This window comes from Coturnix japonica, chromosome 7 (assembly GCF_001577835.2).
Source record: "Coturnix japonica isolate 7356 chromosome 7, Coturnix japonica 2.1, whole genome shotgun sequence".
NCBI lineage: Eukaryota > Metazoa > Chordata > Aves > Galliformes > Phasianidae > Coturnix > Coturnix japonica.
Window position 1 is genome coordinate 25915732 of NC_029522.1, and position 122804 is coordinate 26038535.

The 122804-nt window shown below is 37.6% G+C and overlaps 3 long non-coding RNA genes across 3 annotated transcripts; 1 reads left to right on the top strand and 2 right to left on the bottom strand.

The window, feature by feature from the left end:
• Positions 1-25314: 25314 nt before the first annotated feature.
• Positions 25315-99388, bottom strand: LOC107317017. Its single transcript, XR_004307992.1, has 22 exons — positions 93751-99388; positions 93242-93393; positions 88800-89221; positions 86802-86860; positions 84877-85717; positions 83105-83231; positions 79442-79527; positions 69167-72903; positions 67513-67597; positions 67248-67323; positions 60670-60779; positions 59417-59464; positions 54955-55112; positions 53279-53325; positions 53084-53133; positions 40045-40125; positions 33460-33504; positions 30719-30784; positions 29687-29832; positions 28800-28953; positions 27397-27509; positions 25315-25860 (listed from the first exon to the last, which is right to left on the bottom strand). It is a non-coding gene; the product is annotated as an uncharacterized LOC107317017 (long non-coding RNA).
• Positions 49067-64393, top strand: LOC107317019. Its single transcript, XR_001556680.2, has 3 exons — positions 49067-49171; positions 63368-63454; positions 64305-64393. It is a non-coding gene; the product is annotated as an uncharacterized LOC107317019 (long non-coding RNA).
• Positions 99389-115238: 15850 nt separating the features above from the next.
• Positions 115239-120752, bottom strand: LOC107316888. Its single transcript, XR_004308081.1, has 4 exons — positions 120270-120752; positions 117629-117912; positions 117429-117549; positions 115239-116901 (listed from the first exon to the last, which is right to left on the bottom strand). It is a non-coding gene; the product is annotated as an uncharacterized LOC107316888 (long non-coding RNA).
• Between the last annotated feature and the right edge of the window lie 2052 nt (positions 120753-122804).

The window sequence follows — 122804 nt, forward strand, 5'->3', positions numbered from 1 at the left end:
AGGTTAATGAAAATGCAGATGCAGTGGTTCCCTTCTATGGGTTTACCTTCCATGAGTGCCAGTTTTCAGGCTAATTGATTATGTCAGAAGCTCTATAAATATCAATAGCATATGGAAAGGTTAAGCCGAGGTCCCTACATAACTGGATTCATACTCTTTATTGATGGTACAACCATTATCTAACCATAATGGAAGTGCTTTGAGTGTGAAATAGAGTAGAACGTTAGCTAATTTTCACCAACAACAGACTGGAGGACTTGGATTCAATGACTGACTTATGCAAACTAATGAACAAATGGATGATGTATAATGTGTAAACTAAAATTAGAATTTAAAAAGTCAAGGGTAATGTAGAATATAACGTAGGTCATCATCATTTTGCCAGTCTTAGTTTAGTATTATTTATGGTGCCCTTTGGTTTCCTCTGAAATAAAAAGTGGCAGGCTGTGTTAGAATAACTTCTTAAAAATAAGAGGAAGTATTCAAGATCCTGCTACTCAGCTTTCTCTAACAGATATGAAGATAATTTTTCCTTTTTCTTTCCTTAGAAGAATTTTAGTTCTTTGAAAATGTAACTCTGCTTTGCTATCTTTTTAGAGCATGTTAGCAGCAGTTCTCAGAATGATGTTACTACTCCCTTTCTGTTTTTTGGGTTCCCCCCTCACATAAATTACTTCCTTTTTGGTAGGACACAGAGAAATAAATCAACCCCTAAATTTTGTTACTCTGGTAGCTCTCTATAACAGTGGTGTAGTCGTTCTGTTACCACTCCCCAGACTGTTTGGTGGCTGGGCCAGAGGAAGACAGCAGATTTGTCAATTGCTATAACTGTCTCTGACAATGAAACCTGTGGCAATTTATGACAAGTTTGAACAGTTTTCAACTTGTGTTCCACATGCTGTGGGACAGCAGCAGGGGCACACTCAGGAGGCCATGTGGAACCATGACCCTGCTTTCACACTCTTGGCTGGGCTGTATGTGCTATAGTTCACTTGCCACTCTGCTCAGTCCAAAATGTTTTGCATGCTGGACAGCTTTGGCAGGAAGAGCAAGCCCTGGGCTTCACTGCAGTTGCATGTTTAAATCTAGGGAACAATGCTTTGAAAGTAAAACCACTGTATTTACTGAAGATTTCTAACCAGCTAGCAATTCCAGCTAAAATTCAGCTAAAAGTTCCACACATTTTCAAATCAGCAGTCAGTATAGTGATTGATTCAGTAAGTAGTGTGGGACAGTGGTTCGGCTTTTCACATTAGGGATGGAAATGGGCCCATCACAACAGTCAGTATATATATTTTTCTGCATGGTGGAAACAGAAAGTAATTGCAAGTATTATACTCTGATAATGAGCATGCATAGGCCTTGATGCTTCTGTGGTTTGCCATATAAGTTTCCCTTAAATGCAGTGTATAACAGTAACTATGAATGCTGCCTTCTTTTGGTTTAAAAAAATTACTTGAGAGAATTTAAGGGAAAAACAGATATAATCAATTCCATCTTTAACATCTGTTTCTAACTGTGTTCTTGCATGAAGCTACATGTGGGAGTAAAATTCCCGTACCAGTGAAATCAAGAGCAAAATTCCTATTGACTTTATCCCAATTGATTAGGCCATTCCTTCAGGGCCAGACTTTTCCACCCTAATTCACATACTCCACATAATCTCCTCTAAATCAGTGTGCAGGAAGATGTACTTCACCGTGACCCCTGATTCTCAAAAACATACTGTGTCATCCAATTGATAGAGTATATATCTAAGATTGGTTTCTCCTGCAGAAGAGAAGTCATAAGTGACTTTATGCCAGATTTACTTTTCTGTTTGCTAGGCATTGTCCACAGCAGCCTTTGAACTCCAGCATCTAGCTGCCAGTGGAGCAATCCTTGCTGGACTGTTTGCATAGGAAGGGTAAACTGCTGCAAGGTGTGATGTGTGCAGCATAGACTGGAGGTGACCCACAGCTGTTCTAATTGTGAACAGCTTTGGTAACTCTGTTGAGTGCAGATGGCAACTGATAGGCTAGGTCTAGTAGTGGAAATATTGATTGAATATATGACTACAGATGCTCTCACATTTCTCCCTTCCAGTCTTCATTGATCCTTTAGAACTGAAAAATGGAGAATTTGCAATGGACACAGGGCGAAAAAGAAAAGTTGGCTTTCCTTCTGCTAACAGTGGAGAAAAATATCTTTTAGCTTTTGATATGAATGTAATATGATATGCTCAATGATTGTAATCCAAACCAATTGAAAATGAAAGGTCATTTAAGTCATGTAAAGAACCCTACAAAGCCAGTTTGACTGATGTTCTTCAGGGAGAGAAATGTAACTTTCAGCCTTATCAGGAGAGAAGAAAAGTTTAAAGCCATTCCTCAGAATTGCTGTTAAAGACATTTAAAGAAGATAAAGAAAGGAAAAAAAAAGCATTAGATTGACTGAAGTAGCTGAAGAGTTCATTAAGGCCTGGATTTTCCTTGGATCTTGGTGGAAACACCACATACTCTCAAGGAAAATGGTGAAGGTGCTGTGTAGACTGAAGCTTTGCATGTCCCCTAAATGGAAGAAAGTTACTGAGAAGTACATTTAAGAAATCAGATTACACAAATTATCTCTAAAAATAGCAGCATTAATAAAACACTGGTTTATTAACTGCTGCTCTTTTCCACTGAGAAATGTGAAGGTCATGAGAAAAGTCATTGCTTTTTCAAATTTTTAAAAATAACATGAAGATTGCTATGACATGAATCCCATGATTTCTAAAAAGATCCCCAAATCCTTGTAAACAGACAATACAATACGTATGCTATTGTGAGAATGCCCCTGCTTCTGAACTGTGCTTAAATAACCTTGTACTACCGTAATTAGATTCACAGCATACCTATATTGTGAAGGGCCATCTTCTCTCTCAATTAGTTGGGAAGGATTAGGCACACTGATAGATAGTACCAAATGCTAATGGAGCAGATCCTAAAGCCGTTCTGCTGTTTTCATCCTGTCATCGTGCAGGCATTGATTTCACTAGAGTGCTGAGGAAAACTCAAATATAAACATCAGTATGCAGCTCAATATTTTATAGGGTGTTTTTTTGTTTTTGTTTTTATTTTGTCTTTTATATCTTTTAAAAATATTCTCTTACTACTCTTTAGCCAGAAGAGCAAAAAGAGCTACTTCAGCACTGGGGGGAAAAAAAAAATTAAAAAAAACTAAAAAAAAAGGCTGAGTGACAGAACTGAGGTTTGAGGAAGTACAAGTTTGTACATGGGCTTTTTTATCATCTCTAATGGCAAAATTAAAATTAGCTCCCAATTAAAAGAGAAAAGCATGAGTACAATCTGAGAACAGCAGATAAAGGGTGGCATGAAGGGAAGATTATTAAGCAGCATAGTATAACAGGACCCCAGGTGCAGAAGGGCCTCATTATACTCACATTTTTGTGCTGCAACATACGGATGTACAGTAAACCAAAAAAAAAATAAAAAAAATAAAAAATATTCCAAAGGACAATTTTTCACAATGGCTACACTTGAGATGAGTACATGTTTTTTGAAGACAGACCGTAACAACTTGGTTTTTACTTCCAAAATACAGTGGCACATTAATTGCTTGATCAGCCAAATGAAACTAAATGTAATTAAGACTAGTGTGGGGTTAATTTGGTCCATAATTATGTTATATAAAGTAAATGAAAATTGTTTCTTTCCCAAATTGCAATTCATTAAAATTACAGATATTAAAATAAGATACTATAAAATTACATGAAGCATGTACACATTAATAGCCATTAGTAATAGCTTGATATTTCTATCTAAGCAACAGTTTATTAGAATGCCAAAAGGTTATATTTGACAACTCACATGACTGATTTTTTTTTCTCATCTTTTCTGCTCCTCTAAGAAATTTAGTATTACTACACACATAGCATGTGCTATGTCATATTTAAGCGTGTTAGACATACTAGCTTTACATTTAGATTTGTTTTAATAATAATTACTATTTCTTAAAATACTCAAAGTTGATAGTTGTATCTCTGGAATGGACCACACAAACCTCAGCTTCAAGAGGAAGTCAGTGCTACATCTTCCAGCACAATACAGAGCTCTGTTTTAGGTCCAGAATCTTCTTGGTATATAGGCAAATGCATGCTGAAATACACTTGCTTTAAGTATAAATTTGAAGCTAGATCCATGCTTAGTGATTTTGCAGTGCTTTAGCAGCATTTCAGAAGGAACTGGGTAATTTGTAGAACTAGGGACATTGGTTTTCACATTGGAATCAATGGAGACGGTTGTGGAGTGCAGGTCCTGAGCTATACCAGTTATGAGATATGGTATCCCTAGGTATTTCTACAAAGACTTGTAGAAAGACTCTCAGATATTGTTATGTTTTTTGCAAAGCTGTGAGCAAGTGAGTTTTATTCAATTGTTTTCTTATTTACATGAAATACTAAGACATCCTTTGTTGAAGGATCTGCTACTATTGCTGGGGCTTGGTGCGTGCTTTTATAGTATTGTCTGTGCTGCTACTAGATTTGCAAACAAAGTCATATTTATTTTTAAAATCAAGTATCTCTCATGTTTGTAGTAACTCTGAGTCAGGATGTTTAGTTTCTAGAATCATGTTATGGTCTGCAACAGTAAATATATTTGTATATCAGTCTTAATAATTAATTCCAGTAATTGAATGTTTCATAAAAGTGGATTATAAACTGATGATAAAAGATCAGCACCCTACAACGTTGGTTGTACCTGTACAAAACATTCATACAGTCTTGTTTAATAAGCAGACCAATGATAACATTAGGTGGAATATCTTAATGATGATATCTTACTTTCAACAAACCAAGAGATATGTTTTGCAGTATTTAATTGAGCAAATCTCCCAGTGGCTTCAGTGAAAGCTGTGCTTGATTAAGGACTACAAAATTTGGCCTTAATAATATTTTATCATTTATGCATGGATATGTAGGGTGATAACAGTTATTAGCATTCTAGGTATTCCGTTTTGCTCATGCAAATTATTCTGCTATTACACAGTGAGTCAGGTTGTATTTAATACCCCCAAATAGTTATGTATATTTAACAGGGAAATGACAATAGAAAAAAATGGATTTAGTTCAGTTGTTGAGCTGCTATGTAAACCAATTATCTATCCTGAGGGAAACAGCTCTGTCTACAACTACTTAGGCTCTAGGGCCTATTACAAATCCTGGAGTGGGCTGTTGTTTCAGTTCTCAAGGGAATCTGCCACGTCACACTGGAAATAGTTGACAATAATTAGAAAGCCTGCTTCTGCCAGTATTGCAGACATTTTTAATACCTTTCTAAGTGTTATGGGAGATAATATACAAGGTTTTTAGAATTCCAGTCAGGCTAAGGTGAACCATGGAAAGGACAACTACACAATAGCCCCAAACTGGACTGTGACAGGCTAATTATTGTGGCTTCATTATAAACCCTCTTTTTGCATAGGTCACCTGGGAAGTGTAATTAAAAATGCATTATTGGTGTGTATTTTTATTGAAGCAATTAAATTGAAAAGCAAAAAAAAAATAATTATTTGACGACCAAATAATAATGTTGGTCAACAGTGTTTATTTAAGAAAGAGAGAACATGTTAGTCGTTCATTAGCAGTAAATGTGTTAACTGGAATGTCGTTTGAAAAATGATCCATAGAACAGCTTTTAAATACTCAGATTAAAGGATTTATAATGTCAAGTTTAACACAGAAATTATAGATAGTATTACACTACTGTGAGTAATAGCACCTTTAATCTGACTTAGTAAAATGATTTACTACACATGGTATGCTTTTCACGATTAGGCAGCTATATATCTATCTAATATCTAACCTCTGTCAGCCAGGTATGGGATATCAGCACGCATGTATCTACATGTAGGTGGACATGCACAGGTATGTGCAGATTCCTTAAAACTGTACAGCATCTGCTTCAGAAAAGCTTTTTTCTGAAACCTACCTCAGCAACACAGCTGTCATGGAGCCCTCATTAGCTGCTTTTTAGACCTTCCTGCCATGAAGCCTTATGGATGCCATGGAAGCATAGCGAGACACAAGGAGATGCTCCAGGATTGTTGTAGACTCCATAGCATGGGTTTCCTGGATAGTAGTAGGCAGAACACTGCCATGCTAACACCAACTACCTGTACCACATATGCCTTGTAGGGATGACTCCTTCCAGAAAAACTGGATTGGATGAGTGCACACTTGGCAGTTACTTCCCGTGTGATGAGTTCTGGTTTCTTCTGAGGGTGTCACACTGGCTGTGCTGCTCAGGCTGTCTATGAGACATCTGTGGTAGGATGGAAGCCTTTATTTTAGGCTGTTTTGCTCACCACAGCTGTACAGAGTGCTCAGAATATAGATGTACCTCAGGCTTAAACAACTATCTTCTTTACTTATGATAACTCCAAACTTTCACTTTGCCTTTTGGCTGACAGTGTGCTGGACCTTCTAAAAGACTCACAACCATCTAAGAACTCTCTCTGAAGATGAGTAACTTAAAACCTCTCCTTTTGCAGATGCTCTTAAGGCTGCTTTATTCCAGGTATTTACCTTTCATTTCATCTGCTGCTTTATTAAGACATTTGTAAGACCTTTCTGCCACACTTTAAATATCAATTTACTCCTGAATCATTCTCCTCACTTATAAACTTTGCCATTTCACTGCTAAGCATTTTTCTAGATAATTTATGAATATGTTGAACAGCACAATGCCAGCACAAATCTCCAGAGGATTCTGCTAGTAATCATCCTTCTCTGTGAAACTGACCACTTACTGTTGCCCTTTGTTTCCTTCCTTTTCACCAGTTGCTAATCCCAAGGAATATCTTCTCTTTAGCCCATGACTAATCTTGAAGTTTTTGTTTCTCTAAGAGCCTTTGGTGAGGGATTTTGTTGAAAGTCTGTTGAAAATCCAGTCACACTGTATCAACTGACTGCATTATCCACACATACATTGATGTGATCTAACAACTATTAAAGATTTTGGAGCATGACTGCTGTACAAAAGTTAATCTTGACCCTCTTCTTATACTATTTTTTTGTTTTTTTTTTCCTTCTCCTATGGTCTCAATGTATTTAACCTGATGCAAAAATGAACTTGCGGGACTAGAGTTAGGAGGATCATTTGCAAGGACTTTTTGAAGATTAATGTCACAGTAATCACATTTTATTTCTTTGCCTCTGTGTGTCTGCTTTGAACCAGAGCACCATTATGGTTTGATTTTGTGCACAGCCTCTTAAGATGGCTTGGGTGAATAACATCTCACCTTAGCAATTTCTTCCTGTCCCGGTGTGCTAATGTTCTACACTTTTCCTGTTCTATTGACAACACAGTTTTCCACAATTCCCCATTCTCTGCCCCTGCGTAGTGGTGCTGGTGTAAAAACCTTCTAATTGTTAGAGAGTTAAAAACCCAAATATGTTGGATAGCATGGAGAGAGGTTTACTTTTTGATTTTCTTTGTTTTTTAATTTTATTTTTGATGGCTTTCAGTTCTTTTATGACCATACTAATCTTTTTTTCAACCCACCTTAAATATTATTGTCACATTTCACAGCCAAAAAAAAATAGATAAATAAATAAATAAAAATTAAAAGAAAAAATAAAGGCAGATAAATGTCTACAATTTGCCATTTTGTGTTCAGCTCTGCAAACGTGCTGTGCAGTGACATCCAAAACAGCAGGCTCTGCTCCCACTTTCACTAAAACTTAGAGTTTGCTGTTGGTCCCCACAATGGAACACTGTTGTGGCTGAGCACTGTAGTATTCTCATCAGTAAACAAGAAGTTACTGCATTTGATTTGAAGACTTTTTCAACAACAATTTATGTGTAGTTATCTTTTCTAAAAATAAGCTCTTCCAGACTTTTTTCCTTCTTTATCTGCTCATGTTACATAGCAAGTATGCATAGAAGTATGGTTGTACTGAAACATAATTTTCTACTCTTTTATAAGTTTCATTCTTAAGAGCAGAACTTATGTCCCAATTTGAACAAAATGCCTAAATCTAAAAACAAATTAAACACACAAAGTTCTGTTACCAGTTAGAACAAAACCCTAAGGGTTGCATTCTGTATTCAATTATACAAGTGTTACTCCCATTGGAGTCAGGACTGGAGGGCAGAATTCAGCCTAAAATTGTAAACAAGAAAAAACTGAACTGAGCTTGTGCTTTCCTTAATATGCACTAGTGTGTACTAGGATACTGTTCAATACTGGGCAATATTTGGAAAAAAGTGTGAGAACCAGAAATCCAGAAGCAAAAATCAGTGAGCAACTGTGGAAAGATTTTTCCTGGGTGGAATTTGCTGTCTTGATGTTTTGATACAATAGGTTTCATTAACGCCCAAAAAACTATGTTTTAAAACTGTTAAATTGAGTTTACTTTGTGTTACTTCTTCTCTCCATGTTGTGTCTATTTTATGGTTGCTCATCCTGTTGTAGCTCACAGTTCCCTCACCTTTTTCTGACACCAAAACCACCATACCCACTCCTTTCTTGATATCTTCATGGGTATCAACGTTGCTCTGGTCACTCTTGTTTTGAAGTTTAAGGCTTATCTGTGTTTTACTCATGGAAGTTATGGCCTTTTCCTCTGGAAGTGCTTTTCTTTCCCACGCATCTTCTCCTGTGCTGTTTAAAGCTTCCAATTAAAAGGGATGCTTTTCTTTTTGATGAAGTACTTAGTATATTTTTAATACTGCAGAGTACTGAGCAGAGGGTGCCCACAAGATGCAGGTTGGACTGGAAGGTTCACATTTTTACAATATACCAGCTCTCCTGCTCTCTGCACATCTCCATGTCTTGGGAAACCTCTGTGGTTAAACAGACATGTGAGGTAGACAAGTTTATATTCTCAGCAACTGTTCTTCAGTTCTCTCTTCAGGAGAGATTCTGAGCACTTTAAGGTGTAAGTCATGGCTTGGTGTTCAGCTGAAGTTGGAGGCAGAAGAATGTTACATTTCAAAGTCATGTGTACAGCTAAGGTGACAATAAAAGCAGATATTATATGAAAGCCAGAGCATAAGACAAGGCTGATATTCATGTACTTTCCACAGAGGATGCTGTACAGACAGTTACCATTTTGGTGTATGAGTGGTCTTCCTGTCACACAGAATGGGGCCATTGTTGGCAGCAGCAATGCTCATGGCTGGCTAAAGGGCAGCGTGGGGGCTACAGCCCCCAGGAAGGCAGTGCTGAGAGTATTGGGGCTGATATGCAGAGCACCTACTTCACACACTTCAGCTGCTGCTGAAGGATTGATGCTTCAGAAGATGTTTTTCAGGAATTGTGATGTAATGTAGTTTTCCATCCTTTGTCATCTCACATGGAATGTGACTGATATGGGATTTTGAAAAGGAATATTTTTCAAGTATACTGCCTGAAACATGGTAGGGAATTTAACAATATTTGAATGTGTTTATGAAAAGTATTCTTTTAGTTTGTCTGCATACATCTTGAGGTGCACACAGAAGCATGGAATATGCTGTTTTTTAAAAGCTAGCTCAGGTTGAACTGAGATGCCCCATGGCCACAGCTATCTTTTGTGTAAGAAGCTTGGGAAACTTGGCAGCATGATGTACTGTCCAGTTTACTTGGGTTTCAGATCCCTCACAGAAAGCACCATCCTTTTTCATGGTGAAATTGTGACCTACTGGCCCAAATACCTCATCTGATCTCAGGTGCTATGATATCTTTAGACATAAGTAGGACTCATGCTAGCCATGCAGTGATCCTAATCTTTGAAATCTTTACACACTCAACTTCATTCTGGCATTAGAGAAGGTCTGGTAACCATGCAAAAAATGTTAGCTCTCTCTAATATGTGTAACTGTAATAAATGTAGAAATTGATGAAATGAGCAAATGATTATGGGCATAGTTAGGCAATGCACAGGTTCAGGGAAGATGAACTTTTCCTTTTCAAAAGTTCTAAAACTATCTATAAAAGTTTAAGTGGCAACAAGCATGCACAGACTCAAGTTCTGAACATTTCTTCTTGGAAATAAATGAAAGGAAATTGTTTTAAATGTGAGGTAATTAATAACCTCTACAACAAGGTATAAATTTTATTTTCTTATGGAAGAAGTAAAGGCTGACTTCTTCCATTCTGCATGATACGTGGCATTATATGTGGCAGCTGCAACCAAAATCTAATCCTGAATTCTGATAGTTTATTCCATTGTGGAAGAACAAAGATTTGGTTCTTGCTCTGGAATACCAGGGGTCTGAGAGATTTGAAAAATCTGGGAAAAAAGGGAAAGTGGTGTAATGAATATGACATTTCTGGAAATATCATTTTGAGTTTGGTCATGAAGGAAGAGGAATGGATGGTTAAGATCATCTGCTGAACTGGCATTTCAGTGCTTGGGCAAGCAGAGAATTGAGCAGATAGACATGTCAGAGTCATGGGTTAAAATATTGCTTTGAAGTGTAGACCATTGCATAAGTTACAGGTCTGGGTACATTTCTAGTTCTCTCTAGTCTAAGCTCGTGATTTTTTTTTATTCTTAATTATTTTCTGTCTTACTGATGACCTGAATACAACAGATGAGTTTGTCCCATTTTAAACCTTTTGCAGTTGTTTAGGGAAAAGGGGCTGAGCTGGTGTTACAATCTTCCAGCTCTTGAACAAATCAGCTGTTCACAACTATGGCAGAATTCAGCTTGCATATAGCAGATACAGTCCCAGCTAGCTGAAAGCCAGAGGGAGAAGTTTCTTATTATCCACAAATATTTCGTGTTTCTGCCCTTCACAAGTGTGTAAATCATAAGGCAAAAAATGGATGCTAGTTATTTTGCAGTTTTCCATATAAACCACAGAACTTCCCTGAATTTTTTATCTTCTGATCTTACACCCGTGGTTGAACTGACTGTGTCTTTCAGATAAATATGTGATCTTAACCACTTAGTGGACATGAAAAGTCCAGTACAGTGCTGGTATTCTAATTCACAATGCCTGATTACCCACACTGTTAAAGATACAAGCCTTATGCCTAGTCTGAATTTTTCTTAGTTCTGTTTTCAGCTGTTGGGTCTTATCATATCTTTCTACGAGACTGAAGAACTCTACATTTTTCCAAAGTACTTTTCTCCATGTAGATAACTATAGATTTGAGCAAATGTGCTCTTTCAACCTTCTCTCTGATAAGTTCAAAATCTTACCACTACTGCATTGGTAACAATGCCCAGACTAAAACTTGAGCAAATATCTCAAGGCAAGTTGGCGATTCTGTATTATGGGCCTTCCCTTGCCTCTGACTCATATCATTTAACTCCATGCGTACTTACCCTTTTTTCTACATTTGTCCTAGGAGTATCTAGAGGGTATTCTTCCATATAAGCTGTAAGTTTCACCACTACTGATTGTATAATTAAGAACGTCACATTCTCAAAAAATGCTCCCTCCAAGAGTATATTCTTTCCAAAAGTAGTAGAAGTAGATTTGTCCAGACTAGATACAGAGTGAGTTGACTGAAATTCAGCGTGGTTGATGAGGATTCTGGACTCAGTTGTGAACAAACTGAGTTAAAATAGTTTTACCACTAGCACTGTTAATCCTCACAGTAATGTTTTTAAAACTTTTCAGTCTTTCTCTCATGTCTTTTCTGAAGCATCTGATTTTTTTATTTTTATTTTTTTTAAACAAATGCAGACAGCAGTGTTGGATTGCAATAGTGTGAGCTCCAATGTCAAGGCAATATAAGCTTCAACTATATTTTATTCCATTGAATCTTATGCCTTCTTATAATAGCCACAGTGTCTACTCATAAACAATTCATGTTCAGCTGAGTATCTGCTATGATTGCTTCTTTTTTAGAAATACTGACTTAAAATCTTAGGTCATATTTAAACGTATGAAATTCCTGGCCATATATTCTATATAGATGAACAGACTTTCATCAGTGGCACTGGAGCACGTATTTGACTGTGCTAACTCTTTATATAGTGCAGATTCTTTTGCATCAATGATCTGCTTTTATCTTTATTTATTACTTATCAGTCTTTCTTTTATCTGAAAACTTTAAAAGAAATTAGGTAATTAATAAAAATAGGACAATGTGGGGGGAAAAGAATCCCAGTAACATGCTACCAAAGAGAACTGTTCAGTGATTATTTCCTTCTTACAACTAGTATCAAATGATTTTTAAGTTACATAATATGTACAACAGTTATTTTACATAGTTCCAGATCCCCAGTTCAGACCTTCAAAAAAGCACATCAAATAATTCATAGATCTTATTACAGGAACAATATTGTCATTATCAAGCAAATTTGCATTTTCATCAGATAGTTTGATAACATCTGTCTGCCATAAACTGAAGTTGATCAACATTCATTAAATTCTCCTGTTTAATACTTCAAAACAAGAGGTCACCCCATTACTGCTTGACATGAGTAGGACTGTACCTTGTAGTATTCTAGTACATGCCTGTTTTCCTCATGGTAATGGCAAGCTTTATTAGCACTTATTGAAACCTAAGCAAGGAGATACTGAAGTCTTCTGTAATCAGGCTGAGGAAAAGCTTCTGCATATTCTGATTTCTTGTTAAATAATTTTTAATAGTCAGACATGAAGAGGACTTCATGTTTGTATGGCTCCAGTGGAAGTAGCATATTCTTTAAATAAAAGTGCTCCATTCCTTATTCTTTGCTGAGGATTTCTTAGTGTCTTGAAGGTTGAACTCTTAATGTTGAAGTCCTGCAGTATTTGTTTATAATCCATGGATAATAATCAGAATTTCTTTACATTTACTTGTGAATCTCTGTGCTAAGCAAATCAGACTGTGGCCTTTGTTTCCTTTGAGCAATAGCATGGTAATAAGTTAATGAAAAGCAGGATGAAGAAGGATATGAAGGAATATTAATGATAGCTATGTATTTGCATGTACAGTTTATTTATGCAGTGCAATAATACTCCAAGTAAAGCATATTTCTGGGATGTGTGCGACAACCCATGAATCCATAATGTAAGTACATACATATAGGTTGTGTGTGTGTGTGTGTGTGTGTGAGAGAGAGAGAGAGAGAGAGAGAGAGAGAGATACCAAGCAGGAGAAGTCTGCATGTAAACTAAAGTAGAAAGCAGAGGAGAGTGAGGTCCTGTGCCAGGAAAAGGAAGCTGGGATGCTTTTCAGCAGTGAGTCTGGGGAGTGCTGGCCTCTGGTAGAGAGGAATAGGAGAATTGTTATCTTGACTTCAGACATCTGGAACTTAGAAAGCTTTATGGTCTTTCAGTAGAGGGCTACCATTAGCAGCATGTGCAACGGTAGCCCTCTTTTTTGCTAGGAAGCTGGCAAGCTTATGTCTTCTGCTTGAGGGTCTCAGTCCAAGTGAGGAAAAATGGTGGCTAATGAGAAGGCATTGCTGACTGGCCGTCCTCATCTTCCAAGTCCTTTGCTGTCTGTGGACAATGTGAGCAGTTAAGAAACACTGATATAATGGCATGGGGCTGCCACAATCGGTCTGTTTCCTCCTTCATTCTTATTGCCAGTTCTTTCTGTTTGTATTCTAATTCTAGTTTTAGACAGTAGCCTCAGTATGTTTCTGACTGGTTTTCCCAGTTCTGGATTTCGTTAGTCACCTTTGGTCATTTGGCTGGTGACATTATGGAACAGAAGCTGTACAATTCTTGATAGAACAAACTCCAACTATGCAGTTAACTGTTCAGTTAACTACCATATTTCAAGCAGTAGCTAGTCTTGCAGTTATTATTCTTGTTGCATAAATCTTTCACTTCTCATTCCTGTGGCAAGCCAGTGTCCATTCTGATGTATCTCCATGTGCAAACAACTGACTCATGGAGCTGTAGCTGGAGAGGTCTACTATATATCAGTAGCTCTGACCTCCTGCCATAGGTTGGTATAACCCAGTATACTACAGGTCTGCCAGAAGTCACTTAAGTCCTCACAGTTACTCCCATAGTAAACTCAGTGAGTTCTGCTTGACTGGAACTTAACTTCCTTGAAAGTATCAAGCTCTGATCAGAAGATACGAAGAACTGACATTGCTTGTAGAGTGGCTATGTATTTATTTTATATGTAGTTTCTTGCTCATTTGAATTTTTCTGGTTTCCACTTGCAGTCAGATCTTGTCATTCAGTTTGTCTACGCTAAAGAGCTCTTTAGAGTCTGTTTTTTCTGCATGTAATCAAATTTGTCACCTCAAACTATTGCATCCAAAAGAAAATCCAATGATAGATGTAGGAAAAAAAATCAACATCTTTGTTACCACTGTTATCAGAGAATATAAGGAAATAAAATAACATAGAGATTCAAATAATAAAAGCTGGCAGCATATTCTTGGAAAGCTTACAGCAGTGTTATTGTGCTGAAAATCACAAGCGCCAAAACAAAGCACTTCACTTTCAAGAGCAATCAGCTTCATAGCTTTATGTGTGCAAAAGCACCGTATGTATATACAGTGTGAAATAATTCTGCTTCATCTTGTATGACTGATATAATTTTAATTGCATGGGAAAACGTGACAGTATTTCTAGAAGCAAAGATATTTGGGAACATCTGTTCCTGATGTTCTGTGTATAAATTTGTTCAATTTTGAGATGAACTGTTCATTGAGGAATTGTAGCTAACCAGTCTAAGAACTGACTTGACAATGTAATGTACCTGTATTGTTAATTCATTTTTTTTCTCTCAGAATTCTGCTAATCTCTAGCAAAATTATTAATAATGTGATGTCATATTCTTGGGAAGGAAATTAGTTTCAATACCTTTCCCAGAAGTAGCAAAGCTTTCTCTGAAGTTTGCCTTATTTTCTGTGTCCAGCTTGGTTGGACTTTAGAATACATATATGGAAAATAATCCTGTATGTTCATGAGGAAGACCAGAGAATATAGCTGAGCTCTTGCTTTTATAGTTTTTCAATATCCCCTGAGGTCACAGAGGTCTATAGAATGTTTTTCATATTGTGAATCAGAAGGGAAAAAAAAAGAAAAAGTAATTTCTCAGATACTTTTTTTTTAAGCCAAGCACTGGCCGTCATCCGTAAATGTGCAGTGCTGGATGCTCCTGACAGCTCCCACAGTCCTGAGGATGGGGTTGGACCTGCTCAGCAGCGGTCGCCTGGGTAACCAGCAGGGCCTCTGTGCCAGCAAAAAGCAGCTGCTGTTTCCCCCTTTCCAGGATTTCTGCATCACTTAGAGGCGGCAGCCGCGCCCTGCCTCAAACTGACCTGAGCAGGGGCTGGAAGCGTGTCAGGGAATAAGGCTGTGTCAGAGGACTAAGATGTGCTGGATGATGAAGGGTTGATGTGATCAGGGGGTTCAAGTTCTGTGGCTTCGTTTGTTCACAGCTCAGCTTGTAAAACCCACCACCACTAATGCTCTATAACTTCATGCATGTGTGTGTGTGCATGCATATACAGTAGTATATGTGTGTTGTGTTCTTGTGATAGGTATAGTACGAAACATTAAATGCACTAATGCTATCTTGAATATATATAATGCATGTTGATCCTTTTATTTGGTCACTGTGACTGTTGGGATGATGAGCCGTTGTATTTTCCTGCCCATTTCAGTACTTTTCCCAATAAAATCATGGCTCCATCCAGCAGACCTGGGCTCTCTCAGTCTGAGTGCTGCATATGGCGGGAAAAAAATAAGTCAAAAACTCTAAAATTGCTTTTAGTCATTATTGAATGATGTGAGCTCATTAAAAATGAAAATTGTCCTCCAAAGTGCAGAGTAAGAGGCACCCTAAGAAGGTGTGTGGCTCTGAGGCTGCCTGGAAGCTGGGGTGTATTTCTTCCCATTAGATCAGAACCCAAGGAAGAAACCCAGGGATTACTGCAATACCATTGAGCACAGCATTGAGTGCGCCTCCCCATCCTCTGCAGCCGTTGCACCCTGCCATTGCACCATTGTGAGTGGCTGCCTTCTACCTATCTTTACAGTGCAAGTGTAAAACTTGCGTACATGTTGGGTAGGGTCACAACCTGAGCAGAAAGAGCATTACAGATATGTAGGGAAGCCTAGAGAGAATGGCAAGCTGCAGAAGAAAAAAAGAAACACATTGCTAGTAGAAATAAGGGATTGCTTATTTCTATTCACCAACTGGATTTGCTTTTCTTATTATTAAATAATAATAATAATCCTATTGTCAGTAGCTTTCCAGTCCAGCCACATGAATCCTGAAAAGCAATACCAGCATTTCCTTTCTACCAGTCCCTGGTTTTCTACTTTCTGTTTGCAGCTGAGTGCTCTTTCTATGTAGTACAGTTCCTTTGGCAGTAGAGGGCACTTAGAATATGGACAAAACAAAGAAATTCCTTCTAAAACTTCACTCAGAAAGCTTTTGTTCAGCTATGTGAAAACCTTAGTGCTGTTAAATATTCTCAGGTTTAAAATAAGGAGATTTTAATTATTTTTGACTTTGTAGATTATTTAATAGATTACTGTAGATTATTTAATATTTCTGTTTAAAATAAAAATGGTTAGAGTCAGCTTTTAGCATTGCAAATAGTCTGTTTAGGTTTATGTATTTTGCCCAGTGTGCTATCAGCAAAGCAACATTAATTTATTATTTTTGCTGACACTAGGAGTAAAGGAAATCATTTTTCCTTAGAAAATGGTGAAAAAAATTTTAGTAATATTTTTGGTTATTCTGGGGTCAAGTGAACCCATTCCAAAATAGGGAAACTCAATTATACAAGCAGTACAGAAGAAAGATACTGCAATGAAAACCTAAGAAGTGGAAAAATGTGCCCCATTACTACATTTTGATTCTTCTAGGACAAGCATGACACTTCCATAGTGGCTTATAGAGGAACTGGTTCTTCAGGCTGCTAAGAACACTTATTAACCCTGAAGGACATAGAAAGATCTGGATCTCTGATAGAAATTTGAGCATGGATGTTACCGCTCTATTCAGAGTCAAATGATACATTTCAATTACTGCCATTTATAAATATTACTGATGTGAGGTAGACTGTACTTCACACCTGTATAAACTTCAGTGATAACTCTTATCAACTTAACCTCACGTGAACTGTCCTTTAAAGTCAGTGGCATTTACTCATGAAGAGCATGTACCAGGTTTATGTGTAGTATTTTTTGCTACTTACGGAATCTGGTATTTTTAACGATAATTTGCTAAGTATGAGAAAACATAGCGAGCAGGTGCTGTTCAACAGGACAAAATAGACAGAGCTTTTCTCCTCCTGTATCTATTTGTAGGTTTTGGATCAGGTCCATAAGTGGAATAAACTGGTGTAGCTCCAGTGACTGAAATGAAACTCTGCTGATTTAGAGCAACCGAGGAACTGGTGAATTGTCTGTCAAAACACAGGAGTCAAGCTGTGTGGGTGGGTTCTGGTTAGATTAAATTACTGTCAGCGTTTGCAGTGCTTTTGAGAACAGGAAAAGAAGACCTTCTTTTCTAAACCTTCTTTCATATATAGTAACAATGTTTTAGTAGCTCATTCTTTTTGTTTGGCCTAATTTGTGGTATCACTTGTGGTACTTCCCAACTTCTACAAAAGCAAAAGATTAATTATTTTTGCATGCATAAACTGTGGAACGTTCTCTGAGTCACACCAAGCAGTTGCAACAACAGAAAACTTAATTTAGCAAGGCCAGTCATACAGCCATGCTACCAGCTAACCTTTCCTGTTCATTATAATAAATTCTTTCAGTGAAGCATCTTCAGCAAGTTTCAGCAGCAATGATGACCCTGCCTTCCAAAATCCCATCTTGCTCATCCTTGGGCCTCCCTACCAGTAGAATTCAGTTGGTCTAGATGACCTTTAAATGTCACTTTTAACTCCTTGCATTGAGCAGGGTCACCTACAGCTCAAGCAGGTTGCTTGAGAGTCCCTTCCAGCCAGACATTCAAAAACGTCTCCAGGAATGATGCTTCCACCACATCTCTGGGCAACCTGTGCCAGTTCCTTACCACTCTTTTCTAAAACACTTCTTCCCTCTATCTGATCCAAATAGTCTCCCCTCTTTTAGTTTAAAACCATTTCTCCTTGTCTGATCAGAACACGCCCTGCTAAAGAGTCTGGCCCCTTCTAACAGCTTTCCCATCCTCTCCTTATATGCTGAAAGGCTACTGTTGAGTCTCCCCAGAGCTTTCTCTTCTCCAGGCTGAACAGACCCAGCACTCCCAGCCAGTCCTTGTAGAAGAGGTGTTCTATTTCTTGGATCATTTTTGTGGCCCACATAGGCTGCTTCTGTGGAGATAATGGTGAACAGAACTTCATCACTCGAGCCACAACGTGGCTAATAATTAACTTATCTATCCCATAAGTGGATATTACAGATACCATGTACCTTGGATGCAGGATTTGTGCTCTCCTACTGATGTAGCTATCAAAAGGAGAAAGATTCTCATCAGCAGGAGAAGAGTATATCAGGAAGATGAAAGTCCTGGTTGCCCTCTGACCTGTTTTGGTGAGACAGGCATAATCTGGTGCAAAGTCTGCTACGTGTGCTGTTGTGAAAGCTGCTGCTGTTGCACGTTTACACAGGTGTCTGCAGTTCCTGCCCACAGAGCTTTTAGTATCTGGTGTAATGGCTGCCCCTTCCTTCTAGCATGTTGTTTCTACCAAGAGGTATCAGCAGCTTTCTTCTCTCTTTTGTACACTGTGAATGAAAGGCACTGTATGAAGCAGAAGTAATTACCACAAATGCAGCAGAAACCAAGTGCTTATTTTCAGCTCCACTTTCAAAAGCTGAGGAAAAATGTTAATTATATAAGGGTCTTTCGTTTGAGCACTAGAACAGGAGTAAACAACCAGTGGAAAGGAAGAGCTCAAGTTTTGTCCAATTTGTACAGTGGTTCACAAACATTCTCCCCAGTGCTTATTTCTTCCTGCCTTTTGCTTAGAGTCTGAATGCTGCTTATCACATGGTTAAGATTCAACTCATAAAAACATGTCTCAGCAATTGGAATTTACCCTTTGACCTTTGTCGCCCCCCCCCTCAACCCCCCCCCAGACCCCTGCTGTGATGCACAAGCTTTGTCTTCACCAACATCACGGTTCCACTGGTGGAAACTGCTTTTTGAACAAGTTCAAAAACTCACCAGATAGCAAGGATGAAGTTTTTATGGATAGAAATACATACGTGTGGCTGATGCATTTTCTCCTTGTGTCTATGGAGACATCAGAATTTTCTGGCTTTTGCCATTTTACATGCAGTTATATCTCTCTAATGTCATACACAGCCAAAACAGTGCTAAGAATGGTAAATTACTCAGCGTGTCATAATATTTCTTTTCTTTTGAGCACTTTTTGTACTGTGTTTAGCCATGTGCATGCCTATGTGGGGCTAGGAATAGGCATAGCTCCCTGCTCCTGTTCTCTAAACTTCTGTATGGGGTCAATGAGAAGGAGCAGCACATCTGCTTATGCTGGTTATTTGATGACATATGGTAATAGCTGCAGTGCTGTAGCTGAATGTTACACACCACAGCAAGTTAAGCAAAATAAACCTGCTAGCCTTTCTCCCCGCCCCTAGCTTAAAAAAAGTGTTTTTCTTTTTTACAGTGAAGAGCCATTATTAGCTGTGGGGAAAAAAAGACTCAAGCAAGCATTTCAAGTGCTTGGTTGCTGTGTATGTATGTGTGTATGTATGAAAACAAACCAAAGATGTGTTTCTGCATTGGTAAGTAATACATCTTATACACAAAAAACCATGTATGTGTACGCACATATGTTCAGAAATATTCAACCAGCTCTTAAGTAAAAATAATACCCTCAGACTGGAAGTTGAGCCTAGTGTTAATCTATCAGGCGCGCAAGTACAGTGTGTGGTGCAATCTGAGGACAGCTCTACTGCACAATTATGAGATTACATCCTCTTTAGAGGGTATAATTATGCCTCTTCTATATATCTTATTTAGAAGGCATAATGTTTCTCCCTTCAAAGAGAAAAAAACTACTGTTTAGAGTTGCAGTGATGCTTTGCTTTCAGCACACAGAAGATTGTAGACATCTGGAAAGCTGTATGCAGGATCTCTGGGCTGCAAGGAACAAGGCTGGACTCCTAATATGTACTTGGAAAAAAACAACAAAACAAACCCTATAAAATCCGTGACTTTTGGTGATAGGAAGTTAGGTCTTGTAAGAGTTTCTCCAAATTCATTTTCACAGATGTCTTAGTAATGATTATTTGACAGCTTAAATTAAACATGCCAGTCAGTAGCATCAGGACCTTTCTTTGCCAGAATAAATTGGAAGACATTTTTAAATGAACTGTACTTTGCATTTAGCACTGCCAGCTATCAATATAAACAGATCTGAATGTTACAGATTCAAGGAGGTGCAGAAGAGGTGGTAATAAGGCTGTGGCAAATTTTTGCCAGAAGGCAATCTATAATTTAGTACTTTGTTTCTCATTTTGTTGCGCTGTTTAATCTTCCTAGCTCAGATCATCGATGGCTCATTTGAGGTGATAAAGCTTATTGCTACTGTCCAGTATATGTGAGGATCACTTAATAATTAGCACCATCGTATGGCATAGCTCTTTTTAGCTCGTTTTAAAAGATGGTAAGAAGTCTCTCTGCTATACTCTTTTTCATAGAGCTGAGGTTGCTACAAACCTAAAGATAAATCTGCAAATCTATGTGGCTATTCTTTATCATTGTCACTAGCTTAGTGGTGGTCTGCCATTTTTCTTGAAAGCCGGGCACCAACTGCTGGCCAGAAGTATTTTTCACTGAATTCTTTGTACTTTAAATAAACTACTGCTTCAAGAACTGCCAAGTGTTCCTCATTCATCTTCAGGACACAGAGCTTCATGTATATCTTTGCAAGCCTTGACTCTGTGAAATGTTTGTCTCATCTCGCTGCCATCTAAAGCAGTCTTTGAACTCACTTCAGGTTTATTGATGGCCTTGACTAAATTAATGCAGATGTATTTTTTATTTTTTTTTAAGGAAAAAAAAAAGGGTTATGCTATGACTAATTGTATGCAAAATAAACCCTCATTTACAGCAACTCATCATATATTCTTCTCCTCTTGTTCTGAAAGGTCTTTATGGATCCATACAATAAATGTCACTGAAAGTGTAGGGAGGGGAAAATGTTGTTTCTTTTGGCATTTCTCATCTGAAAGTGGTAGAAGAGTATGCATTTGCTTTTCCCGCTGGAGGGGGAGATAATATGATAAACTTCTGATTATATACATAAGCGGGAACAGATCGGCTTCTCTTGTGGTTCATTTTTAAGGGCAAGTTCCAGTTGGATTGTGCTAATGCACATATTCATGAATCTCTCCAAACAGGATTCACTGCTCTCCAGGGAACTGTTGAAGTATGCATCATTGTTTCAATGAAGTATCTTCATTATAAAACATAGGGACTATAAAAGGTGAATACCATTTGCCTCAGCCTAATATAATCTCTAGTTTGACTTTCTCCCACTGTAGTGATTTTTTTTTTTTTTAACAGAATCAGAGAGAATAAAATGAGACAATTTGAAATGAAATATTACATTGAATTAGGTACATGTGCCTTGATGAAGAGAGTATTTTATTTTCCACAGTTTTATTGAAATAGAGAGAAATTAGTAGCTGTAGAACAAAAAAGGATTTTTAACATCAGGTATCTGATTCAAAGCAGCTCAGTGGGGATTTTTGGTCTCTAGTGGTATGTAGTTTCATTCTTAGGTGCTTTGAAACAAATGAGTATGATAGCCTGCAATGCTGAGTAAACACTAAGATTTAGGCAAGGAGGCAGATGACGAGATCTATGCTGAAATCAATCATAAAAATGTTTTACTCATCACAAAGAATGGTGTGATGTAAATGTCTCCCTGGACTTTTTATTGATAGTCAAGCATCGTGTTGCTTGGTCTGTAATTATTCTTTAAAGAGTTCAACAATATTATCTACTATATAATATGCACCTTATAAGCAGCAGTTAACATTGCATTTAAATATGGTGGTGAAAAAAGGATGCAGTATGATCTGAAGTGGCTTCTTAAGTCAAAGAGCATTATGGTGAAGAAACACAATTGCTTTCTGTAATCAAAAATATATGTAATAACTTATATTTTTGCACTCATAAATAATTGTAATTTTTTTTTTTTTTTTCAGGTTACTGTGAGTCAACAGAGAAATTCTTGGGTTGTTTGTAGCACTCTAGGTAATGCATAAATGAGGAGATAGGCATGATCTTTGTTAGCAGAGCTTGTGATCTGAGCAGGATATAGACAGCTCTGTTTAGATAAGTATAATATACTATGTAGTCTAAAGGTCCAATGTTAAAAGTATTAAAATAATATTGGACTGTTTTATTGTTTTGTTTTGCATTCTGGAAAAAATAACATGGTATTCAAGGTAATATACTGGCAAAGATATCTAGCCCTGGATGTCCTTGTAACTACACATAGTTCTGCATTACATTAGAAAAATGCTTTATATTTCAGTTTGTTTTTACAGCGTAAAATTCATGCTTGTGTATAGGAACCAAACGTGGCCTATGGCCCACTTAAATTCCACTCCAGCTGTATTTGGAAGCTTAAGTGGGGCTTATATAGTGAATAGGACTTTCCCTGGCACTTTGATCCATGATGGATTTCTCTTGTTGTAGCAGTGGTGACACAATTCATGTGCTTTATAATGACACCAGATTTATGAAAACCTGTCATGGTCAAAAGCAGTCACATGCACCAGGGGGAAAAAAAAAACAAAACAAAAAACCACAAAACCAAAAACCTGGTGCTACATCAGTAGCTACGTTAGAAGAATTACACATATATTACAGCTTGGTTTAACGTCACTAGATCTCTAACAACAGATAACTGACAGTCATATTATTACTGGGAGTTGCCAGCAATACCCCTCCTCTTCCTCATTCACCAAATTCTGTTTAATTGCATACATTGGCAACTAGACCTTGAAATATGGTTTGCAGTCAACTGCTTCCTTCTGTAAGGTAAAATATCAGTGAATTTCTATACCATTTTGTTCCTGTGATGGTAGCCTTGATGGCAAACTGGTGCCTACAGCACATACTCATGCTAACAAGATATATCTCCATGGCAGAAATTCTGTATTGTTACTATATACTATAAATATATAGTATATTAAATCATAGTAAATATTATAAATAAATATATAATAAATATACATAAAACTATAATAAAATTATTCATTACTATAACAAATAATTTTTTAGGAACTGCATGAATATACTATATTTATATACATTACTACATGTAACCATCTACACACAATGTATTATTTAATATATAACATATATTTATTTGTAGGTATTATTTATAATGCACAGAACATAAAATGCATAGAAATTAGTTCTTATGTGTTTTATATATATAGTATTATGTATATAAATAAAATGTATGGTAATAAATTACATTCATCTTATATATGGTTATAATGCATAAATTACAATATTTGACTTTTTTGTTTCTAAGACCAATTGCAAGTTTTTCAGTAGAATTTCAACCTGACCATTTAAAATTTGAGCTGTCCTCTTTCTACCAGCAGAAGAGGTCATTCAGTCTTTCTGTTATTTCTGGATAAGAATAAGTCAAATGTGATGAAACCCCTGTGGCTTTAAATATCACAATAAAGGGAACTGTTTTGTATAATGGATGAGCATATACCAATGTATGCCATACTTGGAGCATCATATAAGTATAAAACCAAAGACGAGATTGTTTGTCACACAAACCACTCCTTTTGGAAAGGAAAGGTATGCAAAGAACTTTGATAAGTTTAATTGTATGGGATATTAGTCTCTGGCTTTCCTTCCTTGTACCTTCAGGTACTCTGTCTTACCTCACCTTCAATTTCTGGAGTATTCAATTTCTGTAGTTGTAGTTGTTCTATTTAGGATATTTATTTCTAATCATCTTCTATATAGAAAATTTATAATGTGGCAGCTGCATATCTATGCTTCACCTCCATCAGTACAATACAGAAAGAATCAGACCTATTTGGATCAATAGATAGGTAGAAAACCATCCTTAAAGAGAAAAAAGGAGCAGATGCAAAAGCAGCTGATTCATCTCCCCCCATAAAATAACTTGTTTTTGTTATGAAATTGCCCTGTGAAGGAACTGTGAGGGATGAACCTAAGTAAAAGTTACTCAGTAGTGGTTAGGGAAATCTGAGCATAGGCTTCAGTGAATAACATCGATGCCTATATTATTTGCATCTGTGACAGTAACACAAATACCTAATGCTGTTCTTAGTGTTTTATTTTTCCAATATGTTGTATTCCTAATGTTCAGTAAAAAATAACTTACAAATAAGTAAAGGCTTTCATTATTCCCTCTCTACTTGGCTCTTGTGAAGCCACATCTGGAGTACTGTGTCCAGGTGTGGAGCCCTCAGTACAAGAAAGACATAGAGATTTTGGAAAAGGTCCAGAGGAGGGCCACAAAGATGATCAGGGGGCTGGAGCATCTCCCCTATGATGACAGGCTGAGGGAGTTGGGTTTGTTCAGCCTGGAGAAGGCTGAGGGGTGACCTCATTGCAGCCTTTCAATACCTGAAGGGAACCTACACCCAGGAGGGAAGTAAACTCTTTGAAAGAGCTGACAATAGCAGGACTAGAGAAAATGGATCCAAGTTGAAGGAGGGAAGATTTAGGTTGGATGTTAGGGGGAAGTTCTTTCCTAGTAGAGTGGTTAGGCCCTGGCACAGGCTGCCCAGGGAGGTTGTAGGTGCCCTGTCCTTGGAGGTGTTCAAGGCCAGGTTGGATGGGGCCCTGGGCAACCTGATCTAGTAAATGTGTAGGTTTGGTGGCCCTGCTAGGCAGGGGGGTTGGAACTACATGATCCTTGAGGTCCCTTTCAACCCGGGTCATTCTGTGATTCTGTGATTATCAGTGGAATGACAGAACAATATAATTATCGTGTCATGCACCACAGCATTTTGCAGTAAATAATTTATGTCATTATTGCACATTTTTTAATAAAAACTACTATTTTTAAGTGCACATTAGTGTCATGAAGACATCACACTACACCCTACCTTGCAAGGTAAGTTTTACATAGTCATACACTGGGGCCCACAAAAGTATTTATTCAGATATCTTCAGACATAGGTGGGACTCAAATGCTGTCAATGGGGTTTGCTTGGTGAAATTCTTGTTCCACTGAATGCAGTCCTCCCTTGGATTTTAGTAAGGTGTGACTTTCACTCACTGTTTTCACACTGGGCCATAACATAAGGCATCAAAAAATGACTTCTGGTCAATCAGGTTTTAGTACAGATCTTACAGTCTGAGAGATAAAGTAAATCAGTGTGGATCAAACCTCTTCTGAGGGGATCTTAAAGGTCAAGTTGATGGTCAAGTCATTGTGATTGTTTAACTCTTCAGCTCCTTGTAGAGACTTGCTGATTATCATGCTGGTTTTGGAGAGTTGAGTAGGACAGATCTGAGTCCTCTAGATTAATCCAGAGGTGATTCCACTGTGCTAAGACATTAACCCTCTCACACAGAGTCTGGAATGAATGTAGGACTTTTCATACTATAGTCTTAAACAGTCTTTCATCTGTTAGTGAGATTTGTTATAAAATCGCATAATTATATTAATATCATAAATAAAATTAAGTATGAAATCCTACTGTTACAATGGATTTTGTTTGTTGCAATTTTATGATCAGTTTATATTGTAAGACAGAAGTCATAACTTGTTGAAAAGTTGCCATTATTATATCAAAATTAAATATATAAATTATGATTAAATGAAAAAGGCCTAGTTTCTTTTTCCCCAATTTTTCATACTCTGAAGGGCAAAGGAAGCTGGCCCCAGCCTGCATCTGTAGTCTCAAGCACATTCTTCAGAAGGTCTCCAGTATTAGAGCCGTACAGATGGCAGGAAGGAAGGTATAGCATTCTTAGTTCTGTGTAAGAAAGAGAAAGAATATTTAGCATACAGAATTTTTGTCTGTCTCAATAACAAAGCATACGTCCTAGACCATAAAAACATGTTTGTTTGTTTTATTTCTTAAGAGAAATAAGAAGAAAAGGGAAGAGAAAATTACACTGGAAGCTAAATGGCCTTCACAATAAATAAATAAATAAATAAATATTTTTTTTCTTTCTGTACAGTGATCCTAATACATTTGTATGCTAAAAGTGATTATTTATCACATTCCCTTTTAATTTTTTTTTTTTCCTTTTCCCCAGAGGAAGGATGTTATATAGTGTATACAAATACGTAAAAACAAATTGTCTAAGAAAGTCAACGCTTCCCTACGTATTCTTATAAAGTAAGAGAGAAGAGAACGATGCTAGTGTGTCAAGAACGCAATAAAGCATAATTAATTAAATAAGTAATATGTTACAGATAAATAGAAAATGCTCTGAAATTTTTCACAGTACACAGGAGTGAACTAACCATTCAGTCCCTGTCCCACTTGAGCTCTGGTACAAAGCATCAAGCAGCTCTCAGCTGGAGACAAGTCTTGTACTTACTCTTTCCAAGTCATCTACTTATACTGTGTAGTCAAATAATAACACAAACTCCTTATAGGTCTCTTTTTATATTCTTTCAGAACAAATCTGTTTTCTTACCTTGTCCTATTATAAATAAGTTTCATGGATGACAAATAAGTCATCATTATTAAAAACCAATACAAATTCTTGGTTGAAAGTTCCATCTGGCTTATCTGGCATGAGCTCAATTTGATGATTATGACACAAGCTTTACTAACATCAAAGTCATTTGAATTCTTTAAACTTCTGAAAGAAGAAAGCAGTAGCCATGTACTAGATGTGCAGCTATATAATGGCTGTTATTTTTCCATGCAAAGTATTTTAATAACTAATTATACCATGATAACTAAAAATATGAAAAACAAAATGAACAAACAAAAAAAAAACCACAACAAAAACATTAAGAACACTGAGCACAGTCTGCCAGTATTGATGCATGGACAGAGCTCTGAAGCTTTGGGTTGACTTTTTAAGTTAAAAAGACATCATCTGTTCTGCAGAGATGACTGAGAATCAGTGAAGAAATTGTGAATTTTAAATCGTGGAGACTTGTCTAGACTGTGCAAGTCCAAGAAAATAATAAAGATAAATAATAAACTAAATGTTTTGAAATCACAGGCAAGGTTAAATTCAGGTTTTATTTTCATTATGCAAAATCTACATGTGAAGAAGAAAGCCTTTTTCTTTGTTTTTGTTTTGTTTATCCCAACTGCTGTCTTTATCCTGTATAAAGGAGATTTCATCAAGTAGTAGGTTAGTTTTATTTACTTGTGAGATAGTACACAGGAGTAAAAAATTCTTCAATAGACTATTTACCTGATTCCACTGCAACATATTCCTAAAGAAAAAAAAAAAGAAAAAAAAAAGGCTGTCTATGTCTATGAGAATAAATTAGCAGGCAACTATTTATCTTGATGCAGAGAACAAGTAGAGCTTCTCACCCTCACTCTTCAAGTCCCGCATAGCAGAGTCCCTGTAGCCTCAGCTGGAGGAACTGCTCTGCTCTTCATTGCCACAGTTCAAAGAGATGCAGCTGTCAGGTCTGTAAAGCACACTGAGAATGGAAACGGTCAAGAAAAATGTTTCCCATACAGATAGAGGTCATTATTTTAGTGACTCAAGAGCTGCCACTTCAAAACACACCGGTATCCTGTATATTTCTGCCTCACTGTATCATCACAAATACCTTTAACTAAGAGCTGAGCAGTGACATTATTAACACAAAAGGAGGGATAGGAACCCTACAATGCTGACTGCACTTTCGAGAAATAGTCTGTATATGGATTTTGTTACACTACCAAATCAAAACTATTACCTCAATGAGCTTGGCAAGTATTTCAAAACAGGGAGTCCAAGGTAAACTACATCTTGTCTCCACTTGCCCTTGCTCTCTGGCTTTGCTTTCTCCAAGAATCCTTGTAAGAAGGAGGAATTTTGTCTGCATTAGACAGAAACTGCACAAAATAGGAAGAACTTAGCCCTCACTGCAGGGAGCGTGACACACCACAGAACAAGCATGGCCATTGCAGAAATTCAGCTTTCCTAGAATTGCTTGTAGTCTGAATCTGAATGCAAAGCTACTTCCCACAGGATAAAGCTGAAGAGAAATGACTTGCAGATAGATTGTCTGCTATATTCAGTACAGTTCCAACTGCAAGTCATCGTTTCAGACTCCTCTCTCTTGGGTACCCTTAGACCAAAGCTTGGCATCTCAACTGAAGGCTTTGTAATTTAAAAAAAAATAAAAAAATAAAAAAATCTCAGCTGAAATTCAAGAGCTTTGCAGGCTTGGTTTCATTCTGCTACTAGGATGGTTGTCAGAGGGGATATGAAGCTCTTCGTTAAGGATGGAGGACTAGAAAGGTGTAAAACTTCTTCTCAAAAAGATTTGCCAAATTAAGTGATTTTAAACCGGATGTATATCCTTAACATTGTTCCAGATTCTAGCTTTCCATTCTTAGTACATTAGGGCTGGGAAACCAAAACTGGTTGTGCTAGATTTGTCTTAACCTTATCTTAGGCTTTGCTTGGGATTGCTCAGAGAACTGGATGAAGGTTCAGACAAGCTGATCTCTCATTCATGAGAGTTGGCCCATCTCTAATCATAATGCTACAAACTAGCTTGACAGCTCCCACAACCAAGCTATTAACATGACCTTGTCATTTCAATTTTTCACACATTTTCTTTTCTCCCCGCCCCCTCCTCCCCTCCCCCCCACCCTTCACTGCCTGTGTACCATATCGCACTAAAATCTCATCTCTCCAGCCTACTGCCATGGGCTACTAATCTGTAATACAGCTCCATTTCAGAAATGTCAAATAGGATGAAAAAGGTAAAACTCACAAAAGAGAAACTTCACTTGGCCATCACTTATCCTGTGAAACTTTCTCTTACTCTTCATACCATGATCCTGTCCTGCCCAGGATCCAGGGTCTGTGCGGTTTTGCCTTGGTCATCTGAGTGACACATGGACAATGAAAGAATGCTAATGCAAGTTCTAAAAAATAAGAGAAATAAAGGTACTGCAATCAAAAAATATTCCTCCTTTTAAGACATTAAAAAAAAAAAAAAAAGGTAGTTCATAAGATTATTCTTCTAAAATTCACTAATCCTCATTCAGTGTTCCTTGTTGCTAAACTCTTCCCAGTGCCTGAGAGTATCAAAAACGCATAGATTCCCCTACCTCTTCTTACATTCACTATGACAGCAATACTCATACAATCAGGAATAATGATCAGTAGATTATTTCTAATTTTTCCATCCTGTGGTAATAGAAAAATAATTTAAAAAAGAGTAAGCTAGAGCAATTAGTGAACTAATAGAACTAATGACTTTCTTTTTGCAGGTATTTTATAGGCAGGAAATAAAAAAACTAAATTTATTTGAAAAACAATTTTGAATTACTGGTGCAGTCTTAGCTGTGTATACTCCAAGTCAGTGGTCAGAGCAATCTGTCAGGCTTCCAGCCTTGTCTGATCCAGCTTTTCCAAACAAAATCTGCTAGGAAAGCGATGACATGTGTAATAAATATTTTTTCTAAAGCTCACACTGTGATCCATGTAGAGAACTGAGGGTCTTGGCTTATGCCTGGAGCCTCCAATTTTCTGACCATTTCATTACAGTAGAAAGTAGATACTTACGGATGATAACTCTGCATCCATAGTATGTTTTACACACAGAATAAACTTTATCAGTGACTTTCTACATGACAGAAGGGAATTCTCTTTTACCTTTGTCCATTATTCTGAAGGGCCAGAACTCTTCATCTCCTGTGGGTGTAAGAAAACACAGCTTGCCAAAGCATCAGATCAGATGTGGGTTTTCATCTCTGTCCATTTTCTCTCACATGAAAGACTTCTGGAGCAAGCAAAGCATGCTTTTGTTGACCAGAAAAGATCAAAAAGGCAGATTATTTTTGTCCTTCAGCCACTAGACTGATACTCTCAGTTCTGTTAACATTCTGCCCCCATTTGAACTGGACACTTTGGAAGTATCAATAATGCAAGTTGGAGGACTGCACTATTACTCATCTTGTGTTTGCCTCTTCTACAAAATTAAATCAAGTCAAAATCAAAGGAGACACAATCTCAGTCATATAGGCAGAAAATCTCCTGTAGCTTTGCAGCAATTCTCAGTGAAATATTTGAAAATATTTATGTTGGCAGAAGTGACTGATCCACATTGTGAGCACAGAGTTAACAAAATACTTCCACCCTGCAGAGACATAAACAAAGTGTTGGAAAGCACTCATCATGCCATCCACCCTCTCCTGCTTCCTTGACAGGCACATCTTCTGAAACAGAATGTTGTTTTACAGGAACATCAGAAAGTGCAAAAGTAACTAATAAAACAGTGACAGTCCCACTGTAACCACAAGGACTACAACCAGTAAACGATGCCTCCCTATTATTTATGAGTGAACAGAATATATGTAGCTATCAGAGCCCTTTCTTAACATCGCCGGTTGGGTCAAGAATAGATTCTGTAAGAGAGCTCAGTTCATTTCTCTGTCTCAGACTATTTCCATGATGAATGATCTTACAGGATTTAGATGATTCACTGGATCAGGAACAGAAATGTCAGCTGTGACCAGCTATGTCAAATATTGTTGTTCTCTACCTTAGCTCACTGCTCTATGCTCACAGTCAACAGCAGCACTCTTATTTTTGTAATTGGCAGAATTATGTTCAATGCGCCTGTTGTTGCACGTTTCCTTCCTTAAAAGCATGTGTTTAAGAAAATTCAAAGACAGAAACACTTACGTATAAAAGGATTGTGTTGAAAATGCTGTAGAAATATTTACCTACAGCTGAGATCTTAACACTTTTCTGTAAAACAAAGAAGAGTAATAACATCTTCCCATGGAGAAATACACTTGATCATAAGATTTCTAATCTGTTAAGCAATTATGTCGTGCAACAGGTACCACATGGGTTCCTAGCTGCTGCCCTACATCCCAAGCAGCAGTTGGTAACGAAGGAAGCTTTCATCTACTGCAAACCCAGCCCGGTCTGCATGGTCTGCAAGACTGGTTGATTAGTGGCTCAGCCTCACCCTGGGCACCTGCTCCCCTGAGCAACAGAGATAACACCACAGTCGCTGGGCTCCCCTAAGACCAACTGCAAGATTTCTGAATGCAAAACACAGGAGAAGGTCTCTTGTACTCCATTAGCCTCTCCAGCAACGGCTGGTAATAGTCTGAATTTCAAAAGCCTCCTCTGCCCAGTTACACAGGTAAAATTGCTGGTCACTGTGGAGAAAAGATGCAGGAGATTTTCAAGATACTCAAGCAAGACTTTGGCCTGATTTCAATCAAAGCTGAGAAATGAGAGCTTTTAAAGCCTGAAATTTAACTCCATTTTCTGCTTTTATACACACTTTAAATAATGAGTTTTCTTGCTGTTTTTCACTAAGGTCTGTTGCTTTCTTGCAATAAGAATGGATCTAAGAATAATGAGACACTCGGTGACATTTTCATCCCAATAAAAAAAACCCTTGCCTCTTTCTTTCACAGTTCTCAAGTGATGCTCGCATGTATTTCAGTATCTTATCATTTGCGGTTAGTTTCAGATCTCCCTCTTCACCCAGCTCATGCGCAGTCTTTCCAAACATTTTTTATAATCTTCAATGGCACTGCATGCCTCCATTTGTTTGCTTTCTTTAAAAAAAAGAAAACAGTGGATGGTTCTCCATCGTGAAGATTTTATAGACAAGCAAAGTAAAAACAAGCCTCTTTTATCCTTGCTTCCTTTCACACTACCAAGTGAATAGCTTAGATGTACGTTAAGTATTTGAAAGAATAATACAATTTAACCAATGTACGCTGCTTGGTGACCTAAATCTCCTACTTTCATAGACAGTTGACATTATTTACATTGGGTCTTTTATGTAGAGAGGCATTTTGAATGACCCTTCAGAGTGAATATGCGCAGTAGGAATGCTATCCAGTGTATGTGCACCTACCACTTACTGTATGCTTCCAGCTACCATGTATTTTTCAACCAGGTGACTACAACTCTGACAGAAAAAAAAAAAAGCTGAATTTTTTTTTCTTTTTTTGTCAGTGAAATCACTGACTTTAAGAACATGCATTGTACACAAACAGAACTTGATTTCTTTCACTGATGAAACATATCCAGCATACCCTAAACCTGAAGTCTCCTTCCAGGGAGTCAACCACTGACAAGGGTGAAGCCAACTCTGGATAATTTCAAGGCAGACTGGAATAAGCTTCCTTTTTGTTGCAGTATCTGATGAGGCCACAGACATAAAACATTTGGAGACCTGGTTGGTGTCTTTTCAGAGAAAACTATTTAAAGATGAAGCTACAGATCAGACAGCTGAGCTGACAAAGCTTATGGAAAGTGAACACAGTAAACAATAGCAGAAGTCTCCAGACGCTGCAAGACAAGAAGAACAAATATTTTCTTCCTCAGGAAGGCAACTTGTTTTACTAATTCTTTATTTGACTATATCCCAGAGGTGTCAGATAACACAGGAAAACAAACAAACAAAACTACATAAAGATGTGTGTTGGTGTCAGTATGGATTTAATGGGAAATACTACCATTATAACATTATGATTTTTAAAATCACAATATTCTAAGTTTTGTTTTGTTTTTTTAACTGAGACTTATACATCCACAATTCTTAAAGAACTGTTACATTGTTTTATCTTGTCTATAAACAGTTGTGAATATTATTGTGTTATTGGACATTCCATGATACAAACTGTAATATTTAGGGACCATTATTTCCCAGTTTATCCTTGCTATATAAAGTCATTATCTGCACGTTTTGACTCCTTAGATCTCCAAAGAGTTAAATGTGAGGAACTCACCAAATAAACATATGTGTGAGCCAAACCTCATATAAGACAATAATAATCCTATAAATAGATATAACCTGGTGGTACTAGGTAGATGAGCTTTGACCTCATTGGGGCACCTCTAGCTCTGAATGCCAATCTCAAATCTGACAATTAAAGCAATAGTCTTAAACTCCTAAGCTGGGACATGTGCTGTCTGCCCATACACAATTTTGTGCTATGGAGCTGATGAATTTAAATCACCTATAAGGATAAGTTCACAGCCAACTGTAAGGATCTAGAATACTTGTGAAGTATCATCTTCAGACTCTTCTGCCTTTCTCTTTCTGACATTATCTGACCATAACCATACAGGACCTGTTTTTGTGTTTCTTCTATAGCTTTGTGTTTACTTCTTTGACATACAGCATGGACTTCTCCAACAAATTAGAAGCTTACTGTCCCAGTCCACCCAATCAGGATTGTGTGGTACTGAAAGTATTGACTGCAAGAGTTATGTATTTTATGGCATGCCAGCTTCTTATAATATAAGAACCACTGTCATTGTGATTACCAACAGAACATATAGCAACTGGGAAAGTAAGGTGTTCCAAGCTCATAATTATCAGAGTTTGCATATAACATTATTAGACCACATGCAGGTAACATAGAAGATTTCATATCTAATTAACTTACCTGCAGAAAATTCATGCTGACTCCCGCCCAGGGGTGCAGATCTCCCTGAAAGAGAGCAAGACCAGAATTGAGGAGTGGGGAAAGAATTTTTACAGCCTTCAAATGTCCATTAAGCAAAGATCTGCAAAACTCAACCTGATGCTGTCTGTCTTCTTAAGAGATGCATCTTCCAAGAAACCTGAGCTTTTAGTTTACAGATCTCAGAAGAATGTGAGAATATGATAGTCTGCATCTCTGTGGGGACCAATTATTGCTGGATGTTTTGCTTCTTTTTTCCGCAAGTAGAAATGGCTCAATTTCAGCATGTGGAAAACCCAGGAAGCTAATCCGCGTGGTGCACTAATTCTGCTCTCAAACACAAGAACACACACCGTTTCTGAATGTATGTGGTAATGACCTCCAGTATGATGCAGAAATGTAGGGGTGGCTTTTACAAGATATCCAGCAATGCAAGGCTGCTACATATCGGATAAGATCCAAGCCCTTGCTGTGTAACCTCCACAGCCTTAATGATGTTCTTAACGGATATGTGGGCTGAAATTTATAGTTTCAACATGAGAGCTGAGAGTTGTGAATGTTTTATATTATTATTTTAATTAAATAAATAAAGAAGACAGAGTGATTATAGGGACAGCAAATGCAAGTTTTTCTCATTTTTACAATATTCAGGTAGCCTACCATGGTTTCTCTTACAGCATCCCATTAAGTTGTGAGGCAGACTCTGAGTGCCAGATTTAGTTTCAGAACTGTGATATGCGTATCTGTATGCATGTATGAGAGACTACAGAAGTAGTATATAGATTACCCTGGACTTCTGAGAAATGTCGATTAAGTTCCTTTTTCTACCTATCTTTATGTACTACATAGCAATAGCTGTATTGTATAGATGTATTGTCTTTTTTTTTTTTTTTTTAAGTCACATTTGGAAGTATATGTTAATTTCTCACACTATACTGGTGCAAGATACAAATCAAACTGCTGAACATAATCTGAGCAGGAAGCTGAAGAGAAAGATTAAAACAGCAGTTTAAATTTAGCCTAGTTTACAAATGACCCTTGACTCTTCCTGCTTGGTATATCCTCAGAAGGAAGATATATGTAAAATATGTTTCCTTCTCACTTTATCAGGTCTGTGTTATTAAGGGCAAACCAATAGCAAATAAACCAAATACAAATATTTTTGAGATGGTCTTATTATAAACTAAAATTACTGGACAAATTATTAACAAATTATAACAACTCCCTACAGCCATTTGGAAAACATCGGTTGAATTTTTGTTAAAAAACATCACACCATATATTTTTAGCTGCTAAAAGCTATAAAGCTGCTGTTGTGTTTATGGCTAAAACTCAAACCAGAGCAGAGTATACGGACGGATACACACACACACACACACACACAAAATAATTTAAACAAGAGCTATTTTCACTAATAGCTTTCAAATGATTTTGCAATATAATTTCGTTGAGTGTTAGAATATATTTTATTTCATTAGTTTCAAATATATCTTTTTTTTCTTTTTTTTTCCTTTTTCTTTTTTTCCCAGTTTTTGAATTTTCTAAGTATTTTATTCCATTTCAGTCTGATGATAAAATTTTGTTTTAACTACAGGATATATTGGTTTTTCCACAGTTTTTCTTCTTTTTATTTTAACCACTTGAGGACTTGAACCATAGTGAGAATGTCTCTTTGTTCTCTCTGTCTGATTTAAAGCAAATTGCCCTATGTACTACAGTAGTTTTGAATGTATTAAAAGTTTTTAAAATTGTGAATTATGTGAAGTATTCTAACAGTTTAAGTTTAAATGATGCAATTAGCCAGTTACAACTGGAACTACCAGGCCTTATTTAAAATAATGAGGTCTGACAGTTATGGAGCCTGAATTATTCATTGATAACTAGCTTTTCCTCTTTTGCAAACCATGGCTAACATTAATAACAGAGGTGTAAGTGTGATAACAAAAGAGTTTGACATTGGGAATACAAATAGTAAAGTGCTAAATTCTTCCTTAATTAAAATTACTGCAGTAGTAACATCTCCATAGGAAAATCATTAGGATTATTTTGTCATACATTTCAGCATTTGCTTCTACGTGGAGTCACTGTTTAAAGTAACAGTTCATGGCACCTTATCAAAGAGAATATTTTAAAAATACAGTTACCTTTTTTGTGTGCAATATTTTAAGTAGTTTATCTTACAAATAACATACAGCACTTTCTATTTTGACTCCTGAACTTATCACACTTCTTGAAGTACACACCAATGGCATAGAGCCCGCCCTGGTCTTAAAGATATACGATTTCCTAGCATTCACCATTTCACTGATTTGCTTCATTCATGACCACTCCATCAGCTTTAAAGTCAGCTGTTTTTTGTCAGACACATGAATACAAATAAAACTTTATTCTCTTAACATGCATACTAAGAATGATATCTAGTGCCTAATAGCATTTTTACAAAAGCCTGAATTCTTATGTGTAATTTCTTGCTGTAAGCCTGGATGTTATTAATTAGCACTGCTAAAGGACAAAACAAAATATCCACATAAAACAATCTAACAATAACAAACGTATTAGTCTTCTACTTATCCAAGTGTTCATATGCATCTGCATGCCCTTTATGAAAGAAAGAACTTGTACAATCACAGCAGCAACTGATATACTCTCTTGTTCTCTCTCAAAATAAAGCAAAGAAAAACAAGATGTATAATCTTTCTGAAAGTAGAACATGCTAAAATAGCAATTCATCTACAAGTAAGAATGATTGAACTTTGTCTAGAACTTTTGGTTACTATAGCAGATAGATAACATTAAATTATCCATGATATAAAAGTAGAGACCATAAACAAGCAGAAGCACAGACTCAGTTTAGGATGACCTGTTGAGTTACTGTAATTACACAACTCAACTCATCAACAGAAATGTTTAGAAGGTAATTATGCAACTGATTCTCAAAGTGACAGGTATAGGTGGAATTTTATGTGAAACCTAAATAGGCTGAACCTCCAATTGGATGCAGTGTTTCCTGTGCACCCAACTGGAGCATCTTGAAGACTGTAGCCTAAACATGTATTTTAATAAAGTGTGCTTCTGTTATATTGTATTCCTGTAGAGTTCCCTAGAGGAGGGAGATCAGAGAGGCGAAGGTCAAAATAAATGCTATATAGATATCGAAGTCTGTTCAGTGAGACTTTGCAAAGGAGGATTTGAAAGATGACTGTTTTTATTAGTGCAGATGCATACAATATAAACTGATTTTTTTGTGTGTGTGCAAATGTCAATTACAGTATACATATTGTTCACTGATGATTATGTCATTGGTCAAGAGGGAGGAGAGTCCCCAAATGAATGATTAATAATCAATGTGTCTGGGTTCTTATTTTATTCCTGAGAAAGGAAGAATGAATTACTGGTGTCTCTTCCAAAAATGATAAAATCTCCCAGAAATAGGTCACACCACCCACAACTGTACACAGAGGGGCCCCCTATGTAAGTGGATTTCCTTGTTTTGAGCATGGAGCCTCAGCCTCCCCCTACTGTATCATTGCTTCACCTTCTTATACTCTGATGCAATTAGGGAGGAAAGGCAATGTGGCTCAGAATCCTATTAATTTTTCATGTAATCATGAAAAGCTCAGAGAGAGGGTGGAGAAATACCTGGGGAAAAGAAGTCTGAAGGAGGTCCACAGTAGTGCCTAGGCATGTGGTCTCTCTGTAGGTGAACTCAAGTCTTCTACTGAGTTTGGGCCAACAGAAGGCAAATCAGACTGGGGCCCCAGGGGAATGAGAGAGATGAAGAATAGTTCCTGGAGAAATATTTATTCTCTGATATTCAGTGAAAAACTATGCCAGAGTAGATGCAAGATCGATTAAATATTTGCACATATCTGTAAATTTAATGTTATCATGGACCATCGTTCCTCTTGAAAAAAAAAGAATCACATCACTTTACACTGATAAATGTAAGTCAGATAGAATCAGCAGAAATACTTTGTAGGAGCATATGGTAGTTTGTTTGCTCCTTTCCCCCCCAAAGGGAGAAATCATATGTTAGAATGAATGGTTTTGTAATTATTCAATCTCTGTTAGCAGCAGAGTAGGGAATTCCTTTAGCTTACTCCTGTGTTGTGTCCTAGGTGCCAGTTAGATATGCCTCCAGAAAAGTTTAACTTGTAGACTCTCCGTTCTGTCAAGTGCTCAGCTAAGCTGCATGCTCCCTTTCTTTCTTTTTCCCCTCACACTGACCATCTCTCTTCTTTATCCTTTTACCGCTGCTACTGCTTCCTAGATGAGATCACAAAAGCCTGAACCTGATAAACTGAAGTGCTGGCATTCAAAAGCACTGCTTGTTTTATGCTAATGAACAAACCATCTAGTAATACAATATTTCACTCGTGCCCTCCTGGTGGTAGCACAAAATAAATCCAACAGTGTCTTTAATTAACTAAAGAAAGTAGAAACAAATCTCTGTGGGTTAATAATATTTATGGCTTAAACTGAACAAACCAAAGAAAGGCAGAAAAATTAAGAAGGGCAATTCGGAGGAAAAACATAATTAGTATAAAATTCTCATGTATTCTGGAAAGCACATCTGTAAAGAACTGTAAATAAGACACAATCCTATATGAGGCAAAGCACTAAAATTAAGGTATTAAGGTGATCACTGAAGAGTTAGTTAGAAAATATGTTTTTGTATTTGTAAAAAAATTTAAAAAATTTAAAAAAGATAAAGAATGAAGGCAAATATCTCCTGAAGAAAAGCTAGATCTTAGTGTCTACGCAGGAGTCAGATCGTTTTTATCCATAAAACACACAGTATCATATGATGCCTGAACCTTAATTCATGTAGCTCAACGACATGAATAAGAAAATGCCAGGTCCATTTAACTGTGTCCTTTGTCAAATGCCAATAGAAATGGTGACTTTTTATAAATATACAGTAGTTAGAAATATAAAACACTGTAAATAGATAAGGCTACGTGGGTTGTATTAATGTGGGAATGCGGGGTCATTTCACCCACTTACAATTCCTATTCTTTGGCTAGAGACACACATTTCATTCTGGCCCGTAAAATATCCTGCGGATATCTGAAGCTCTGTTAGAAAAAAGTCAGCACAGACCTACATCAAAGAAGATCCCAGAAAAAGCATCAGGGCTCGGTATCACCTGGCTAAATCCAAGGGATCTCAGAAATTTAACTCTAGAGGAAGTACAGATGTACTTTCAGCAGCATAGCCATATTGCAGACTATTTCATTAGTTTCTTACTGGAACGCACACTTTTTGGATTGCATCTAAGGAAAGAATCCATGTACAACAAGAAGTCCCAGCAGTGCACCATCCAGTGGAAAGCAATTCAAGAATAGGCAGCTGAATCTGCTGTTGTTATTGAAAACTTTACACGAGCCTGTGAGACTTGTTCTTTCCTCAAATTACTTTAATTTAATTGAGAAGTCTGTATTCACACTGGGGCCATTAGCATTCAGGGATTAAAACAATGATTGTTTCCTCAAGCTTATCTATTTGTATGACAGTGCAAAGGTTGAATTAACTAGCAGGTGTGCAACTAAGTATAGAACAATGACAATACAACATAATAGAAATTTGCCTTGGCCACATGTGCAAACCCTGTGAAGTGCTATGAAGTTCTTTGCAGCGCATCCCCTTCCTGCTCTTGATATTTTTACACCACCTTGTAACACTGTAATGTGATAGAAAGTACAACAATGATAGCAGGTTGGCAAAGTTTTTGCCCGCAGCAACTGAGGACAACCCCAAATACAGCAGCCATAGATACAGACGTGGAGGAAAAGCGCTGCTTACCTTCCAAAGGCCTCAGATAAGCAGACATCTTCAGCAAGATACTCTTGTCCCTATTGCCAGCCCTTAAATGAGGTCTGGGATGGAGTGGATCCTGGCTCCACCCTTTCCAGTCACTTAGGAGCATTGCATTCACCTGAGTTCCCCTGGGTTGGCCCTGCCTTCCCACCAGGTGCTCAATCTCTGGTTCAGGCCCTCACTTAGCATTTCCACTACCTTTAGATTGCTGTGTCTTGATATCACTGCAGCATTGTCTGATTCAGAATTTACAACATTTATTGACAGCAGGAAAACACATTCCCCCTTAAAACTCTATAATTCTTCAGATTATAATGCTGACTATGATCTCATTGTCCGTTGCTCAATGTCTAAACCATGCTGTTTAAATTGAATAGACGTTTCAGGATGATATGTAAAAAGATTTGTTAATGCTATGAGATCAATTCACTGCAATGAATTTAAAACAGAGAATGCTTACTGACATGTTTCACTACATCACACAATCTGCTGATACACAGTCTTGTTTGTAAAGCCTAAGGGATACTACAGGTCCACCATAAGGTAACCTCTAAAAAAAAAAAGCAATAAAATGTGCCAATGAGGGGGAAAAAAAAAAAAAAAGAAAAAAACCAAACACCATGAAAACACACAAGGAATTATGAGAAATATTTTAATAGTCATCCTTCCAGTGATAATTTTTTCAACTCATTTCATTAGTGCACTTACTGTCTTCCACTACAGTTGCAAAGCATTGTCCAAAGTTACCTCTCCACATGGTGATGAGAGCAGGGAGTTTCTCCTTCTCCTTCCCAAGTCTTGCACCCATTGGAGCAGTGGGAGATGAACCTGCACAGAGAAGTAGAATTGCTTAAAAAGTGCTGGGAAGAAGCAAGCATTCTGCAGCCAAAGAACAGAGCAAAGGAGCCTCACTACAAGACATACGACATGCAGCACCTTGCATGCTTCCTCTATCCCTACTGTGAGAGTTTGGCTGAGTGGTCACAGAGTGATACCGTGTCCTCATCACCATTATCTCTTCTGTCCTCAGGAACTGCTTAACCACATGCTTGTAGCACCTTTATTTTTGAGAGCTACTGCTGCAACTTGCAGGTCCTCTGCCAGTTGCACAATTTGTGTTTGCTTTCCCTTCCTGCACAGTGCTGATCGACAGAGATGGATAAGGAAGATCGTGGGTATATTAGGAAAATACATAAGAAATGAACAAGCCAAACTCCATCCACACCAGTAATCTACCAGATCCCCTTCAACTCCACTGAAGATATCATGGCCCAGTAACATTAGATTCTATTTTTATATTGCAAATATTAGTTCATTTGATTTTAAAAAATTAATGCCAATTAAATGTCATCGCTTATCTACATACAAGACAAACATGAGACAGCATACTAATTTTACACACATTACTCTTTATGTAAGTGGAAATGAGTCACAAACGCACATGTATAGAAGGGATACATGTAGAACTTCTATTTAAAGTGCCTTTTCCAATTTTTTCTCTGCTCATGCTAAATGATTTTTGTCAATATTTTAATTTCAGTTGGGAAAAGTGGAATCAAAGAGTGACATCTGAGAAAATTATTGTCAGCAATTTAATGACTACATACCATAATTATGAAATAATTTAAAGAAGGAAGAAACTTGATACAAATTCTATTGTATTTCCATGAATTTACTACTAGAGAATCAAGTGGACATATATAGAAATAAACAGAACAATATTCATCAATGTATACTATACTAAGATGTACTATATACATAAATGATCATTTCTGTAATCATAAGAATATTAATGAAGTAGCTAATAAATAAAATAAGCACCAAAGGACAAGAATATGACCTTAAAATCCTTACTCAGCTGCCCTATTAACTTTCTGAACATCACTGAAAGTGTGTGTCAGCTGCTTAAATTAAAGGGAGAGTAATTAAAATTACACAAATAATAGGTGACTGGGGTCAGTCTCCATTACCCTATCTCCTATATTTCAGAGCATTTTCCACTTTTTTTTCCCATCAATATACAATCTTAATTTTCCCTGCACATCTCTCAGGTACTCCTGGTTTTAAAAACAACTTATCATGATAAGCTTAGCTGTTAACTGATGGTCAGAGCACAAGTTTTGGGGCTATACTCAAATCTCTTCCCACGGCCTATCAGGTGAGTTGATTCCTTTGAGTATTTTTCAGTATCTTTTTTTAAGCAAGTGCTTTGAGTACGGAGGGGAAAAAAAGAAAAGAAGAAAGAAAACTCAGATCTATGTTTCAGATCTATACCTAAGATCCCTTTTTTATGACATGCAGCAAATGAACAAAAAAGTCACACTCATACTCTTCTCTTGGACATTAAAAGTTACAAGTAGAACAGAGAGAGCCTCAATAATAACCCAGACATTCGTATTTTTACTGTAATAGTAGTAATAATAGTAATAATCATAATAATAAAAGAAGACATGAAAAAGCAAGACTGGGAATGTAACCAGGCAAGACAAAAAAAAAAACAAAAACAACAACAAAAAAAAGCAGAAATATCTCCTCATAGGGTTCTGAGAGGCTTCTCTTAATGCCAAAGCATTTTACAGACTTAGCTGTAAGTCATTGCACAGGTACAAATTATTTAATAATAACCATGCTGAAATTTCTAGGCATTCTAGAATTGTCTGTAAAAAAAGTATTTTGAAGTCACAGTCTGCATGCAGCATCTAATGCGTTTCTTCAACAACTCCTGGAATGCAATAAGTAAGTGCAGTTATTATGTGCTGTTAGTAGAGGGGATTGCTAAGGGAAAGGGGAAAGTTCTAATGTAGGTATCTGCTTCCTTTTCTGGGTGGATCTTCACCCCACAGAGGCAGGAGAGAAAGCAGAGAAGGGAGCTGCAGCTTTATGGAGTCCAATATGTCTGTGTTCCACAGGTGGCCACACAACCTCTGCCTTTCACTTTGTGGCATCAGTCCAACTCCCTGTGATAATTATGGAGGATTCAGAAACAACATAAGGAGGGATCAGCAGACTCTGAGATATGAAGCTATTATTACTGTTCATCACATTAATAATTATTCAAAGCCTTTGCAGTTTCATGTATTGACTCAATGGAGATAACAATGGATCTTTGCCTAGCTTTACTAACCTTGGTGCCACTAAACCTTTTTCGTAACTCCCTCTGTGTGATGCGTTCCCTTAATCTGTTATAAAATTCACTCCTCATAAAATACTCATGATTATTTTTCCAAAGGATTTAGCAGAATGGAAAATATTCAGCTTTCTTCTTCCATGGTCCCACCTGTACAGGTCAACACATTTTTTTGTTGGGGGGAGGGAGGGGAATGCTATGTTCTGGCTTGGATTTGTATGTGCTCTTTAAAGCTTTGATTTCAATGGGACCTTCAGAGATTTGTAATGAAGTCCTGCTGTTAGTGCTATTAGCTTTAGCTCTGGAGAGCCATACATGACATTTGCTGTATTGTGCCTTAGGGTAAGGCCAGCTTTCTCATCTGGAAGAGATATTCTGATCAATGGTGAGTAAGACTGATTCATAAAATGAGAAAAGGAATTCTCCCAAAATACTGGCAGAAGTATGGGCGAACACAAGCAAGAGTCAGCACAGGCTTTAGCACTCCCATGTCTGCTCTCATAAATTCCAGCTTTTTCATCTTGTCTTTCTCCCTTGAATTGAACATGGCAAAATTTCATCAAAGCTGGAAGTTTTGTCTCAGAATTTACATAGTAGTAAATCAGGTAGACTAAAATTAGAACAAAAAACCTCAGAACATAACAAAAGAAATCAAAATCTACAACAACAAAAGGAAAACAAGTTACCTACAACTACTTTAAACATCATAGCTCCTACAAAGTGATGATTAATATCTCTAGCTCTGGTAATATCCAAGGAAACATGTTTATCTTTGATATACTGGTACTTTTTTTTTTTATTATGTTTCCAAGGCTTTTGAGTATGGAAAGTCTATTGAGAGAGAAGATCTCCAACAGAGAGCAATGACTCATTTGGCACAAAATAAAATTAGACTAAACCAAGCCAAACAGATTAAGCCAGTCTGCATATCTTTTACCTCCCTTCTGACTCTGAAATTCTCCTTTATGTGTAGCTCCATAGAAATCTTACTCTGCATGATACTGAATTCAGATAGGATTCAGCTATGCCACTTAACCAACTATTAGAGATGATGGGGAGTTTTCTCTTTTTGTGCAAACTCAGAAATGTACAATTCTGCCTCATGACAGAAGAGCACAGCAGTGGCTACACACTCCCCTTGCCAGTAAAGTAATCCTCCCTCAAAATCACACCTTCTCCTCAGGAAAGATGTGAGAGGCTAAAATACACTCCCTTACCATACCCCACACCTTGCTGATAAGAGCACTTCAGTATAGATTTGCTGCTGTGTAGGGTGATTTCTTGTGAACTGGGCCTTGGATGTGCGTGCCTGGAGGTCAAGTTAGGGCCACCAACATCCAGCTGCCTTCTGCACAGCCATTCTGCATGGGGAAAGCTGGCAGCAATAAGGTAGAGCACTGACTGACAGAAGGGCTTTCCTTAGGGTTTTGCTCTACACATAGTTTAGAGGTTTTCCTGAATTACATTTCTTTCCTCAAGTAGATAAGGATACGTAGTCAATTCACTCTTCAACTATAATATATGGAGACTAAGTGAGCCAGTACAAAAATAGAAATCTTTCTATCTGTCTATCCATCTTCTCACTTTTCTAGTATTCATCTCTTTTCCTTGTATTTTTATCACTTCTCACTAACACTGAAGACAGATGGGAAATGTAGTTTCTTACAAAGTCATTGCTGGTTAGATTGTCACTGAACTTGAAAGGACTTTATTGCAGCCTTCCTAAAAATGGTTACTCTTCAGTATTTTCCTAACCACCACCTTTTTGTGATGGCTGAATTTAAGAAGGAAATTGTCATTTTAAACAGTCTGTTTTTACAGCAACTTATCAAACAGTGGCCTTTAGCTGTTGTTTTGTGACAGCCACTCTATTAAAATCCTGATGTAAACAAGTGGAGAAGGTGAACTAGAAGTGCAGATATTTGCACAGCATTACTGTCAGGTAAAATTTTAAAGATAGGTTTTATGAACCCATTATTTGCAGTCAAGGCTTTTGACTACAGCATCTGAAATCATTTAAGTAGACAAAGTGTTTTGTCAAAACATACTGCTGGGAGTCAGTATGTAGCTTCTTTTTATGTAATTCAATTTGGCTCTGTTGTTTGCATGAGAGTGGGATATCTAGCTGGGCAGCAGTAGTGGAGCTGTGTATGATCACAATACGGTGACTTTCCACTGTAATTAATGTTAAATGCCTCTTGTTTTCATTTAGTGCCTAATGCATGCATAATTGTACTATACATACAGACCTACCAAGGGAGACGCTTGAGGGCTTCTAAATACAAACAACAAAACCCAAAGATTTGTACAGCTATCTTTGTAGGAGTGGGAGGTGCAAAAGAATGTGTGTCTGCTTTAAAAGCACCAATCTCTGTGTTTTGTGCAGCACAGAATTTGAGAGAGATGGGCATTTTAAGGAAGTAGAGCTATTGCTGCTTTTTCAATACTGAGCCCCCACCCAAGGTGATTCTGAGCCGGACTGCCCTTTGCATGCTGGCTTGCTGTGGCCCTCTGAGGAGCTGTACAGGGGCAGCACTGCTAGAGTACAGTATGTGCTAGCAAACCTCTCTCCAACCCAGAAACCCCTCTGAAACTGCTGAGAGTGTCTACATGTTATGCACCTTTCTGAAAAACGCAGCCTAGACACTCACCAAATATTTGCCCAACCACTTTAGAAACTATCTGGTCTTCACATCTCCAGCTCCACTACTTCATCTGGAGCAGCTGGAGCAGCACAGAATGTGACCAGGGAGTTAACCAGAAGTTCAGCAAACCTGACGCTGTTTGCTGGAGTTATCCTGAGATATGAGGCAGTACCCCTTAAATGTGGACTACAGTATAAATTATCATTTCACCAAGCCATACCTTATAGTGTTCTTCATTTTAATTTTGACTGAAACCAGAACTTCTCCAAGTGTATAGTTTCAAATGTAATTTCCAATCTTACTTCACTTAGATACTGCTGTCAGTAGAAACCATGATGACAGGAGAAGGAAAAGCATTTAGCTCCTCACACGGAAATAACACACGCAGTTTTAATAGTACAAGTAAGCTATAACTAAAGCAAAGCTTCAAGACATGAAGATCAGCTCTTCTCCATTAGCATATTTGCAGAACAGCAGTAGATAAATGAGGAAATCTACAAAGATAATGAGAAAAAGAAAGCATTTATCAGGCAGTAGCAATGATGAGTGTAAGGAGAGTAAGATAAGCAGCGCAAAAGTTGTCAGATAAAAAGTCAGTAACTTATTGCAGTAAGATTATATGTCTTTTAGCAGATCCTTTCCATCAAGATCTTCCTTTTAGAAATTTATTTTGATCTGCTATACATCAAAGCCAGATAAATTATGTAAAATGCTCAGGCATCCTTTGCCTAGACATAATCCTACATCTGTGCACATACATCAGATCATTTAACTAGTTATTACACTATTGCAAAAGCTAACAAAAGGAAGAAAGCCACAATCATTGATGTATGTTACTAAGAGCTCTGTCTACACAACCATTTAATACCACTGTAGCAGCATCAGTTAAGGAAGTTATTAGAACACTCTAGTTCTGTGTATACAATTTATTTGAAGATAACTCCTACCTTAACATAGCACCTACCTGCAAAGATGGTGCTGCTGTAACAGTACACTCCACATAGGCCTCCAGAAATTTCTTATCAGTTGATCTCAGTTGAGCCACAGAGCTGTAATGTTCGTGGATTTGTAGTACCACATTTCAGTTCAGTATTTCCTTCCTTTCAAAATTAGTCCTGGTTGTACCATTAATCAATGCTGTTTTCTAAGCCAATTACTTGGTGCAGTATGATGGCTGTTAGTATACCAGCCTGAAGTTCTGTTCTGCCACAGCTGCAGAAAGGGCACTGAAATGGCATGCCACCAGCCTAGCTCTGTTTGGCCCTGATCCAGCAAATCACTTAAACACCTGTTCAACTTAAAGCATATGAGTAATCCCATAGAAGACAAGATTATAAATTCTTTGAACAAGTTCCTGCCTAGTCTCGTAAGCTGTGAAAACAGAAGGGAACATCTAAACATCTTGTCTGACCTCTTGTATACAGTACAATTTCCTTCAGTTCTGTCTTGCTCTTACTTTCTTTAGGAGAAAAAAATTCAGTTACAACACTGAAGTTTTTGATTATGGAGAAAACTACCACAGTTCTGCTTTTTTTTTTCCATGATTAACAATCCTTGCCAGGAAAAAGATTTACTTTTTTCTTTTAATCAAGATTTTACAAGCTTCTTTGGATTCACTGAATACAGTTGTCTTTTTCGTAATCAGACTGAAGAGGCATGGATTATCACATTTCTGTTTCATATACACACTTAAAGACTGCAATTAAATCATTCCTTAATTTCTACTTTGATGAACTGAGAAAGTGCTTTCTGAGTTCCTCAGTATACAATAGATTACTTATCTACTAATCATACGCCTGTCTGTTCTGTGATCCTTCTTGTGTTTCTCTGCATCTCTACAAATCTGGTTTCTGGAATAACACTTGATATTTCTGGAGAGGTCACTGGCTCACCTTAAAGGCAGTGGAGATTCCTGCTTACAGTCCTGTTTTTCTTCACCAAGTGTAAGGTGGGACCTTTTGGCTCAGGTTCACACTAACACTTTCCATAGAAGTGACACATCATGCTTCACCTTTCAGCCAATTTCTTCCACTGTAACTGTTTTCCAAGATAAGTGCACTCTTCTTTAAGCATCCCTGCACATGCTCTTTTATACCTCGTTGTATGATCTTACCTTCACTGAAATGCAATCTGGTTGTTCCTAACTCTATTGTTTTCAAAGTATCCTATAAGAGTTTTCATTATTCCTTAATCTCTTATTTATATGTTGCATTCATACTCTTATCATTGTCTACAACTTGTGGTTTTTTTCTACACCATGAATTAAGATAAAAAAAGACTAACAACACATTAGAAATGTGTATTCAGATGATAGCTTGCTATTTGCAACTACATTTTTAAGAACAATGTCATGTTTAGTATACTTAATATGTACCATATTAATCTTCTGATATTCAAGTTTTGTAATAAAATATTTTGCAAAATCAAATCAAAGTTTACATAAAACCTGTTTCTCTCTACATATGTATAACATCCTAAAGTTCTCATCAATATATATCAGATTACTCTTGACAAGATCTAAGTTTCATTAACCCTTATTGATTTGCTTAAATTATGTTTCTCCTTGCATAATATTAAAATCTCAATATCACGTTAATATCTGCTTGTACACTATCATGCACATACAGCTACAAAATTCAATACAGTAATTATTAATATATTCTTATTGTATAGGTTTGTGATAGAAATTTGGAGAACAAGACAGTAGATACACAGTTGTGAAGAAAGAGCCCTGGGACTGACAAGACATAATATTCACCTCAGGAACTTTAACTTCTCAGAGGTGAGAAAAGGTTGGGAAAAAAAGAAGAGAAAGAAGCAGTCTCTAAGGGAGAAAAGAAAGGATTTAAAATGTTATTTTAATGAAGAAAGAGAGGTAAGGAGAGGTAAGGAGAGGAAAAAATCAGCTATCAAAGATGCTCAGAAAGACCATAGTACAAAGCAGAGTGGGGGTTGTTAGAGATGACAGAAGAATATTCAAGGTAGTTCTAATGCTAAATAGAGGACTCCAGGTTGAAGGATGAGTGACAGAAAGCAGAACACAAGAGCAAAGCACTAACCTTGTGTAAGCACTGCTTCTGTGTAACTAAATACTAATCATTGTTAATCATTGGTATACACAGGAGAAGCAGAAGCCAGGCACATACAGAGTCCAATCTCATGAAATCTATCCACAGAAGTGACCAAGCCTCCTTTCAGGTACCCTAGCCATAGACAAACAGGGAATGATGCCAAAACTGGCTGGTGCCATTGACAAATACAAGAAAGTATTAGAAGTTGGCACGGTGGGCATATTCAGCTAAGCCTGCTTTCTCTTTTCCCAGAGAAGAGTACTTTAAAAAAAGGAAAAAAAGTAGTCTTTGGAGAAAGACACTTTTAACAAGATCTTTTCTGTTTGCTCCATTCCCCTGTGAGGGTTCAGAGCACTGGAATTTCTGTAGGCCTCTGTTTGAAAATAAGCAGCTAATGAAAAGGTATGTGCATGGCTTACTACCCTAAACTAGTCCTCTTAGAATATCCTGGGATTTGCCAAAGCACTAAATGACGTTGGCATAGAACACTTTAAGGGAAAAGTCACCTTTATTCTTTGCTTTTCAGTATTTAGAAATGTAGCTTCAGTTTCCTTTGTGTTTTTCGTATAAAAGAAATTCATTTTGAATAGAGATGGGTCCATTTCTTTAGTTTTGATCTCAATGGATACCGAAGCTGGACTGCTGCGCCTTCCAACTCTTGCAATTTCTAGGGGAAGAGAGGGCAGCCAGGTTTAGATGAAGAGGACTGAGCAATAGTGAAAAAAGAAATGTTTAACACGGGAGAATCTCAGTTTCTGAGACTAGCAGAGTTAATGTAATGCCTAGCTATTTATATGGGGATTAGATAGATTTAGAACTTTGCTAACACTCTAGGCTATCTTATTTATTTCTGAGTCAACAAAATTCCATGTTTCAGTGAACTTCTAAACAGCCATTGTAACATGTGAGTTTGTCGTGTGCTCCTTGAAGATGAAGCCATTCAGATCCTCAGGTTAGGCAGAGCATTGCAGACACTTGATGCCAGAGAACGTATGCTACTCAGTGGAGAACATGGTCCTTGGAGATTACAGGTAAGCCTCATTTTCATATATTATCTATGACTTGGGATTTTTTTGGACATAATGGTTTTTCAAAATACATGGTAGAAGCACAAAAAGCCACTGCTGTTCAGGGAAGTTCTACATGTGCTCAGACAGCTTTTCTTCCTCTGCTTTGGATCTATTCCATCCCCAGTGGTAAAGCATAGTATGGAATCCTATGATGATAGGAGCGGTTGATATCTTTGTAAGAACAGAGAGCTGTCTTTATCACATGTATGCCTTTAGTTCAATAAACAGTCTAGGTCTAATTTTCCACTGAACGATCTAAAAACAGCAGAGAACTTTTGCAGCATGGTACTATGTTAATCTTTTTAGCTACAGGTTTGCTTGACTATAGTGAGTTTTTTCCCGCTTCTAGCTTTAGGGGTAGGAATTCTATTGTCTGTGATTTAAAGTAGATGATACTTTGTTTATATTCAAATAACGTTCTATTGCATGTCAGTACTTGATGCCTAATTAAATAAACAAAATTTTAATCCAAATTAGAAAGAGAGTAGAGAGAGAGAAAGAGAATAACCAGTAGGACACTGTAGAGATGAGAGTCTTGGCAACAGTATATTAACAGAAACACTTAGGGAACTTGCTAAGGAAGTGTACACGAAATCTGTTGTTATCACAAGTATCTCTAAGAAATTCAGATTTTCCCAATGTTTTTTAAAATGAGTAATCTCTTCCTGGCTTTGTCTTTGCAATTGTATAAGTCTGAGCGAGAGCTATTCTTTTGTACCTGAAATTTATCCTGTATATCTTGCATCATTACTGCCTATTGACTGCAGTGAAGAAAAAAACATTTTAAGAAAATATGTTTCAATGACAGAGCAAAAATAAACATGTGAACAGATAACTGATAACTCATTAAATAAAAAGTCCAGCTTTTATCTGGCTCTTCAAACACATTTTTAGACACTTCAACAAGATTAGAAAAACACTTTTATGCCAAAAAAGAAACTCCTTTAATCACTTCTCTTCTAAGTAGATACCTGCATGAAAAGAGGAGAATTAACCTCTCTGCTGCCACTGCTCTCTTGGCTGTGGAAAAAAAAAAACACCAAAAAAAAAAAACCAACAACAAAAAAAAACCACCACCAACCAAAAAAAACAAAACTGAAAGAAAAAAAGAATTTTAATCCCTTTGGTTCTGTCAGATGGAAACACCCATGTTTTAAAAAGCATTATTAATACAGGAGGATTTTTTCAAACATGTATCTTGCTGGACAATTCTTGGTGAACACTAGATTGTCATTAGTCCATTCTGATGGAACAGTGTCCTAATTTTTGCACCAGAAATAAGGCCAGTTCATCATGTTTGTTATGGTTTAATACTACTTTTGTTTCATTAGCTTAATTTGCCATGCTGCAGTAAAGGGAAAGGAGGGAAAGGGAAACATTCAAAAACCGCTAGCAATTTAGAAAGTAAATGAAGGCAGGAGAGAAGAGATGAACTCCATCAAATGCATGCTTCTCAAGGAACTGGATGTATCGCCTTGAATTGAGTATAAAATAATTAAATTATGTGGTCAAAACAAAAAGTAAATCAATATATATGTAAACATCTAGCATATGGAAATGCATCTTAGAATGCAGTAAGATCACATAGCTTTTGGGTGGTTTTGCTGGGACTTTCTTCAGGATCAGCTGAAAGCCTGAATGTCAAGCAAAGTCTTTTACAGACTGGATATCTCTGCCCATTTCCTGTCTTTTCCTCTGTCCTCAAGACTGGCCAGAGTAAGCCTCTTGCAGATGACAATTTCAGCTGTTGGTACCATCTCCTTTCATTCTTCATCAGGGATTGGCGCTAACGGGGAAGGTGAAAGCACATTCCTGGACCACCTCTCCTGCTACTGCCAGGTGTACTTAACATTGTCTCAGAACAGAGAGCATCTGTGGTTTTTTGTTTTTTGTTTTAAGTTTGTTTGTTTGTAAGGCCTGCTTGCACAGATGGTATAGGTTAAAAAGAATAACCTCAGTACTACCTATACCAGATCTTCTCTGAAAGGCAAAAGTTCTTTAAAATTTTTGTCATCCTTTTGGAACTACCGTGCATTTCTTGATCCCAAAGTACAGTGAAGTAAGACTACGTTTTAGTCTGTTCAGACCCATCAGCAGTGCCTTCACATCACAGCAGGTATCCTTCTCATTTTTTGGTTTCTCCAGACAGTAGGAAAACTGGATACTTCCCTGTCTTATGATAGGCATTCTTTTGATGCATGCCTATAGGAACCTTAAACTTGGGGTCCTACTACTATTGTGTCCAACAAGCCGAGACAGTGCAGTTAAGGAAGATGTTATTGTGAAAATGACAGAATATGTGCTCAAGGGCAGTGAATAAGTTCCCTTTCAATAAAAGCGCACATTATGTCCAGGAACAGTCAAAAGGGTTAAAATACAATCTTTCCAGATAAGTTTCTAGCCATATCAGGCTCAAAAAGTCAAAAGATTTGAAAGCTATTAGTACTTCTGTAGATCATCCTCTTCCAGACACTTTTTTTCTTTTTTCCCCTTTAACTGACAGGTTGCAGTTAAAAATTAAAGTAAAAAGAAGCCCTCTTTTTGCTACATACTTTTAATGGAACTGAAGCCAAAATAAGTCAGACTAAATTATGGGAGTAAATGACCTCCCGGGAAGTATAATACCAAATTCCAAAGAACTGTAAAGAGTTTCCTTTGATCTTTTTAGCTTCACAGCCTGAAATTCAAAATCTGTATTTAATTTTAGATTGCATATGCCAGCTTTTAAGTTTCCTTTCTAACATGATATATCATTTTAAATGATAGGACACCTTTAACTTGTATTTCTTGAAAATGCTGACTGTCCTTTCTTTATTCTTTTACACTATAAAAACAGATATAAATATTACTAATTGCAAAAATAATTTGGGGTTGGGTGCTGTAATGGATAAACCATTGACCTTCACTTAAGAGACTGTGCCTTCAAGCTCAACCTGAGTTTCTAAGTGAAATGACTTTGATCTGAGACACAAGTAACTTCAGTTCAGTGCCCTAGAGGATATAGATCTAGAAAAAAAAGACAAGCTGTGCACTTCACTGTATATTCCTGTTACAATTTAAGAGGTAGACAAAGGATGCTATTTTTCAAATGTGGCATAAAGGGCCTATTTCTTTCTGTGGCCACAGAGTCACACTGCAAGGACTGTGTTCGTAAACCAGAAATCTCAAAGGCACAACAAGCTGCATTAGCTCTTGGCTGGAAAATTCTCTGACCTATGCACTTCAACGCAGACTTTAGATATGGGAAGCTGCAATAATGTCCCTCTTGAGTCCAGAAGAGAGCCACAGAGGTCTTTATGCCATATACAGCATGAAAGAAGGCACCTTTCTTGAGGAAAAGTAGATGGCAGCAGGTTGGTTGGATGCATAACATGCAAGAAAGGCTGCTAACCTGTGAACTTGTACTGGAAAAGCCCGAGGAAAAGTGCTTAGACACTATGTTTTGTTCTGTGTCTGTCTGATGACTGGACAAACAAGGGCATAAATATAGCTCAGAAATTTACAGTAGAATAAAGTTACGACTTATATCCTGGGGGAATAATTTATAATGCATAATATATTCACTGAATTTGGTTTCTTCTTCTATTAATAAAATATCTACACACTGGTCCTGATTTCCTCACAGTTGTTTTTTTTTTTCCTAGTCAATCAGTGTTATTTTTTAAACTAAGGGAATGATTGATAGAAGTTCTCTTGGATTATTTGGAGCTTTACTGTGGTTATTTAAGCTATAATGAGATAGCTCCAAATGATTCAATACATTTCACAAGTTTGCTTCTTTTTTCAGAAAATGAAAACCAATCAACCAACCAACTCATTTCTTTACCACAGCATTACATGTATGGAAATACCTGGAGTGAATGTAGAACGTACCATTTTCTTTGCTGTGAACCACAGTAAGGGGATCCAAATTTTCTACAATTCTGAAAAAGAGGAGAATTTTTGATTGTGTAAAAAAAACAGCCCTTGAAGCAAGAGGTACAATTATCTGGGGTTAGTTTCAAATATAGATTCAAATCCAGCCCTTACACCTTATCCCAGCACACCCCAGACAGCAGTTATTGTTACCTCTCGTCTCCAAGTGAATTGCTGGCACCTAGTCATTCTGTTGGTTTCTGTAAAACAAAAGAAACCAACTGTATATAAAGTAATTTTAAAAGAGATGAAAATAGAAACACTGGAAGAGAACAACGTAAAACAGGGTTGGGCATAAGCTCTTTCACTCACTGACAGGATAAAATAGATTGATGTGCTTTGAGGCTGTGGGTGCTATTTCATAAGCTTTTTTATCCAAAGTCCATGTGGAGGCAATTAAAATATTTACAAATAATCTTCCTCTCCCTGTCCAATCAAGAAGTTTATCACTGCTTATTTAACAGTGATCTGGTCTTCCACTCTTCTAAAGAGACAAACCAGAACAAACACAATCTGGAGAACCTTGAAATTCCTTGGGTTCCATACTGGCCATCAAAATTCTAAACTATCTCAAAATTGGGGATATCCAGGTCTCATTTATACCCTTCCTTAATGCTGTAATGGATGTTATAATTCGTTGATTCAGGCTTTCCTATTTCTAATATCACAATACCAGCCAGCAATTACATAAAAGTTAATGTTTATCCAAGCAGAAGTCAATTTATTTGTCATTATTATAATTTTAAATAAATTTCTACAAAGACAAACAACAAAAAACAACCTCATATTTCTATTAAAAAAATGAGATACAGAAACTCTGGATTTGGGGATTGGTAAATGGTTATTTTATAATGAAAGATGCATACTTTTATCTATTAATTTTGCACATGACATTTCATTCCCATGTACAAAGGGTACAAATTCATTACAAATGCAGAAGCACATCTGTCCAACATTGCTGTGAGTAAGCATTTTCTTTAGCTTGATTGGTAGTTTTATGACCAACTGAGAGAAGAAAACTGAGCTGAAAATCAGATAAGACTCCCCATGAAAGTGCTGGTTGTCATTTAAACTTAAGCAGACAAAGCATTCCAGAACACATTGTTTTTTACTGTGAAAGTGTAGGAGATAGAGAGAAGCACATTTAAATTGTCTGAAGAAGCTCCCTGCTGACAGAAAGGTAAAGAGATGTTACATATATTTAAGTATGCGTACATTAGCAGACCAACATATTATCATCCCACACTTCCCTACCACATCTATAGTGGTCTTGCATCTGGCACTCAGGTGATGTCATACCAGGGCCGCACAGCCTTCTCCCAGACACAGGGTGTCAGGGCTGACAGGCTTCTATAATGATTTTCTTACTTCAAATCCATGCTCTTAAAAAAACAGTTCTTGTGCTTTTAACAACTGTATGAAAATAATTTCAATAATTTTATGTCCTGCTGGTGAATCTAGGTGCTATGCAAAATATTTCCTTTATAATTTTTACTCCTAATTTATGTTATTTATTTATTTAATTTTAACTGTTACAAAAGGTTTTTAGCAAATTGGAGGATGAATACAGCACTAAAAAATCTTAGGATTTTACTGGCAGCCAAGGAGTCTTCTGCTTTGAAACACAGAGGCATCAAACACTTTGGAACTGTAAAGAAACATGAAAGCATATTAACCACCATTTTCACCCTCAACTATATCTCTCACATTCCTCAATTATTTTAAATTAAAGATTGGTAAATTCCTTTACTGTGAAGCATGTAAAATTTTACAGTTACATAATCTGATGCAGTGTCAGTCCATGACACTTTCATTATTCTGTTTCTGACCTTGTTCTTGGTTTCATGTGTGTAAATTAAGGGGAAAGAACTGCCTCTCCTCTTGCAGTTGTGGAGTTCTTTTGATCCTCCTCGGGATGGGAGACCACATGTTTGTACACACACCAGCATGACAGGGTTCCAAGCTCCACCACAACAACTTTTAGGTACTGTGATAACGCAAATAATAAAAAGAACACAGTTGATTTATGTCCTTGCACGTATGAGTGTCTAATTAGCATTCAGGAGACACTACTTTCAATTGGGTACATGGATATATACAATACACTACATATGTGGTTCATACTGACAAATGTAATAGAAGTAATAGACTTGTTTACTTGTTTGCATTTAATTTAAAAGAAAAAGGCTTCTGATCATCCCTCTTTACAATTGCATCAAGTCATTGTCCCAGAAAACCCCTACATATATGTTTATTGAAATACATTCAAAGATTGGGTGTGATAAGTTGGACAGCCATTTTTTCTTTGTGGATCTAATGTATCTCCCATTAACATTAAATTATGTTATATGTGCATGTTAAAGGAAGAGTATTAGTGATTAATAACAACCTACATTTTACAGTGTGCTGAACCTGGTGTAGGTCCACAAAGCTGTACAGTTTAGCTAAACTACACCTCAAATGTACATGTGTTTTAGAGCTTTAAACAAACCCAGTGGATTCAGTGATCATTTCAAGGTCATTCCACCGCTAACTTCTGACATACAACAATGAAGCTGAGTATGCTTAAAAGTAGGAAACCATATTAATTTCAAAGCTTACAAACAGTGATGGCTGGTCTGTCCACAATTCCTACATTCGACCATTTTATACTCTAAGAAGAACTGAGGCTATTTTTTCCCTAGTTAATGATATTAACTAGTCATTTGTTCCTGAAAAAAAAGAAGGAAAAAGATGTGTGTTAGGCCTATAGTAACTTCAATTAGTTGTTAGCAGAAGATTTTATCCTGGTAGCAAAACCAGGGGAAAAAAATCTTTTAAATTAATTTCAAGATGCCTACATTTAGAGAATGGCATTGCTTTAACAGGGCTATGCAAATGAGTCCAATTTAGCATCTTGTATTCAGCTGGAAACCATTGCTAAATGATCGGGATAGCCAGTCACAGATATTAAAATGAATTATATCTAATCTGAATTTTAGTCACGCTACATTAACTAATAGAAAGTTATTAACATTTCAAGAGAAAAAAAGCTTTTGCCTGCAAAATTAACAGTGGCTGAGATGTGACCTGTGAGCCATGCAGCCTGATCACTGTAATGACAGTGTAATGGCATATTTACATTAAAATCTCTGCAGCTAATATGTGATTCAGAATTGGACGTTAAGTCGAGGATTATTTAGTCTGGCCTGTTGGCCTTTCTCTAAGTAGTTTTTTTTTACTTCAATACAAATCTGAAACTTTTCATTTCATGACTATTTATGTGACTAGTTTCTATGGCTATGTCTCTCCATCTTTACATCAGCTACTTTATATGGTCAGCTTACTCTTTCATTTTTCCCTTCCTTTTTCTAACATATTTATCATTTTTTGTGGGCATGTAAAACTTCAAGAAACCCACATTAGTTACAAGCCAGCGGGGAAAAGGGAAATATTTTGCGACTTCATTTTTACTGCTAATTTGCTTCAAAAGGCCGTATATTTTCATGTTTTCCTTCCTACACTTTTTAAATACACCCTGGAAAAAAAATGGATAATTCAATGACATCTTTATCTGGATAGAATAAAATGTGCAATTATGCAGTCATTCTTAGCAGTCAATGACAACCTGATACAACTTATCCTGCCTACCAGTTCATTTGTACCAAAGCAAAGGCTTTAAAGTTATGGACATGATAACGTGGCAGTTGTATAGTCTATAGCATTTGTCAAATTTGTGAAATATCTGCATACATGAATTTGTTTGGTTCTTTATCTAACAGATACAGCATCATCTTCAATCTAAAATAAAGCAGAAAAATGCAACAAAATTATTAAAAAACAAAACGGATAAAAACATAACTTAGATTTAGTAATAAGACCACTATTCACAACAAGTCCAAATTAAAGATGAGCTTGATTGGGTTTGTGGTTATTTGTACAAAACAGGACACTTTTATAAAGGCGCAGATTCAAGTGGATCTTCAGTGCTGAGAAAAAAAGGTAGATACATTTTTATTAAGGCAAGTTTGTGGGGCTTTTTTTGTAATGGTAGTATTTCTTTTTGCATTACGTGTGTGTTTCCTTACCATTTCCTATGCTCCTATAGGGAGATACTACTTTACTGTACTTGTTTTTCATGTATTTACTTGTTTTTTACTTTACTGGATTTTTTTTTTATTATTTTTTAATGTAAAATTATCTAAAATGCTAGAGCTAGAAGTGGTAATTAATGACTAAAGTAATATCATACAAATTACAGACCCATGTATATATTTCCATGCACCAGGCAAACATAAATTATTTTTACAAAATAAGCAATAGAATTGTCCCATACAGTACAGCCATTATTCTCACAGATTTTTCTGCTGCTATTCTTTCAACTCTAAATGACCAAGCAAAGACTTGTGTGACTCCACTTTTACACTGATTTGTTTTATCTTTACAATGAATCTGTGTTGTGATTCTGCTTCAGCCTAGACATAACATATATACTATCATGATAGGTATTTATATTTTTAACATAATCATTTATATCAGACATTATCTAAATGCTATCTCACCTCTATTTCCCAATTAGATAAAGAGAATTAATATGGGGACATCTGTTTGACTGACAAGTATCTCTGCAGGTAGAGCTCTGTGCACAGATTTGTAATAAACAAAGGTATAAATGCATAGCTTCACCATATTCCTGAAATATTTATTGTGACTCAGTCATACAGTAAATGCTGATTGAAGAACTAATCAGAAATTTGATCTGATATAACACGGTAATTAGCTGAACTTCATTTGATATTTTTGAATTCATCGCTGATTTTCCATTCAGAATGTAAAGATATCACTGAGCAACTGCTATGGATATTCTTCTTCGTGGTCCCAGCTGGACCACAGCTGCCTTACCCCTCATGGTCAGTCGATTCTAGTAGCAGCAGGACCAAAATTTCCTCCCTGATATTATGGGGCTACCACTGAGACTTTTCAAGTAAATGTTTCCTCTTATTATTCTTTTGACTTAATCAGGTACGTGGTAAAGCTTTAACTATGCTGCAGATCAGACAGGACAGATACCACTACTGAAAATTAAACCAGCTCTCAGAAGATAAAGCCAGAGAATTTACTTCAGCCATAGTTGTAGGATTAAGTTGTTCTTTTTGTTCAGAATGATGTATAAACACTTGCACCATCACCACTACCACACACTAGGGACCTGCAATACTCTCTTAGGATTGCATTTGACTCTTAAAAGTCATGTTTTCCCATTTTAGTAAGAGACTTATTTTTTTTCCCTAGATTGCCTGTAATAATTTCTGTCATTAATATCACTAATTTGAACATTTGCTACACAAATGCCAGAATCATTTTTTATACTTTTATTTCTATAACTGCCTCAGTGGTATTGTTGTATTTAAATTCAAAAGCCAGTTTAATTAACTGGAAACATAAGGCATGTAAAAATAAAATGGCATAATCTTTGATGTCCCAATTGACTAACAGTATCTGTGGATAGTAGAAGAGATTAGGAAGATAAGAGGGAGAGGTATCTAAACAGGAGTGAGCTGAGACTCAAAGATAGATCGGATTGTTTGCCTGTGCTAACAATCTTCAAAGCTTTGAAGACAAAAAATGGTGTCTTTCTAACATCAGGTCTCATTATAAAATGGAATAATTTTGTAAGCTGATCTTACTTTTGAGAGAGGAGACTAGAAGGATAAAGCCTGTAATATTTCAATGTTAGGTGGTTCTCAGAGAATCTCTCCAGAATGCTGTCTTCTAAACCTGACAAAGCAGGTTTCTGGGAATTCAGCAGAAAGAGTACATCTCTCTTGGTCAGCATCAACTCCATCCTCAGAACCACCTTGTGAAAGCAGAGGTTTTCACGGTGAAAACATTCCTTTTATCACAGAGACAGGTTTGGTGGATAGTCCACTTCTTTAAGAAAATGGCTAGAAGCTTGTACTTCATTAACAAAAACTTCTCAGAAGTCAAGTGATAATCTACCAGTTACTGCTGGTTCCCTATGAACATCACTGTCAATGAACAAACTACCATCAAAAGTTTTTTTTTCTGGATGTTTTTCTTCATATTAGACAAGTTTGTGTACTTAATTGTTTTCCTTCTGATGTTTTGTTGCTTACATACCAAAAACAGGGCAGCAGACAATATTGTTCTTTGCCTTTGTTGTGAGTACAGACAGATGTGAAATTAGATCAGCTTTTGAGGTGTGGGTTTTGCTATTTGAATGTGACTATCTGCAACCTTTGGCGACAAAATAGTGAAGGGTGCTTACAAACATAACAGAGATATACTCACTTCTGAGAAGTTCACAGACCTCATCTATCTCCCTACTGCCAGACGTACCTGGAAAAGGAGACTATCAATAAATATCTATAGAATGATAATCTGATGTGGTACAGGTAAACCCAGGTTTTTCAAACTTATCTGCAAAGAGATGCCATCTGAAGATATCAAAAGCTCTAATTTTCAACAAATGAACTGAATTTTAATAGACCCCTTTTGAAAACACTGTTGCATTTTACAGGATTCATTCAAGAATGATTTTTTTTCTCTTTAACTCCCTTCCTCCATTATTGGTCTCTAAGACTTGCTATAATTTACTTTGATATCATTTACTGATTATGCGGTCTATCTACCATTTTGGACAGCCTCTTTTCTTTATCTGCACATCTATCTCTAAGCCATCTCCGTGATTTTTTTGACATTATGTGGTATACATGTAAAAGAATCATTCTGAAAAGCCAAACAAACAACCTAAGCCTGTGAAGCAATTGAACAGCTCACCATCCAGACCTTTACTAAGCCTAATTCACATTTTGAAGCTTACAAAATCTGCAATACTCTAAAATAAAAGATAAATACGAAGAAACCTTAGAATGCAAGTAATGATCAACTCTAAGCAATACGCATACAACTCTTTTTAGCCATGAGTGATCTACACTGTTATCGATGTTTGCTTTTTTTTTTCCTTTCAGTTAGTTTCTCGGCTGCTTTGTCTACTAATTAAGACTAAAATTTCTTTTAGACATGCTTTATTACAAATTCTGTTATCATTGGTCCTTTTCCTGATTGCTGGCTCATGTCATACCAGTCATATGTGAAAAACTGTCCACAGATATTTTCCGTATCTCGCATGAATCTTGCAATTTAGTTTCCTCCTTGTTATTTCTTAATTCTGTTTTGACACTCAAGGACTAGGCAAAGATATCATCATTATTAAGGCTACTAAACAAGGAGAATTTCTCCTAAGTCATGCATCTGAGCAGATGGAATTTTAATGAACATGTGGAAAAATAATTAATAATCTACACATTAAGATATGCCTTATGACAATTGTGGAATAGACTTAACAGAAAAGAGAAGGACACCAGTTAAATAACTTGAAATTATGTGTCAGCAACTATTCACTTAACAAATAGCATCCTATATCCTTCTCGGCTTTCTGTGCCACCACTGTAGCCACATGAAACAGCTTCTGCCCTCAAGAAATTATACATTCCACAGAACATATGAGAATTCAAATAAGAGAAGAGAAAGATGAAAATCACCTGGTAAACATGCTGTTATGTGCACAATGTCTTCATCCCAAGATCATTGCTGGCATCTTTTCTTTCAAGTCAGATGAGGAAAAAGAGGTCAGTCAGGAAACATGCAAGCACTGTAAGGAAAAACACCTTTTGTTCCTGGGCCTCAACTAGAAACACTCTCTTATAGCCAAGAACTTGACCTGATAGAGCTGTAGGAGAGAAGGAAGATGTATGAGCCATCAAGCTGTGTAACATCCATCTGACAGACTCTTCTGCTTTGGAAAGTCTACAGCAACCACCAATAGGAACCAGACCAAACATCCACATGCTTTTAAACAAACTGAAGAATCATAAGCAAAAGCCCAAAAGACAAATTAAATTATAATCCAAAAGCTGTGAAAGATAATATTCAGTGAAAAAGAATTTTTAATCATTAAATAGTCCCCTATCATATTACTGAGAAAATAGTTGCATCCAGAAGTCTGAGTTCAGAAAATAAGTGTATATAGAGACATATAGCTTGTAAAAATAAAGAACATCAATGTGTTGCTCCCTGCAATGCTAACTCTAGAATCCTTTTTAATAAAGCAAATTTTTGAGGATGATTCCTGACAACAGACTCTGATTTCCCTTCCAGGTCATGCTTCATTTCCCCTCTGTCTATACACAACAATTATAAGTACTGGTTATATCAAGATCTTGCCTGGAAATATAACCCTTCTAAATAGGCACATGGAAGTGACTAAACTTAACTAAGGGCATTTATACTTGAATATTAAATACAGCAAGTGTACCACTACCACTTATGCAACTTAGAGGTTCTGGTGGTCATTTGGCATAATCATAATACATTTGATTTACTTATATCATGTCAGACTTCAGAAGCACAAGAACAGATAGAATACAATTAAATTAATTCTGACTAATAACTTATTGTTCTCGCAAAGTATAGTTTAAATGTGCATTTAAAAAAATTAATTTTTAAAAAGCACATTTTAAAATGCATTTCTAATATTAATCAGCTAAGTATCTCATACCGTATTTAATTTTTGGGGTATTAAAGTTAGATCATTCATACTGGATGGAAAATACAAACTTTTGAATTTAAATTTTCTTTAAAAATTCAGTTTGACTTTGACCTTTACAAGGACACTTCATGTAAAACTAACTCACATTTCAGTCCTAAAATGTTAATGCACCACAAGGTTAATTGCTCTTATTAATCCATTAAAAAAGAACTGTATGCCCTTTCTTATACTAACCATTATTTACTTTTTACATTCTTCCATCCAAAGTCCAAAAGCTCCTATCTTTGTTACAAAAAGTAACAAAATGTTAGTTAGCAAGATCTTACAAAAAATTAACTGGATTCCATTTGCAGACCTCCACAAGTTCTAAAAGTCTTGGGATAAGAAAACATGCAGCAAACAGGGTGGTCAGCAGTTTGTTGTGATCACTTTCAGGAGCAGTTCAAGGAACTTCTTTAGTTAAAAAAATATTTCTTTTTTTCCCCTTGTCTGTGATTTGAGAACAAGAGAGGAGATTTTATGTGCATATATAGCAATGGTAAGCAGCTGTAAAAACCTCCCACCCTAAAGATTGATGAATATATGTTTCATTAACACGAGCACATCTGAAAGGCATTTGACACTTTGGAAGACCAACTATGGTTTCTTTAAAATGCCTCAGCTGAAATTCCTCAGAATATGGTCTTTAATGGCCATTCAAGGAACCTTAATTGCCTTCTCCATTTGAAAATATATAAAAGCCTTCCTTTTGAATATATCTGACTGCAGCCTAGTTTACTTTGCTGGATTGTTTGGAAATACTCTTACATAAACAGATGTGTGACCTGCATCAGCAATATTTAGCCTTTCTAAAATCTTTTTGAATTCCTCTATCTTTTCTATACTGTTTTATTGCTTGTTTGTTTTTGCTGTTTTTTGTTGTTGTTTGTTTGTTTGTTTGTTTTAATTCACAAAACTGGTCATGGAGAACAGTCATTGTTTGTGACTTTAAAGAATCATCCCACCACATAAGTACCAAATAACTAATAACCATAGAGCAAATTGTGACCACCTCATGCCATTATCAGTGAACAACTCTGAAGAATGGTCACATGTGCAAGGTTCAACATCTTTATGCAGGTATAATGCAAAGAAATCCAAAAGCTGAACTAAGTAGATAGCTGTTTCCTGCAAATAACGTTTTCTAAGTACTTCTAGCTTTAACACAACCCTGGATGGAGGCCATCCACCCAATGCTTGTAAAGAAATAGCTCTCCTCCAACAGGGTGCCTATCAGTAGTACAGGTGGAGGACCCTACAGGATGCTTGTCTCACACCCCTGGAGAAAAGATTGGCCTCCACTAATACATGTGGTAGCACTGAGGGCAGGCAGGAAGGTTTCCATGCAGACTCAGGTAAGCTCAAAGGCTTTTGTCCATTCAGAATGAAAAGTACATTGTACTTGACAATAAACCTGCCATTTGAAACCTCAGGGGTTTTAATCTTATAAATAATAGAGTTCAGAGAAGAAGGGTTTGCCAGTCTGCATAGCTCTGCCTGGAATTCAGATTTATGTAATGCACTTATAAGAACACAGTGCTGAAATGCATGCAAGTGTTAGGACATTTGAGATTCAGAGACTATATTGCACAAAAAATATGCAACAGAACACTAATATTTCTCTCTGCTATGCTATTTTCCTCTGCTGCCAGGAGAACATCTATCATTCAATGGCACATCAGAGCTATCCAGTCGACTGCATGCTGTGACATAGCTTTTTACTTTCTACTGAAGATACTGTAAGTAGGCATGATGTCCACATCTGAGAAAACTGTTTGAAATCTGTAAAATGAGCCTTATAAATTACTAATGTGACTGAACATGTACAATAAAACATTTTCATTTATTAGGACTGATAACAACTCTGTATATGCCAGCCTGCATAGAATCGTTGAGTCATAATATGGCTTAGGTTGATAGGGACCTTAAACATCATCTAGTTCCACCGAAGTAGGGCTGATTGCCATTCATCACATCAGGCTGCCCAGGGTCCCATCCAACTGGCTTTGAGCATCTCCAGGGGTGGAGCATCCGCAGCTTCTCTGGGAAGCCTGTGTCATTGCCTCACTGCCCTCAGAGTAAAGAATTTTCCCCTAAGAGCTAACCTGAATTTCCCTTCCTTTAATTTAAAGCCGTTACCTCTTGTCTGACCAATATCAGACCATGTAAAAATTCATTCTCCCTCCTGTTTATAAGCTCCCCTCAAGTACTGGAAGGCAGCAATGGGGTCTCCCCAGAGCATTCTCTCATCCAAGCTAAACAAACCCAACTCCCCCAGCCATTCTTCATAACAGAGGTGCTTTAGCCCTCTGATCATTCTTGTGGCCCTCCTCTGGACCTTCATATCCCTCAGTTTGACCAGCAGTGCTGATTTCCTGCCTCCTCTACTTGATTTCTCATGCTGGAGGATGGAGAACTCTTCTATTCTCAGAAAGGATCTTTTATATTTGAGAATATTAAAAAAGCAGAGTTACGGTTTTTTTGTGTTTAGCAGAGCCCTGAAATGATTAATTTATGAAGTATATAGAAATATTACTTATTTAGACCTATAAAACAAAAGACACAGATTTTGCTCCTCTGTTTCTCCAGACAGATTGCTCCTCTCTGGGCATGAGCAGAAAAGTTGCAGCAGTTCTACTACAAAACAAAACCATACCGCAGATACATTCAGGCATCAGAAAATAAATAAATAAATGGATAAAATCCTACCATTTTATAATGCAAAAGAAATGATTTGAAAAAGAAATGATTTGAAAAAGTAGCAAGGTGAAAAAAAAAAAAGTATCAAATGCATTGTGGGGTATCTTTGTCTGGCAAGTGCATTCAGGAAATTGGGAGCATTTCTTTGCACTTTCCACTTATAATGTCCAGAATATTAAAATAGCAAGCGTGAAGCTGTCAGCAGATGCAGTTTCACTGTGGGGATGTTATCACATGCAGCTTTGCTGCGTTATTCATTGCTTGCAGCTCTTCCAATCAGATAACCTTAGCAAACATGGTGCTATCAATTGCCAGATGTGGTACATGCTATGCAGCATCTAGTTTTTGATGGACTAAAATGGATCCGTGAATTCTTCTCTTTATCAACCATCAGTCACACTATGAGATTCACAAGGAGTATCTGGAAGTGTGCTGTCAAGTGCCAATTAGTGATGTTGCTGACCCACAAGATAAAGAAGATCGTAGAAGAAGCAGCCCAGTATAATTCTACACTCCAGTGTCCTTAAAGCAGACTATCGTTTGTGAATGTACTCCTGCAGATGAAAGGGAAATAGGAGGTCAGTGGTTCCTGTCTTCAACAATCTTCTACAATCCTATAATGAATTGTAAATAGAATCACTATCAACTTGCTCTTCCTGTGCTGGAAATCAGTGGGAATAGTTCAGGAAAGCCAAACACTGATAATATTTCTCACAAGCTGAAGGCTACTGTCTTTCCTCTGTGCCCCACATACTGTGTGGGTCCATCTGGCAGGAGGTCACCCTTGGTTCCTGCAGTGCTCTTTTTGGCTTGGTGTGTCCTTCTACTTCCCCATCACCATGGGATATAGCCAGTCCACACAGCTACTGTGCTAGGAACCTGATCACTTCATCATTTGAAGACAATCTGAAGATTCATGAATCAGTGGAAATGTCTGCCTTCTTCTCAGAACAGTTTTCAGCACAATTTGGCAAAATGGTATTATTATCATTTAATATGGATTTATCACAAGGTATCCCTAATTTCAGAATTTTAAATGATTTTTATATAATCAGAAGCAAAATTTCATGCCCAGATCCTTACCAGCTTGAACTGCAAAATAAAAACCCCTTCTTAAAAATGCAATGTCACTACTGCGTGCAGAGAATATCTGACAATTTTGGATTTTAAGGGACCAGCCTATGTGCAGTCCTTTCCACCTAAGGGTTATTGTATGCAGTAGTCACTGTAGATGCAATGCATTATTAATTAGCATATATAAAGCTTATTTATATTAAAGAAGCATGCTTAGTGAAGGAGACATAATTCCTGTTATTACAATCCCAAATAGCAGAAAACAAACACTGTATATAAAACTAATAAAAATACAGGATAATGCAGAAGCAAATTTGGAGTACATTTGTGCTCTACACTCACTATTTTATACAGGACTGCTATCTGTCATGGTAGATTGTGTGTGCCAGAAGTATTTTTCTGAGGATGGCCCTATACTCAAATAGTAATGTTCCAAAAGAGCAGTACTGGAGAGATGTGCTGTATGGATCTGTGACACTTATGCTACACAGCTATTGTATATGCAATATATTTATGACTTCCTTAAAGTAAACATGCATGGAGGAGGTAAAAATTACTTCAGAGGTTCCCAGGCAAATAAAATAGGGTGCAATACTTTCCTCCACACCACAAAGCCACTAAACAGTTTGCTACCAAACCAGTCACATTTCGGAGTCTACTGAAGTTGTGACACCTCCCCACTACTACAGCAGTTCAAACACCATTGAAAGCACATGTCAAACAAACATTAAACAAAGTCAACCAGATTCTGAGCTTATTCATGTATTGGGTTTTATAGCAACATAATAGAAGCCTGTCAATAAAGCAAGGAAGACTGGATGAAACGGTAGAACTATCTCCCTGTGTCACAATTTAGCATGCTAGCAAAACTATTCTCTGGGACATGCCAGGCAATAAGAGGACAAGTCACAACAACAAAGGCATTCCTAACCAGTGTGAACATTTGTCAAGGTATGGAAACAATTTACAATGTTTTCAGAATCGTGGTTCAGGTCAGTTCATTTTTATACTCTCCCATATGGTTCTGCTCCTTCTATTTCCAGAGTGAACCCTATTTACCTGGACGGTTGCTGTAGAAAATATATTGTTTGCAGAGAAAGTGAGAGTCATCAATAAAGAAAACTTCTCAAGATAGGTATATTGAGTATGTGCATTGGTTTGATCTGACAAGAGAAGAAAATGGCAAACAACTTGTTTTCTGCTTGAGAGGTATCTGAGAGCAGAGCACCGGTCAGACTGTATTGTGCCTTCCGGAGGCTCAGCAATAAAGGGATAGTTTGGGCAGGGAGAGCAAACAAAAGTGGCTTTCAGTTACATTTTCCCCTTTAAGATACTGAGCCAACCAGCATACTAAATAGCATTTGTGCCACATTTTCTCTTCTCCCCAGCTCTGCAAACAGATATCAGTTCAACTCTCCTGTGCATAATCAAGAGCACAGACCACTCCCTGTGGTCATGGCTCTGCTGTCCCTGAAGATGGAAACACAAAGGTCACATGCCATTCTCTATGCCAATGTCTTCATGTCACACCACTTCTTAAGAGTCTGGCCTTCCCTCACCATAAAAACAAACCAAAAAAACCAAAACCATAAAACAAAACAAAACACTAAGAAATGTTCCTCCAGTTCCTAAGAGTAACACAAAAATTGCACATTAAAAATGCCTAAAAATAAGTCTATGATTGCTCTAGCTTTATACTAGAATAATATAGAGCATTGAAAAGGCTTAAGAAAGGGGATTATTTTTTTTTCTTTTTACCTATGAATGAATCACGCAGTCTGTTGTCCATACTGAGATGACATAGTAAGCTTTACCTTCAACCGTTCAGAAGCATCTAATGGGAGTGCAAAAACAAAGTTTATGATGTCAGAGCGCATTTATACTGGCTCACATGAAACTGAAACAATAACCAAAGCACTAGCCTGTGGCCTAGGAAAAAAAAGCAGGACTTTGGGGGTTAGTAGAGATTTCATTGATGGCAACTGCAATGAGTTCATCCTAATCAGGGGATTGCGGTATTTACCTGAAGCTGGAAAGGAGCAGTAGTTTAGTACCTCTTTCAGAAAAGGCAAAGTTCAAGGCAAAGCCAGAATGTCTTCCCCATGAATCTGCACAGAAAAATACTTTTGCATTCATGTGACATTGAGAAACAAATGACAGAGAATTTTCCATTGATAATTTAATTTGGGGGTCAGAGGGCCATCAATAACGTCATAAGCATACAACATAGAGCCAAGTTTATTCCTGAGACAAGCAATCACAGTACAAATCTTTACAGCATGTTTGAATTTGTGTCTATGGAATGCAAAATCTCAAAAAATATAAATAAGTGGTAGGGACAGATTCTAACCCACCTCAGATCATCATGACTTTTTGATAAATACTTAAAATACAGGAAAATGAATCTGTAGATCTGGGCAGTTCGGTAACATCTCTGTCTCCTATCTATTTTAAAAGAAGATACAGAAACATCAGACAATTGTCATCTGTCAGGGTCATATAGCACAAAAATTCATCCCTGGCAGCTAGAATCAAAAATACATTAGCAGCCTCAATTTCTGGAGCAAATTTTACCCATACCAAGATCCAGGTTCCTTTTGTGGTGCACATCTGCCACTTAAATCAAGAATTTTTAGCAGAAAGTATGTTGAGTGAGGCAATGTTTAAACACTAGGAAATGAGGAAGAGAAGCTAATAACCCAAAATCATATTTCCCATAGGACTAAGCTATGCACATAGAGCCCTCAGTTAAGCATTAAGACGTAATTCACATTCACAGCAAAACCTTCTGACTCACAGGCGCTTTGTTCCTCGAGGGCTGGACAACTGGATTACTCTTTAATTTTTGAAGATGGATGGTGGTGATGCTGCTGCTCATCTTTTATAGCAGTGGTTAAAGCACTCACCCAGAAACTGGTGAACTGACTATGGTTCAGTGACTTCCTCAGAAAGAGGGGGTTCAAATCTATAGCTTCTAGCCCAGCTTCTGGCTGCTAAGTTAAGTCACAATTACTGGTGATTTGGGCAAGGAGGGCAGAGCAGGGAAAGAAGGAAAGGGGCAGTCGGCTTCCCGCTGGTGCTGCATGGCTGTTCAGCAAAGGATGTAAGATTTATAAGGCCTGAGAGAAAGAGAAAATTAGAAAAATGGAGCTTGACTCTAGCCTAAACATGAAGGCTTCCTCTGGGAGTAAGTAAGAGCCATCCTCTTCAGTGTTGCTAATGCTTCTAATTAATTTCATTTTAAACAAGGTTTTACAGTAAGATTTTCATATGTGTGAGTTGGAGTCACTCTTTGATACATTTATCAACATTAATAAAGAGGTGTGTTTACAGTAGATGCCTGATAAACGGCTGTGTTGGGATGTGGAACCATGCTATGTGCAGGGTGACACTGCACCCTGTACCATCATTCCAAGACCCATCTGCATCACTGCCCATGCTAAGCAGCTGTGTTACACCAGCAGGGAGCATGTGGGCACACTCTGGAGCTGCAGTCCCCTGAAGGCATTTTCCTGTCTTCTTGCCAGCTGAAGGCCAGCTACAATGCAGCAAGCCCCGTGCAGCTACTGAGATTCACTGGTAACACACTGGATAAATGATAAAGAAGTAGCTGCTATGAAGGAAAACTGATAGTAGAGTGAGGACAACAGGGGATGAAGTTGTAAATGGATACTCACAGAAGCAAGCAGGACGAATCTGGTTGCCAAAGGCAGTCTTCCCAGAAAGAAGGAGCCTAGGTATAGAGCAGGCTTCCCTCGTGCCGATGCCCATGTACACCCAGCTCTGTTGACAGAAAGATGAGGAGTGTAAATGAAATGAAAGCCAGACATAGGCAAACTTCAGGATGCCATTTGGGTGCTCTCTTAAAGCAGGATGAAACCTAATGAGATTGGTGTCTTCTCAACTTTTCAGTACATTAAATGCTGTTCTGTTTCGATTGCTTCCAAATTCATTCACCAGTCAGGTTACAATTATTGCTGCCCTTGGAAGAACCTCCTAATTTCCTCACTATTGTTCATTCAGACACTTTAGTTAGTCGCTATTTGGGGCAAGTACTGGAGATGTCACAGGTTTACTGATTTCCTTTTTAATTTAATCTCTATTTTATTTAATCCTAAAGAGTTAGGAGATCAGGATCTATGCAAAAAAAAAATAGCTTCTTTGTGCAATGTTTGCTTTGGTTGGCTGACAGTGAATTTGTAGCCACAGCAATGGCTTTGATTCACCAGGGAGAAAATCATGCTTTTACCTAATCTAACCAAACCAACCTTGTTCAGATTGATTCAGCTTCCAGCCTTGGCTCTGACCTCACCCTTACCCTCAATCCTGCCTCACTTTCACACTGAGTATTTTATACAGCCTCTATTTTCTCTCTGCATAGCTTCCCCCCAGCCCCCTCCCAAACCAGCCTCCATGTTCTCCTCATCAACCATTGCTTTAGAAATCTTCAGGCTGGATGGGCAGGCATGCAGTGCTGGCAGGTGGTGTAGCTGTTAGGCAGCCTTGTGTATCACAAGAGATCTGATGCTATCAAATTTCTTTTCCCCCAAAGACTAAAGAGAGCAAGCCTTTGTAAGCATGCAGGAGGGGGATGAAAACAGTTTGTCTCCTGAGCAGCCAGCCTTTGTCATTTTACAAATGAAATCACTTTGGAAATTTAGAGAATTAATATCATAATGAAGACGGGAGTACCCATTAGGGTGGTCTAATGTTGCTCTGGAGATATATGATGGATGTCCAGTTGCTGTAAGCCCTTATTTGCAGAGAGTCACCTCTGTAGTTGCCATTATTAGGAAGATGTCTGAAGCGGAGGATCAGACACAACCATTGCAAGATGAGATAGTGTTTGACTGGTTTCCAGGGAACCGAAGGATACAGCCTTAGTTGTACCTGTCACTATGGCTCCCAGCTTTTTTCCCCCTTAATGTCTTTTTTAGCTGTAGGAAGTTTCTCTTTAAAGATTCACTGCTTCTCTAATAGCACAAAAAGCAGTAATAGGAACATAAAAAATGTTACCTGGATTGCAGAAGAGCTTCAGTTTATTGCAAAACAATTGGTGTAATTCATCATCAGAGCATTGCAATATGCTGTATTAGTTAGCTTTTTGCAAATAAAGATAACCACGAGATCTAACCTGTGGTGCATTGCTTGCAGTAACTGGAAATATTCACCTGCTGCATCCACTTCTGGAGATCCCTATCGCTTTGTCAAAGAAGTGATGCTGCGATTGCCATTCCTGGAAGCACAGCCTCAAGAAAGTAGTACTTCCAGGAATTATCTTAATGGGCAATTGAATCATCATTTCTAGCACTCCAGCATCTTTCCCAGAAGGACAGTTTTCCACAGGCAGTGATTCCAGTTAGAAGAAAATGTGGATATCCAGATCTCAATTCTAATCCTTTCCTGGCTGGTTTGCTGAGAACAGAAGCTTGATGCAGATCTTAAAATTGGGAAGAAAGGCACCTGGGACATGGGATTCTGGAAAGCATTCAGCACAGTGATTTTGTCTGCACTTCATTTTATAGTCGCTATTCTATCCAGGTCATTTATTTTCTTCCAATTATCTGTGTTCCCTCAGTAATTGTCTACTGGTCACTAACGCTGCTGCTTTGTTGCATTATTTCCTGGGAAGCTCAATAGCTGGTGTAAGCTGTCGTGGCTGCAATGTCTTCCATGAGAATTTACACCAGGGCAGTATCAGGGTTTAAAGAAAACCTGCTTAAATTTCCCTAATGTCCAGACTTTTTCCCAGCTATGGGTGCAGGCAGAACAGCTTGCTGTTGCTAGCCTTTTCAAATAAATGCGACATGAAGGGGCCACACTTCATTCTATATAATCAGTACTGATTTGGGGGAGTAATCAGTGGTAAATAAAAATGAGTGCTGTTGAAATACCCTTTGTGTGTGTTCTCATGAATTACTCATGAAACAGGGGTTACAAATTTCTGCCCTGGTAATGGATCTGTAGTGCCTTTATTTTTTTGTTAATATACAGTGGTTGTGGTGTAGAGGGGGCTGGTTTTGGGGATTTGCTTTTTTTTTTTTTCTTCAAAATTCCACCTCGTTCCCCTAAATCTTCAGTTTAGTGGCCAGATTCACCTTGGTGGGAGCAAATGCAACTCTATCGATAGCAATGGAATTGCGTCTGCATATGTCAGCGATGAATTTGGCCCCATATTTATTGGAAATACCTGGGCTGTAGTGATATGATGTGGTAAATCATGCTGAGAGCAAATCAAACAGACAGGCTGTGGCTGCATCACTATTTCATAGAACTCAGGTCATAATGGACAGGACAATGCTGTACTGCAAAATTCAGTGCTAAGGAAAATACATTCTTTCTAACCTTTTATGAAAATACTTCTCATCCTTCAAAGGACAATTTAGGCAATGTGACCACTACTGGAACAAGTACAGAAGCATTTAAAAGGCAAATAGAAAAACACCATTGCTCGAGAGGAGAACGAGTGTCTGTAGATATTCCCATGCTTGTGCTGTTCCAAAATTCCCATCAACTGTTGCATACACCCTCCAGAAATAAAGATAATCACTCTCACTACAACAAATGAAAGCAATGCAACATACCGGTTTTCAAGCCTAGCAAACTACAAATGCAATATCAGCCAGAGAAGAGCTAATGAAAACAATCACATTAAACATAGCTCTTCAGTGCTTGGTGCTCAATAAGTGAGCAGCAGGCTTTCTCTGCCTGGCTTACAGAAAACAGGAGGTAGCAGTTTGCAAGGAGCAGCGTTTTAATGTGATTGGACTATAACAGACAATCTATTTACAGCATGCTCTGGGGAGCTTATAAACAAATGTTGAGTAATTTCAGCCAGCAGTAATTACCCTTGCAGCTGACAAGGATAGCATGATACTTTCTCCTTCACCTTCAGCCCAGTCCAGAAGGCACTGTACACAATGGCACTTCTAATTATTTCTGCATTTCTATGGCTAAAGACCAAAGTGTGTTATTAGAGAACATTTTAGAAGCTTTTTAAAAGCTTGTTTATTGGGACAATTAAAAGTCATCACTATGACAGCAAATAAAAGGTTCCATTCCTCGGCACGCGGCGGCAGCGAGGTTCTGCCCGCTTACCTTGTCCGCCTTGTCTACATGAGGCAAAATTTACAGCCATCCCTCACCACCGCTAATATCAGCTCAGCTGCATCAGTGCTAGCGAGGTGGGCAACCCTCAAGTGTGCAGAGAATTGGGCTTTATAAATATCGTATTATCTAACCCTGCTTAGAGCACGTTGAATAAACATGGTACTTAAAATGCTGTTCACTCATCTGTGCTGGAGCTCCCGACACAGCTGAAGGCAGTGGGGGTGAACCCGTCAGAGCGCTGAGGAGATTTTTGCAGAGAGCCTGTGCTGCAGACAGGGCTGCGGACAATCTGCCTTTTTGTCTTCTGTAAAAAAAAAAAAAAAAAAAAAAAGAAAATTAGAACACAATTTCCTAAACATCCATTAACACTTAGATACTGGGGAAATACATGGTAAGGATTTGTCTCCAAGGCACAGGGCACACATGTGGGTTAATTCTGGGCTGGGCGCAACTGCCATGAAGGAGCCAGATAGAAAGAAGGGGCAGGGCTGGGACCATTGATGGCACAGGAGCCAGGGAGTGCTGCCCTTCGAGTTCCCCTCTCCCCCTTGAGAAAGCATACTTAGGTCTTTTCATTTCCAAAAACCATGAGGACATGGAGCAACTCCTGGAAAGCCTCCTCCTCACTATTATGGCTTTGGCCCTCCAGTGCAGATTAGAAAGCAGTGGTGGGCTTCCACTGCTGGATGAGGTATCCAGCTTTGCACAAGTCTAAATACATGTGCTTTACCTCAGTAACTTACCGATAGGACAGGAACGCTCATCCTTCCTTCCTGTCCCTTGGCAGGACCAGTGGCGGTAGCTGTGCCATCAAAGGGGAGATCTGCAGCCCCAGAGCAGTCTTAGGACCTCAGGGAGGCCTCAGGAGACTGCGTGGCCTTCAGCTCTCTCTTGTTTGGCCCAAAGCATTGTTTCATTTTTTTCTCTTATGTCATTACTGGATCTCGTGCTCACACTCTATGAGTTACATTCCACCATGGGAACACTACAGCAATTTTCACAGAGCAGTTTTAGAAATGTACAAAGTGCCATTCGCGGTGAGGCGAGGCATAATCAAAATGATCGCTGTAGGCAGTTGTAATTAACACAATGATTTAGTCACAAAGCCATACACAGCTAGAACTTTTATTTAACATTGTAACACACTCATATATGAGCCAAACTATCCAAAAGTAATTGGGAGAGGCAGTGAACTGTGATGTGTGCTGGTTTGCAAACACCACGGACAGTTTGGCGTTCGCTGAGCTTCCATCCGCCTCAATAAATTCAGTTCAGACTCCTGCTATAGGAATTGACAGCAGATATCTAATCCCCAAAAGTGGATTATTTACATTTTTTGATACGTTACATTGCATTACATCCTGTCATGTTGCATCTCATCACAGACAGATATAATATTGCATAACGTGATGTGACATGATGACAGACATCAGAAATGTTTTTATGTTGTGGTTTTTTTTGTTGTTGTTGTTGTTTTGGGGTTGTTTTTTTTTTAAAGTTTTTTTGTATCTGGTGTCCGAAATGTTTCTGAGTGATTTCTAGGAAGAACAAGTAGTAAGATCCTGAACTGTGTGCTCCTCAGGCAGCCAGCAAGCTGCCTCTGCAACACAATGTTCTAAATTGAGCAGTGTTGTTTTGTGGCTTTAGGAACCCTCAGCAATGCAATTCTGCACATATTTTGCAAATATTTTTAAAAGATTCATTAGGAAGGAAATCAGCAGAACACATGTTCAATAACAACACAAAATGGCAACAGCTGCTACAAATTACCCAGGCTGAAAGGAAACCCCAGAAATATATTGCAAACTTTAACAATGTACTTGAGCTGTTGATTGTTCCTACCGCTGCTCGCCCCTCGTCTCTGAGATACAGTTGGTGAAGGAACATTAATTTGTCCTTGTTCTTGAGACTGGCAGGTGTCACTTTGCCCAGTGTGGGATGTGAGTGACAGATATTTTGCAGCTGATGAAATGAGAATGCAGAAATTCAAGAGTGCCTCTGGGATTTCACTGGTCATTTGTGGCCGGCACAAGGGCAGGGCCTGCTGCTTCGCTAATGCAGGGCTGGCTGATGCTGCTGGCGCTGCAGCCTGCCACACATTCACACCATTTTAAATAATATTTGTGTTGGGAAGCTCTTCGCACACACACACGCACACACTTGATGGGAGTGTGTAGTTCTCTTCTTTCCAAACTGATTCTTTCTGGGAAATTGTTCTAACAGTTGGTTATTTTTCTGCAGTGTGCTAAAGCCTTTCTCAATAGGATTTTACCAGCATCTTCTCTCTTTAATTCTTTGGATAATATAAATTAAATTGACATAAAGCAAGGCATAAGGTAACACAGGTGAAGTTGAATTAAAAATAAGAGCAATATTAAAAAAATGCAGTTAATAAGATAATTTCACTACACAGAGGGCTTAGTAAGAAACTGGGGAGATTTCTATCAATTGAAGTATTTCTGTCATCTTATTTATAAAAATGAATTCCAGGTAGAAGTGCACAATGCTTAGTGAAAGAAAAAGAGGCACAGGAAACGAGCACTGCAATGCTAAAGAATTAAGACTGAAATTTGCTGAATTTTAACACTATCCTGCACTTTGTCTTCATCTTTCTTTTATGTCTCAGACCATTTTATTTGCAGGGAACACACAGTCTATGATTTCTAACATTATGCCAAAAAATAATTGTAAGTACAAGGAAAAGAGGCTGTCTAAAACGGATATCTCAGATAGACATTTTCAGCCTTCATTTAAATAATACTTTACCTTTTTCTACATTCATCAATTTTATTTGAAAGGAGAGGGGTTTAAATTGTTCTGTCGTTTCCAAAATATTTTTTATAAGAGCTGCAGTGCATATAAAAAGGAAAACTGTTCTGTAAATGCTGTTAGCATTTTGTTAGAACTATGCATTATTTTTGAGGTGGTGATTTTCAAGAAAACCTGAGGATTTCAGAACAAGGGCTCATTTTGCTAACCACGTTAACTGCGGTACATATAGAACAGCGTAATTCAGAGACCCACTAACAGCATTTTCAATTGTGATAAAAACTTATTAACATATTTGCCTCTTTAATGATTAACTGTCTTTGAATATTAAGAGATTTTTACAACATCTTATTCACACCGAGAAGACTCTGCAAAAGGCTGAGCTTTTTCTTTATTTCATAAGCGAGGCTTCGTTTGATATGCATTCTGATTTTAAAAGAACCATAATATTTTAATCGATCTCTCTTTAAAGATTGTGATTATTATAAATGAGATACAGCCGTGCACATCAAGCCTGACTGGTAGATAGCAGGTCATGAGTCAGGAATTATATGAAGAGGGGAAGTAAAAACTAGAAAATTTTCCAACACGATTGTTTAAAGGAACAATCACAATATACTGACACACGAATTCAAGACTTCAACTGCAAGTGCAGAGTTACCAGCCTTCATTTTATATTAATTTCCTTCCTACTAGCCTGGAAAAAATATCATTTGCAATGAAAAAAAAATAAAATAAATTAAACCTCTATATTATTAAGAAAAACATGCAAATTCATACTGAACTCTTCACATTCATGTAATGGATGACATTAAAAATCTTCACAGAGAAACATATCTGATGAAAATGTTGATACAAACTCAGGCTGTGAAAACACTGGATAATGTCATTTGCCAAATGTTATTTTAATGTAGATAATTACTTCTGTTAAATAATTTGAAAAACACATAAAGATAGCATCTGATGTGATACGAGCTTATTATTTTAGCCTAATTCCATTATCAGAATTACAAAAATCCTTTCGAACAGATATTTTTCCTATTAAGCCTCTATTCACCCCAAACCAATACTGTTTTATTTATATGCCTGCACACACAGGCACACATACAACTATATCTACACCATTTCAATTGATATTTCCCTCCCTACTCACAGATGCAAAGATACACTGTTATCCTTTGGAAATCAAATATTTTTTCTAGACAGCATGCTTCTTTAATTAAACTGTATTCTTTACAGTGATCAAATATAATTAGCAGTAACAAGTATTTAATGAAAACAAACTGCTTCCCTTTGAAATCCCTCCAACATGCTGTACTTTAAGTTCATCACTTCCCTGAGATCATCATATCATAACAACTACAACTAAGTATATGATTAAAAAATTGCCAGTTACTGACTCACTGCACACAAATCAAAATAGGTGAGGCAAACATGGGAGATCCTGATCTGTGTCATGTGCAAATTGCATCCTCTAAGATACTGCTTGCAGTAAACTAGTACGCAGTTGCAGGTTCGATCTGCTATAGATTTGCCTTTTAACTATCCTATTTGATATCATTATGTAGTAAGACATTACCCCAGCATCTTTGATTAATACTGAGCGAGATGAGAAGGAAGTGAGCTTGTACTGGACTCATTGACAGCGAGGTGCTATAGCAACTCTCCTGTAATTAATTGTGAGTGAAAGGGGGTTTGGTTTTTGCAGCCTCGTAAAACTTTTCCCACATGGCTGAACCCACGGTCAGGAGACGTTAGGCAACATTAACTGCCTTCACATTTCTGTAAGGCTCTGGAGGAAGCGGCTCGGCACTGGGGCTCCAATTCTGAAAACCTTGGGACACAAGACATCAGCGTCTACCTTTCATCTTAGCTGAGATTTGGAGAGGGTTCAGACCACAGAGGCTCCTTAATTCTCACTAATTCATTTGCTTTCCTGATTCACTTGGCTTGGGATAACCTGCGAATGATAATGAACCTGTAAGGGGAGCGCTTAGTCCCTTGCCTTTGAATGTGCTCGGCATGGATTGAGGGCTTTCTGTGAATCTTGCAAGAGGAAAAGAATCTTATTAGCACTGATTGCCAGTCATGAGGTTGCCTCTAAAAACTGCTCTTGTATTTTTAACTCTTGCTTGCATATAACAACCCTGGCCAAGGAGAGATGTGTTGTTTACACATTGAACACAGCATTGTTCTCAACATTTACTCATTTCTCTTTGTAATTTGATCTAATCATAACACATTTGCTTTACGTATGTCATTACTATACCACTATGAACACTTCATCATTTTTCCCATGATTATTCTACAAGTTCATAACTAGCCAAGTCCTCATCTCTTCACCCCCAGCTAAACATCCTCTTTGCATAAATGTGTGCTCTCTAGAATAAAGGGTCTCATTTTCTTTTTTTCCTTTTGTTATTAACCATTTCAGCAGAGAACAGCTAATACTGCTTTCCCTGTTGCCGGCAGATTTCTAGCGGGTTTGAGGTTCACTTGTGTTGGTTCTTATATTTTTTATAAAGTGTATTGTGGCATGAATAAGAATTCAAGCTCTGGTGGGAATATATGAAAATAAAACATGGCAAAAGTGGCCTTACTCTTGCTTCTCTCTGCCAAAGGTAAACTCATATTTGCACTATTTTATTTTTTTTCCATTCATTTATATGAATTTAAGTAACTGTAAAGCAGCAGCAGGTTGAAACCCAGAAATTTGTATTTGATTGACTGAAATGAGACCACCAAATGCCTTCTGGAGGCAGTTTTGCTAGTGCATATTTTCAGAACTGGGGATTTAGAATCCAGTTCCTCATGTGTCCTCATCATTGTCAAACCAAAATTCAAATTCCTTATTGAACACTGGCAGATATCAGCCTTAAAGGCAGGCTCTGCTCTGATCCCATTCTTGGAGACTGTATCTGGCTTTCCTACCAAGTCTTCTTAGGTAGAGCATTTAGAGCGTTTTCAGATGGACGATCCATCTTGTCTGCAAAAATATTCTGCTGTGGTTCCAGCCTTTTAAATATATAGTACATATGCAGTTCTATAAAACTAGTGGTCTGGCTTTGGTATTTAGTAACAGGTTAAATTAAAGTCTGCTATCAGCCAAAGTGAGCATTGTGCAACTTCCACATCTGGGACATCTATTCATTAACCATTTGTGAATGCTGCTGTACACTAAGACAGTGAAAGATTATTTTAGACTATTTTTTTTTTCTTATGTACAGATGAGGGCGGCACGGAATTTGACAAAATAAAAAATTGCTTCTGGATTCAGATAATAAAATAAGTTACTAGATTCCCCTTGAAATGAGCTTTACGCCTTTTCTGTCTAATTTGATGTTTCCTCAAAAGAAGCTCCATGTGACAAAACATTACACCCACTGCTTCTTAAAAGAATTTGCCAAAAAAGAATAATTATGTGAGACTGCTACAACTCAAATTTGAACTGGAACTTCTTGTGTAGGAATATGGATTTCTATTACATTGATAGGCTTAATTCCTTTTCAGGGGGCATGAACAAGAGCTGATCAGCAAACAGGATTTATGTTGCATGGGAATTCTAACAGTTTGACATTTGCTTGTCAAATCATTAAACATTTCCATAGGACAGTTACCAAAAAAAATCCCAACTTGCTTTGGAAATGTCACACAAAAATATCTACATTTTGCATCAAAATGTCAAAACAAAACATTGATTCAAGCTGCTATGTTTCAAAATGTCAATTTGGTATTTTTTTATCAGTATTTTGGCTGTATCTGATGCGTAAATTCTATTTAGAAATTTTTTGAGAAAATTTCATTGAATTTTGCTTTTCTGTAGTAAAACAAAGGCTCAAAAAAAAGAAAACCAAAAACCCGCCCTATTTTTTTCAACAATAATTTTTTGCTGGAATTGTCTGCACAGCTCTATTACAGACAACAGTACATGGAAAAATACTTCTTTACTAAAACTTCCTCACAGGTACTTTTTGCCATTTTTAAAAAGTGCAAACGGTATTTGCAAATACTGTTAGACAACAACAACCACAAAAACAACAATGAAAAGGAAAAAAAAAATGAAAAACACTCACGGTTTGCTGAATCTGTGGCCAACAGCATGGAAAAAATCCTCCGCTGTCATGTGCAAATTCCACCCTCGTTACATTTGTAAATATAACTAGGTAAAGAAAGACAATTTTTGTTCATGGTATGAACAAGATGTTTCAATGACACCTTGTTCATACAAAGTACAGTAGATCCCCGAGAGCCCACCTCAATACAAACAGTCCTAATGAGAATGTTTTTGGATAGACAAAAATAAGAATACTCAGTGAAGAAATCAGTTTCAAAGTATATCCATATCCTGAGGATCAAGCTGCTTGTTTGACTACATGCTATCTCACTGGGTTTTTCACTTTTTCATTTTTCATCTAAGCTTTGTCCCCTAGTATAATCATAGAATCCTAGTATCATTAGATTGGAAAAGATGTCTAAGATTATCTAGTCCACTCATCAGCCCATCACCATTATGACTACTAGCCACATCCCCAACTGCCACATTTACTCTTTTCTTCAAAACCTCCACAGAAGGGGACTCCACCACCTCCTTGGGCAGCCTCTTCCAAAATCTTGCCACTCTTACTGAGAGGAAATTTTTCTTGATATCCAACCTGAACCTCTCTGGCGTGACTTAAAGCTGTTACCTCTCATCTTAATTAAATGGCTTATGTATCCTGGCTGCATCTACCACATAGAACCTTGAAAACTGTGGGAATTACAAGGGGGGGTCATCTTAGTACTATGTTACTGTCCAGTTTTTTGTTTGTTTGTTTGTTTGTTTTTCTCCTGTTATTTTCCCAATTGGATTTTCTTGGGTGTTTCTCTGCTGGGATAAGTTATATTCCTAACCCCCTAGGCCCAATCATGAGCCCATGAAAACCTCTGGGAACTGAAGACCAGGAGCTGGCCATCTCATAATCTGTTAATCAACAACTTACACATTTTCCTCTCCACCACTCATAACAGTTCCAAAATTTCTGCACAATGCTAAGCAGTTTTACAGTAATAAAATACAGCTTTTAACTAATCTATTATCCCTCCATGTCTGAGAATGTGAGCAAAATCGGAATGTAGAACTCAGCCACATTTTTCAGCTCTACTTGCAAATTTGCTAGAGAAGAAATTATTTTCTCCTATAACATTCTGGTCAAAAAGCATCAATTGGCAAGTTATGCTCATTTACATATATTTTCTATTAAACTTTTCTATCATAAAAAATTGCCTTTATGATCCAGACACATAATTTATTATGCAATGCACCACCACCATCATCACACTGAATTGCATTTTACGTGTTGATACTAACAGGGAAGGTGATCAGCTTTAGCCTTCTTTTCATTATATGCATCATTCATCCTCCAGCACCAAGATCTCTGGATTCTGTAGCATATCCATCATTATCTAACTGTCAACAGTTTTCAGAGGTTCCACTGCTTTAAGCTCATTATTTCTTCAGATTGGTGAATCTACAGAGAATCTTTCCGCAACATACAGAATTCAGCATGGTACATATGTGCAGATGAATGGTAGAGGCTTGTCCTTCACAGGCTCTTTGTACCTAGCTTTGCCCCAGAACTGCAGCATGTAATGAGCAGCAAATGCATACTCATAGAACTAAAAATAATAAAAAGTTAAATGGCATTAAAAATAATAACCAAATAGCTGCACCTTTGTATGGATGAGATGTGAATAATCCTAGCTTACACACTGTTCAGTAGTTTGGGGTTACCATCTCCTTATACTGCAGGCTACATAGACAAAGAGCTGTGCTAAGATCAGGAATTTTTTTTTTTTCCTGTCTCTGTTTACCTTAGTGCATTTAATTTAATCAATAGCTGAATGGTGAAGAGGAGGAGAATTGGATGGTTCAAGAGACTGATAATGGGATATCGAACTTTTCATCTCTATATCATTGATTCAACATAGGAATTGACACACTGGTTCAGAGCAGTGGTCCATCTTCTCAGATATATCTCTGACAGTGGTCTATACTAGATATGCTTCAGGAAGAGGCATCAGAAACCCTGTAGTAAGCATTTATGAAATAACCTGTCCATAGGAAAGGTTTTTTTTCCAACTCTCTTATTTACAGCTTGCCTGATGTTCACACTCAGGTTAATCTATAACTTTTCAAAAATCTTTTAAATTCTACATCTTGTGACATAAATGGTGCATTTACCTACATCCACATCTGACTGCCTCTGCAAGCAGTTGAAATCTTGGCCACCAAGTTGCAAAGAGTTCCAGAGGAGAATTATAAATGGTAATAATGTCTAATTTCATTGCAGTCCTTCTTAGCTTGTCATCTTTCTAAATAAATAAGGTCTTCTGCAGTGTTTAACTTCTCTTAACTAACCATTATCACTAGCAGCCCATAAGTCATCTACTGACTCAAAAAATAATTTAAAACTTTCAATCTGCCTTGAAATGAAGGGTTTTGATACTTCTAATTATTTCTATTTCATCTCTATGCTTCATCTGTTTCAGCTGCATTCTCTTTGGGACAGGATAACCAGAACTGAATGTAGTACACAACGAGGTCAGAGCATATTGCTGATGTACTTAATGACATTCTAAGATTTTTGCTGTTGTTTCTTTTCCATTCCTATTGCATCCTAAGCATGCTTTCTTTTAACTCCATACATAGTAAAATGCTTCATAGAACCATCTAGTATACGGCATAGGTCTTATCTTGAGTGACAACAGCACTGAATTTGGGTAGCACAAATTATTCCTTATGTTAGATTTGTCAAAACTAAACTGTTATCCTGACTATTCAACAGAATGTGTTAAATTCACATGAAGTTTCTGTACTGTTTTTTTTTTTTTATAGTGAATTTTCTGAAATATCTGAGTTTCCTTCACTGTCTTTTTCTTATAAATATCATATGCATTTTGCTTAACTAAAATACAGGAGAAAAGAAGCCAGTGTCAAACCTTGCCATGAAGTCTGGAAATCCACCCACATGTATAGACACTTAATAACTTTCTGTAGGTTTGCAATGTCTTTTCATAGTTTTCCATAGTTTTCATAGTTTTATTTAAACAGCTTCTAATCACTTCATGTATTCTCCTCCCGTGGCTATTATTTCATGGCAGCATTTAAATAAATAAATAAATATGTGTACATATATATATATATATTTCAGAAGTTCAGTTAAAATACATTGCTTGGTTAACATAGCACATTCTGGGCTTTCTTTGTGTCACCGTGTCACTTTCTGTCATGCTGTTAATGTCACTATTATATAACACTAAAATCACTACGTTATCATTCCAGTGCTAATTTTAATTTAGCCATAGTGAGTTGGCATTTCCAGGAACGTTCCTAAAGCCTTAGAAAACAGCCTCAGTCCTTGCTACTTTGTTGACAATGGCTGCATTACTGGGACATTATGTATTTCCAGGAACATCTCAGACACTTTTTTTTTAAATACCTTTCCCAGTTTTGGTATCATGCTAAGAAAAACCTTTCAGCTTTTTTTTTTTTTTTTTTTTTCTGAGTTCATGCCTAAATGAGTGAGTAGAAGTGCTGAGCCCATCCAGATTTTAAATATTCTTAGCAGGAAGTACAATGGTGTGACACATATTAGCTAGGCTGCAAGTGAAGGGTTTTTAATGTTACTCTAAGACGAGATAAAAAGTACTTTTGTTTGTTTCTTTTGCAAAACAAAGCTCTCTAATCCAACACCTACCAGGAATGTTCATTGCTGGCTATATGAGCCTGAAGACCACCTAGAAACAGCAGCTTCGGAAATGCACAAGTCTCCACCTTCATTCACTTCTGCAGATCTAGCTGGACTGAAGTGTTCAAACTGCCAGCTGGAAGAAAAAAATAGTCAGCTTAGTTACACTCAAGATTTGCATCACTTCAAAGGCACTGAGGATCAAGGAGGCCCACACCCTGTACCCAGCTGAGGAGAGAGGAAGAGACTAACAGTGTGGGATACTTCTCAAGAGAGTGCCTCCCTCTCCCTGCACACACCCAGCATTCCCATTGTATATGGGCACTAGGCACAGCATTGGGCACAAGAAATTCTGCTTTACTTCTCTGCCCACATCCCTCATAGGCACGTTCAAATAAGCTGAAGATCTACCCCATAGCAAGGGAAACATACATTATTCTCAACATTACTTGTGCCATCAGTGTTTTCAGGTTAATTTGTAAAAAAAATATGACCTGAAAGCCCGAGTTTCAAATGAGACAGTTAATTCAAGGCTTGGTTTAATAAAGCTAATTTATTATGTGAGATAACAGAGTTCTGCAATCGACTGCACAGCTTCATGGCTGAAGTTAGTAATTCCTGTGAATAATGCTGCTAAAAGTATTATGTAGTCAGTCTACAACAGTCAGTTGTGGTGCCTCGAAAGCAGCTATCTGCCATTATTGCTAAAATGAGGAAAAACCAAGAGGATGAGTCATCTCAGCTGTAAATAACTTAGTTGCAGGGGCACAGCTGGAGCATCACAGCTCCCTACTCTTGCAAAGCCTTTTCTTTAGCTGCAGCAGCATGCCACTATTGAGGGCCAAAGATGAAGAAGTTTTGTAGCTTGCTGCTGCCATGCTTGTAACAAAGCATACTCTTATCTTTAGCATTTCTGAGTCTTTCTGGTGTCTATGTTTAAAGCGTAAATGTAGCACTCCTGGATGCCACCCTCAGTAGATGAAAGTGGACAACGTTGTAATAAACAGTATAAAGCACTGCAATTACACTGAATGTGCTGGCAATGCCAGAACCAAGGTCAGGTAAATAAGTTATGAGTTGAGTTTACTGAGAGGGTAATTCTGGGAGTGCAGGAAAATGCTTAATTCCAATAGAATATATAGAAGACTGAAAGGGGGGGGGGGGGGGGGGAGGAAAAGAAGAAAAAGAAAAAAAAAAGAAAAAAAAAAAGACACTGCAGGAGTCAGTAATTTCTCTCCTTCAGCCTTCAGATGAGAAGTTGCAAAGCTGGCCAAGCACAATTATGAATGATTTACCTACAATGCATAAGGTATAAGATACTGCTTTTAAGTCAGATCCACCTGTAGTCCTTTATCCTACAGTAGCTTCCCAATCTCCTCTTCTGCATCTCACACTACTGTGATTATACAGATTATAATCCATTTAGAAGTGTATATCAAAAGCAACATCAAAAATATTTTGAAATACAATCTAGTATTGCAGTCAAACGAACAGTCAGAATGCTGGGACAAGTGCCGCAAGTTTGTAGGAAGATGCACGTGGGCTTTGCTCTCATTTCTACTTCAGCCAACATTGCTAGCCACAGGTATAAAAAATTGGGAGGGTGAATTGCTACAACATTGATCAGCCACAGAAGAAAGTAGTTAGAATCTGAAATCTAAAGAAAAAACTCCCCTAAGAGAATGCATGATGTCTGCATCTTCAGTTGCATCTTCATTACAATCGTAGGCAAGTACACGCCTGTCAGACTCACAGCCAGTGCTGTCTGTAGCGTGCAGTACCTGGAGGAAGGCATCCATGCAGCACAGGGCGTTTGATGAGAAGCTCAGCAGCACACGGGACCTGCTGCTCAGAGCCTGCTGGCACGCCTGCCCCACAGCACCGCTGAGCAGATGGGGACAGAAGCCAGGGCAGTAATGCTGTGGGGAAGGTGGCTTCTTTGTAACACTTCCACTTCAAGCAACTTCTTGTCAGCAGTCAAACTTTCAGGTTCATGGAGTTGTGGCCTCCTGAAACTTGCTGCAGGAGTGACATAGTTGTTAGTTTATCTGACCAGCTTTAATAAAGGGATGCGATACTATAAGGCTTGCTAAGGGATGCTGGTTCTCTGTGCACAGCAGAATGATGGTTGGGTTAGTGGCTTTTCACACTGATTTTCCATTGCTTCAGTGAGATAAAGTAAACCTAGAAAAATCTAAGAGACATACCCACCTTTTATTTTTTTTTCCCCTGAGTTTGCTAATATCACGATGTGCTGCTGTCCTTCATAACAAACACTTGCTAATATCCAAACTACAGAAAAAATCATAGTACTTTCTGCTTCATTCATAGTTGGATATGAAAAAGTGAATTGGATGTTCTCCAGCCTGAGCTGCATGGAAGAAAAGGACTTTTCAGAACATTCTTTGACAGTAAATCTTCATCATCTTACCCTTCCAGATGGGAAAGTATTTTTGTTTTTTTTCCACAATTTTAATCATACTACAGACCTCTCCGCTGACAGCCACTCCTTTATTCATGAGCCTTTGTATGGCTTAAGGATGATATAACCTCTTAATAACCTTAATCAGGTTATTTTTATTGTGTTTTAATTCATTATAATCCCGGTAAGTCCATGGAAACCTGTGGAATCAAAATTTGTTTTTTTTAATGACTTATCTTTAAAACATTAGCTACAAATGGCATTAAATTATTATTTGTCAAAAAAGAAACTTGTACACTGATAAGAAAAAACTTTACAATGCTAGATCCAGAGGTTTTATTTAAGAAGAACAAAGCAAAATCCATAAGGGGTTGCCCTTTCTCCTTAGTTTGAACTCACAAGGTAATGCTAATTTGTCACTAACTCTTCAAGTTACTACTTCTTAGCTACTCCAACAACATCTTTTGGCAACATCTAAGATGTCCTGCTGCGTACAATTAATCAGTATGTTGCTTGGCATGTAAGTTGTACTACAGCTCCCAGTATGTACATATTGTATTGGTGTTGGGTATTCGACTGCTGGTCAGTGAGGTTGCAATGTAAGCGCAGTAGATGATGTTTCTCTGAGACGTAATGAACTGCTATTCTACAAATTCAAACTAGCAGTTCTGTTTGTGTGTTGGCACTGGAGCCAGACAAGCGCTCTAAAAACACCAACTGAGCAGACAAGTCTTAAACCTCAAGAAATTCACTGCACTGACTTTTTGCATTCCTGACAGCACTTACTAATCCTGTGTGATTCAGACACAGTTCATACTTTCAACAACTCTCCTAATTAAGCCCAAAATTCAGAAAGCACCACTTTAAGAGACAAAAGACCAAGACAAGCAAGAGGAAAGTGAAAGAAAGAAGCAAGGAGTTGAAGAATAGCAAGAAGATTTTAAAGCTAGATTCTATGCACTTAGAGAAAAAAAAGAAAAAGTACACTTAATACTCTGCTTCTGCCACTTTCCTCTAAAGTATTGACTACTGTCAGAGACAGGAAATTGAGCCAGATGAGGCTTAATCTAATATGGTTACTCCTGTAATCCTATTTCCATGGAGATCTGTTATTTCACTGAAGGCAGCAGAACTAACAGATTCCGTTATTTGATAATTGTGGATCTGTTTTTGAGGATCTAACTGCAATAAGCTGTCTACTTGCCCTTCCTCAGATAACAGGCCAAATTCTGCCAACGGGTCTTTGGAGTCAATGTGAGACATAGAGATGCTGTTAGGACAGACCTGCACACTGGTGGTCACATTCCCCACAAGTCAGCCTGTACTGTGCATTTCTGTTTTTCCTGTAGGAAAGGAAAATTAATTCTTAAGCCAGTAGTTCTAGTGTTCATTTTCTGAACTTAAACTATTTCTTAAGAGGCGATATAGACCAACTGAAAGTATAGAGTTAAAAAAAAAAGGGGAGGGCGGGGCTGCGGAGAGAGGAAATAGAGAAGGAGAAAAATGGGGGGGGGGGGGAGGGGGAAGAAGAAGAAAAGGAAAAGAAAAAAAAAGGGTAAAAAAGGGAGGTGAGAAGGAGAGGAGAGGGAGAGGAGAGGAGAGGAGAGAGAAGGAGAGGAGAGGAGAGGAGAGGAGAGGAGAGGAGAGACGAGGAGAGGAGAGGAAGGAGAGGAGAGGAGAGGAAGAGGAGAGGAGAGGAAGGAGAGCGAGAGGAGAGGAGAGAGAAAAAAAAAATTGAAAAATAATGAGGAGGGGTGGGGGGGGGAAGAAAAACTGAAAAGGAATGGTGTGGGCATTTACTTGTAAAGCATTAGAAAACAACACTGTAAATAATGAAATGTAAGTTTATATAATCATTTTCCCTATAATCTGCCATCCTCAGGCTTCCAAACACAGGCTATTGCTGTTTCTGCCTGGTTGCAAACACTTCAGCAGCCACCTCTAACAAAGCACATCACAGCCATGAAGGAGCACGGTGAAGACCCACAGGCAGGTGCACAGCACAGCTGCTCCAGTGGAGACGGAATACCTGCATCCCTCTACTGTGGGTCTCAGCTATGCAGATATAACTCTCATTTGTTCATGTGCTCTTACCAGTTATGGGGCAGTTAAAAAAAACAATGAATATGGTTAAACATGTATTATTAACTTGTTGTTAAGCAATAACAGCTAATGGGAGGACATTTCCTAGCAGTTAATGATTGACCAGGGGAGATGACTGGGGACCTTAAAACAGTCAGCCATTAAATGTGGAGCAATACCCTTGCTTTTATCCACTGTTGCTACTTGCATTTCCCCTCTCTGTTTACAGCTCCAGATTTCTGCACTCCATTAATGTGAATTTCAGTTTCTTTACTTAGCTATGTACATATTCCCAGCCCTTAGTAACTAGCAAATGAAATCTTCATTCACAATAGTCTAAGAGATATCCAATAAATTATGCTTGGATTGCTGATTAAATGAAGATCATTATGAAATATTAAAATGAAGATTTTATCCACATTTTAGTGGTCACAGATGAAAAAACTAAAAAGATCAGTGTAATCCATTTATTGGTTTATGGAAAAGTCCTACAGGGAGTGTCACAATTCCCTATGCTATCCCTGATGCCTTTTGCATTAGAACCTCTGATTTTGCTGAAAGATGTAGAAAAAAAAAATCACACACAGCCAGATCCCTCCTGGCTACACATCTGAGAAGGCTCAGGAGCACAAGGTCCGACACAGCAACTTATGGTCACAAAATGAGCCCAGAATCACCTGTTTCAGATGTTAGTATGCAAAATTTTTCCCAGTCTGGAGCTTTCAACCAAATGACACCACTTGGGTGACCTGTTTTCCCTCTCCCTTCCTCCTCCTACCTCTTCTCCCATTACCTGCCAGGCACACAAAAACTGCAGAAGCTAACAGGCAGCAAACTACAAACATACAGCAAACTATTTCATGGAAGCATATTTTAAGTAAAATAGTTGTTTATCTTACTCAAGGAGTCTCATAACAGATCCAGATTTTTCCCATTTGAACAAAAGTTTTTGTAATAAAAAAGGAAAAGAAGAAGTAAAGTTCTTGAAATCTCAAAACAAAATGTTTAGTCCCTTCCAGGTGGGAGCAATTTGTAATGCAGAAAGAGCCTACATCCAGCGAGGAGGATGGGATTACTTTAGCACATTTCAGGATTCTTGCAGAGTGAGTTGACTCAGATTTTGCCCAAAGCTATATAATGTTATTGGGATACTGATTGACAAAGATCAATTTCAAGTTAGATTTCTCTGATCATAATCACCTGAAGGAACTCTTTTGAGTAACTATGTGCAGCTTGGGCGACTTGATGGTGCAGCTCTCACTCAAGGGGGCAGCCAGCACTCTCCTGCTCATGAGCCTTTGCAGTCAAACGCCCGTCATATTCCCAACTTCACTTTGCCTGCTTTTGTTTCGAGACTGAATATCTCTGTTTCACTCATGTCTTTAAGGCACAGGAAGAGTCAGGCCTTCCTTGTGGTAGGTGCTTTTCAGAGAGATTGCTCCCTGCTGCCTCAGTGAAAAGAGTTTACGTGTGGGATGAGTGGGTCCACCTCCTACTCACGGCCTCTGTCCTTCCGCTGGCCTCCAGCTCTGCCGCTCCTTCTTTCCTATTCTGTTCTCGACCTCTTCTCACAATTGCCCATCTCTCTCTGTGGATGGTCTCTCGGCTGTTCTCTCTTTCACCTAATATGCGTTTTGATTTGCCATGGGGAAAAAAAAAAAAAAAAAAGACCCAAAGAAATAACGTTGGCTTTGAGCTCTACATTTATGCTTCCTGAACAGAAACTCTGCCTGCATGAAAATCAAATAGGGAAGAGAATAAAACATGGTGATTTTGAGACCAGATTTTCCCTGATTCCCAGAGAAGCCCAGAAGTCAGAAAGTCACTGTCAGCTCCCTGTTTCTGTGTTTCAGCTTTATTTTCAGCACAGGTTAGAGCTTTATGCCACCACTCTTGGCTCTTATTCTGTCTTTCCTGGACTGGGAAGCTTGTGGGAATGCATGACAGATCTTAAACTCCTGCAATCCTGAGGTGGTGAATACTATTACAAATTAGAGCAGCCCTGAAAGTGCTCCAGCTTCTGCCTAAGGACAGCCCCAAACCTCCTTACAATCTGCGCAGGCTGATCTCAGCAAGGTTCTGCAAGACCCCAGGTTTTCTCTCGGGAGGCTCACAGGGTGTTATAAGAGGGCAGAGCTCGGCTCGGCGCGGCTAAGTAGTGTCAAAGTGAGACCATCCGATGATAAACACAACGTGAGCTGAAGTCAGAGGCAGCAGCAGACTCTGCCTCTCAAACCATGACAATGTTCTTGTTTGGCTACAACTACGTACCTCATTTACAGAACTGCAAACTAACAATACAGTATGAAAATGCAAAGCATTGTGCTAACTGGGAGTTTGGCAGTGTCCTCCTTTGGTACCTTTGCCTCAAAATTAAGGGATATATTTTTTTGTCTGTGAATAATAAACACTAAGAGCTCAAATTAATTCAAATATTTATTTCTCCCCTATCTCGCTCAGTAAAATAATAGAGATATTCTAGGCTATCTCCTATTGCCCATTAATGTTGTGTATATAAATAAGCCAGGTTATCTTTTCCTTGTGAGAAATGTTTTATCTAGCAGTCTCTTGTCTAGTGGTTCAGTACTCCACCACTCTAAATTAGGATACTTTATCTTAAGGCTTCATAATCTTACGAGACTATAATTGGAAAGTTTATAAAAAAAAATCCTGCTTTGTAAGCTTGGCAGCTGAGATAGAAAGAGGGAATGAGAAGGGCTACAGCAGAATTACACCATCACTGCTAGCCTGACTCCGCTTGACAGAGCCGTTTAATATTTTGACAAGACAAAATATAAAGCAGCATTTTATTCTGTAGAGACTTCACTAGACACAAGCATGGAAGTGCTTGTGATCAATAAAGTTTGCGGTGGAGAGTGATTTATTTACAGCAGGGTATTATGTAGAGAAAGAGCTGTGATATTTCCACAGGCTTTGACGGCATAATGGGCCCCTCTCAATCCTTACATGGAAGGGTTAGATTGTCATGGTTGCTCAGGCAGTATTCAAAACGTTATCTGATCAGCCTTAAAGACTTCAGAACGAGACAGATGATTAGTTACCCTAAACGATCCTCATCATGCAGAAATTGATGATTTAATATAGTCAATGACAGACGATTCCATTTGTACTAGATAAAGTGTCTGCGGTTTGTATCAATCATAATAGAGTTATTATTGAGCATAAAAGAAAAGCATGTTTAATATCATTAATTCCAGATATGTCGCTTTCCACATCTGGCATTCATCCATAGAGCAGAACCACTCCAGGCTATCATTTCTGCCTGTGTGCTGGTGACTCCAGTGTTTTTTGTAATTTCAAAATGTTTTTCAGCACCTCCAGCTAGGTGCAATAACAGTTTACAGATTACCTATGTCATCACATTTTGACAAACTTCTCAATCTGATGTGACCTTCATCTTTAGCCATCTGCTTGCCTTTGTTTCTGCCTTTTTTTTTTCTTTTTTTTTTTTTTTTGATAAACCTCTGCAGCTTAAAGCTGTAGTGGTTTGTTCCATATTCCTCTAGGTCAACATTTCACCTGTGTAAATCCAGAAACACAGACTGAAATGTACAGACAGTAACCTGGGTTCAAGTCTCAAGGTAGTTGATTGTGGTAAAACGTGTGTGCTGTCATCGCTTACAGCAAATGATTTTTAATTGTTAAGGATTATCAAAATCCTCCCCTTCCCCCCCAAATAATAATAATAATTTGGAAAATAACTGTTGCAAAAACAGCCCTTCTGCAGGGTCTGTCTTTTACATTCCTAGAGAATGTAGGACAAAATCTGGATGTTTCCTTAACCAAGAATAAAAACCTTTAAGCGAATGAGAAGAACCCATGGAGCTTAAACCCCTGCATGTGCAATTTGCTAATTTGGCATGGAGCACTGGCCCTCACCAGAGAATCCAAACACATGTGCTACTGCACTCTGGTTGATATAGACTGAATTCCTGGAAAAGCAATGCAGCTATTTGCAGATTTTTTATTTTTATTTTTTTTTGTCCCTGTTTTCCTGAATCCCTAGTAAAACTTCAAATGAGGAAAGGGGTGCCTATGGGATTTTGTTCCTTTCCCTATTCTGATGAATGATTGTATGGTTTTAAGAGATAAATGCTCAAAACCAGAAAATAAAAGGATTGTGAGCAAGCTTGTTTTTAAACACAGGGCCCAAGATTTCTTGCTATATTGTTCAAATCAGAATATTGGTGAGGCATTCTTTTACATGTAGTCGTAGGGGCCTGCTCTCTTTTTTTCCACTGCTTACATGAGTGTTTTATACCAGTGGGGAGAGCAATCCAAATGAGTTGGCTGCCTGCCAGTTCAAACAGCAGGAAGTTTACTGATGCTGGAAGCTTTATTTATTTTGTGTTTTATTTTGGAAAGAGGAGTAAAGAAGGCTAATAACATTTCAGGGGCAAAGAGTGAGTTGTTGTCCTGCACTTCAGGCTCTGCTATCAACCAAGCATTGCAACATTTCCTACACTGCAAGTTCAATTTAAAGATCAAATCCGCCATTACCTCCTCCTCTCCTACCGTCACTCCTCCTCCAATGGAACAGACAAGGAAACTAAATCATCTGAGTAACTACTACTATATAAACATGTATTGCAATCAGGGGAGGGAAAGAAGCAGTAACTAGTTTGTAGACCCCACTTAATTCAATGCAAAATAATAGGTTCTCTATGTACTTTTTTCCATATATTACTTGGAAAAATTAAGTAAATAGATAAACAGAAATTACACCAGATTTGAAAAGATCTTTGCCATTTATAGGAGAAACTTATAGGAAATCTTGTGAAATTCTAAAACCAGCTAAATATCTGATGTGTACAGATGCAGTTTATGCTTTACAGAAGGGGTAACACAAACCCCACAAAACCTTTCCCTCAGAGCATTCAAGTACCATATAAGCTGCCCCGAGAGACTAAGAATAAGCAAAAACATCCTTGCAAGCTGTTACTGGCAGAAGACGTGCTCTACCAGTCTTATTGTCAGCAACAGCAAATGTCAGGGACCTCAGGTAAAGGACCTCCAGCCACAGCTGAAGTTGCATGAATGACCAAAGTAGTTCTATATGTGAAACCACCATAACCAGCTTGTCTTAAGGCAATTCACCCTTTTGGCTCCTATTTCTACTTATACATGAAATGGTCAGCCATTTAAAAGAAAAAAGAAAAAAAGAACAAGCTAACAAGGAGAATATAGGGAGCAAACTTTACCTTATTTTGGTCACTACTTTTCACAATAAAAACACTTTAATGGTTGAGAAAAAAAATAAAGGTAAAAACGTAAGAATTCAATACAGGAAGCCATAAATATAAAATATTGATTCTGAATATAGCATATGGCTTAAAGCAGTAGTCATCAGTCATCACAGGAACTCAGATTCACGACTGAATCTGTCCGAAAAGAGTGACAAGTGCCTGATTCCTCAGTAGCATTAGACCCATAACACAGTTATTTTGTTCTGCATGTGTGCATGCATGTGTGTAAGGGTAAATGGGAAGAAATCCTGCCAGTGAGTTAAAAAATAATGGAAAATGTTTTCCATTCTTGAGGGTAGACTTGACAGAAAATAAGAAACTACTTTCCTCTAACGGTGCCCACCGGAAATTACCATCAAGCTACAGGACACCTACCTTTGGTCTTCTCATCTGTAGCATGGGACACAGGAGGAAATATCTGGTTTCACAGGCATCGGACGACATTAGCGTGCTTGCATCATACTCTAGGTCATTCCATGGCAAATCTATCTTGCATCTTTTGAAAGTAAGAAAAAAACTCCCAAAACCTGAAAAGACCATTCAAATTATTCTTTTGCATATTAAAAGAAAAGTAAAAGTAAAAAAGATAGGCTCTGAAGGAAGATCTAGGAAGAGATGCAAAAATGGGATACATTGGATTACAGCATTGAATATATGGGCAGAGAGATTTAAAGAGTGAATTATTGTCTGAATAAGATTTCCAGTCTTGGAAATTAAAAGGTTCAGAGAAAGCTCTTGAAATCAAAAATATGAGAGGGTGCTGACAGTACCATATAAAATGCAGAAGGTGAAATTGTCTGTATTGTTAGGAGATAAAAAGAAGAGTAATGACTTCTTTAAGTGAGGTGTAGATAAGGAGCTATAATATAAACTGAAGAGCTGACCAAGAAGAGATACAGCCAGTGGTCACTCTGTCCTTTGGTGTATATATCTGGTACTCTCCACCCAACCTGAACATGGTTTGGCCAAGGGAAAGTAGGTGTTGGTCCCTGGGGAGGGTGCAGGGATCCAGTCTTCTTCACCATCCATTCCCATTCAGACTATAACAGCAGCAGCATGGACGTGATGTACAGCTATTTGCAGTCACAGCCAGTCCCTCCAGACACCAGTGCTCAGCAACAAACTTCCATTTCCCTGACCTGCAATGAAAACTAAAAGTAATCAGAAGTTTAAAATAAGGGAGAATAATAATAATGGGAATTGTTACGTAATACTGACAGGGGCTGAGGACAGTATAGGAAAGTGTGAAGAAGGCATGTGGCAGTTTTACCTTTGGGTTGGTACCAGCAGAACATCTCCAGCAGGCACGCAGATGAACTGTGCAGCCCTATGTCACGGTGAAGCTGGATTCCTCAGGCTGTCAGAGCCCAGCCTTGCTGTCTACACAATTTTGCAAAAAATCTGTTTTCTGGCTAATTTTGGAAGCCAGCTGTGATTTACATCTCCCTGTCCAGCAGCAGGATTTTCTCATGAGAATCAGACTCTTTTCAAGTTCAGGACTGCCTCTAAAATCTCAAGATGTTTGGTTAAAGTGACATTTCAGCCACTTCCCTTCAGCAAAAGTGACACTGAACACAATAGCAAAAGAACTGAGAGAGGGCCATATGTAGACAGGCAAGAAAATCAGACTCAAGAGCCAGTGCTGTGTGGAACCACTTAAAGTCAAGACATATTATTTTATTATTTCTTGCCTTTCAAGCAAATACGTATCTTTTGTGTCCACTCTTTAGGGTCACATGAGAGAGTGAAACCTTGGAGACCGGAAGGAAAGAGAAAATAACAGACCTTGCCATAGTGGCCACAATCCTGAGCAGTTCCTCCTATTTCCCCCCCCCACACACACCCCCAATATTATCAATTAGCTTCTTGTACAAGAATGCAGCTTTAAAAAAGCATAGTGAATTCCTTTTCTAATTTATCAGAGTCAGCTTTGCTTCAAACCACTGTTAATCACTTACATTTGTGTTTTTTACAAAACTGAAACAAATATCTGTAAAGGTGTTGTGGGGCACATCGTCGTACATCTTGCATACTTACACACATATGTTTTAATATATACACAGTTACATCCATAGTATATTTTTCAACAAGAAACTGCACTGAAGTTCAATTCAACCTTGTGGTTCAAAACCACCCAGCAATTTTTTTTCTTTTTTTTTTTTTTTTCAATACAGGTCATGCATTCAGTCATGCATTCAGTTCTATCAAAATGATGCAGTTGATCTGATTACTAGTAACAAAAGTAATTAACTTCAGTTCAGGGTCGTTATAATTGCACTGCTACTAACTTCACAGAATCCAGAAAAATATAGGAGCATTGCTGAGGGGAGATCACTGCACTGCAGCCCCAGTAAGTACCAGCTCATGTCTTTGAGGCCTCCCCACAGCTTTTGTACTGGCATATTATCACCCCTTCATCTTATAAACAGTCTGCATTTGCACCCCTGCAGTTTAACGTTATTTTTCCTTTTCTTACTTTGTTGTTTGGCTGCTGGTCCACCCTCAGCATCACACGAGGCCAAGGACCTCTTTCCCTATCACATGGGTTTTGCATAGCTTCCCCAGGCCCTCGGCTTTCCTTCTTCAGACCTCCTCTAAGCATTTCCTTGTCTGCAACCTTTACCTTTTCCACCATCAGAAATCCTGCTCTGCTCTTTCAATCTACACATTTCTGATACCTATTTTGCTTTTAAGTGCTAAAACCATAGGTTCCTCTTCATCTTGTTCTCTCTCACTTGCTGCTCAGTAATGAATAAGTGGGCTCAGAAGGACCATTCACAGGGAACAAACCTACAGTGAACGGGGCAGAGAAGGAAAGAAATTAAGGTTTAAGAGGACCTGGATGATGCTGTTGGTGATAGCACACATTCACTCGGCTGGCTCAAGCTCTCCAGATATCTCTGGAAGTGTGCATTTGCACTGGAGTGAATCTCAGGCTTACTTGGTCTGATGTTCTCACCATGTGGAAAGTCACCTGTACTTAAAACAACTTGCATAGAAATCTGTTCATATCAAGAAAATGCAAACAAAGATGATTGATTCAGAGTCTGAATGCTCGGATGGCAAATTATCTCTCAGATGATGTAAATATACAATCCCTGGCTTGTTCCAGTCTGCTGGGTCTCATACACAAGGATCCGTGAAAGCAAATCCTGTTAAGAGTGCTCATACACCTAAGCCTGCATAGTCCTGGGTTCCAGCACACTCCAGTATCCCAGTGAGCTGGACAACAGCTTGACATCATAGCTTTGATGGGATTTTCACCAGCGTGATGTCCTAAAATCACAATGGAGAACTCAGACCTCATCTCCTAGAATGCCCTTAAGCCAGTGCGATATGCATGTGTTCTTTATCAGATGGACCAAAAAGCTCAATTAAAAAATGCAGAAGAGTCCAATTCAGAGCGTTAGTCATCCTTTCCCTTCATATGATAGGATCTTTTTCAAATAAAAATGCACTGCAGTATGTATTAAAGCTGAGGTTGTGAAAAATCAAAACATCTTTGATCAAACTTGTTGGAAATTAAAGAATATGAACCTTAACAACCCATATTATATAAACAGATATTAAAGTACAGATGAATAGATTAACTGGTACCCCACTTTGCATCATGCACATGCACACCTACAGTGCAGTAATATACATTACTGAATAATAAATCACACTTTGATCCAAGTAACCCAAAGCATTTTACAAACACTAATTAAAACTTGAAATTTCTCTCTCAGGTACTTAAATAGCAATGTACATAATTTGTAGGTGGAAAAAGCAAGCCAAGGGAAAGGTAAATTGACTCAGAATCAGAGGAGGAATCTGAAAAACCAGTAAGATTATATGACAGTCTGTACCCCACTTTGTGCAAACTAAGGGAATGTGTCCTTGCTACATCTAAAGAACCTGAACATTAACATAACTCTGAAAAGATTTTCCAGAGAGTTTACTTAATTAATATAAATTCTAAGCATTTGTTTTTAAATAGGTTTTATTGCTCCACCATTTTCTGATATCTCAGGACTCTTGATGGAAAAAGGCTCATAATAAGAACCAGCTCAGCACCACCTCAATACAGCAGCACATGTTTTCCCACAGTGACCACTAATTGGTCCTCCATGGCAGGTGCTGCTGCCTGCAGGAATTTGCATTGCATCGCGAAGAAGCACAGAAACGAAAAAATAATTACAGAGCAGCTAAGGAGAGAGAATGTTGCCACAAGCAAAGTGTGATCCCTCAACAGCCCGGCCTCTCCCCAGGCTCTGTTGTGCATTGCATGGTGGCAGCAGGGCCAGCAGGGCCCACCGCCCCACCTCTGGCTGCACAGGCAGCACTGATGGGCTCACCCATCCTCCTCCACCCCATCCCTGGAGCTAACATTTTGCCTAACAGAAACTGTATCTGCTCTCATGAAACTATCTGAACTGCAAAATAACCAAACTGAAGTAAAAAAAATAAAAATAAAAAATGGCCATCCTTATTTTTGAATTTTTTCTCTGCCTATGAGAAGGGCTTGTTCATCAGCACCAAGTGAGAAGGGACAGGAGGAGGGAGGCAGCTGTATAGGTGTACAGGAGCAGTCCCTCAGACAGAGTTTTCTGCTAGAATTGTTCATAAAACTTGCAGAGCAGCAGGGGCAGCTTGATGACATTCCTGGGGTATTTAACATTATTGATCTTTTTTGACAAATGAGTAATGTAACATGCTCATTTCCATTAATCATCCTTTTTCTAATTCAGGTAAACAAGGGGTTGTTTGGTTCATGCTCAGCTAATATCTGTTTTTGTAATTATTTTTACAAGGATTCTGTGTGATGAAATTCAAATCTGTATTTATTTGGAAAATAAAATATTGATGCCCTTCTCATTTTAACCAAGTATTCCATAAAGGATCAAATTTCCTAATTGTGCTATTAAAAAACAAACAAACAAAACAAAAAATCCCCAAAGAAACAAACATGCTATTATGCCTTAGAACTACATTTTAATTCTAGTTCTGCTGTTTTTGGCTCTGCTAACATAGAATTCAGCAGCAAGCTTCACAATGAGGCCAGGCAGAGAACAATCACATTCCCATCCTCTCGCTTGCCTCTGGCAGCTGGGTTTTTATTAGGCGCAGTTAAAAACCCCATATGTTCCCACCACCCAGTGCTCATGGGCTGCCCAGTGCTTGCTGCTCCCAAAGGAGTCGGCTTCCCTCCCCAGGCACTTGTGGTGGTGTGAGACAAGGGGGCACACAGCTGCCAGCTGTGGCACCAACTCCTGCCTTGCTCCCAGCAGAGAGTAGCATCCCAGTCCCTCACAGCACCATCCTTGCTTGGTGTGTAGGCTGCCCTGAAGGGAAGAATCACCAAAACATTGCTATTTTCTCAACCTATCTGTCCATGAGCCCTGTGCCCTGCTGCCAACAGCCATGGTGTCACAGCACCATCAACACTTCCCATGCACCCAGCTTTTCTGCTGTTTGCAGCTACATCTTCCAAGAAAGAATGAAGGTGATATTTTCCCCATTACCACATTAGTACTCCAATGCTGCTTTGTGTGTACTGTTCTGACAAGCTCATCAAAGAACAATTTAAATAGAGATGTAAAAGCACATTTACTTATTCTAATAAACATACCAGTAAGACTTCTGCTGTGATACCTGTTTCCTGAAAACCAACATGCCCTGAAATAGTATTGAAAGGACCAATTACTTGAAAGTTTTTAGAAAACAATATGTATTGAAGATCCAGAAAGTCATACTAATAGGAATCCTCCACAACACACAACTCCATAGAGGATAAAAGGTACGAAAAATGCTCATTTTTGTTTTAAAAATACAGTATGAAGTATTTAGCATGTCATCTACAGAACGGAGCAGAGGTAAATATGAGATCTTAGAATAAAAGGGTACTATTAGTAACGTGCACTATTAGATAACTCAGAACACTTATTTCAATTTTCCAATAGAGCCTTAGTTCCCAATCATCACAATAGGCAGTCCTAAGAAGGGTTTTTGTTAACTGGTTCAATAAAATACTCTTATGCCTTTGAATGAAAAGAAAAAAAATAGAAACTGGCAACAGTGGCATGGTTAGACTTTCTGAGAATGCACAAAAAGAAAAAGAGTGGTTGGTAAAAAGTGATTTTTAAAATTAATGTGCTCATTACTAACATAAAATCTGTTCAGTTACGTAGCACTAATAAAAAATCCTGATCGTGATGGAACCGCTATAAGAAATAATCCACAGTAAACATAAACTCAGTTAGTTAAGATGTATAGTAATGAATACAAGCCTTACAGGATTTTCTAGTAGAAGGATTTTTAGGGAGCATGACAAAGGTCTCCCCACTGCCCAACTCCTCTCTGCTTTCTGATTTTTACACCACACAGACAGTGATACCAGAATAAGAAAAGCAGCTTGCTTCTACTTCTTGGCCCCTTGAATGTCTGATGGCTGGTTCAGAGAGGAAGTTTGAAGTGAATCACTTCAGAGGAAAAAAACCTAACAGATGATAGCTCTGAAACAGATCAGCCAGTCAAGAGAGAGAATTGGGGTTTCACCATGCTTCAGATGCTTCCTACAATATCACATCGGGGGGGGGGGGGGGGGAGGGGTTGAAGACAATGAATTGAACATTAAGCTACAAAGAGAATGATTCAGTATAAATCATTAAAAAGGGGAAACTGAGGTATAGAAGAGCTTGACGTGGCAAATAGTCAGAATGCTGACAGGGAGATGTGCAGAGACACTGCCCTTGATACCTCAGCGGTTGTATGCAAGAAAGACTGGAAGACACGGACACCATCCAGCTCCCTTTACATGCCTGCAATTACATCAGGACAAACATGTTTCATTAAAGAAAGACTGGAAAAAAAAATTACATCATGGAACTATCTTCAGAGAATGGTGCCAGAATGTGTCAGCAATTAGGGCCAAGTTTGGTCACTGGGTGCAGATGTGTTGTGTCCAATCACAGTGCTCTGGCTCATAGTTTCACTTGTCTCACTTTTCAAACACAGAACAAAAGGAAGAAAGTTTTCTTCTTACATCTGTGTTATAGTTCTACGCTAATTTTCTAACTACTGAATCACTCCTATTATTCTTTTAATAACACCTAATATTACCATCATGTACCTCTGCCATTATTAATAATATCTGCCTATGACTATACGCAGGTAAATAGTTGCTACCAATCATAATCACTTCCTTGGATAATAATCCTCTACAGAGCTTAATTTTATTTGTAACATCTTTCTGTCTTTCTATGAACGAAAGGAATTTATAAATAGCATAAAGCGAAAGGTGAAATTCAGATACATGGCAGCTCTGTTAAAATATTCCCTGATTGTCTTAGGTTACCTGCTGGCTCTATTACTACCTTTCAAAAATCAGAAATCAAAGACCAGGGAAACGTTCTCAGCTTTGTAGTGTTTGTAGTGGGCTTCTTTGCAGCTTCAGAGAAGCTGCAACATTTTAGCAGTTCCTATCACTGACCTTACCTGTATTTTTGCAGTTTCAGCTTGAAGTTTGCTTGCTTTGATATAAATCATTGCAATGCTGCATCACCATGGAGCAAAATCACACAACACTGTAACAGAGGAAGCTGATAACCTGGGCTATGGCTGATTATTATTCTTTGCCTCAGTAGAGGAAGGTACCTTGAAACTCAAAACTCCCCAGCAAAGGATCCTCAGGCTCTGAATAGCTTATCAAGTTATTGTTCTTAAAGTAGCATGATGACAGGAAAACCAACAGCAGGCTAAAATCCCTGTTGTGCATACCTCTTCTATGACTTGATACTGGATGTAATCATGAAAGGGATAATTTGTTCACTATACACAAATTTTGGTTCTGATGCCATATATAAGGTTAACACGAACCCCAGCTAACTCAGCATGCCTAGCTTAAAGGAGCTGATGCCAATCTATTTAGTGGAGTACAAAACCATAGTGCAGATAGTTATGTCCTAATTGGACCATTTTGATGGCTTGCAGATATTCTTTGGTCTTAAGAATGGGTTCAGATTTGCATTGATAAATGCGGTGTGGAGAAAGGTCAGTGTCAGATTTACATATGAGCATACAGAAAGCAAAGACTTGTTCCTGGAAAAGTGACTTAGGAGGGAGAGGGTGAGAATAAGCTTGAACCAGTTGAAACTGGTTGAACTGGGTCCAGGTATTCTCCTGTTATCCTTTCTGTGTTTAATGTATCTAAGCCAATAGTTCCAGGGTTATTTAGAAAGCAATTTGTAGAGATTTCCATGGTCCTGTCTAAATTCCTTAATGCTTGTTTTCCTTATAGGGTGCTGCTCAGCAGTGCATGGTGTATTCAATAGTTTACAGGCTATTTCTTTAATATTCCCGGAGAAGGAACTTCAAAAGAAAAACAGGATTATGTGCCTGATATGTTTCCTGCACAGAGTACAACCCTCTTTGGTATTACTGTATTTACAGCATACAGACTTCCCAACACAACTCTTGCTTATATGAATTTGCAATAATGATTTGCACTATTTTTTCAGATTTATTTTTCCAAGCAGACCTCTTGAAATTAACACTGCAACCCAAATCACTTTCTGCAAGAAAATTTAAACAAACAAACAAAACAAAAACAAACAAACAAACAAAAAGAATAAAGGAGGATTTCTTATGCATAATTATTTATAGCCCTTAAACTTACAACATTGACTGCTAACAAGTAGAGAAACTACCTGTACCTTATACTTACAAAAAAGCCCAAGTTTTATCTATTGTGACTTGGTACTCAAATAGCAGATTCTTTTTTTTCATTACATAATAATTCTCAGATGTGTTACTTGGTGAAGAGAGAGAAAACTGGATGCATTGTGGGAAAAAAAGCAAAACCTTGTGTAAAGCAAAGATGGGCGATAAAGATTCAGGGTAGTAAAGAATGCTTACCCATTTCCATGATTTCCCCTCTATTAGTTTATATTTGTACCCATGAAAGCAAATAATGCACTAATTTCTGGGATGAAAGTCCAATGTGAAGAATAATCACCAATGACTAGCTCTTTTAAGAGTGATTTCAGCTCCTTATGATCAGCAGTCTGAATAAGATTTAGTATTACGGGAAACATCTTTATTTTCTTTATTTTTAGCCAGGATCTCTCTCTGCTTACCCATAAGTACATTGGGGCATGTAAATAGGTGCCACTGGACAGAGCTACTGTAGCTCAAGCATAAGATCACTACTGACTTTGAATTCCTGAGGAGTGGGCTGCTCCATTCTTGAAAGCAGTCAAGCTTGCACTATCTACAGTCTATTGACAAGAGACTTATATATGGTTGTGTGGAACATAATGATGGGATTTTAAAGTATTTCCTAAACTAATCTCATCCAGATCAAATGAACCTGTTAACAACTCTGCTGAAATTCTATAACAAGATTATCAATATTTATATTACTGTCTCACCTGTGTGTCCAGGTCATAGATTGGTGAGCCACTGGGTCTGGCATCGTAGGAATCAGGGAATAAGAGGACCATCTCATGCAAAAGGCCGAGCACAGTGGTTCCCATGGTTAGCATTTTCAGTGGAAAAGCTGCAATGCTTCAAATACTTGAATGACAAAAAAAAGTAACGCTAGTTTTTGGGTCAAATTCCAAATCCTAGCCTTGCGAACGTTCTTCCCCCTACAACAAAAAAACACAAGCCAACACCTTAAGACATGCGATTAGAAATATTGGTGCAAGAAAACTGTTCCAACAATTGCCTGAGATTCATGGGAATACAAAATTGAAATGAGAAGTGGGAGACTCAGTTTAGATGAGTGCAGATTCCCACTCAAATGTCACTACCAGGTAGGTGAAAACCCTAGGTTTCCAAGCAGAAACAGCAAGCATCAAAAGCCCAAGCTTTATTTGCTCCTGGGGCTGAGCTGCGGGGAACACCTACACATTACAAAATTGTTTTTATTTCCTCTTTCCCTTTCCCACTCCTCTGTAAGGGCACTTTGCTCATTCAGGCCAGCTCTGATCCTTTATTTCTCTTATTCTCTATCCTTTTTTTGGCTTCTGGGCATCTTTAATATGCACAACAAAGTGTCAGTTTCATTACCAGCAATCTGTATTCAAGGATATCAAATTTGTGTAAATTCCACAGCATTGCACAATGTTTCCATTTAACCTGAATGAAATTCAAGTGCAAATGAGGTGTTAGTCATTCATGAATAGAACTCTTAATGTGTAGACATGTTTTTTTAAGGTGAATTTAGTACTCAGCAAAAGGTGCCAAAGTGACAACACTGAAAACTGAAGCCCTCTATGAATTATTGTAAAGGCTATGATGGGGGAAAGCAAACCACACTGCTATGTATAAGTCTGCTGATAACTAGGAGTGTCTAGCACTAGAGATAGAAATAAAACTCAAATATTGTGTCCCTTTAAGGCTTCACTCTATGTAAAGGGAGTACTAGTCACTCCACGAGTCACAATCTACTGTTTTGTGACACAACATTTCAGGGTATGGAAAACAGAAATGCAGAGTTCTGAATCATTTCACTTAAGGCACTCTGTAATGAGATCTAATCAATGCTTAACATCCTAAGGGGTGAAATTCTCCCATTTTTCCACAGATGGACTTTTGTTATACTCCCAGGATGATCCCTAATTTGTTATTATTAAATGAGTGCTGTCAACCTAAACTAATCAAAATGACTGCGAGTGCTAGAGATAAATATTACAGAGAAGGTTGAAACAGTACTTGCATACAGCAAATACTGCAAACTGCTCTTTAAACAAACACATAATTCTGAAATGAAAATGACAAGTGACACCTAGCCACTAGAATGGATTCTGGCTGGCCATGGAAAGAAAGGCCTTCCACTGACTATGAAGGGATTGTGGTCAAATCATCCCCCAGTTTCTTATCTGTAAAGCATAGGCTGTAGCTAGCCCTGGCTTAAAGTGGTTTGACATAAGAAAAAGAAGCACACAAGAACAATGCATGTAGTATTTTCTTTAAATACCTTTTATACTACATATGCATGTGCAAGAACAATTCTGCATTTACAAAATACAGTGTGCGTAGGAAAAAGGCTGATGGACAAGATTTGCAATGGAACCTTATGAAGCTGCATAGCTGATGAACTATAGATAAAATGAAACAGAATTTCATCTATAGATAGATGAAATTCAGTATGAATGAACAAAGACTTATAAGAAAAACTCTCAACTTCAAATATGAGTTAATATTTTCTGTACTAATAATTGTGATTCAGCAATAAGAATACATGCTAGACCCGAGGAAGAATTAGGTCAGTACCCATTATCAGTCAAAGCAGCAAATAAAGTTACATGAATTTTTAGGAAGGAATAGTGACAAACCAGAAACCAACAGTATGCCTTTGAATAAAGCAATGATTCATCTGCATTTTGAATGCTTCTGCAAATATGGTCTGGTTTCTAAAAGGTTATAGCCAAAATAGAAAAGGCCAAGTAGGCTGATGTACATCTATACGTGGAACAACTGAGTATTCCAGGACACCTCAACTTGAAAAAAGACAACTAGGAGACAATGGAAGAGCCTAATCACGAGAGCCAGAAGAAAGTGAAAGGGCATTGATTCCCAGGGCAGCCGTTATTCACTGCCTCTCCCAGTAAAGAACTGTAGGAGACAACAAACATAGCATGTAGCTATAACTTTCTGATAGCTGAGAGCAGATAACATAAAGCTATAAACCAGGTAGTTTTGCTAGCACTGACTGTAATATCTGACCATTCAGCCCTCTGGTGCTTCTTACATGCATTTTGACACTTATCCTCACAGTGTGCCAGAGAAATACAAGCACATTTGTGCACGTATGCCTGCATGTGTGTTATGATACAATGCTACTGTTTTGAATTAATTCTTAAATTAATTCCCTCCCCCCCAGCCCTCCCTTCCCTGTCAAATTGTAGATGAGGAAGGAGAGCAGCTACCAGCTAACACTCAAGGCAAGGAAAAAAACTTTGAGTGACCATTTGGAATTTTCCCCTGATTATCATAGTCATACTTCATCATTTTTTTAAATAAAAATCCATATCTAAACAGAAGCTTTATTCCTCTATCAGAAATGAAACTTTATTCATAGTTATTAACCACTATGGAAGACATACTCCTTATATAAATATCTATAAAGTAATGAGTCTTTCCTGGAATAAGATGCATATTAATTAGATCCTACAGCACTTGAGAGACTTTGGTTCAATTCCCACCAGTAAGGTCAGGAAATGCATCCACAGTAGTTAGCAGCTAGTTTCAAAATCTCAATGCACCAAGCACGATGGGGTCATTCAGTGGAGCAGGTACCCCAAGGGAAGGGTAGAACAAGAGCCAGGGATTATTTCACATAACTGAACGGGTAACTCTGCAGCAGTGACGGACTTTCCATTCAGAGCAGAAAAGCTTGCCAGCATACTGTCCTTGTTGCCCACCCTCATTAGGAAGAATGTAGCATGTGAAGCAATTAATTGGATGATATTGGCTGGAACAAGATAAGAAGACTGGGGGTGGGGGGTGTGCATGCATGTATGGGGGAAACACTAATATAATGGTACAACACTAACATAGCCACTCTAAAACAGCCCTGTACAATTAGAGATAGGAACATCTTTATATGACATAGGAGCACCAATGCTGAACAGGGTATAATAATGCAAAAAGCCTTCTACCCACTTGAATTTTAAATTCAGACGATGATTCACTATTATGGAACGATGGATTAAATATCTCATCTTTGCCCATGGACTGCTAATGAATCAGGCTCTAAACACGAGACATCTTTATGCAGAATATGGAATTTCCATGGGAACGAGATTCTCTGAACCTCTCTGTGTTATCAGTATTTTTTTAATATATATTTCTGTTATTTTATCAATTGTGACAAAGAGAACTGATAGGAATATCCACTGTAGCCCATTAATTTTGTTTGGTTCTATATTGCATCACAGCATATAAGTGGAGCAAAAATAGAGTACACTTACAATAGGTTTTACAAGGTTTTAAGAATTGATAACTTTATTTTTTAGTGGAAGATAAGATTCTTCTGATGAATTCAAGCCATAAAGGCAGTTGTCTGGGAGAAAAACTGTAAACCGGGCTAAAAAAAAAATATTCTCTGATAATCTTCCACCAATAAATAGTTGCGTTGAAAAATAAATAAATAAATAATCCCAAGTCGATGAACACTCTCAATGCTTCATAGTACAAGACACACATCAGAAATGGCAGAGTTGTGAAGCGACCAATCCTCATGGGAAAACTACTCCATACAGAGGTGCTACTCTTTCCCCTGAAGCATTTGGTGCTGGCTACATGCAGAGCCATGCTACTTGGCCATCATGACCTCTGATCTGCTCTGGCTTGGTAGTTCCTGTGTTCTCAGATCACAGGCTACAACAGTGCATTGCCTGAATGAATTCAGTGCTGTTTATCAACATGTCATTTACTTAATACTCTGGCAATATGCTATAAGTAACCCTGCTTTAGCAAAAGGTGGTCTAGATAACCTTCAGAGGTCTCCACCAATCTCAGCCATTCTGGACTATTATGAGGTAAAGCCAGTCTGAAAAATCTCTGCCCAGTAGTGACCAATTGCTCAATAATTTAACTTACCTCAGTATGTATGCTATTTGCAGCATAACAGCTTTGGAACCTTTCCCGTTGCTTTACCCCTGCCACTGCTATCCCACATTCTTGTTAAGAATGGTTTGCATGACTTGAACACATTTTCCCTGCAACAGGGACAAAGAGAGAAGTCATTAGAGCTTGTGCTTACGCACAAGATTATAACAGCTCTTGATTATGCTGAGTCTCATGTTGTGAATTGGAGGGAAGATTTTTTAATGTCCAGCAGCTAAATATGTTAACCATGACATTTGTATGTGTACCAGAAGAAAAACAAAAACAAAACAAATGAAAAACCAAAAAAAAAAACAAAAAACCAACCAAACCACAGAAACACCACTTCTTTGCATTTGTTCATTAGCAAAATATTTGTTTAACTCCACTTTGATGCTATCACTACATGCTGCAGCTCCAGTTTTACAAGCTATATATATTATGGCTTTCAGAGCCAGACTTCTTTACCCAGGAATTTTACTCTTAATTAGAAAATAATCTACAAACAACATTCTTACATTGCCCATAACCTCTTCGCTGTTAAAGTGTTTGTTTACAATTTCTTCAGATGAGAAAATGCAATTCGTACCAGGTTTTTATTGTAGGGGAATCTCATTCTTATTCTTACAGAGCTATTACCTGAGATGTTAAAATTTAACTTACTTAAGTTATAAATACTATGTGAATTAATAGTCAACATTGTTTGGAAGGTTTTTTAATTGGCCTACAGGGAGACTTCTTTCTGTATATATTAAACAGATCATATGTCTGAATTGCAACTAACCTACCTTTAAATTTCCTTTGCACACATAAACCTCAAAACTGTTTAATATTTTTGAGAAGTATTTGGTTTTATAGTTCACATTAGTAAATGACTGTTAGAAGTCAAGTTAAATCAAAATTACTGATTGGTTCTTGGTGATGTCACGCTAGTGTCATAATGCCCAATAAATAAATAGGTTTGGCTGTTCTTCTTATTTTTATTTATAAATTCTGTTTCATAACAGCAGTAAGATGCTCCAGGCCATGCAGTTCTTGGGGATTATTGCACTTGTCAGGTGTTTAAAATCACTCAGTCCTTTGCCTGTGCCTTATAATACCACTGGAAGCATATAATCAACCAGGAATGCACTGCCTGGAGTGTCTTAATGCTTTATTATGACATATCTAACTTTCAAAATAAATTATTTATTGGGAAGCTTGAAAGTACCATAATGATATCCAATCAGTAGCTGAGAAATATATATGAAATCAGGACAACATATCAGAAAGAGAGAGACAGAGGATAGAAAAATATGCCAGCTCATCAGTCATCCCAGACTAAAACAATGTGTGTGACTATGCCTATAGACATAGCTATGTGTGTGCACATAGGAGTGGATGCATTCATATATGTACATAGATTTGTATATATTGAGCTTTACACACTACGTGCATTTATAAGTTCATAACTGACTGCTGATCCAAGACAGGGACACTCTGTATTGAATCAATATCCCAAGTTTTTTTTTTTAAAAAAAAAAAAAAAAGAGCAGGTTAAATAATTATTAAGAACTTAAACCTCCTATTAAACAGACATCCAAGACATCCTGTACCAACTCAGTTAAGTCATTCAATACTTAAGAATCAGCTTCTGTATTTCAAGGAAAGGAAGCCTAGCTACATCAGCTGACATTACAAATTGCATTTCACATCATTATCATTACAATCGCTAAACTACACGCATTATTCAAAAGCAAAACAAAAGAAAACAGTGTCAAAAGAAAAAAAAATAAAAAGAGAACAAACTAACATATCAATTGTATAACAACCAGAGAAATTCAGTACTCTGAGGTTTAAATTTCTAAATTAAATTCCAATTTGTAAATTATTATGTGGAAATAAGGAACTCTACTTAGGCAATTGTGCTAAATAAGAGTGCAAGCCCTGCAGGGGACCAAATTATCTTTTAGAGAGGAATATGAAAGTTTTTTTGGAAAAGGGCCAGTTTTAGGTAGGGGGTGTTTAAAGCCTTGGGAGTTACTGTAGCAATAGAAAAGATTAATAATTTGCACATGTGAGACTCCTGGCAAGCAGGACGCAGCTGTAAAGAATTAACCCCTCCTGAGAGACATAAAAACATAGAGCAGCTGAGAAGAAAGGGTGAAGGGAGAATGCAAAAGTATGCAGAGTACAGATGTCCTAGAAGAGAAAAATATGTAAAGTAGGGTTGGAGAATGTATGGAGATTTTATTATATTGGGAAGGAGGAGGACAGTATTATTCTTAGCAAAATTTGGGTATACGGGGAAAAAACGAAATACCAGCAGCAAAGTGATTCTCTATTAATGCTAGTAAGAAAAGCTAATCTGAATAAAAATCTGAAAGCCCATAACTCCTTACTGAAAGGATACTCTCAAAGTGATCTGGCCTAAAACTAGACCAAACCGGCTTTGTTTTGGTGTTCATGCATGCCTGCCTCCGCTCTGCATGCTGACTCCATCATTCTTGTATGCGGGCAGGGTGCTGAAATACAGAAGATTCTTGCTGAAGGGATTGGAGGGCAGGCTCTCACACATGCAGAAGTCAAGCAAGCAAAGCAGATGTAGGGGTGAAGCTTTGTGTGATTGTGGGTCCGAAACTGTGGAGAAACCCAGCTCCTGATATTTGTTCTTCCTGGCTGCCTACCAGATTAATTTCTATTGTGAAGGTCCAATTTTGCAGCTGCTCAGCATGACAGAACTGCACCCCTCCCCCAGCCAAATTCAATAGGGCTGGTGCATGGGTATAGCGTGGTTGCACCCTAATTCAGATGATAACTCTTTTATGGTCTGGGACAAGGCCAAAGCAATCCAATTTTTAGGTTGTATTAGAAATTTGAGACTATTACCCTTCAAGAGGAGAAATTAGGCTTTAGAGGGCTGAAATATGGAATTTTTCTACTAGCCTTCAGTTGCTGAGATTTTTTTTTCTCTAGGAAAAACAAATTGATAAAGGGAATGTTTGAGGTGATCATTAACAGAGAGAAACAAAGAAGTTTACTCAGATTTAAACACAGCAATGTCCTTTTCTATTAAAATAAAGAAATGGTTTTGAAAGTAATGCCTATTTAAATGTTACATGGATTATCTAGAATCTGGACAATAGATTTTCTTTTACTGTGTAATAAGAAGAAACTTAAACAGATTACCTTGTTTGGGTTTATTGTGTTTAGATCTAATAACAAGCCTCAATCTCCTATCCCAGCTAGAGCAGATTCTATTATAAAAAGAGAAAACTAAAAAGAATACACTTTTAACATAATAAATGTCTTAGTAGAGTACTTCTTGGGTAGTCCAAGTCCACTCAAAGACACCTCTGGAGAATTCAGAAAATAGAAACAGTAAGTTCAGGAGGTGAACATGGTCCTATCCTCACTACTCTTGTTTTCCATCATCTGTTTAAGTATTTAATGGTCCCACAGATTTCAAAATGGTCCTCCTCCTCTTTTTCCACAACTCATGCATCTTCTACAGACCTGTTCTATTCATTTTATTTTTTTTTTTCCTTACAATTTCCTGTATGGTTCCCACAGGATTTGATACCCACTCCCACTCACTCCTTTCCAAACCTTTCTTGTGTGGAGAAGACTAGTGGATCACAAACTCAAGTACTGCTTCTTTGCAAGTATCACTGCTCTACTACCTTGCTCTGGACTTCTCTCTACCTCCTAGATTGGTAACCCCTCTTTCAGTGCTTACTTCTGTCACAGATCCTGCTTCTGTATATCTAAGCGACCTTTCTAATCAATTACAGTTGGCTGAAAATGCCATTGAGCTCCCCTAGATTTTGCTTGCCAATGTTTCTGTAAACCTCAGCTTTCCACGGCATCATGTCCACATGCCAACCACTGAGTTTAGGTGGCTGCCTGTCATACTGTTACCCTTGCACCTTTGTATTCCCACAGATACGTCCAGTCTCTACCTACTGTTCATGGTCTGTGGGCTCACTGGAACAGGACCATTTTGCTGTGTGTTTGTATGAATAAAAAAGTTACTGGAGCTGATATTTATGCAATATATTCTATGTAGATAAATTGCAACCTGATTGTGAGGTGGTATTTTTTGTGGAGAAAGATTTCTATTAGAGAACAAACATGCAGTTCAACTTGGTCAAGGTAAGTTGAGACAAGGCTTATCTTTGCACAGTCTCTACTGTCACTACAAGGCTAAATATTTCTCCACAAACTATTCTAAAATACTCATGTTCTGGGCTCACTGACCTTAATATTGCAATTAGGTGGGATATTCCTAAAGCTTCTGTTTGTAGGAAAAAAATAATTATATTTTTTGAAATGGCATCGTTTGTTGAAATATATGTCAACACTGTTGCCATTAGAAACTAAGAAAGAAGAACTATTAACCAGACTTTGTTTTTAAACATTCAGTGAATTTTTATATCCTTTCTATTAACTGGAGATGTATCAATCTGGACACATTGCATATATGCTAAAACCTACACACACACACATATACATAGATGCCAGCAAAACTGACAGTTAGACATTCCTACAGGTAACACTGATGCTTTCAATTAGAAACCACTATCTCATTTCTTTCGAAACAGATTTCAACCAAGTGACAAAGTTTTTCAAGTCTGATATCATTTTGGTCCTATATACTATAAAGTTTCAACTAAAATAATCAACTTCATAAGAATAAGTATCTTTCATCGCTTAAATTTGATTTTCCAAATGCTGTGTTTCAAATAACGAAAGGTCCCCTGTCCTTTAGCTCTTACTTACATAAGAAGAACACCAGCTCCACTGTTGTGAGTCCTCGGCGCTGAGCATGATGTGGCTCCAGTTTGGTCCTGGGCACCAACAGCCCCTGAAGTCACATCCAGATCTCCTGTCAGAGGAGACAGGCAGCAGGAGAGGTCCCACAAAACACAGCAGCCACAGCTATTACTAGCCTGACTAAAGGTGACCAGATGTTGAAAATGGGACCTTGGGTGATTCCTTTCCTTTCATAGGTAATATCCTCTGCTGCTCCAGAAAGAAGGAAAAGAATGTTCCTTATTTTAGAGATCTTACAGCTCACATTCTGCCCTTTGGATTTCCTCTGGGAGATGCATGCAGAAGTGCTCCTGTCATCCTGATACAATGAAGATTTATATTAGATACCTGCAAGTCTCCTCTAAACTATTTCTGGTCATTCTATTTAGAAAGCTGGGATGAAATTCTGGCCATACCCAATAGTCAATGCTGGTGGAATTTCTCATGTGGAAGGTCTTGATGCCATGGGAAGCCTCCTGCTAACCATAGCAACAAACAGATCACCATCTGGGATCCTTTCTTGCAAAGCCTTAGGAGGCCATAAAGCTTGATGGAGTGAGGCTGGACTTGGGCTTCAAACAGAGATCATCCTGGGAATGAGGGAAACTCCACTGGTCACAGGCATGGGAGGCTTTTGTTTTGAAGATCAAGAAGAAAGTTATTGAAGAAAATATCAAGTTAGGCAGTGGGAGGTTTCTCCTCCCAAATGAGAACTAATGTCCCATTCTCACCCCTATGATGACTGCCATTTTATCTAGGTGCTGAAAGAAGCGGTAGAATTGTCTAGCTATGAATTACTAACATACAGGTTCATTAAATCAATGCATGCTAATGCAATTCTTCTTTTAGTGCATATGTATATGTAAGGTAGAATGATACAAAGATGGTAACATATATTCAAAAGGTTATTTATGAGGAAAAACTCACTGACATGGATGCCTTCGCTGGGAAATGCTGAAGCAATCTCCACTGGGGAGCGATCTCCTAGAGATGCTGCCTTAGTGGTGGTCAGGCCTTAAATGAGGTCTAGAGGAAGTGGAGTCAAGCTCCACCCCTTCCAGGAGCACAGCTTAATTACTCTCACCTGTGCTCCCAGAGCTGACCTGGTACTTGCCTCAGCTGATTAATCAGAGCTTCAGGCTGTGATTACCAATTCCCAAATTGGTAAAATAAAATTCATGGCTAGCAACTACAGAGGAACCAATGGATAAGTTAACTCAGTAATCCAGCATGCCCTCCAAGACTATAAATACCTATGTAAAGGCATCACTAACCAATAAATAAATAAATAAATAAATAAATAAATAAATAAATCCCAAAGATTTCTAACAAATTCTGTGACATTTTACTTTCTATGAATTTATCTGATTATCATTGACTTTTCTGTATTTTTGGCCTCTCTAACATTCCATAGTAGTGAGTTGTGATACCAACTCTTTTATGAAAAAGTAATAATATGTACTTTGTTTGCTTTATACCTGAGCCCTAACAATATTCTTTGGCGTACCCGGATTCTTACACTGTGAACAAACCACCATGTATATGCCTGGAAAACTTTACTACGTTCCTCATGATGAAGTAGGTTTGAAACATTTGAAATTAATTATGAACTTTTTTCAGAATTCTTTTCATTTTTCAGTGCTGTCCTCAAATCTTCGAACTCAGAGCTGAACATTTTTATATTTTCTATGTTTTAATTTCCCAGTTTTGTCAGAAAGAGACATGCAAATAGTGCAGACAGAATTCCTGTCGCACAGTAATTCAGCCTGGGATTAAGTTATAGAATTTTGTTATCAACGCTTCAACTCTGATAGCAAACTCTCTGTATAAGCGTGCATATATGTAAATAAACCATATAGCTCATAGTATCATATCTACATTCATGGTACCATTGCAGCTATGCAGCTTCAATCAATTAATGCCAAAATCTCTTCACAGTGTGAATTCCATGCATATTTCAGATTTATGGGAGAAAAAAGCAATTTAAATAACCATAAATTTCAGACAATCTGCCACAGGATTCAAGGATCTGATATCCACCAAAGCTATAGTGGAAGAAGGCAACATTTTTCTGCTCTCTTCACCCAAACAATTGCAAAGATGTTTTACTAAACCAATACATAAAGATGTACATAATTGCAACAACGCATTCCCAAATCTATGCATGGTCATGTCAAAAGGTTTGCATGATTTTCACAAACGTGTCTCATCCATTTACGGAACTGGGACACAAACCACTGTATTTTCATTATGAGATTGTCCGAAATAAAACTGCAAATTAAGTACCTTCAAAACTGCTCAGTCAGGTAGTATAAAGGTGCTATGCTTGCAAAGGTTTCTATATAGGCATTTTAATTGCATTAAGTTGTGACTAAGAAATGAGGTAGGTCCTGAAGTGAATATATTATGTAAATGCTAAGCATTTGAATGGAAAATTATTATTTTAAAAATTACAGAAATAAAGAAACCTTTTAACTTGCATCTAGAAACAATCCCTTTCTTGAATATGTAATATAAGATTAATTTTAAAAATGTTAAAATAACAGAAACACGTGGGAAATAAATTAAAAAGTGTAAGGAACAATTTAACACCCTCTAGAAGATGATACCAGGCCATACACTGAAGATAAGTAAGTGAAAAGATACTGTTTTAACAAAGATGAATATAAACATATGCTGATATATTTCCTGGAACAGGGTCTGGAGGCCCTAGCACTTATCTGCTTGCAATTATGATTTATTTTAAGTAATTTCTGAATAAAATTTGTCAGAATGTTTCAAGGAAATCCACACACATGCACAAAAAGAAGAAATGCCCGTTCTCGTGAATGGGCAAAAAAAGTAATTAATAGCAATATCAGGCTCAAACTGTAATTTAATGGACAGTAATTAGTTTCTATTGAAATGCATTTTTTAATAAAAGCTATAATAGTTGTTTGTTGAAAGAGAGATACTTTATGCTCTGTATCTGAAATCCATTTCCTGCCAACGTCTTTTCTCTAACACTGGGGGAAACGTTCTGTGAAACATCTCCCTCTTTAAACCTTGATAAAACTCTGGACTACATCAAATGTAATAAGTTTCAGACAAATGACTGTCATCTTCTTGAGCTGGAGAGCTAGAAGAAAGTACAGCAAGTGTGCTTATTTGCATTAACCACATGCATCGGTGTGGTGTGTGTGAGGAACTCTAATATGGCTGTTTTACAGCCGCTGGACAGATATTTTCTTCTTTGTCATGTTAAGAGGCTATAAACCTCAGAGATGTCTGTCTTACAACTTAACTCATTCTACTTGTAATACAAATGGATCCATTGACTTAGTAACTTCTTCAAGATGCTCTTTTCAAAGGACACACGGAAAAAATCTTTTTCCTGATTATTAATAATGTAGTTCATATGGAGAAAGTCTAAGAGTAAGAAGGGAAGCATTTCTTTCAGCCTGTAGAGACAGGACTTAGTTGTGCAGTTAGTTTCTTCTTCTTAAGTGTTCCAGCCATTGAATAAAGAAATAATTTGAAAAGGAAATAGCATCCATAGTATTTGAACTTGCCTTTCGCATAAAGTGTTTTAATGTTTTGAGTGTATCTTTGACAACTGAAGCAGACTTTAGCAAATACTGGTAAGAGTTCACTTTGTAATAGAAAAGTAGTCACTCACTGTGATCACTGTGTCTTTTTAGTATGCAGCCCAGAGGATTCAGAAAAAGATTACATTTACAATAATTAACATATATGTAAATGGAGATCATGGCTATGAATGATAAATTTTCATAGCAATTTAAACCTTGTTCAAATTAATCAACCATACAGACACTTGATTAATGAAAGGCAGCGTCACTTTAAAATGCAACATGTTAATATATATTACTGTTATCGCTGATCAAAGAATCTTTAAACATAAACCAATTAAAACAAAGTTCAATCTACATTTTTTACTGGTTTAATTCCTGTAGAATTATAAAAGTATTATAAAAATTTACGTATTTTATTTTCCTTCATATCTATTTACTAAATTGACTGTAGTACAGCATCACACAAGTAATTCTACTACTTCATTAATATGATTGGATCTGAAAACTACCAGATTAGTTTTTCAAGCTAAACATATACATAATGGCTGATTGCAAAGTGGCAAAATGCATCCAATTTCATTCTTCATTTGTAAAACCAGCAACTCGCATCTTATCTCTCCTATTTTCAATTCCATTGCCAGCAGACCAGTCGCACACCAGATCTGCATGACTGGGAGGAAGTAAGCTGTTTAGGAAGACTGCCTCTGTGCATCTTCCCAACTCCACCCATCTTCTAAGTACAGGAAGGCTGAGGAGTTTGATGGCAATGCTAGATTCCTACAGAGGCCATCCTATGTACCCACATAGGTTTTGTCTAATTTCAGGGGGATTTTTTTTATATTTTTCATTTTTTTAATAACTATGGCATTACATCGTACAACTGTACTTCAATTCACTGGAACATTTTCAGTATATGGGGACTGCTCCAAAGGTATTGCCTCCTATTTTATTGTGTTTGGCCACAATATGAGAAGCAGAAGTTGGTGGCAGTAGAGGCTGAGCTTTCCCACCAATATTCCATTACATGTTGCTGCATTACAGATGACAGCAGAGGGGTAGTCTAACAAAATGGTGCCTGAGATGGAAGTGCAGATGAAGGAGTCACCAAATTCCTCCATGAGAAAAAAAACTGCACACATTGACATTTGTTGTCATTTGCTGAATGTTTATGGAGACCTAACAGTGGATGTGAGAACAGTGAGGAGATGAGGGGTGCATTTCAGCAAAGGTGGTAGCAACATGAACTACGTGCTGTGTTCTGGGTGGCCATGCACAACTGTCGCACCACAAAACAAAGAGTGTCTCAGTCAGCTCATCCACATGAATCAGCAGATTATGACCAGAGAACTGTGTACAGAACTGAATATTGGCTTCAATGCATTAAAATCATGGTAGCAATGTTGGAATATCACAAAGTTTGCACCATATGGGTCCCATGAATGTTCACACAGGAACAGAAAAAACAGAAGGACGTTAAAGGTGACAGTTTCCTGAATCACATCATTATTGATAATGAGACATGGTGTCATCACTATGAGCTGGAGCCAGAACAGCAGTCCACAGAGTAGCAAAACGTAAAATCCCCATTGAAGGAAAAGTTCAAGTATTTTGGGATAGGTAAGACCCTTCCAGATTTCCTGAAACCCAGAATAGCCCTTAACTCTGACAACTGCATGATGATGCTGACTAAGCTGAATGCTCAAACTTCCATTGTTAGGCCAGAGAAGAAGACAACTTCTCTCTTGCAACACAATAACTGCAAAGACCATACCTGTTTGAAGACCATGGAGCACACTGCCAATCTTTGCTGACTGCCCAACCACATCCAGCATATAGACCTGATTTAGCATCTTCTGACTTCCATCTGTTTGGGCTGATGAAAGATGGACTGCATAGACAACATTTTCTTCGCAACCACACCATCACAGCAGCTGTGAAACAGAGGGTCACCTCAATTGATGCAGACTTCTATGAGCACTGCATTAAGGCTCCTGCTGAATTATCGCTGGTGAAAACGCACATCTAGTGGTGGTGACTACATTGAAAAAGAACTTTTTGTAGCTGTTGTAGTTTCTGTGGAAATAAAGACGAGGCGTTACTTCTGGAGCAATCTATGTATTTTTCATAAATTTATCTATATTAACATAGATTATTTATTTTTTAATTGCAAAGATCTTTTAACTTCCAAGCTGTACCGAGTTCTTTGCCTTACCTCCTGATCATGAAAATATATATCATGTTTTTTAACTGAAGCCTTAACGAAGACTACGCTATGGCATGAAAAGAGAATATATGCTCAGGAGTATATACATATCAGCATTTTGTATCTCCAAAATCTGAGCTTATCAGCATACAGTAGCAGTGTTAAGTGAGTAAAAAGTAGTAAAATCAAAATAAAATCACTAATTTTATTAAAGAAATAGAGACAACTTACTGCTGAATTTGGAAAGTGGAACCAGACACATAAATATATATAAAAGTGTCTTTGTGGAAGCAAGGACACATGCCCAATATTCTAATTCTGATATTAGGAGTTCAGCATATAACAAAATCTGATTGTTAAATATATCAATATATATATCAATATATCAATAATTTACCTGTTCAGTCATTCTGCAGCAAATCAAATGTCTGCTGCTAAATACAATCCTTAGTAGAAGAAATGCTTGTTTATGTTTTCCAGGCACAGCCAAAAGTACTACTGCATTCCTGCAGACAAGCCTGTAGAGATGCAGCCCACAATAGTGATTGTGACAATGTTCAGTGTGCAGAGTCCCATGGGAGGCTGCACTTATCTTACCAATTTATATCTTGCCCGAAATCTGTCCGCAAATCCACCAGTCTGTTGTAGCACTTCAAACCAGCGAAGAACTTCAAACAGAGCAGTTGTCTTAAAGAATCCTCAGTAAAGACCAAAACTGCTTTGACAACCTCCCAGAATTACACAAGCAGCTAATGGCTTTGGCAAGCTGCAGACCAAATCACATCTTCTTACTCAATACAGACAAAAAGTGGACATAAGCATAAATGCTTCTGTTACACATATGGGAGACAGAAGCTTTGCTGCTTTCAAGTTCTATGTGACTGGAGGAAAAAAAAAACCCACCATGTTAATACATGCCTTGCAATAAATATCATTTGTATACTCATATTTTTCATACATTTTTAGCTTAACCATTTTTGTATTATTATTATTATTATTTTTAACAATGTGGTTTTCTACACATTCCAGTATTTGACATGTTGGAGGAAAGTTTGTAAACACATTGCACTGTTGAGCCATAGAGTTGGAGGAGACCGAGACTGAACCCACAACTGTTTCAACAAACTTCTGTTCAATTACACATTCTTCAGAAAGTGCTGCAGAAGGTCTAGTTAAGAACAGCTAGGCTTTGGAAAAGCTCCAGAGATGCTTCTCCTCACTTCTTGACAGAGGGTGAAAAGTAAAGATGTTTATGGACACCTGTTCTAGAATTCCTTTAAATGAATATTTAAGAAAGATGATGATATCCTACACATTTTATAATTGCCTTTGATTTTTCACTCCTAGTTATATGTTGACCTTTTACTCCCCCAATCTCTTCTTTCTCAGTGTAGTTTTTAAAGACAGACTACCTAGAGCTCTTTCACTGCAGTTATATAAAGCCATTTGATTTGGAAGGGAGTGCTTGGCTGTCAGCTGAGTTGGGTTATCTTATATGTTACTTTTCAGATAGAATATCTATTTTCTTGAATTCTATGAGGGATTTTGTACAGTTTCCCCCAAGAAGTGCAATACAGGTTGTTGAAGGGGGATTAGAAAAATGTTTGTTAGGGGGCAGTGGGACAGGAAGTAGAGGGAGTTTTCATTTTTCTTTTCACAGTACAAAACCTCTCAGCTCTTAAGGCACAGACATGTTTGCTTGTTGACTTGCATTTTTAAATGTTTGCCAGCAAGCAAAAAGAACAAGAGTTGTGGCAGTAACTTAACAATCAAGGATTTATTACCTCTACGTATATATAGATATAAAGACATAAATTCTACCAAATTGCAACTTGTTCATTAATTGCAGAGCAATAGTTTTTGGTAAATGGAAAAACGCAGCTATAACTTGGTATCAGTCTTCTTTTGATGGAAGCCAATAGCGTCTATGGACTATTTTGACACTTGACTGCCTGTCACCTAACATTATTGTATTGGTATCCAGTCTTACTAACCCCTGCCATAGCTGTAACCACTTTTAATGAAGGAGATTTTGAAACAGAAATATTGACAACTCATACAAGTCTTGCCTAAACTATGAAATGATGGCATTGACAACATTCTGACTGAGTGCTACAGAAGTGTTAGAAACATACATTTTTAATGCCTCTTTAGGAATAAAATGCAGGCTCCAAAAATTGTTCTCGACAAAATTGGGAATATGTGTTGATATCTCAGGATCAGTTTTCAGTAAATAAAGAAAACTAAGGTCATTGGTCAAGCAGATACTTTTCCCCTATGCACCCACATTTCAAAGCTGGCCAGAGATTTCTTAGCCCTGGTTTTTCATTCCTTTTCTTAAGCTGAGTAACACTTGAAACTCAGTCCTTCTCATTGTAGGTCAGTATTTGAATGCCAAAAAGTTGGACACATTTTCCTATGGTTTTGAAATGGAATTGAATACTGATAGTTTTTATTGCACTTACATTTAACAATTCCATGAACATTTGGCAGTGTTAACCTCCAGGTTTTGAGCTCTGATCTGTGAGGACCCAAACTCATTGTCTCTGTATTGAAGTCCAATCTTTACAATAAATTTTAAAGAATATTTTTGTTAGATTTCCAGGGAAAAACCACATGAGTAAAAAAAAAATAAAAATACAAATTTAATAGATGTAATGTTTGTCACTTGCAAGTTGAAACTGTAAATGCATTGGTCACTGAATTCTCTCAGAAGGAAAAGTGATTCTATTTTCAACTATCTACACAAAAGAATATTTTAGGTAGTTGTTTTCTGTAAAAGGTTTCTCTATCTAAAGTGTTGCTGGGGAAAACATTCATTTTTCTAAGTATCTAACAGATAGCAGAATTTCCAGTGTCAAAGTCATAAAAGTCATTTACATTTAAGATAAAAGTAACATTTAAAACTTCATTAGGTGTAAAGAATCAGATCAATTTTACTGTATGTTATTTATAGTTGAAAGCACCTCTTAAGAGCCCTTGCATTCCTATGCAATTTTTCCTCTTGGAAAATTTTTTAAAGTGCCATATTTTCACTTTTTCTTTATTTATTTATTGATCCACTGCACTGCTGTCATAATTTTATTTAGTCACTTAAGATCCCAATATGCCCCTGGTTACGTATTTATTACAGTTGTCTTGAAGGCAAAAAAGCAGTATGTGTGTGTGTATATATATATATATATATATATATATACACATATATATATATATATCAGTGTCCCTAGCTGTACGGTACCTTGGGAAAATACAGGATGATTTTTTCCTTAGGGCTGTCTCCTAGGAACTCCAGCCAAGCACAGCCACAGGCAGAGGAGCCTGGCCACTGAGGGTCCGATGAAATAGAAAAAGACCTACTGATGTACTGAGCCACCAAAATAAATTAAAAAAAAATAAAAATCCACCAAGTTTGTTAGCTTGCTTATTTTATGATAAATAAAACCATCTCATCTGGCTAAGCTAGAATGATGATCTTGTTGAAATAGTTATGAACTATGATTTGGAAGTGTCTATGCTCAACAATCCCTTTCACCCCTCCATCTCCAGGCCAGCTGTTGTCCCTGAGAAAATGTACCATGTGCTCCCATTTGCAGCGAGAGGCTCCAACCACCGAGGTGCTTTCATCACTGCATTTGTTAGAGGAACTGTAAAATGTCAAAAATAGTGAGAAAGTTTTTTTTGGTTTTGCTTTTTTTATTTTTTGAGGAAGAAAGGTGAACAAATAAATAAATAAAACAGCCCAGACAAATCTTTAGTTATTCTTATGATGTATAAGATGGTCTAGTTTGAACTCATATCTCAATAGATTACAATCCACACCGCCTTGCATTTGGCAAAAGTGCCAATTCTTCAGAGCTACAAAGAACAATATATACTTAAGTCCATTCTCACCTCAATCAGTCTATGTCTGTGCATTCTGTGGGGGATTTAGAGGATGTACAGGTCATTGTATCAGAGAACTGAAGAGACATATTACAGTACATTATGCTGGGCTTCACCTGGACTGGACATACATGAAAGAGAATTCAGCTGCCACAGTTCCCTTTGTATCCCTGTTTTTCAAAATCTGAAAACAAGCCAAAAAGGAGAAAAAGAACTCAACTTTAAAAAACCCATAAAAACTATAGAACAGAGATATAATCGCAGTTTGAAGGTAAACCATGTTATTGCAAAATTATTGCACATGAGGATGCTTAAATTTAGTGTTCTAGGCAAGATATTTACATTTCCGTTGAGAATTTTTTGACCATGTTAACTGCATTACAGAGATTTAATGAAATGGCTTGCTAAATTGTTAAAAGAATAGATAATACTCACAAATAGAAGAAAATGTGGCACATAGCAAGCCTTTAAGCAAAAAGATTATTGATAGATACTTTGTATTGAATTTGTATAAATGATTCAAATATATATAAAATACAAATTAAAAAAAAATAACCTGTAACAAAGAAAAAATTACAGAGTAGGATTTGTCACCCATTCAGGTTTGTGTTTCAACACAACAACCTCCCTCAGTTTTATGCGGAACTGAATTTGAATTTAGAAGCCATATCTTCATGCAATAATGTCGTAAACTACGTCTTACATATCTAAAGATTTAGGCAAGTGCTATCCTTCTGCACCGGAATATTGGTCTATGTGGGCATGTATGAAGAGCTTACCTTCGCCAAAACTTGCTGACCACTACAAGGGTTTTACTTAACTTCAAGCATGGCTCTAGGAGTTGGATTACTGGATGTACTGAAAGCCATCAGCTTCTATTACCTCTATGGGAACTGCATACAGTAAGTTCCTCATGCACTCAGGAAGTAAAGATACAGAAAGACATCCATGAAAATGTAAGCAGCCATAGTAGAAGAACCTGGTAAATTCAGTCTTAATTCTTTCAGCTTTTCATTTTCCTCCTTCAAGAGAAATGACATCACTTGCATACACATATTTAACATTCTTTCAGTAACAACACAAAGCAGAGGAAGCATTGAATTACATTACTTTGTTGGGTAGTGGCACGAGCTGCACCATTGTCTATGTAGTAAATGAGTCTCCACACAGCAGTAGCTAAAGCAAAAAGCCATCCATTGTGTTTCCTTTCCACATAACACTTCCTCATCCTTAATATGCTTATTTTTATAAACTTTAAAATATATATATATTATATAAAAGATGGATTTTTTTTTGTTTGTTTTGCCTAGCACTCTGTCTTTTGCCACTCATTTTAGATCATCTTTATATTGTAAGGCACTTTTACACAAGAATTTATTCTGAAACGTATTTATACAATGTTTACCACCTAATCAGGAGAAGTGAAAAGTGTTCTTTTCCTTTGTGGTCTTTAGGAAGTTGAGGCTGAAAAGTTCTGAGAGTTAAAGAACTCCGCAGAATGGAATAATCACTGCCATTTCCTAATACAACATTCCCCCTTATCTTAACCACACTGTCATGAATAATTGTATAGTTATACAATTGTACTGTTACACTGTTATACAATCATTAGGCAAACAGGGGTTAAACAGTTGTTTCATATGAAAGACTACCGTGATAGAAAGAGAAGCAATGATAAATGGAAAATGCTCACCAAAGTTGAAGGTTTGCAGTAAGCTCCACAAGAGAGCAACCTCCAGAGAAAGAGAACCTGCCTTAGTGGTGGTTAGCCCTTAAATGGGATTTGGGAGAGGTGGAGCCAAGAATTACCCTCACCTGTGCTCCTGCAGCTGACTCATTGCTTGCTTCAGGTGGTTAATCAGAGGTTCAGACTATGATCAACAGTTTCCCA